General features: G+C 48.3%; 2 protein-coding genes and 1 long non-coding RNA gene across 5 annotated transcripts; 2 read left to right on the top strand and 1 right to left on the bottom strand.

Annotated features, from left to right (window-relative positions):
- Positions 1 to 10,787: 10,787 nt before the first annotated feature.
- Positions 10,788 to 16,945, bottom strand: EN1 (engrailed homeobox 1). Its single transcript, XM_077450051.1, has 2 exons — positions 16,457 to 16,945; positions 10,788 to 11,429 (listed from the first exon to the last, which is right to left on the bottom strand). Exons 1-2 carry the CDS (start codon positions 16,800 to 16,802, stop codon positions 11,113 to 11,115), a joined length of 663 nt encoding a protein of 220 aa, XP_077306177.1. The 5' UTR covers positions 16,803 to 16,945; the 3' UTR covers positions 10,788 to 11,112.
- A 33,166-nt stretch (positions 16,946 to 50,111) lies between these two features.
- Positions 50,112 to 120,938, top strand: MARCO (macrophage receptor with collagenous structure). Of its 3 annotated transcripts, none has more exons than XM_077450050.1 (12): positions 50,112 to 50,225; positions 72,882 to 72,983; positions 75,439 to 75,705; positions 104,939 to 105,010; positions 105,144 to 105,224; positions 113,917 to 113,952; positions 114,727 to 114,825; positions 117,093 to 117,137; positions 118,722 to 118,766; positions 120,076 to 120,174; positions 120,605 to 120,649; positions 120,839 to 120,938. In XM_077450050.1, exons 1-10 carry the CDS (start codon positions 50,132 to 50,134, stop codon positions 120,120 to 120,122), a joined length of 888 nt encoding a protein of 295 aa, XP_077306176.1. In that variant the 5' UTR covers positions 50,112 to 50,131; the 3' UTR covers positions 120,123 to 120,174; positions 120,605 to 120,649; positions 120,839 to 120,938. The 3 variants fall into 3 exon arrangements, with proteins under 3 accessions (XP_077306176.1, XP_077306175.1, XP_077306174.1); XM_077450049.1 differs by lacking the exon at positions 113,917 to 113,952 and adding an exon at positions 105,499 to 105,534; XM_077450048.1 differs by lacking the exons at positions 113,917 to 113,952; positions 114,727 to 114,825 and adding exons at positions 105,499 to 105,534; positions 109,911 to 110,009.
- Positions 120,939 to 122,149: 1,211 nt separating this feature from the next.
- On the top strand, positions 122,150 to 123,903 carry LOC143925571 (uncharacterized). Its single transcript, XR_013262038.1, has 3 exons — positions 122,150 to 122,199; positions 123,599 to 123,643; positions 123,823 to 123,903. It is a non-coding gene; the product is annotated as an uncharacterized LOC143925571 (long non-coding RNA).
- The last annotated feature ends 20,276 nt before the right edge of the window (positions 123,904 to 144,179 follow it).

Here is a 144,179-nt window from a genome sequence, read left to right as displayed (position 1 = left end):
TTATTCGCATGGGGGGCGGGATCTGGGGGCCCTCTTATTAAAGGGGGCTTCCAGATTCCAATAAGACCCTTGCCTGCAGACTCCCACAACCATCACCCCATCAACATGGGGACAAGGTGCTTTAGGATGGGGGGACCAGAGCCCCAAAGCACCCACCCCCCACACTGAAGTCATGTGGCCTGGTATGGTTCGGGGGGCGCTCTGACCTGCTGGGCTCAATGCTCGGATAAGGGTCTGGTATGGTCGTTTTTATTACTTTTTTTCCTGACAATTTTTTTTTTTTTGAACTTAGCGGGGAAACCCATTGACAGCTGATGACTTGTCGGTTGTTAAGGACGCCGCCCCTCTCCCCAACAACCAGCTTATACTGTGCAGCCTGCAGGGCATTGCAGGGCATTCGGCGGGGCGAAAACCCGCACATGTCACAGAGATATGATGACATCATCACCCAGTCTGTCACTGTGTAGAAAGGAGGAATGGGTTTGTACATGAATTTCCATGGCTGGAGGCGGAGGGGTGGGGGATGGGGGGACAATAATAATATACTTTGTTTTGTTTTTGATTGTTTTGTATTTTATTTGTTGCCTTTTGTAACTACGAAGGATTATTTTCAGACCCCTTAAAACACTCAACTCCAATTATTTGAGGAATTATTGAAGCTTCTGTGACCTGTTTGGTGCTCTTCAGGCCATCGCTCTCATTCTGGATTTGGTTCCTCTGAACACCGGTGAGGGGCACTCCATCTGACAAGAGCGCCCCCATCAGAGCCATCCAATCTCAGAAATCAGTTATTGATTACCCGCATTCCAACCATCTCTCCAGTTGCTATTCTGGATAATAGAGGACAGAATAGTTCAGCCCCATCGATCGATTCTACCCCATTATACAGCTCAGTGCACTCCAGCAGGGTTCCGGGGATGCCATATTTCAGGGCACACCAGGAGACTGGAGCTCCAAGCACGAGGCATGGAGGAGACACAAGGCGGCAGATTCATCCATGTGCTCCTTCAATTGGAATAAAGATTGTGTGGAAGGATTTTTACATCATTATTATTATTATTATTATTGTCATATATCAGTGCTGGGCGGAGCTGGGATAGGTGGAGCTCCTCAGATTGTGTATTCTGGTTCCTGCCTCTAACAGATTCCCACCCCAACTGTAATTGCCCACCAATTTTACCCCACCTTGTCCCCATCAGATCCCACCCCCCACTGTACTACCCGCTGAACTTCACCCATCCTGTCTTGTGTCATACCACCACTCCCACCATGCTACCCACCAAACGTCCCCAATTTTGCCCCATCACACCCACTGCCAACATACCGCCCACAAATGTTTTTCCAACCTGCCCTAATCAGGCTTCCTCTCCCTCCATGCTGCCTGATTTTCCCTCACTCTGCCCTTGTCAGGCTCCTATCTCCACCATACCACCCACTGACCTTCGCCCACCCTGCCCTCCTCAGACTCCCACCTCCACCTTACTGCCCACCAAACTTCCCCCACCCTGTCCTCATCACACTCCCTCCCCCACCATGGTGCACACTGAACTTCTCCCACACTCGCCCTCATTAGACTCTTGCCCCCACTTTACTGCCCCCCAAACTTCCCCCATCCTGCCCTTATCAGACTCCTACCCCCACAATGTTGCCCACTGAACTTCTCTTATCCTGCCCTCATCACACTCCCACCCCTACCAAACTTCCCTCACCCTGCCCTTAACAGACTCCCACCCTCACCAAACTTCCCCCATCCTGCCCTCATCAGGCCCTCTCCCCAACTTTACTGCCCCCAAACTTCCCCCACCCTGTCCTCATCAGATTCCCTCCCCCACCATGGTGCCCACTTAACTTCTCCCAACCCTGCCCTCCTTAGACTCCCACCTCCACCTTACTGCCCACCAAACTTCCCCCATCCTGTCCTTATCAGACTCCTACCCCCACAATGTTGCCCACTGAACTTCTCTTATCCTGCCCTCATCAGACTCCCGCCCCCATTTTACTGCCCCCCAAACTTCTCTCATCCTGCCCTCATCAGACTTCCACTTTACTGCCCACCAAATGCCCCCCCATCCTGCCCTTATCAGACTCCCACCCCCACTTTACTGCCCGCCAAACTTCCCCCACCCTGCCCCCCCATAAGGCTCCAACTTCCCCTCCATGCTGCCCACTGATTTTCCTCACTCTGCCACTGTCAAGCTCCTACCTCCACCTATCCTGCATCTTACAAACTCCCACCCCCACCATAACCCCCCTGAACTCTCCCCACCCTGTCCTCATCTGACTTCCACCCCCACAACACACCTCCCAATATTTTGAGATGGGAATGAGGGACACCTATTTCCAAACATATGTAGGCATAGGACACGCCCCCTCTGCCACACCCTCTGAAAGGAGAATTAACCAAAAAAATTAAGTTAACTAAATCCACAAGAGCTTTTTTACCACTTCTATTCCTTTATATTGGCTTTTGAAATTTACAAATGCAGCAATTAAGAATTTGGATGAAAGGTTTAGCGCTGAGAAACACTTGTTGATAGATAAAAAAAAATGCATTTTATATACAACTATATAGATCAGAGCAAAATGAGGAACAAATGAGGAGGAATGAGGAGGAATGAGGGACAGAGGGGCAGAGGGACATTGCTCCAGATCAGGGACAGTTGGGAGCTCTGACCACCATACTTCCCCCATCCTGCCCCTGCCACTCCCACCCCCACCATGGTGCCCACAGAACTTCCCATCCTTCCCCAGGGACGGCATAATATTATTTGCAAGAAACATCAGATTTGCAGAGAGAGTGTCGGTAAGAGAAGCAGTGGTGTAGATGGACAGAAGTTGCTGAAGTTCTCATTCTGACATATTAGCGGTTCATATACCAGGCACCCCACCAGAAGAGCGCATGCAGCAGTTCACAATAAAAAGACATTGTAATGAATTGTAAGCTCCTATGACCAGGGCCCTCCTATCCCTCTTCTATTGAATTGTATTGTTGCTGTACTGTCTCTCTCTATTATAAATCCTGTATAATAATATTAATGATGCAATATTGGTTCAATTAGGCGGCCATTTTGAATAATCGTCTACAGCGCCCGGCACTCCGGACAGCTTTCCACTTACAGTCAGAGATGCCGGATGTGTCAATGTTTCCACTGCTTGTTAATCAGCAATAATGAAATGAACGTTTCGCTCTAAAAAAAACATTTCATCACTGTCTCCCAGCGCTCCACAACACGTAGATATATGTCGGTGAATGCCGTGCGGATATTAGAGGAAAGTCAGGAATAGACCGGCCTTTACGATAATTGGATAGAGACTCATTATACAGATTGAACTCCATTCCATGAGCTTAGGAAATACAGAGAAGCTGTCTTCACTCTGAATACCCAATCACGTGTGAGAAAAATGAAATAAAGGATTGCTTGTTAGCACACGATTGGATAATTGGACTGAGCTTCACCTTATTCACCAAGCTCTGTGAAGGGTCTTTATATTCCTTTCATAAATTACCCCAATCCTACCACATACCCCAAAAATCAACATAGTTGACCCTAACCCTTCCAGACATCCCAAAAACAAAATAAATGACCTCAAGCATTACAGACACCCCAACATCACTGGTCCTAACCCTTCAAAATACCCCAAAAGTCCAACCCCACTTACCCTAGCTCTACCAGAAACTTCAAAAATCCAACATCACCAAACCTAACCCTACCAGACTATCCAAAAATGTCAACATTGCCGACCCTAACCCTACCAGACATCCTAAAAAAATCCAACATCGCTGACCCTAACCCTACCAGACATCCCAAAAATCCAAAATCACCAAACGTAACCCTACCAGACAACCCAAAAATGTCAACATCGCTGACCCTAACCCTACCAGACATCCCAAAAATCCAACATCGCCGACCCTAACCCTACCAGACATCCCAAAAATCCAACATCACCGACCCTAACCCTACCAGACACCCCAAAAATCCAACATCGCCGACCCTAACCCTACCAGACATCCCAAAAATCCAACATCACGACCTTAGCCCTACCAGACATCCCAAAAATCCAACATCACCGACCTTAGCCCTACCAGACACCCCAAAAATCCAACATCACCGACCCTAGCCCTACCAGACACCCCAAAAATCCAACATCGCCGACCCTAACCCTACCAGACATCCCAAAAATCCAACATCACACACCCTAACCCTACCAGACATCCCAAAAATCCAAAATCACCGACATTAGCCCTACCAGACATCCCAAAAATCCAACATCACCGACCTTAGCCCTACCAGACATCCCAAAAATCCAATATATCCAAACCTAACCCTACCAGACACCCCAAAAATCCAACATCGCCGACCCTAACCCTACCAGACATCCCAAAAATCCAAAATCACCAAACGTAACCCTACCAGACAACCCAAAAATTTCAACATCGCTGACCCTAACCCTACCAGACATCCCAAAAATCCAACATCGCCGACCCTAACCCTACCAGACATCCCAAAAATCCAACATCACCGACCTTAGCCCTACCAGACACCTCAAAAATCCAACATCGCCGACCCTAACCCTACCAGACATCCCAAAAATCAAACATCACCGACCTTAGCCCTACCAGACATCCCAAAAATCCAACATCACCGACCTTAGCCCTACCAGACATCCCAAAAATCCAACATCGCCGACCCTAACCCTACCAGACATCCCAAAAATCCAACATCACCGACCTTAGCCCTACCAGACATCCCAAAAATCCAACATCACCGACCCTAACCCTACCAGACATCCCAAAAATCCAACATCACCGACCCTAACCCTACCAGACAACCCAAAATCCAACATCCCTAACCCTACCAGACATCCCAACCTCTCAGATACCGATTCAATTTGATCGATCAGCATTGACCCCTCCCGGCAATACAACCTCAGATACAGCAAATTAATAACAGAAAATGAAGCGATCACATTGGCTGCAGTCAATCTGAACAGTTCCTGTTTCAGGCACATTGATCAATCTCTGGGTTATTGATTAGCCGCACAATCGGGCTGATTTACTAAAGGAGTTGAGAATCTTCAGACAATAAATGGTGAATATTTGCTTCAATCATCCAATCAGTGAACGGGGATTTCCTCTTCACATGAGTGGAGTGAATATTCGCCATCGACTGCATGAGGATTCTCAACTCCTTTAGTAAATCAGCCTCAGTGATTCTCCAGCCTGGTGATATAATGCAGCCTGTATAGACAGCGGTGCAGTATACGCTCTGACACAGAACAGCGAGCGCTGTCACTCCACCACACACAGCTACAATGTAATTACATGTTCAGATAATAATACGCTGACTGGGGGCAATTTATCAAAGTTCAGGGATTTTCCCCCCCATCATCTGCCGTCCCGTCGCCGGGACAAATTCCTTGTTTACGGCAAAAATTAGCTCGGCGAGGCAGATGAGAAGACGGCATTCATGTGCAGCGGCGTGATTGTACATCGCAGTACTGTATACGTTGCAGAGACATTATATATATAACCAGGCTGACAACGAACACAAAAAATCCGTCCAGTGCAACCAATAATAGAAAACCGCCATATAGAAAAATTGCATCATATACACAACCTATAGACACAGCATATTGTATAGAGAGTCACCCTATAGACACAGTACATCATATAGGCAACCCTATAAAACACAGCGCATCATATAGGCAACCCTATAAACACTGCATATTGTATAGAGAGTCACCCTATAGACACAGTACATCATATAGGCAACCCTATAAAACACAGCGCATCATATAGGCAACCCTATAGACACAGCGCATCATATAAACATCCCTATAAACACAGCGCATCATATAGACAACCCTATAAACACAGCGCATCATATAGGCAACCCTATAAACACTGCATATTGTATAGAGAGTCACCCTATAGACACAGTACATCATATAGGCAACCCTATAAAACACAGCGCATCATATAGGCAACCCTATAAACACAGCGCATCATATAGGCAACCTTATAGACGCAGTGCATCATATAAACATTCCTAGAAACACAGCGCATCATATAGGCAACCCTATAAACACAGCGCATCATATAGACAACCCTATAAACACAGCGCATCATATAGGCAACCCTATAAACACAGCGCATCATATAGGCAAATCTATAAACACAGCGCATCATAAAGACACAGCATATGTATAGGCAACCCTATAAACACAGCATGTCATATAAACAATCTATAGACACACCACACCCAGAACAAGGCAAAATACCCCAATAAAGCATGATCCAATCTGCTCCAAGGAGGGAAAAAAATCCTTCCTGACCCCTCACAATGCAATCAGATATTCATATATAAGTGTAACCAAAATTAATGGCGCCAACTGGACACATCACACCATCAAACATAGGCGAGAGGACCCACATTTCTCTTCAGGGTCATTTGTAGAAAATAAAGTTGCTTGATACAAATTATCTGAGGTATAGTAATTGAAACAATTGATGCAAAAAATAAAAATAAAAAATATATACCAAAAATAAAAATAAAAAATGTAAAATCGAATACAGAAAACAGATATAATAAACTGATATAAACTGGTACAAAAAAAACAAAAACAAAACTGATACAATTAGACTAATGTAAAAACCTGATAGAATCTGATACAAAATGAACACAAATAAATTGATATGAACTGGAAAATAAAAACAACGTGAACCGATGCAAAAAATGATACCAGTTGATCTAGGCCTCATTCACACGGCCCTAAACAAAGGCATTTACACCCTTTTCTTATTTACTGGACTGAATGCAGCTGCATTGTTCTCAATGGAGACGTTCACTCTGGAGCTGTAAACACGCTCCGCGCTGAAATCCGCAACACAAAATCCAAAAATCTTCATCAGAGGACATCCGTACACGCGTATAACACGGCGAACAGAGCGCGACCATTTTTACGCATTAAAAAAAAAAATGATAGATTTACTGATCAGTTATGTAGGAAATTTTGTTCTTTGCCTAATGATCAGTAACTACATTTTTCCTGGCTGTGTTATGGCCAGAAACTGATACAAAACATGATACAAATAAACTGATAGAAAATGATGCAAATAAACTGATACAAATTAACTGAACCAAAAAACTGATACAAATAAACTGATAGAAAATGATACAAAAAAACCGATACATACTGCCATAAATAGTCTGATATAAACAGATATAATAGACAATAACAAAAAAAAAAAAACTAATAGAAATTGGTAGAAAAACAGATATATTCTGATACAAATAAACTGATAGAAAATGATACAAACAAACCGATACAAACTGCCAGAAATAAATAGAAACCGATACAAAAAAATGTTACAAACAAACCAACAGAAAACACTACAAATAAACCAACAGAAAATGATACAAATAAAACAAATAGAAAATGATACAAATAAGACAAATAGAAAATGATACAAATAAGACAATAGCAAAAAACGAATAGAAATTGATAAAATAACAGATATATTCTGATACAAATAAACTGAAATAAAAATACAAAAAACAGAAGATTTTTTTTTTCTCTGTTTACAAATGTGGATGAAAAGCGTCAGTTGGAAACGTAAAGCTGAGAGTGAAAGGAATTTGCACTCAGGAAAACATTTTCCAAATTGTAGCAGCGAACACTCTCCCTCGATACAAGATATATACAAGGCGTATACATGGCGTATACATGGCTTATATACACTTCGCTTTTCCCATTTGATTCGATAACGTAATGCGCAATATTTTAGTGCTGAAAGGCGACAACAATTGGTTATCAGTTTCCCCAAAATAAAATGATTTTAAAAGCAACAAATTTCTGCAACAAGAAAATTTGGCTGATAGAGATAAGACGTCACCGCGGAAGACGCGTCAAATTCGTAGCGGCGTCACATCGGTGAGACGCGAGGATTTCCAGGTTAATAGATGGATTAAATATACAAAGAGGATGCAGAAGAATGGAGGGGACACAGATATAGAACCTTCTAGAAGCTCCACCAATATAATAACCGAATGATGAGAATAATAATAATAATAATACAGACTCAGTACATAGACACAGCCTATGTCAGCACCATTATAAATATCTCCTCTCTCTTTATGCTCTACACAGACTATAAAATCATTTGTTTTGTTTCTCTCTTTTTTTTTTTTTTCTTTTTTTTTTTACAGATCTGGACATATTCTGCTGAAAAATCTCTCCATAACAATAGTTTATAAATTATCGGTGATATCACCGGCAGGAAATCGTTCTATGTATGTCTATATCGTATATATGGTGTAAGAGGTCCTCCATTGTCCTCAGATCACTGGAGATAATAATAGTAATAAATATAAAATAATATTATTAATAATAATGAATAAATAAAAATAATAATAGTGATAATAATAATGAATTGCAGCTCTGGATATTGATGACGGAACATGAATAGAATAGACACGGCTCAATTGCAGCTCCGGCTATAAGGTGCAGAAATCTTCTCTCTCTGGGTGGGATATACATCGGACGATGTCCCCGATCTGTCTGCACCGATATTATGTTCCGCAATACATTATTATTATTATCAGCATCGCCCCCCCCCCCCCCCTATAATACATTTATCATCGGATCCCCGTAGGAAATATTTGCCGACTTCCGTCGACTTTTCCTAATAAATAATACTGAGATGAGGATTGAAGAATCTGATTTCAGGGGTAGATGAGACTCCGGACACCGACAGAATCGGGGGGGGGGGGGAGATGGGATGTATGGGGGGGTGGAGGAGGAATGGGGAGTATGGGGGAGGAGGAATGGGGTGGAATGGGGTGTAGGGGGGGTGGAATGGGGTGGAATGGGGTGTACGGGGGAGGAGGAATGGTGTGTATGGAGGGGGGAGGTGGAGGAGCAATGGTGTGTATGGGGGGGTGGAATGGGGGGGGGGGGTGGGGAGGGGGGTATTTCGGATCCCCTGTGTCAGGCATCGATGGACAATATCGTTCTGTATTATAGAGCACACAGTACTCCGCCACCATATAGGTGAGACACAATAATATCGGTGATAATAATGCGCTGACAGCGGGAGGACGAGAATCGTTATTATCGCCAGAAGGTAAATTCATAGAAATGCCGGAATGAGAGATAATAATTCCGATCTCCTCCAATACCGCCAATTGGTAATCAATAGATCGGGATACAGACAAAACAATTCTCAGAAAATCGTTACAACAAATATTTCAATAATGGGAATTTTTCTTCATCACGAAACAATAAATATAAAATCGGGATATTTACTATTCATGTGTTATTATCGCACCGACATTTATGGCTGATCTCCCCTCACTACTATATAAATATATATAACATTCTATACAATCACACACACACACATATAGATATATAACGATTTGTCGCACTTTATATGATTATTATATACATTCGGGTGTAGTGGAGGGATGGCGCACACACAGGAGGTCGGGTTGTACCATTGCATACAATATAATCCTCCCATATAGGGGGACACAATCCTCTCCGATAATTATCCCCCGATAGACTCCTCTAATAATTCTCTCATATAAAGAGATCGGGCGATCATCACACCAATAGAAATCGATGAAATGTCTCCATCAGGACAGAAATAATCATCAAGAAAACTGATAATTCGGTGACACAATGAGATATTCCGACCAGAGACATCGGACTTGTGTGTGTGGTGGAGGGTATATAATGAGGGGGGTATAAAATATGGGGGGGGGGTTATAGTGCAGGGAGCGATACTCTGTGGAACGAGGCTGTACGGTGGGGGAGGGAGGTTTAAGGTTTAGGGGGCTTTGGGGTGCATAGTGAAGGAGGAGGGGGGGGGGGTTGTGTGATGGGGGGGAGGGGAGGGGGTTCTGTTTGGTTGCAGTTATGAGGGGTTGTAGGGTGTAGAGAGGAGTGTGTGGTATGAAGTGTGGTTGGGGGGTGTAGGAGGAAGGGGTGTTGTGTGGTGGTTGGGGGGGGGGTTATATGGTGGGGAGTATGGTGTAGGAGGAAGGGTTGTTGTGTGTGGGGGGGGGGGGGTATATGGTGAAGGAGGAAGGGGTGTTGTGTGGTGGTGGGTGGGGGGTTATATGGTGGGGGGTACGGTGTAGGAGGAAGGGGTGCTGCGTGGTGGGGGGGTTATATGGTGCAGGAGGAAGGGTTGTTGTGTGTGTGTGGGGGGTTATGGTTAGGGTGGGGGGGGGGGGTTGTTGTGTGAACTGTAGTATGTTCAGGTGGGGTGACGTGTGTGTGGGGGGGGGTATATGGTGAAGGAGGAAGGGGTGTTGTGTGGTGGTGGGGGGGGGGGGGTTATATGGTGGGGGGTACGGTGAAGGAGGAAGGGTTGTTCTGTGGGGGGGGGGGGGGGGTATATGGTGAAGGAGGAAGGGGTCGTTGTGTGATGGGGGGTTATATGGTGGGGGGTACGGTGTAGGAGGAAGGGGTGCTGCGTGGTGGGGGGGTTATATGGTGTAGGAGGAAGGGTTGTTGTGTGTGGGAGGTTATGGTTAGGGTAGGGGGGGGGGGGGGGTTGTTGTGTGAACTGTAGTATGTTCAGGTGGGGTGACGTGTGTGTGTGTGTGTGTGTGGGGGGGGGGGGGGGGGGGTCGGACGATATGGGACAGATTCGGATGCAGATTCCTTGTATGATTGTGGAGTGCAGTGGGGGGGCAGAATGCCCTCCTGGGGTGTGTATAAACCTCCCTCCCCTCCCCCAGCCCAGGAATAAGATGTCCAGACGATGTGCTCAATTTCCGGTGGAATAATAATCGGTTTATTCATAGAAAATAAGTTATGCGCTCCTAGGGGGAGGGGCTCTCCAGTCCGGCTCGGAACTCCCCCAAGGAACAGACTCCTCCTCAACATAATAAAATCTTTGGCTTGAAAGGACAGTTCTGCTGCCTCCCTCCAGGGGGAGACTCGGGTGGGGAGTCCACAGTCACTGGTGGGGGTCACCCAGAAATCACAGAGGTTGGAGGAGGGGAGGGTGGTCCCGGGGTCCTTACCTGATAGAAATCTATACAGGGGGCTCTGTGACGTACATATATATATATATTTATAGGTGGGGGGGCTGAGTCAGTCGCTCTCCTCCCTCTCCTGCACCGTGGTGGTGGAGTGGTTGTACAGTCCCTGGGCCATCAGGTGGAGGGCCAGTCCATTCTTCAGACCAGTGGCCTTCTTTATCTTGGCCCGCTTATTCTGGAACCAGATCTTGATCTGGGACTCGTTGAGGTTCAGCTCTTGGGCCAAGGTCTGCCTCCTCTGCTCTGTGATGTAGCGATTGGCCTGGAACTCGCTCTTCAGGCGCGCAAGCTGCTCCGCGGTGAAGGCCGTGCGGGGCCGCTTATCCTCCTTCTCATTCTTCTTCTTCTTCAGCTTCCGGGTCCGGGGCCCTAAGAGGGGACACAGGGGGCACAGATTATATACAGGGGCCGATCTCATATATACTGTGTGTGCAAGATGGGGGTATGTATAGAGCCAGAGGAGCTTACAATCTAATGCCCCCCCCCCCCCCAGTCACACATTATTATACTGTATATAGCTCTGACATATACCGCAGTGCTGGACAGAGATCACTGAGCCAATCACATCAGTTTCTGTACAGAGGAGCTTACACTCTAATGTCCCCTCCCCCAGTCACACATTATTATTATATAGGTATACCCCACTACTAAGTACACAATGGGGGCTTATTTACTAAAGATGGGAAGTGCAAAATCCGCCCCTTCTACATAAGAACCAATCAGCTTCCAGCTTTTATTACCAAATATTAACTGAACAATCCGGGGTGAGAAGCTGATTGGTTCCTACAAAGAAATGAGCCGCATTTCCTTCTTTCCAGCTTTAGTAAATAAACCCCAAATGTGTACTAAAAAATGGTGTATATACCTGTATATAGATCCGCCATATACGCGGCGCTGTACACAGGGGAGGAAATAAACCTCATAATCCGGTAATCCGATTTATATTATCGGTACATCTGTTACAATATGAGGACAGAAATATACTCCGAGATATAATCCATTATATATTATATACAGGAGATCAGCGACCAATCACAGTGCCGGGTTATGGTGATGAAGTGTGATTGGATGTCCCCTGTCATTGAGGTGACCCGCCCCCCCCCCCATCCCCCCTCCGGTCATATCTCTGAGTGATACAAAGTATAAGAATGAAAATGAAACTAAATAGAGAAATAATAATAATAATAATAATAATAATAATAATACAAATACTACGACCACCAATACTAAATATTACTATTACCACTAATAGCAATACCACTACTACTACCACCACCAATGCCAAATACTACTACTACCACCATCAATACCAATACTACTACCACCACCATCAATACCAATACTACTACCACCATCAATACCAAATACTACTACCACCACCACCACCACCACCATCAATACCACTACTACTACCACCACCATCAATACCAATACTACTACCACCACCATCAATACCAATACTACTACCACCATCAATACCAAATACTACTACCACCACCACCACCACCACCATCAATACCAATACTACTACCACCATCATCAATACCAATACTACTACCACCATCAATATCAAATACTACTACCACCATCAATACCAATACTACCACCACCATCAATACCAATACTACCACCACCATCAATACCAATACTACCACCACCATCAATACCAATACTACCACCACCATCAATATCAATACTACTACCACCATCAATACCAATACTACTACCACCACCATCAATACCAATACTACTACCACCACCATCAATACCAATACTACTACCACCACCATCAATACCAATACTACTACCACCATCAATACCAATACTACTACCACCATCAATACTTCTACAAACATTAATAATTAGTAGTAGTATTATTATTATTATTATTATTATACAGGATGTATATGGCACCAACACTTTACGCAGCGCTTTACATTATAGAAAGGGCGACAGAACAATACAAGGGGGTTAAAAAGGGCCCTGCTCAGAAGAGCTTACAATCTAACAGACTACAACCACCACTAATACTACTACTACTCCTAACTACTTCTACTAATAAGAACAACAATGATCAGACATGAGCTCAGGATGTCAGAGAAATTATATAATAAAATAATAATAACAACAACAACTCCTATTATTACTACTACTAATAATAATACCACCAATACTACTACTATTAATACTGCTACAAATAATTATAATAATAATAATAATAATAATACTAATGATCAGACATGAGCACAGGAAGTCAGAGATAATAAATATATGATAATAATAATAATAATAATAATATTAGAGGAGATCTTCTTCTCTCCGCACAATATACAGACATATTTATTTCCTGTTTATATATTTTCCCCTCATCCACCAATCAGAAGAAGAGATGAGATCGGCGGATTTTATACTTTATTTGATAACAAAAAGATAAAAGAGAATGAACGATCTCTCGGCGCTGCGCTGCGGTATATGTCGGCGCTACATCTATATATATATAATAATAGTGATAACAATAAAAGGGACATTCAGTATTAAGGATTCTTGAAAATGTTGTATAATTTGTATATATAGATATTTATTATTATTATTATTATTCTGTGTGGGCCGAACCCCTCCATGTTCTGTACAATGTGTCCCTCTCATCGTACGATATCTACGAATTTCTCTGTCTATGAATTCTTCTTTTATCGCACAGAATTCAGTCGCATTTTCTGCCCATTTACAGACCGATCTGTCTGATGGTCGCAGCAACAAAATAGAAGAATAAAGAAACTATAAAAATACCCCCCCCCCCCCCCCCCACACCATCATAAAAATAAAATCTGAGAGAAAGAAATCCTCCTCTATATAATAATAATAATAATATAAAGTATCGATGTGTCAGATATCGCACGATATTGGTTGAGGTCATCATAGAAAGAAAAGAGAAAGTTTCCTGTGTGCAGCGCTGCGGTCTATGGAGCGATATCCGTGTAATAATATCAAATATTTCATAAAGACTTCAATTCACTAATTCAGCAGAATAATAATAAAGAGAAAAACGCCAAAATCTCCGAAACTCCTCTAATCTCTACAATAATTCTCTATATTCGGATTTTTTCTGTCAGGATAAATTGAGTTTTTGTAAGCCCCGCCTACACGGAGCCCGATAATAATAATAATAATAATAATAATAATAATAATAATATTATATTGGTGGAGGGGGGGGGGTGTTGTATTTATAGACAGAGATCGGAAATCGGGGTGTCCCGTATTACACATACAGAACAATAGGATGCAATGATGAGGAATTTAACAAACTTTCCCCATCGCACCGATAAATATCGCCCCTAATTATTAATGAATGAATAGACAGATGTGGTGGAGGGGCACAGATCGGTCTATCAGATTGTACAGATATTGGTGACACCGATAGACACAGACAATACCGACCGGACATCGTCTGTGTGTTTCTTCTCTGCAACTAATAAAATATAATTTCAAGGTCAGGAGATCCCCCAATAAAATCTACCCCCCCCCCAATATTCATCCTCTATAGAATGTGTATGAGGGGGGATCTGTACCAGGCCGATGTGATTGCTGTATTGATCTATAGATGTACATACATAATATAATAATAATAATTATATATATATAAAAGCTCTAACGAGCCGGGCCCTCTGATCCCTCCTGTATTGATTTGTATTGTAAGTGTAATGTCTGCCCTCATATTGTAAAGCGCTGCACAAACTGTTGGCGGCATATAAATCCTGAATAATAATAACTATTATAATAATATCACACATATTATATATATATATATATATATATATATATATATATATATATATATATATATATATATATATAAACAAACACACACTCCTGATTGTCACACAATAAATACATCGATTATTCAATTATCGATGATATAAAAATCTAATTCCCGATCACTGATCTCATCTGTCACCGATCTTCACTGCGACCCCGGAAATCAAATATCGATAATAATAATAATAATGATAATAATAATAATAATGATAATAATAATAATAGAAGTGATATTTCAGTATTTTTAAAGAATTCCGAAAATGTACAATTTGTGTGTAACTATATTTATTAATATTATTATCGGTCGGTGAGGATGTATATATTTATTTTCTATAAAGGGAGAAGATCGGACTGAAATATCGTTATTGATAATATATACGATTGTTATTTTCTATATATTATTGTAGAAATTATTCTATTCTATTCTGGGTGTTGGCGGTGATAATATACACACCGATCTATGATGGTCCGATCTCTGTACACAACTAATATATTCCCACAGATCGGTGTGTATTATAAATTGTATACAAATCGGTGTATAATTTTAAAATCACATACTTAGGTGTATATTATCAGTGTGTGTGTGTATATAATATATATATATACACAGAACAACCAGCTGTGTGTCTGTATAATATATATATGATACCTTCATAGGTCACATTATATATATATATATACACACACATACATTTCTCTCATCTCTCTTTCTAGATAAATATTTACTAATGTTATCCGATCTGTAATATCTTATATATCGCTCCCTGTATACAATCGCACACACACATATATATATTAGGATTTCTATGGCGCTGACAGTGTGCGCAGTGCTGTACACATGGAGAGATCGGGGAAAGTGATTCCAGGAGCTGACAATCTACAATGATATCATTTTTGTATAGAGGAGGGATCGGAGGATCGGCTATATATTATCACACCGATATTTCCTGTATAATATTCCCTCAAACACCGATATATATCGTATTATTTATCATTATACACGTCGCCGATTGTAATATGACAGCGATCTGGGTCGGGGGATTGTATGGCCGATCACAAGTCGGGGGTATTTGATCGATGATGATGTGAATCGGGCAGATATCGTTCAGTAATAATTTTACTTTCACTTTCTATAATATAACATAATATAATCTCCCCACCGATAGAAATCGGAGTCTGCAAACTGCTGCCACGATATACATCGTGTATATAATAATAATAATAATAATAATACACCCCCCCCCCCCCCCCATTTCAGAGTGATTTCACCTGGGGTGGTTGGGGGGGTGTATTATTATTATTATTATTATTATTATTATATACACGATGTATATCGTGCCAGCAGTTTGCGAATAATTTTACTCACACCGATGACAGCCGACCACATCGTACAATTATTATTATTATTTTATTCCATTCGATGTTTCTCCTGCGATATATTTGGCCCCGATATGACATCGCATAGTCCCGGGAGGTCACACCATACAATCACACATCGGACACATTGCACTCTATATGCAGCACACAGTCTCTCTCCCCCGCACACACACAGACAGATCCGCCGATGGAGGTCGGGCACTCACCGGAGGACGGTCGGTCGGAGTATCGGGTACAATAGACCCAGGCGGGCCACACCATGGGATCGGAGGATTTGTTGTGTTGGGGGGAGGCGGCGATGATGATGGTAGAATTGGGGTCCCCTCCTTTGGGGGTGTCGGTGGGGGGGTCGGGGTTGGGGGAGGGGTGGAGGGGGTTGACGTTCTCTCTCCCCGGAGTCTCCTTCCTGCAGCCGAAGTCTGGTCGGAGGATATTATCGATGAAGAAGTTGGTGGTCCGGTGTGGGGGGGCTCCGGGGTGTAGGGGGGGAGGGGAGACCCCACTGTCCGGGTCACTGGGGGCTCCGGGGCTCTGCTCAGTCTGATCCTCCATGACACCCTCTACACCCGACAATCTGCACCCTACAGAGCCCCAACCGACATGACTACTGCAGATCGGGCGATGTGTGGACGATGTGTGGACGATCCTCCCTCCTCCTCCGCACTCTGCGCTCTGAAAACTCTCCTCTCCCACACTCAGCTTTTCCTACCACCGGAAGCACGTGAGAGGAGAGCACGTGTGACCGACCAATCAGAGGCCCCAGATCTGCCCCAAATCTCCGCCACCGACCAATCACAGCCCGAGAAATGTCCCATCAAGTGCGGAGGGGGAGGGGTGTCTGTGTACCCCACAAATGTACACTGTATATATATATATAAGTATACACTCTATACAATATATACACTATATACAATATATACACTATATACAATATATACAATATATACACTATATACATATACACCTTCATATATATATAATATATACCATGTATAGGAGAACAGCTGTGTCTGTGTACCCCCCAAATATATAATATACACCCTCCATATACAGATCATATATATATATAGAGTATGTGGTGGGTATTTATTATATATCTGTATCTGGTATATATATATATATGATCTATGAAGGTATATATTATATATTTGTGGGGTATACAGACACCGCCGGTTGTCCTATATATATATATACATCGTGTACACTATACAGGACAACCGGCGGTGTCTGTATACCCCACAAATATATAATATATACCTTCATAGATCATATATATATATATACCAGATACAGATATATAATATATACGATGTGTCCGTCATATACAGAACATAAACTCTGTATACAATGTATCGGACAACCAGCTGTGTACAATATATATATATATATATACAATGTGTCCATACACCCCATCCGTCCCATCCGATCATCATCGTATAGAGAGGATACAATCGATTCACTTTACAATATACACCCCCTCCTCTCCCCCCATATACAACGAGGGTCCCATTCCATGTATACGATCTATACACTGTACAATCTATATTCTACAATATATTCTACACCCCATACATTCTATACAATCCTGTGCGATGTATACAAGGAAGATATAATCACCTCGCAGATAATATATACAATCTATATCGTCCACACATCGTACGATCCCCACCAAAAACACCAGGGAGACCCGGACTATTCCTACACATTGTACAATCATTTGTATACACCCATCATACGATATACACACTACACACATCGCACGATATGCACACTACACACATCGCACGATATGCACACTACACACATCGCACGATATGCACACTACACACATCGCACGATATGCACACTACACACATCGTACGATATACACACTACACACATCGTGCGATATGAACACAACACACATCGTACGATATGAACACTACACACATCGTACGATATGCACACTACACACATCGTACGATATACACACTACACACATCGTACGATATGCACACTACACACATCGTACGATATGAACACTACACACATCGTACGATATGCACACTACACACATCGTACGATATGAACACTACACACATCGTACGATATGCACACTGGTCTCTCAGATGGAAGAGAAATTGGGGCAATAAATTGAATCTGCCAATCAACAAATTGAAACGAATGAAGCAATCGATCTGTTCCCATCATACGATATTTCCAGGGACAAAAATTCCAATCCGACCGACTCAAATGCAATTATTATTTTTTCGTTTTTATTCCTTTTTTTTTCTATAATTTCGGATCTCAAATGTTTAATTATCCAACAATCTACAACGACAATAATTGTACGATGAATATCACATTATCTCTACAGCAGAAAAGCCATCGTATGAATTTAGAATTCTCCGATGAAGATTGGATGGTGATCGGCGATGTCGGAATGCAGAGATCGGACATGGAGGTCGGACAGGCATGCAGATCGTCTGCTAATCATTTCCTAGTCTGTAAATTGTGGAGATCGTACGATGTATAACCCATACAATTCTAATAAGATTTACAAAAGATTGGGAGTGTACCCCCATCACATCTGTCCCTCTATATTCCATACACACACCAATCTGCTGTGATTGTCGGTTGTCAGATTTATATACAAACAGCACAATGTAGGTCCGAAATAAATAATTTTATATCACCTGATCTACAGAATCACACACCTTCCGACACATCGCACAAATAATGATCGATTCCTAATTGAAATATATTGGGGGGGGTGGGAACATCACTGGGATATATTGGGGGTTGGTGACATAACTGGGATATATTGGGGGGGGGGGGGGGGTGGGGACATCACTGGGATATATTGCTGATTGGTGACAACACTTTGATATATGGGGGGGTTGGTGACATCACTGGGGTATATTGGGCGTTGGTGAAATCACTGGGATATATTGGGGGGGGGGGGGGGGTGGTGACATCACTGTAATATATTGGGGGGTTGGTGACATCACTGGGATACATTGGCGAAGGTTGGTGAAATCACTGTGATATATGGGGGGGTTGGTGACATCACTAGGGTATACGGGGGTTGGTGACATCACTGGGGTATATTGGGGGGGGGGGGTTGTTGACATGACTGTGATATGTTGGGAGGGTTGGTGACATCACTGGGATATATTGGGGGTTGGTGACATCACTGGGATATATTGGGGGGTTGGTGACATCACTGGCATATATTGGGGGGTTGGGGACATCACTGGGATATATTAGGGGGTTGGTGACATCACTGTGATATATTGGGGGGGGGTTGGTGACATCACTGGGATATATTGGGGGGTTGGTGACATCACTGGGGAATATTGGGGGGTTGGTGACATCACTGGCATATATTAGGGGGTTGGTGACATCGCTGGCATATATTGGGGGGTTGGTGACATCACTGGGATATATTAGGGGGTTGGTGACATCACTGTGATATATTGGGGGGGGGGGGTTGGTGACATCACTGTGATATATTGGGGGGTTGGTGACATCACTGTGATATATTGGGGGGGTTGGTGACATCACTGTGATATATTGGGGGGGTTGGTGACATCACTGTGATATATTGGGGGGATTGGTGACATCACTGGGATATATTGGGGGGTTGGTGACATCACTGGGATATATTGGGGGGTTGGTGACATCACTGTGATATATTGGGGGGGTTGGTGACATCACTGTGATATATTGGGGGGGGGTTGGTGACATCACTGTGATATATTGGGGGGATTGGTGACATCACTGGGATATATTGGGGGGTTGGTGACATCACTGGGATATATTGGGGGGTTGGTGACATCACTGGGATACATTGGCGAAGGTTGGTGACATCACTGTGATATATGGGGGGGTTGGTGACATCACTGGGATATATTGGGGGGTTGGTGACATCACTGGGATACATTGGCGAAGGTTGGTGACATCACTGGGATATATTGGGGGGTTGGTGACATCACTGGGATACATTGGCGAAGGTTGGTGACATCACTGTGATATATGGGGGGGTTGGTGACATCACTAGGGTATATTGGGGGGTTGGTGACATCACTGTGATATATTGGGAGGGTTGGTGACATCACTGTGATATTTTGGGGGGGTTGGTGACATCACTGTTATATATTGGGGGGGTTGGTGACATCACTGGGATATATTGGGGGGTTGGTGACATCACTGTGATATATTGGGGGGATTGGTGACATCACTGGGATATATTGGGGGGTTGGTGACATCACTGGGATATATTGGGGGGTTGGTGACATCACTGGGATACATTGGCGAAGGTTGGTGACATCACTGTGATATATGGGGGGGTTGGTGACATCACTAGGGTATACGGGGGTTGGTGACATCACTGGGGTATATTGGGGGGGGGGGGTTGTTGACATGACTGTGATATGTTGGGAGGGTTGGTGACATCACTGGGATATATTGGGGGTTGGTGACATCACTGGGATATATTGGGGGGTTGGTGACATCACTGGGGAATATTGGGGGGTTGGTGACATCACTGGCATATATTAGGGGGTTGGTGACATCACTGGCATATATTGGGGGGTTGGTGACATCACTGGGATATATTAGGGGGTTGGTGACATCACTGTGATATATTGGGGGGGGGGGGTTGGTGACATCACTGTGATATATTGGGGGGTTGGTGACATCACTGTGATATATTGGGGGGGTTGGTGACATCACTGTGATATATTGGGGGGGTTGGTGACATCACTGGGATATATTGGGGGGGTTGGTGACATCACTGTGATATATTGGGGGGATTGGTGACATCACTGGGATATATTGGGGGGTTGGTGACATCACTGGGATATATTGGGGGGTTGGTGACATCACTGGGATACATTGGCGAAGGTTGGTGACATCACTGTGATATATGGGGGGGTTGGTGACATCACTAGGTTATACGGGGGTTGGTGACATCACTGGGGTATATTGGTGGGGGGTTGGTGACATCACTGGGGTATATTGGGGGGTTGTTGACATGACTGTGATATGTTGGGAGGGTTGGTGACATCACTGGGATATATTGGGGGGTTGGTGACATCACTGGGATATATTGGGGGGTTGGTGACATCACTGGGGAATATTGGGGGGTTGGTGACATCACTGGCATATATTAGGGGGTTGGTGACATCACTGGGATATATTGGGGGGTTGGTGACATCACTGGGATATATTAGGGGTTGGTGACATCACTGTGATATATTGGGGGGGTTGGTGACATCACTGGGATATATTGGGGGGGTTGGTGACATCACTGGGATATATTGGGGGGGGGGGTTGGTGACATTGCTGGGATATATTGGGGTTGGTGACATCACTGGGATATATTGGGGGGGTTGGTGACATCACTGGGATATATTGGGGGGGGTTGGTGACATCGCTGGGATATATTGGGGGGTTGGTGACATCACTGGGATATATTGGGGGGTTGTTGACATCACTGTGAAATGTTGGGGGGGGGGGTTGGTGACATCACTGGGATATATTGGGGGGTTGTTGACATCATTGTAAAATGTTGGAGGGGGTTGATGACATCACTGGGATATATTGGGGGGTTGGTGACATCACTGGGATATATTGGGGGGTTGTTAACATCATTGTGAAATGTTGGGGGGGTTGGTGACATCACTGGGATATATTGGGGAGGTTGGTGACATCACTGTGATATATTGGGGTGGTTGGTGACATCACTGGGATATATTGCGGGGTTGGTGACATCACTGGGAGATATTGTGGGGTTGGTGACATCACTGGGATATATGGGGGGGGGTTGTGACATCACTGGGATATATTGGGGGGTTGGTGACATTATTGTGATATGTTAAGAGGGGGTTAGTGACATCACTGTGATATATTGGGGGGTTAGTGACATCACTGGGATATATTGGGGGGGGGGGGGTTGGTGACATCACAGGGATATATTGGGGGGTTGGTGACATCACTGGGATATAATGGGGGGGTCAGTGACAACACTGGGAAATATTGGGGGGTTGGTGACATCACTGTGATATATCGGGGAGTCAGTGACATCACTGTGATATATTGGGGGTTGGTGACATCACTGGGATATATTGCGGGGTTGGTGACATCACTGGGATATATGGGGGGGGGGGGTTGGTGACATCACTGGGATATATTGGGGGGTTGGTGACATCATTGTGATATGTTAAGAGGGGGTTGGTGACATCACTGTGATATATTGGGGGGTTGGTGACATCACTGGGATATATTGGGGGGGGGGGGGGGTTGGTGACATCACAGGGATATATTGGGGGATTGGTGACATCACTGGGAAATATTGGGGGGGGTTGGTGACATCATTGTGATATGTTAAGAGGGGGTTGGTGACATCACTGTGATATATCGGGGAGTCAGTGACATCACTGTGATATATTGGGGGTTGGTGACATCACTGGGATATATTGGGGGGGTCGGTGACATCACAGAGATATATTGGGGGGGTTGGTGACATCACTGGGATATAATGGGGGGTCGGTGACAACACTAGGAAATATTGGGGGGGGGGGTTGGTGACATCATTGTGATATGTTAAGAGGGGGTTGGTGACATCACTGTGATATATTGGGGGGTCGGTGACATCACTGTGATATATTGGGGGGTCGGTGACATCACTGGGATATATTGGGAGGTCAGTGACATCACTGGGAAATATTGGGGGGTTGGTGGCATCACTGGGATATTGGGGGGTCAGTGGCATCACTGGGATATATTGGGGGGGTTGGTGGCATCACCAGGATATATTGGGGGTCAGTGACATCACTGGGATATATTGGGGGTAAGTTACAGCATTGGGATATATTGGGGGGTCAGTGACAGCACTGGGATATATTCGGGGGTTGGGGACACAACTTTGATATATTGAGGGGATTGGTGACATCACTAGCATATATTGGGGGGTCAATGACATCACTGGGATATTTTGGGGTGTTGATGACATCACTGGGATATTTTGGAGTGTTGGTGGCATCACTATGATATATTGAGGGGGTTGGTGACATCATTGGAATATATTGGGGGGTCATGATATCACTGGGATATATTGGGGGGTTGGTCACATCACTGGGATATATTGGGGGGTTGCTGACATTACTGGGATATTATGGGAGGGTTGATGACATCACTGGGATATTTTGGGGGGGGGCGACATCACTGGGATATTATGGGGGGTCGGTGACATCACTGGGATATGTTGGGGGGTTGGTGACATCACTGGGACATATTGAGGGGGGTTGATGACATCAATGGGATATATTGGGGGGCTGGTGACATCACAGGGATATATTGAGGGGGGTCAGTGACATCACTGGGATATTACGGGGGGTCAATGACATCACTGGCATATATTAGGGGTCAGTGACATCACTGGTATATATTAGGGGGTCGGTGAAATCACTGGAATATATTGGGGGGTTGGTGACATCACTGGAATATATTGGGGGTCAGTGAAATCACTGGAATATAATGGGGGGTTGGTGACATCACTGGGATATATTGGGGGTTGGTGACATCACTGGGATATATTGGGGGTCAGTTACAGCACTGGGATATATTCGGGGGTTGGGGACACCACTTTGATATATTGAGGGGATTGATGACATCACTTGGATATATTGGGGGGTCGGTGACATCACTGGGATATGTTGGGGTGATGATGACATCACTGGGATATTTTGGAGTGTTAGTGGCATCACTATGACATATTGAGGGGTCGGTGACATCATTGGGATATATTGGGGGGTCATGATATCACTGGGATATATTGGGGGGTTGGTCACATCACTGGGATATATTGGGGGGTCGGTGACATCACTGGGGTATTATGGGTGAGTTGAGGACATCACTGTGATATATAGGGGGGGGGGGGTGGGTGACATCACTGGGATATTATGGGGGGTCAGTAACATCACTGGGATATTATGGGGGGTCGATGACATCACTGGGATATAATGGGGGTTGGTGACATCACTGGGATATAATGGGGGTTGGTGACATCACTATGATATATTGGGGGTTGGTGACATTACTGGGATATATTGAGGGGGTCGGTGACATCATTGGGATATATTGGGGGGTCATGATATCACTGGGATATATTGGGGGGTTGGTGACATCACTGGGACATATTGAGGGGGGTTGATGACATCACTGGTATATATTAGGGGGCTGTTGACATCACTGGGATATATTGGGGGGGGGGGGGTGGTGACCTCACTGGGAAATATTGGTGATCAGTGACAACACTGGGATATATTGGGGGGTTGGTGACATCACTGGGATATTTTGGGGGTTGGTGACATCACTGGGATATATTGGGGGATTGGAGACATCACTGGGATATATTGGGGGGTTGGTGACATCACTGGGATATATTGGGGGTTGGTGACAACACTGGAATATATTGGTGATCAGTGACAACACTGGGATATATTGCGGGGTTGGTGACATCAGTGTGATATATTGGGGGGGTTGGTGACATCACTGGGATATATTGGGGGATTGGAGACATCACTGGGATATATTGGGGGGTTGGTGACATCACTGGGATATATTGGGGGGGGTCAGTGACATCACTAGGATATAATGGGGGGTTTGCGACATCACTGGGATATATTGGGGGGTTGGTGACATCACTGGGATATATTGGGGGGGTCAGTGACATCACTGGGATATATTGGGGGTCAGTGACATCACTGGGATATATTGGGGGGGTTGGTGACATCACTGGGATATATTGGGGGGTTGGTGACATCACTGTGATATGTTGGGGGGTTGGTGACATCACTGGGATATATTGGGGGGGTCGATGACATCACTGCAATATATTGGTGTTCGGTGACAACACTGGGATATATTGGGGGGTTGGTGACATCACTGGGATATATTGGTGATCGGTGACATCACTGGGATATATTGGGGGGTTGGTGACATCAATGTGATATTGGGGGGTTGGTGACATCACTGGGATATATTGGGGTGGTTGGTGACATCACTGTGATATATTGGGGAGTCATTGACATCACAGGGATATATTGGGGAGTTGGTGACATCACTGGGTTATATTGGTGATCGGTGACAACACTGGGAAATATTGAGGGGTTGGTGACATCATTGTGATATGTTAAGAGGGGGTTGGTGACATCACTATGATATATTGGGGAGGGGTTAGTGACATCCCTGGGATATATTGGGGGTGTCAGTGACATCAGTGGGATATATTGGGGGGTCAGTGACATCACTGGGATATATTGGGAGGTTGGTGACATCACTGGGATATATTGAGGGGTTGCTGGCATCTCAGGGATATATTGGGGGTCAGTGAAATCACTGGGATATATTGGGGGGTTGGTGACATCACTGACATATATTGGGGAGTCAGTGACATCGCTGGGATATATTGGGGGGTTGATGACATCACTGGGATATATTGGGGAGTCTGTGACATCACTGGCATATATTGGGGGAGTCGGTGACATCACTGGGATATATTGGGTGGTCAGTGACATCACTGGGATATATTGGGGGTTGGTGACATAACTGGGATATATTGGGGGGTTGGTGACATCACTGGGATATATTGCGGGGTCAGTGACATCACTGGGATATATTGGGAAGTTGGTGACATCACTGGGATATATTGGGGGGTTGGTGACATCACTGGGATATATTGGGGGGTCAGTGACATCACTGGGATATATTCGGGGGTTGGGGACACCACTTTGATATATTGGGGGGTCAGTGACATCACTGGAATATAATGGGGGGTTGGTGACATCACTGGGATATATTGGGGGTCAGTTACAGCATTGGGATATATTGAGGGGCCAGTGACATCACTGGGATATATTGGGGGTCAGTTACAGCATTGGGATTTATTGGGGGGTCAGTGACATCACTGGGATATATTCAGGGGGTTGGGGACACCACTTTGATATATTGAGGGGATTGGTGACATCACTTGGATATATTGGGGGGTCGGTGACATCACTGGGATATGTTGGGGTGTTGATGACATCACTGGGATATTTTGGAGTGTTGGTGGCATCACTATGACATATTGAGGGGGTCGGTGACATCATTTGGATATATTGGGGGGTCGGTCACATCACTGGGATATATTGGGGGGTCAGTGGCACCACTGGGATATTATAGGTGTGTTGAGGACATCACTGGGATATATTGGGGGGTCAGTGACATCACTGGGATATATTGGGGGTAAGTTACAGCATTGGGATATATTGGGGGGTCAGTGACAGCACTGGGATATATTCGGGGGTTGGGGACACAACTTTGATATATTGAGGGGATTGGTGACATCACTAGCATATATTGGGGGGTCAATGACATCACTGGGATATTTTGGGGTGTTGATGACATCACTGGGATATTTTGGAGTGTTGGTGGCATCACTATGATATATTGAGGGGGTTGGTGACATCATTGGAATATATTGGGGGGTCATGATATCACTGGAATATATTGGGGGGTTGGTCACATCACTGGGATATATTGGGGGGTTGCTGACATTACTGGGATATTATGGGAGGGTTGATGACATCACTGGGATATTTTGGGGGGGGGCGACATCACTGGGATATTATGGGGGGTCGGTGACATCACTGGGATATGTTGGGGGGTTGGTGACATCACTGGGACATATTGAGGGGGGTTGATGACATCAATGGGATATATTGGGGGGCTGGTGACATCACAGGGATATATTGAGGGGGGTCAGTGACATCACTGGGATATTACGGGGGGTCAATGACATCACTGGCATATATTAGGGGTCAGTGACATCACTGGTATATATTAGGGGGTCGGTGACATCACTGGAATATATTGGGGGGTTGGTGACATCACTGGAATATATTGGGGGTCAGTGAAATCACTGGAATATAATGGGGGGTTGGTGACATCACTGGGATATATTGGGGGTTGGTGACATCACTGGGATATATTGGGGGTCAGTTACAGCACTGGGATATATTCGGGGGTTGGGGACACCACTTTGATATATTGAGGGGATTGAGGACATCACTTGGATATATTGGGGGGTCGGTGACATCACTGGGATATGTTGGGGTGATGATGACATCACTGGGATATTTTGGAGTGTTAGTGGCATCACTATGACATATTGAGGGGTCGGTGACATCATTGGGATATATTGGGGGGTCATGATATCACTGGGATATATTGGGGGGTTGGTCACATCACTGGGATATATTGGGGGGTCGGTGACATCACTGGGGTATTATGGGTGAGTTGAGGACATCACTGTGATATATAGGGGGGGGGGGTGGGTGACATCACTGGGATATTATGGGGGGTCAGTAACATCACTGGGATATTATGGGGGGTCGATGACATCACTGGGATATAATGGGGGTTGGTGACATCACTGGGATATAATGGGGGTTGGTGACATCACTATGATATATTGGGGGTTGGTGACATTACTGGGATATATTGAGGGGGTCGGTGACATCATTGGGATATATTGGGGGGTCATGATATCACTGGGATATATTGGGGGGTTGGTGACATCACTGGGACATATTGAGGGGGGTTGATGACATCACTGGTATATATTAGGGGGCTGTTGACATCACTGGGATATATTGGGGGGGGGGGGGTGGTGACCTCACTGGGAAATATTGGTGATCAGTGACAACACTGGGATATATTGGGGGGTTGGTGACATCACTGGGATATTTTGGGGGTTGGTGACATCACTGGGATATATTGGGGGATTGGAGACATCACTGGGATATATTGGGGGGTTGGTGACATCACTGGGATATATTGGGGTGGGTTACATCACTGGGATATATTGGGGGGGGTCAGTGACATCACTAGGATATAATGGGGGGTTTGCGACATCACTGGGATATATTGGGGGGTTGGTGACATCACTGGGATATATTGGGGGGGTCAGTGACATCACTGGGATATATTGGGGGTCAGTGACATCACTGGGATATATTGGGGGGGTTGGTGACATCACTGGGATATATTGGGGGGTTGGTGACATCACTGTGATATGTTGGGGGGTTGGTGACATCACTGGGATATATTGGGGGGGTCGATGACATCACTGCAATATATTGGTGTTCGGTGACAACACTGGGATATATTGGGGGGTTGGTGACATCACTGGGATATATTGGTGATCGGTGACATCACTGGGATATATTGGGGGGTTGGTGACATCAATGTGATATTGGGGGGTTGGTGACATCACTGGGATATATTGGGGTGGTTGGTGACATCACTGTGATATATTGGGGAGTCATTGACATCACAGGGATATATTGGGGAGTTGGTGACATCACTGGGTTATATTGGTGATCGGTGACAACACTGGGAAATATTGAGGGGTTGGTGACATCATTGTGATATGTTAAGAGGGGGTTGGTGACATCACTATGATATATTGGGGAGGGGTTGGTGACATCCCTGGGATATATTGGGGGTGTCAGTGACATCAGTGGGATATATTGGGGGGTCAGTGACATCACTGGGATATATTGGGAGGTTGGTGACATCACTGGGATATATTGAGGGGTTGCTGGCATCTCAGGGATATATTGGGGGTCAGTGAAATCACTGGGATATATTGGGGGGTTGGTGACATCACTGACATATATTGGGGAGTCAGTGACATCGCTGGGATATATTGGGGGGTTGATGACATCACTGGGATATATTGGGGAGTCTGTGACATCACTGGCATATATTGGGGGAGTCGGTGACATCACTGGGATATATTGGGTGGTCAGTGACATCACTGGGATATATTGGGGGTTGGTGACATAACTGGGATATATTGGGGGGTTGGTGACATCACTGGGATATATTGCGGGGTCAGTGACATCACTGGGATATATTGGGAAGTTGGTGACATCACTGGGATATATTGGGGGGTTGGTGACATCACTGGGATATATTGGGGGGTCAGTGACATCACTGGGATATATTCGGGGGTTGGGGACACCACTTTGATATATTGGGGGGTCAGTGACATCACTGGAATATAATGGGGGGTTGGTGACATCACTGGGATATATTGGGGAGTCAGTGACATCACTGGGATATATTGGGGGGGTTGGTGACATCACTGGGATATATTGGGGGTCAGTTACAGCATTGGGATATATTGAGGGGCCAGTGACATCACTGGGATATATTGGGGGTCAGTTACAGCATTGGGATTTATTGGGGGGTCAGTGACATCACTGGGATATATTCAGGGGGTTGGGGACACCACTTTGATATATTGAGGGGATTGGTGACATCACTTGGATATATTGGGGGGTCGGTGACATCACTGGGATATGTTGGGGTGTTGATGACATCACTGGGATATTTTGGAGTGTTGGTGGCATCACTATGACATATTGAGGGGGTCGGTGACATCATTTGGATATATTGGGGGGTCGGTCACATCACTGGGATATATTGGGGGGTCAGTGGCACCACTGGGATATTATAGGTGTGTTGAGGACATCACTGGGATATATTGGGGGGTTGGTGACATCACTGGGATATTATGGGGGGTCAGTGACATCACTGGGATATTATGGGGGTCGATGACATCACTGAGATATTATGGGGGGTCGATGACATCACTGGGATATATTGGGGGGTTGGTGACATCACTGGGATATGTTGGGGAGTTGGGGACATCATTATGATATATTGGGGGGTTGGTGACATTCCTGTGATATATTGAGGGGGTTGGTGACATCACTGGGATATATTGGGGGGATCATGATATCACTGGGATATATTGGGGGGTTGGTGACATCACTGGGACATATTGAGGGGGGTTGATGACATCAATGGGATATATTGGGGGGCTGGTGACATCACTGGGATATATTGAGGGGGGTTGGTGACATCACTGGGATATATTGAGGAGTCAGTGAAATCACTGGGATATATTGGTGGGTCAGTGATATAACTGGGATATATTGGGGGTTGGCGACACCACTTTGATATATTGAGGGGATTGGTGACATCACTGGGATATATTGGGGGGTCGGTGACATCACTGGGATATATTGGGGTTCAGTGACATCACTGGAATATATTGGGGTGGTTGGTGACATCACTGGGATATATTGAGGAGTCAGTGAAATCACTGGGATATATTGGTGGGTCAGTGATATCACCGGGATATATTGGGGGGTCAGTGATATAACTGGGATATATTGGGGGTTGACGACACCACTTTGATATATTGAGGGGATTGGTGACATCACTTGGATATATTGGGGGTCGGTGACGTCACTGGGATATGTTGGGGTGTTGATGACATCACTGGGATATTTTGGAGTTTTGGTGGCATCACTATGATATATTGGGGGGCCGGTAACATCATTTGGATATATTGGGGGTTATGATATCACTGGGATATATTGGGGGGTTGGTCACATCACCAGGATATATTGGGGGTGGTCGGTGACATCACTGGGATATTATGGGTGGGTTGATGACATCACTGGGATATATTGGGGTTCAGTGACATCACTGGAATATATTGGGGGGTTGGTGATATCACTGGGATAATATGGGGGGGTCAATGACATCACTGGGATATATTGAGGGGGTGGATGACATCACTGGGATATGTTGGGGGGTTGGTGACATCACTGGGATATTTTGGGGGGGTGACATCACTGGGATATAATGTGGGGGTCGATGACATCACTGGGATATATATATATATTTAGGGGGTGGGTGACATCACTATGATATATTGGGGGGGTTGGTGACATTACTGGGATATATTGAGGGTGTCGGTGACATCATTGGGATATATTGGGGGGTCATGATATCACTGGGATATATTGGGGCATTGGTGACATTACTGCGATATATTGGGGGTTGGTGACATCAATGGGATATATTGGGGGGCTGGTGACATCACAGGGATATATTGAGGGGGTTGTTGACATCACTGGGATATTATGGGGGTTCAGTGACATAACTGGGATATATTGGGGGAGTTGGTGACATCACTGTGATATATTGGGGGTGGGCAACATCCCTGGGATATATTGGGGGGTTGGTGACATCATTGGGATATATTGGGGGTTTGACATTACTGGGATATATTGGGGGTTGGTGACATCACTGGGATATTTTGGGGGGTTGTGACATCACTGGGATATATTGGGGATTGGTGAAATCACTGGGATATATTGGGGGGTTGGTGACATCACTGTGATATACTGGGGGGTCGGTGACATAATTGGGATATATTGGGGGGTCGGTGACATCACTAGTATATTATGGAGGGTCGATGACATCACTGGGATTTATTGAGGGGGGTTGGTGACATCACTGTGATATATTGGGGGGATTGGTGACACCATTGGGATATGTTGGGGGGTTGGTGACATCACTGGCATATTTTGGGGAGATGGGGACATCACTAGGGGGTTGGTGACATCATTGGGATATATTGGGGGGGTCATGATATCACTGGGATATATTGGGGGTTGGTGACATCACTGAGATATTTTGGGAGGGTGGTGACATCAGTGGGATTTATTGGGGGGTCGGTGACATCACTGGGATATATTGGTGGGTTGGTGACATCACTGGGATATTATGGGGGGGTGAGGACATCACTGGGATATATTGGGGGTCAGTGACATCACTGGGAAGTATTGGGGGTTGGTGACATTACTGGCATATATTAGGGGGTTTGAGACATTGCTGGGATATATCAGGGTGGTTGGTGACATCATTGTGATATATTGGGGCTAATGACATCACTGGGATATATTGGGGGGTTGGTGACATCACTTGGATGTATTGGGGGAGTTGGTGACATAAATGGCATATAATGGGGGGTTGGTGACATCACTGGGATATATTGGGTGGCTGGTGACATCACAGGGATATATTGAGGGGGTTGATGACATCACTGGGATATATTGGGGGTTGGTGACATCACTGGGATATATTGGGGGGTTGGTGACATCACTGGGGTATATTGGGGGGTTATTGACATCACTGGGATATTTTGGGGTGTTGATGACATCACTGGGATATATTTGGGGGTTGATGATATCACTAGGATTTATTGAGGGGGTTGATGACATCACTGTGATATATTGGGGTGTGGGTGACATCACTGGAGTATATTGGGGGTTGATGACATAACTGGTATATATTGGGGGGGCTTATGATATCACTGGGATATATTGGGGGTTGGTGACATCACTGGGAAATATTGGGGTTAGTGGCATCACTGAGATATATTGGGGGGGTTGGTGACATCACTGGGATATATTTGGGGGTTGATGACATCATTGGAATATATTGGGGGTTTGGTGACATCACTGGGATATACTGGGGGATTGGTGACATCACTGGTATATATTGGGGGGGTTGGTGACATCACATATATTGGGAGGGGGCAGTGACATCACTGGGATATATTGGGGGATTTGGTGACATCACTGGGATATATTGGGGAGGGTGACATCACTGGGATATATTGGGGGTACGTGACATCACTGAGATATATTGGGGGTTGGGGTCGGGGACTTCACTTGGATATATTGGGTGTTGGTGGCATCACTGGTATATATTGGGGGGTTGGTTACATCAATAGGATATATTGGGGGGTCAGTGACATCACCAGGATATATTTTGGAAGTGGTGACATCACTGGTACATATTGCGGGGGGTTGATGACATCACTGGGATATATTGGGGGTTGGTGGCATCAGTGGGAAATATTGGGGGGTCGGTGACATCACTGGAACATATTGGAGGGGTAGTGACATCATTGGGATATATCGGGGGTTGGTGACATCATTGGGAGTTTTTGGCGGGTTGTTGACATCACTGAGATAAATTGGAAGGACTGTGACATCACTGGGATATATTAGGGGGTTGCTGACTTCACTGGGATATATGGGGGGGTTGGTGACATCACTGGGATATATGGGGGGTGGTGACATCACTGGGATATATGGGGGGGTTGGTGACATCACTGGGATATATGGGTGGTGGTGACATCACTGGGATATATGGGGGGGTTGGTGACATCACTCGGATATATCGGGGGGGGGGGTTGGTGACATCACCTGGATATATTGAGGGGTTGGTGACATCACTGGGATATATGGGGGGGGGGGTTATTGACATCACTGGGATATACCGGGGGGGGGGGGGGGGGTTGGTGACATCACCTGGATATATTGAGGGGTTGGTGACATCACTGGGATATACCAGGGGGTTGGTGACATCACTGGGATATATCGGGGGGGTTATTGACATCACTGGGATATACCGGGGGGGGGGGTTGGTGACATCACCTGGATATATTGAGGGGTTGGTGACATCACTGGGATATATGGGGGGGGGGGGGGTTGGTGACATCACCTGGATATATTGAGGGGTTGGTGACATCACTGGGATATATGGGGGGGGGGGGTTATTGACATCACTGGGATATACCAGGGGGGGGGGTTGGTGACATCACCTTGATATATTGAGGGGTTGGTGACATCACAAAAATGTAACAAATGTAAAACCACAAAAGACAGTTTTTGACAATTCCTTTATGAAAAAAAAGAAAAAGTGTCCCGCGATGTCCATCCATCTTTAATCAGGGTGGTTGGTGACATCATTGTGATATATTGGGGAGCCTTGGACCTGGAATTTTTTTTAAAAAACGCTCAGTCTGGATGGGAAAACCCTCCCCCCCCCCCGGGGATTGCTGTTATATAGGCAAGGATGGGGCCACCTGCTGACATAACCGGATGACACCACCCCCCTCTGATGACACCAGAAGGGGCAGGGTCACTTGGGTGTCACCATACCTCCCATCAAAGTGCGGCTTTTTCGGGTCCGTCGGGCGCCGTGATTGGAGATAGATGGACGTCGCAAGACACTTATTTATTTTTTTTAAATAGAAGAATTGTCAAAAACTGTCTTTTGTGTTTTTTACAGTTTGACACTTTCGTTTGGTGAATGGGTGGGGCTACAATGTACCCGATACCCATTCACATGGGGGGGGGCAGGATCTGGGGGCCCCCTTGTTAAGGCAAGGGTTGTGGGGATGAGGCCCTTGGACCTCCAAAGCAGCCTCCCCATGTTGAGGGCAAGTGGCCTGGTATGGTTCAGGGGGGAGGGGGGGGGCGCTCGCTTGTCCCCCCCAACCCCCCACCCTGACCTGCCAGGTTGTATGCTTGGATAAGGGTCTGGTATGGTTTTTGGGAGGACCCCACGATATTTTTATTTTTTTTACATTTTTGGTGTGGGGTTCCCTTTCAGCACTTCAATACACTGTGTTGTATATACTACACTCAAACAGGAGGAGGAAAGCCCACCGAGAAGTCACTTATGGTACACCACGGCTGATTCAAAATATTTTCATGTAGAAAAAATGCACCATAGAAATCACAAAAAGTGTTTTTTATAATTTCCGTGGTGCGTTTTTTCTACAATAGAATATTTTTCATCAGCCGCGGTGACCTTCCCGGTAGGCGTTCCTCCTTCTGGTTAGGCGTGGTTTGGTCACGTGGACTGCACCTAGTTTGCGATGTTCCTCACCCCTAACCATGAAAGAATAAAGACTCAGGCCACCAGGTTGCCCCTCAGTCTGGTCCGGATTGGAAACGGTCCGGTGTGTGTTTGGGTTCCGGTTCCAGAGGAAGTCTTCCCCTTTAATCGTACCTGCAGGTGGTCCTATAATAAGGCTTTCCTGGAGATAAATATCTCCTAAACCTGCACAGATTAGGAGATATTTACTATATACACTGCCGCCCACGTCATCGGCGCATGCACACTGAAGGAACGGCCCGCTTGTGCCGTTTCTTCAGGGCCCGTGGCTGGTGGCTTCTGCGCACGTGAGCGGGAGTGACGTAATCGCGGCTCCGGCCAATCACAGTGCCGGAGCCTGCAAACCCAGAAGTAACTCCGGGTGAAAGATGTCGGCCACGGGAGCGGAATGCGGACGGCACTGCAGGCCATTGTTCTGAGGTAAGTATTTCATAATGAGCTAGTATGCGATGTATACTAGCTCATTGTGCCTTTGTCTTGCAGTTTTTTTTTTGGGAGGTTTACATCTTTCAGGTGTGATTTCCGGTAATAATTCGGATCTCTTTGTTGCTTCTGGCCAGAGAGGGATCACTTTGACATAGTTGGCCAGAGAGGGATCACTTTGACATAGTTGGCCAGAGAGGGATCACTTTGACATAGTTGGCTAGAGAAGGATCACTTTGATGCAGTTGGTCACAGAGGGATCACTTTGACGCAGTTGGCCAGAGAGGGATCACTTTGATGCAGTTGGTCACAGAGGGATCACTTTGACACAGTTGGCCAGGAATTCCCATTTTATAAGCAACCGTTTGCTATAGGAAAGGGTTAATGATTGGTAATACCCAGTGGCGGCCCGTGCATTGTGGGCGCCACCGCCCCAACACCTCCGCCGCCCTCCCTATTCATGTTCCCGGCCCCTTTCAGGGACGCCAGACACATGAAATACTATGGCGAGGATAGGCAGGGGGTGCGTATTTTGAAGCATATGATTAAGTATATGATGGGCACAAATGGCTGCAATTGGTGGGGGGGGGGGGGGGGGGTGATTCAGTATTTTTCAGTGTGTTTGCAACCCCCCCCCCCCCCCCTCAGAAATTTTGAGCATCAGCCGCCACTGGTAACACCTACTCTAGTTATTTGGACCTTACATTCATTCCACCAATTTCCACTATAAGGGCAGGGATGCCTGAAGTTGCTAATTTACTGGCTACAAGTGTATATTGATTTTTTTACATAACCCCTTTGTATTGTATTTAATATATATATATATATATATATATACAGTGCCTTGCGAAAGTATTCGCCCCCTTGAACTTTTCAACCTTTTGCCACATTTCAGGCTTCAAACATAAAGATATAAAATTTTTATTTTTTGTGAAGAATCACCAACAAGTGGGACACAATTGTGAAGTGGAACGAAATCTATTGGATTTTTGAAACTTTTTTAACTAATAAAAAAATGAAAAGTGGGGCGTGCAAAAGTATTTGGCCCCCTTGCGTTAATACTTTGTAGAGCCGCCTTTTGCTGCGATTACAGCTGCAAGTCGCTTGGGGTGTCTCTATCAGTTTTGCACATCGAGAGACTGAAATTCTTGCCCATTCTTCCTTGCAAAACAGCTGGAGCTCAGTGAGGTTGGATGGAGAGCGTTTGTGAACAGCAGTTTTCAGCTCTTTCCACAGATTCTCGATTGGATTCAGGTCTGGACTTTGACTTGGCCATTCTAACACCTGGATACGTTTATTTGTGAACCATTCCTTTGTAGATTTTGCTGTATGTTTGGGATCATTGTCTTGTTGGAAGATAAATCTCCGTTCCCAGTTTCAGGTCTTTTGCAGACTCCAACAGGTTTTCATCCAGAATGGTCCTGTATTTGGCTGCATCCATCTTCCCCTCAATTTTAACCATCTTCCCTGTCCCTGCTGAAGAAAAGCAGGCCCAAACCATGATGCTGCCACCACCATGTGTGACAGTGGGGATGGTGTGTTGAGGGTGATGAGCTGTGTTGCTTTTACGCCAAACATATCGTTTTGCATTGTGGGCAAAAAGTTGGATTTTGGTTTCATGTGACCAGAGCACCTTCTTCCACATGTTTGGTGTGTCTCCCAGGTGGCTTGTGGCAAACTTTAGACAAGACTTTTTATGGATATCTTTGAGAAATGGCTTTCTTCTTGCCACTCTTCCATAAAAGGCAGATTTGTGCAGTGTACGACTGATTGTTGTCCTATGGACAGACTCTCCCACCTCAGCTGTAGTCCTCTGCAGTTCATCCAGAGTGATCATGGGCCTCTTGGCTGCATCTCTGATCAGTCTTCTCCTTGTCTGAGCTGAAAGTTTAGAGGGACGGCCAGGTCTTGGTAGATTTGCAGTGGTCTGATACTCCTTCCATTTCAAAATGATGGCTTGCACAGTGCTCCTTGGGATGTTTAAAGCTTGGGAAATCTTTTTGTATGCAAATCCGGCTTTAAAACTTCTCCACAACAGTATTACGGACCTGCCTGGTGTGTTCCTTGGTCTTCATGATGCTCTCTGAGCTTTCAACAGAACCCTGAGACTATCACAGAGCAGGTGCATTTATACAGAGACTTGATTACACACAGGTGGATTCTATTTATCACCATCAGTCATTTAGGACAACATTGGATCATTCAGAGATCCTCGCTGAACTTCTTGAGTGAGTTTGCTGCACTGAAAGTAAAGGGGCCGAATCATTTTGCACGCACCACTTTTCAGTTTTTTATTTGCTAAAAAAGTTTAAATTATCCAATAGATTTCGTTCCACTTCACAATTGTGTCCCACTTGTTGGTGATTCTTCACAAAAAATTAAAATTTTATATCTTTATGTTTGAAGCCTGAAATGTGGCAAAAGGTTGAAAAGTTCAAGGGGGCCGAATACTTTCGCAAGGCACTGTATATATATATATATTATATTTCCAACAAAAATGTCAAACTAAATAATTGTATAATTATCAACGACAACAATAACAATAATAATTAAGAAGAAGATAAATAGGAAGAAATGTAAAAAAAAATAATAGTAATAATATAAACAGAAATTTCATATCAAAAGAAATTATAGTAACAACAATAATAAAAGAAGAAGTAAAAGAAGAAGAAATGTAATAACAATAATAATGATATAAAGAGAAATGTCAAACTTATAAAAAATATATAATAATACTATAAAGAGACATGTCATATTAAAATAATAATAATAATAATAATAAGATGAAATGTCATAACAATAATAATAACAACAATGATATAAAGAGAAAATGACAAACTAAATGATAATATTATTAACAATAATAATAATAATAATAGAAGAAAAGAAAAAGAAATGTAAACAAATATATAATAATACTATAAAGAGAAATGTCATACTAAAAATAATAATAACAATAATAAGTGGTTAGCACTTCCACCTTGCAGCACTGGGGTTGTGGTTGAAATCCTAGTCAGTGACAGAAATGTTTTCACCTTAATACATAGGATGCACGAGGGTTTACAACCACTTTAATAATAATAATAATAATAAGATTAAATTAATAACTATAATATTTTAAACAAAAATGTCATACACTCGAAGAAGAAATGTAACTAAGTAAATGAAAAAGGAAGAAAAAAATATAAACTGAAACGTCGTACTAAATAATAAGATCAGTAATAAGAGGGAATGGCTTTTGCTGTAAACATTCAGTGACATTCTCCAAAAACAATGTATCAATTCCTCCTCCTATTGTATCCATATCTCTCTGGATAGGTTTGATGTGTCTGCACCGCCCTCTGGTGGCTGGCTGTGAAAATGAAGCTAATGTTCTTGAGGAGTGGGGCGCCCTCTGCTGGCGGATTCAGGAACAGCGTCCACACACACACACATGGGTGGAGGAGGAGGTTGTATATTCTGATTTAATGGAAGTTTTGCTGCCCAGCTGCTGTGACGATGTTTTACTGACTCTGTAAATATTACAACAGGGTGATGGTTCTAAAATGCGGCGTTAATCCCTGGAAATACAGCTGAATAAAACCTGTAATTAAAGCATTATGTCTAACGAGACACGGCCTGCGAGTAATAGCGCCATGTTAATGGGAGCCGTCAGCGCTTAGCGATTATTCCTCCCAAATGTTTTACAGAGTGACCGCCATGTCCTTGTCACAGAGATTTAAGAGATGCGGTAAAACACCGACCCCCATATAAATGAGGATGAGACCCCAATATAAATTAGGAGACCCCCATATAAATGACAATGAGACCCCCATATAAATGAGAATGAAACCCCATATAAATGAGAATGAGACCCCATATAAATGAGAATGAGACCCTCTTATAAATGAGAAGGAAACCCCATATAAATGAGACCCCCATATAAATGAGACCCCCATATAAATGAGAATGAGACCCCAATATAAATGAGAATGAAACCCCATATAAATGAGAATTAGACCCCCATATGAACGAGACCCTCATATAAATTAGAATGAGACCCCCATATAAATTAGAATGAGACCCTCATATAAAGCTTCAGGGGGGGGGGGGGTTGTGCTGAAGGGGGGGGGGGCGTCATGTACGTAGGAGGAAACAATTTGTTCAGATATGGGAAGAAAAGTGATGAGACGGAGGGACCCCAAAACATCACTGAAGAAGAGGAGAGTTGTACAAAAGAGGTGAAGAGTACAGATAAAGTTTTAGGTAAAGAGGGCAATTTATAAAGTGTGTGGCGTATGGTCTGATCACTGACAGGCTGACCCCCCACCCCTACAACCTCTGCAGCAATGCTGGCAGCACTCATACGTCTATTTCCCAAAGACAACCTCTGGATATGACGCTGATCACGTGACCTCAACTTCTTTGGTGGACCATGGCGAGGCCTGTTCTGAGGGGAACCCGTCCTGTTATACCGCTGTATGGTCTTGGCCACCATGCTGCAGCTCAGTTTCAGGGTCTTGGCAATCATCTTATAGCCTAGGACATCTTTATGTAGAGCGACAATTCTTATCTTCAGATCCTCAGAGAGTTCTTTGCCATGAGGTGCCATGTTGTACTTCCAGTGACCAGTATGAGAGAGTGAGAGCGATAACACCAAATGTAACACACCTGCTCCCCATTCACACCTGAGACCTTGTAACACTAACAAGTCACATGACACCGGGGGGAGGGAAAATGGCTAATTGGGGCCCAATTTGGACATTTTCACTTAGGGGTGTCCTGACTTATGTTGCCAGCGGTTTAGACATTAATGGCTGTGTGTTGAGTTATTTGGAGGGGACATGAAATTTACACTGTTATACAAGCTGTACACTCACTACTTTACATTGTAGACAAGTGTCATTTCTTCAGTGTTGTCACATGAAAAGAGAGAAGAAATGTCACTGGGGGGTGTACTTACTTTTGTCACACACTGTATATAGATATAGATAGAGAGAGAGTATATACACACAGATAGGTTCTCAGGTCAGAGCTGCTAGAAAAGAGATTTTTGTTCTATGATGTACAATGCATCTGATGTCTCTGTAAAGCGCCATCTAGTGTACAATCTGTAGAGTACAATCTGAGCAGGTGGTGGAGTTTGGCACCACCTGGTGGTCACTGATGGTTATTACACAATGGTTGTGATGGGACCAGAATTTTGTTCTTATCAAATTAAAGCGGTTGTATAGTCTTTTTTTTTTTTTTTTCGCTTTTATTTACAGGTGAGCATATAATAAGGCTTAGCTGTAGGTAAAAAAAAAAATCTCCTAAAACTGTACGGTTTAGGAGATATTCCCCTGGCAATGAGCCACTCACAGCGCCGGAGCCGCGATACCCGGTAGAAACGCAGAGGGAACATGTCAGCTCCCTCGGCGTGTATCGGGCGAGATGTCGGGGCCTTGTTCTAATGTAAGTATTTCATAATGAGCTAGTATGTGGTGTATACTAGCTCATTATGCCTTTTCCCTTGCAGGTATGAAAAAAAAAATACATTTCAGCGGGTTTACTACCGCTTTAAGCTTTATATGATGTTTGCTATAACAAACAGAGAGACAGATTTATGTCATTACATTCCCTTCCACCCAGGATTTCATTATTTCTCCCTAGATGGGAGCTGCTATAACATTATATATTTATTTTCCCATGTTATATGATTTTCTGCGAGGTCACAATTAGTGGAGGTCATTCCTGCTCTGCCTCCTGTCTCCATCCTCCTGGACTAGGGATGAGCCGAACCCCCCCCCCCCCGGTTCGGTTCGCACCAGAACCTGCGAACGGACCGAACGTTCACGCGAACTTTAGAACCCCATTGAAGTCTATGGGACTCGAAAGTTCAAAATCAAAAGTGCTCATTTTAAAGGCTAATATGCAAGATACTGTCCTCAAAAAGGTTTGGGGACCTGGGTCCTGCACCAGGGGATATGGATCAATGCAAAAAACTGATGTTTTTTCGGGACCACTGATTTTAATGACGATTAAAGTGAAAAAAAAGTGAAATATTCCTTTAAATATGGTGCCTGGGGGGTGTCTATAGTATGCCTGTGAAGTGCCACGTGTTTCCCGTGTTTAGAACAGTCCCTGCACAAAATGACATTTATCGGAAAAAAAGTCATTTCAAACTGCTTGCGGTTTTAATGTTATATCTGGTTCCGGCAATATGGTTGAAAATCATTGAGAAAAATGGCATGGGTAGCCCTCCCTGCCCATTACCAGCCTATTTGGGTCTTGTACGGATATTAAGGGGAACCCCGTAACCATATTAAAAAAAGGAAAGGCGTGGGGCCCCCAGGCCCTATATACTCAGAACAGCAGTATACAGGCGGTGCAAACAAGACAGGGACTGTGTAGATTTGTTGTGTTAAGAAGAATCTGTTTGTAATTTTCAACTGGTACATTTTTAAAGTGTAGCTCCAGTCAAAAAATAAAAATTTTAAGCTTTTTGGAAAACATAGGGAAGGGTTATCACCCCTGTATAATTTGTTTTGCTGTCTGTGCCCCTCTTCAGAAGATTTCACCTCACTTTCTGTCTCAATGACAATTGGATTTTGAAAAGTAGTTTTTTTTTTGTAAAAGAAGGATTGGGATAAAGCATCAGTGGAGAGGAGACACGTTTTTCCCATATCAACTCTTATGCCGCGTACACACGACCAGATTTTTCGAGGGACTAAGTCTGACAGATTTCTGACGGACTTTCCGAATGAACGGACTTGGCCACACACAATCACACCAAAGTCCGACGGATTGGAACGTGATGACGTACGACTGGAATAAGGAAGTTCATAGCCAGTAGCCAATAGCTGCCCTCGCGTCGGTTTTTGTCCGTTGGACTAGCACACACACGAGCGGATTTCTCGGTAGGAACTGGGTGCGGCGGAGTTCCATTTCTAAAGTCTGTCAGACTTTTGCAAATCAAAAGTCCGCTGCAGCCCACACACGATCGAATGGTCTGCCGGAATCATTCCGTCGGACTTTTTATGTTGAAAAGTCCGCTTGTGTGTACGGGGCATTACAGGAGAGAATTTCCCTTCCTAGGGGGAGATTTCATCTCACTTCCTGTTGTCTCCTTCTGTTTGCAAGTAGGAGGCGTTTGTAAGTTGGATGTTTGAAAATAGGTATGTTTTGTTTTGTTTTGTTTCCATTTACCCTATACGTTTACTTCTAAGAATGTCCAATTGAGAAAATGGCAAAAAATAGACAGGAGCAGCCTTAGTGGAGGGATGTCTTTGACAGAAGTAATATTTTTCAAAAACAGGCAAAAATAAAAGTTGATTGATTAATTAACAAACCTGGATAACTTGTCATAAAAGGACGTGTGACTGTGTGGTAAGGATCGTCCGAGATGAAGCTACGCTAATAGCCAGCGAAACGCGTTGACGTCACATCCGGGCGCTGGACGAGCCTTGAATAGGTTGGAGACAGTGGACGCAGCTTGGTTCACGGAGTGTCTTTTTTTCTAAAAACAGGCTACAAAATATTTCTCCCTTACATGGAAGACCGGTGTTCCTGTAGGCTTTGGTCTGCTCATGTGGGTCCTGCGCGGTGAACCTCTAACTGCACAGGACTTTATGTGCCGCTGAAAGCAATCCACATTGGAAGATATAACGATCGGTGTGTGGTGCACACTCTGTGGACTTTGCAAAATACGGCTTGTTAGTGCCAATGACATGCCCGCTGAGCAAGTTTTGAAAGACTGGACTGTTTTATCTTTACAGAGAACCGGACAACAGTGCCCAGGAGGGCTGTGGTAATGGATGTGACACGGATATTTAAAATCATTTGTTGAATCATTGGGATACCGCAGCGTTCATTGATACAATTAAAAATGAATAGCCCCCGGGGGTCTGAAAAATCCAGTCTGTTTGCAATATACTTGCCTTTTGTGGCTTTTCGGAACAGATATTTGTTTTTGAAAAACTTTCTTGAAACAAAGTAGCATGATCTAAACAGAAAATTCATTTAAATGGAACTTGTTTATGCTAATATTGGTGAATGAACTTGATATTTATAATTAGCAAATGAACACTCTGCCATAAACTTAGTAACCAGGCTGATAGTAATAGCTGTAGTTCAAGAGGGATTCCACCTAAAAAAAAAAATATTAAAAGCCAGCAGCTATAAGGCCTCATGCACACGGACGTTTTTACAGCCGCTTTTTTGAGCGTTTTTTGCAGCTTAAAAAGGCCTGTCCATGTTAGTCTATGGCTTCATGCCCACCTAGGCGTTTTTGAGCTGCAAATGGCATAGGTGTTTTTAAGCTGTAAAAAAAAAACCCAGGACCAGTGCGTTCCGTGGCGCGGAGTTAGAGCTGTAAAAACGCGAATCGCGGGAAAACGCGCAAAAACGCGCACCATATTTTCTTTGTTTTCTGAGTGCTATAGCCAAGAGATGTGTTTCTTTAAAAATGCTACTTAACGCTAACGCTAAAAAACGAGCAAAAACGCCAATGCAAAACGCGGTAAAAATCGCGTTTTTAACGCCGATTTTTCCAGGCGTCGGAGCTAGCTTTGCAGCCAGTTTTTTAAAACGTCCGTGTGCATGAGCACTAAATACTACAGCTGCTGACTTTTAATAAATGGACACTCACCTGTCCCGGGTTCCAGCGATGCCGAGGCCGATCGATCGATCGCTCTGGCTCTCGGCTGCTGCAGTCACCATTCTAGGTGAGGGAATCAGGAAGTGAAGCGCGAGTCGCCAGCGCAATAGGAATTGTCCACGCTGCCTCTGGGACCCGTGTGTGTCCCAGCAGACAGCGCGGCAGGACAGGAAATGGCGTAGACTCACACGGGTCTTTGACAGGTATCTCCACCCCCCTCCCCCCTGAAAGGTGTCAATTGTGACACCGGAGGGGGGGGGGGGGTTCCGATCAGCAGAAGTTCCACTTTAGGGTGGAACCCCCGCTTTCAATATTAGTTTCTCCCCCTAGCTTGCTGTTGACTGCTTGGTAAATGTTTAAAGACATTGTGAGCATTTCTCTAGGTCTAATTAATATACAATAATCATTTACGGCAGCTAACAGCAATTGGTCCGGACCAGCGTCATTTTCTGTGTTTGTTGTGTGTGTTATTTATGTCCTGTTGGTAGTCTGTCTTTCATGATACATGTACTGTCTATTTTTATATGGGTATTCTTTATGAATTGCCCTTGGTTTTTTTGTAATTTAATTGTGGTTAATAATGAAATTTAATATAAAAATTAAATATAATTTTTGTATGAATTAACCTTACTTTGAAATATTTCTTGGTGCCCAAAGTAACCTCTTTGCAGTCCGTGTCTATCGAACTGCGCTCCCCCCTTCCTTTAGTTTGAAAGTAGGGGCCTGCCCTATATGCTCTGCAGAAATGGCGGAACAAGGTGTTGGTTTTGCCACAACATTGTAAGCCCTCAAAGTGACTCTTGGTGGGCGCTGCAGCGCCCTGCTGTGAACGATTATATCAAGAATTGTAATTACATGCCAGTGGCTGAGTGTCATCATCAGAGCCTACAAAACACTGGGCATCCTCCTGGAGCATGTACCCAACACTGTGCTCAAAGAGTTCAGGAGACTCCTCAGGAGGATGTGGTGGGTCTAGAGAAGGAGCGACTGATGCCATTGGGCCTATGGAAGAGGCTGTATTGGCAGCTGCTTTGCCAGACAAAGTACCCTGAGCCTGGGTGAGAGAGGATGAGGAGGATGAAGAGGGCTTGGTCATCCACTCTACCAAGTCTTCGGCATGTTGCGGCTCAACATGTCCAGCTGCCGAAAAAAAGGACAAGCGTGTCCCACAGCCATGTGCTGATGACAATGCACCGCGTCCACGACCAGCACTGTTGTCTCTAGACACAGAGCCTGCTTGCCCTCTTTTATTGGCTCGTGACTGCCTGCCTCTCCTTGTTGGCCTTCCAGACATACTAATGGCCTGCAGGGAGATGTAGCTGCACAAAGCTGGGATGTATCTACTGATTATACTGCAGCTAGCAGAATCAACTGCCTGTCTGTAGTATTATTAGTATGAGAACACTGCCAATTGTATTCAGGTAAAGCTTTAGGTGCACACAGTGCAAAGGGCACAGTACACTAAGTGAAAATAGTGCAGCTCCCTGCCTGTGAGTATATTATGAAGTGAATAACAGCAATGGATCTAGCTAAACTAAATACAGTGTATAAATATATATACAACACACCTGGGATGCAGATATATCCTCTACACACTGTAACTGAAGCTAACTGACTCGCCTGCCTGCATCTAACTCAAATTAAATGACACTGTCTGTCTCTGTCTCTGTCCATCTCTCTCCGCCACCGCAACACATTACTCAAGGCCGCCACGCAGGAGGCCTTATATAGTGTGGGGTGTGTGCTAAACCCCCTGAGACATAATTGTGGCCAATCATGGCTCTCCATTTTTTCTGTGCTGTGATTGGCCAAAGCATGTGAATTATGGGCTGTGACGGCCCATAACATTCGGAATTCGACGAACGAGCGAACAGACGATGTTCAAGTCGAACAAAAAGCTCATCCCTATCCTGGTCATTCCTGCTCTGCCTCCTCTCTCCGTCCTCCTGATCATTCCTACTCTGCCTCCTCTCTCCATCCTCCTGGTCATTCCTGCTCTGCCTCCTCTCTCAATCCTCCTGGTCATTCCTGCTCTGCCTCCTCTCTCCGTCCTCCTGATCATTCCTACTCTGCCTCCTCTCTCCATCCTCCTGGTCATTCCTGCTCTGCCTCCTCTCTCAATCCTCCTGGTCATTCCTGCTCTGCCTCCTCTCTCCATCCTCCTGGTCATTCCTGCTCTGCCTCCTCTCTCCATCCTCCTGGTCATTCCTGCTCTGCCTCCTCCCTCCATCCTCCTGGTCATTCCTGCTCTGCCTCCTCTCTCCGTCCTCCTGATCATTCCTACTCTGCCTCCTCTCTCCATCCTCCTGGTCATTCCTGCTCTGCCTCCTCTCTCCATCCTCCTGGTCATTCCTGCTCTGCCTCCTCTCTCCGTCCTCCTGATCATTCCTACTCTGCCTCCTCTCTCCATCCTCCTGGTCATTCCTGCTCTGCCTCCTCTCTCAATCCTCCTGGTCATTCCTGCTCTGCCTCCTCTCTCCATCCTCCTGGTCATTCCTGCTCTGCCTCCTCTCTCCATCCTGCTGGTCATTCCTGCTCTGCCTCCTCTCTCCATCCTCCTGGTCATTCCTGCTCGGCCTCCTCTCTCCGTCCTCCTGGTCATTCCTGCTCTGCCTCCTCTCTCCATCCTCCTGGTCATTCCTGCTCTGCCTCCTCTCTCCGTCCTCCTGATCATTCCTGCTCTGCCTCCTCTCTCCATCCTCCTGGTCATTCCTGCTCTGCCTCCTCCCTCCATCCTCCTGGTCATTCCTGCTTTGCCTCCTCTCTCCATCCTCCTGGTCATTCCTGCTCTGCCTCCTCTCTCCATCCTCCTGGTCATTCCTGCTCGGCCTCCTCTCTCCATCCTCCTGGTCATTCCTGCTTTGCCTCCTCTCTCCATCCTCCTGGTCATTCCTGCTCTGCCTCCTCTCTCCATCCTCCTGGTCATTCCTGCTCGGCCTCCTCTCTCCATCCTCCTGGTCATTCCTGCTTTGCCTCCTCTCTCCATCCTCCTGGTCATTCCTGCTCTGCCTCCTCTCTCCATCCTCCTGGTCATTCCTGCTCTGCCTCCTCTCTCCATCCTCCTGGTCATTCCTGCTCTGCCTCCTCTCTCCATCCTCCTGGTCATTCCTGCTCGGCCTCCTCTCTCCATCCTCCTGGTCATTCCTGCTTTGCCTCCTCTCTCCATCCTCCTGGTCATTCCTGCTCTGCCTCCTCTCTCCATCCTCCTGGTCATTCCTGCTCTGCCTCCTCTCTCCATCCTCCTGGTCATTCCTGCTCTGCCTCCTCTCTCCATCCTCCTGGTCATTCCTGCTCTGTCTCCTCTCTCCGTCCTCCTGGTCATTCCTGCTTGGCCTCCTCTCTCAATCCTCCTGGTCATTCCTGCTCTGCCTCCTCTCTCCATCCTCCTGGTCATTCCTGCTTGGCCTCCTCTCTCCGTCCTCCTTGTCATTCCTGCTCTGCCTCCTCTCTCAATCCTCCTGGTCATTCCTGCTCTGTCTCCTCTCTCCATCCTCCTGGTCATTCCTGCTCTGCCTCCTCTCTCTGTCCTCCTGGTCATTCCTGCTCTGCCTCCTCTCTCAATCCTCCTGGTCATTCCTGCTCTGTCTCCTCTCTCCATCCTCCTGGTCATTCCTGCTCTGCCTCCTCTCTCCATCCTCCTGGTCATTCCTGCTCTGCCTCCTCTCTCCATCCTCCTGGTCATTCCTGCTCTGCCTCCTCTCTCAATCCTCCTGGTCATTCCTGCTCTGCCTCCTCTCTCCGTCCTCCTGGTCATTCCTGCTTGGCCTCCTCTCTAGATCCTCCTGGTCATTCCTGCTCTGTCTCCTCTCTCCATCCTCCTGGTCATTCCTGCTCTGCCTCCTCTCTCCGTCCTCCTGGTCATTCCTGCTTGGCCTCCTCTCTCAATCCTCCTGGTCATTCCTGCTTGGCCTCCTCTCTCAATCCTCCTGGTCATTCCTGCTCTGCCTCCTCTCTCCATCCTCCTGGTCATTCCTGCTTGGCCTCCTCTCTCAATCCTCCTGGTCAATCCTGCTCTGCCTCCTCTCTCCGTCCTCCTGATCATTCCTGCTCTGCCTCCTCTCTCCATCCTCCTGGTCATTCCTGCTCTGCCTCCTCCCTCCATCCTCCTGGTCATTCCTGCTCTGCCTCCTCTCTCCATCCTCCTGGTCATTCCTGCTCGGCCTCCTCTCTCCATCCTCCTGGTCATTCCTGCTTTGCCTCCTCTCTCCATCCTCCTGGTCATTCCTGCTCTGCCTCCTCTCTCCATCCTCCTGGTCATTCTTGCTCGGCCTCCTCTCTCCATCCTCCTGGTCATTCCTGCTCTGCCTCCTCTCTCCATCCTCCTGGTCATTCCTGCTTGGTCTCCTCTCTCCTTCCTCCTGGTCATTCCTGCTTTGCCTTCTCTCTCCATCCTCCTGGTCATTCCTGCTCTGCCTCCTCTCTCCATCCTCCTGGTCATTCCTGCTCTGTCTCCTCTCTCCGTCCTCCTGGTCATTCCTGCTTGGCCTCCTCTCTCAATCCTCCTGGTCATTCCTGCTCTGCCTCCTCTCTCCATCCTCCTGGTCATTCCTGCTTGGCCTCCTCTCTCAATCCTCCTGGTCATTCCTGCTCTGCCTCCTCTCTCCGTCCTCCTGATCATTCCTGCTCTGCCTCCTCTCTCCATCCTCCTGGTCATTCCTGCTCTGCCTCCTCCCTCCATCCTCCTGGTCATTCCTGCTCTGCCTCCTCTCTCCATCCTCCTGGTCATTCCTGCTCGGCCTCCTCTCTCCATCCTCCTGGTCATTCCTGCTTTGCCTCCTCTCTCCATCCTCCTGGTCATTCCTGCTCTGCCTCCTCTCTCCATCCTCCTGGTCATTCTTGCTCGGCCTCCTCTCTCCATCCTCCTGGTCATTCCTGCTCTGCCTCCTCTCTCCATCCTCCTGGTCATTCCTGCTTGGTCTCCTCTCTCCTTCCTCCTGGTCATTCCTGCTTTGCCTTCTCTCTCCATCCTCCTGGTCATTCCTGCTCTGCCTCCTCTCTCCATCCTCCTGGTCATTCCTGCTCTGTCTCCTCTCTCCGTCCTCCTGGTCATTCCTGCTCTGTCTCCTCTCTCCGTCCTCCTGGTCATTCCTGCTTGGCCTCCTCTCTCAATCCTCCTGGTCATTCCTGCTCTGCCTCCTCTCTCCGTCCTCCTGGTCATTCCTGCTTGGCCTCCTCTCTCCATCCTCCTGGTCATTCCTGCTCTGCCTCCTCCCTCCATCCTCCTGGTCATTCCTGCTCTGCCTCCTCTCTCCATCCTCCTGGTCATTCCTGCTCTGTCTCCTCTCTCCATCCTCCTGGTCATTCCTGCTCTGCCTCCTCTCTCCATCCTCCTGGTCATTCTTGCTCGGCCTCCTCTCTCCATCCTCCTGGTCATTCCTGCTCTGCCTCCTCCCTCCATCCTCCTGGTCATTCCTGCTCTGCCTCCTCTCTCCATCCTCCTGGTCATTCCTGCTCTGTCTCCTCTCTCCATCCTCCTGGTCATTCCTGCTCTGCCTCCTCTCTCCATCCTGCTGGTCATTCCTGCTCTGCCTCCTCTCTCCATCCTCCTGGTCATTCCTGCTTGGCCTCCTCTCTCCATCCTACTGATCCTTCCTGCTCTGTCTCCTCTCTCCATCCTCCTGGTCATTCCTGCTCGGTGTTCTGTGTGGCTCACAATTTTTCATGGTCACCTTCAGCTCCTCCCACCTCTCTATGTCACTTGCTATTCCTCTCACTTCCTGTTGTGTCTATGGGACAGGAAGTGAAGGGAAATCTCCCCAAATGGAACACAGACAGCAAGGGGTACCTAACAAGTTTATAACCCTCCATTACTCCACCCCAAATAAAAGAATTGCCTAAAGTTTTACTTCAAAGAAGAAAGAAATGTGGGCAGTCAGCCTGCTGTGATGGGATTGGCTGAGGGCAATGACAGTGGGTCTGGTCACATGACAGTTGGTTGGAATTCGGATCCCTCATGTGATGCAGTGTGTGTTAGAGCACAATGGGCCCCATCCTCCTCGGGGGCCCCTATACCCCACACCCATTGCACCCATAGAGAACCGCCACCACCAGAGGTCAGAAAGCATTTTTCCTCTCTAGCTCGTCCATGGAGGAAGTCCTTCTGCTCTGAACGTCATTGTGAAACTGCAGAGCAGAGTATAAATCAAGGGACCGTTCCGGGTCCTCCACATCCTCCGTTGGGTTCCGTGTCATGGAATCTTCAATCTGTCCTCCTGAAGATACGAAATATCCATCCATAGATGACCCCAATGTGACCCCGCCCATGGCTCCTTTCCATATATACGGTAAATCTGATACCTTACAGCACATGTCTCTATTGTGGGATTGTGTCAGCCAATCAGAAAGTTATTTGTCATTTTTATCTTTTTTTTACATTTTCTCCCTCAGACTTTAGAAATTTAAATGATTTCCCTTTTCACCTTATATTATAATTGGTTTCCTTTACAGCTGATGAAGAACCAAGAACTTGTTTTATCTACAATCTCCAAACTGTGGCCCACGGAGCCAATGGGGCCCTTTGCTTGCCATTATCTGGCCCTTGGGGCACTATTCCTCCCACTGACACCAATGATGGGGCACTATTCCTCCCACTGACACCAATGATGGGACACTATTCCTCCCACTGACACCAATGATGGGGCACTATTCCTCCCACTGACACCAATGATGGGGCACTATTCCTCCCACTGACACCAATGATGGGGCACTATTCCTCCCACTGACACCAATGATGGGGCACTATTCCTCCCACTGACACCAATGATGGGGCACTATTCCTCCCACTGACACCAACGACGGGGCACTATTCCTCCCACTGACACCAATGATGGCGCACTATTCCTCCCACTGACACCAATGATGGGGCACTATTCCTCCCACTGACACCAATGATGGAGCACTATTCCTCCCACTGACCCCAATGATGGGGCACTATTCCTCCCACTGATACCAATGATGGGGCACTATTCCTCCCACTGACACCAATGATGGGGCACTATTCCTCCCACTGACACCAATGATGGGGCACTATTCCTCCCACTGACACTAATGATGGGACACTATTCCTCCCACTGACACCAATGATGGGACACTATTCCTCCCACTGACACCAATGATGGGGCACTATTCCTCCCACTGACACCAATGATGGGGCACTATTCCTCCCACTGACACCAATGATGGGGCACTATTCCTCCCACTGACACCAATGATGGGGCACTATTCCTCCCACTGACACCAATGATGGGGCACTATTCCTCCCACTGACACCAATGATGGGGCACTATTCCTCCCACTGACACCAATGATGGGGCACTATTCCTCCCACTGACACCAATGATGGGGCACTATTCCTCCCACTGACACCAATGATGGGGCACTATTCCTCCCACTGACACCAACGACGGGGCACTATTCCTCCCACTGACACCAATGATGGCGCACTATTCCTCCCACTGACACCAATGATGGGGCACTATTCCTCCCACTGACACCAATGATGGAGCACTATTCCTCCCACTGACCCCAATGATGGGGCACTATTCCTCCCACTGATACCAATGATGGGGCACTATTCCTCCCACTGACACCAATGATGGGGCACTATTCCTCCCACTGACACCAATGATGGGGCACTATTCCTCCCACTGACACTAATGATGGGACACTATTCCTCCCACTGACACCAATGATGGGACACTATTCCTCCCACTGACACCAATGATGGGGCACTATTCCTCCCACTGACACCAATGATGGGGCACTATTCCTCCCACTGACACCAATGATGGGGCACTATTCCTCCCACTGACACCAATGATGGGGCACTATTCCTCCCACTGACACCAATGATGGGGCACTATTCCTCCCACTGACACCAATGATGGGGCACTATTCCTCCCACTGACACCAATGATGGGGCACTATTCCTCCCACTGACACCAATGATGGGGCACTATTCCTCCCACTGACACCAATGATGGGGCACTATTCCTCCCACTGACACCAATGACGGGGCACTATTCCTCCCACTGATACCAATGATGGGGCACTATTCCTCCCACTGACACCAATGATGGGGCACTATTCCTCCCACTGACACCAATGATGGGGCACTATTCCTCCCACTGACACCAACGACGGGGCACTATTCCTCCCACTGATACCAATGATGGAGCACTATTCCTCCCACTGACCCCAATGATGGGGCACTATTCCTCCCACTGATACCAATGATAGGGCACTATTCCTCCCACTGACACCAATGATGGGGCACTATTCCTCCCACTGACACTAATGATGGGACACTATTCCTCCCACTGACACCAATGATGGGACACTATTCCTCCCACTGACACCAATGATGGGGCACTATTCCTCCCACTGACACCAATGATGGGGCACTATTCCTCCCACTGACACCAATGATGGGGCACTATTCCTCCCACTGACACCAATGATGGGGCACTATTCCTCCCACTGACACCAATGATGGGGCACTATTCCTCCCACTGACACCAATGATGGGGCACTATTCCTCCCACTGACACCAATGACGGGGCACTATTCCTCCCACTGATACCAATGATGGGGCACTATTCCTCCCACTGACACCAATGATGGGACACTATTCCTCCCACTGACACCAATGATGGGGCACTATTCCTCCCACTGACACCAATGATGGGGCACTATTCCTCCCACTGACACCAATGACGGGGCACTATTCCTCCCACTGATACCAATGATGGGGCACTATTCCTCCCACTGACACCAATGATGGGGCACTATTCCTCTCACTGACACCAATGACGGGGCACTATTCCTCCCACTGACACCAATGATGGGGCACTATTCCTCCCACTGACACCAATGATGGGGCACTATTCCTATACACTATACACTACCACTCATCCCATCCCAACAGCACTGCCATTGATCCCATCCCCCCAGCACTGCCATTGATCCCATCCCCCCAGCACTGCCATTGATCCCATCCCCCCAGCCCTGCCATTGATCCCATCCCCCCAGCACTGCCATTGATCCCACCCCCCCCCAGCACTACCACTCATCCCCTCCCCCCAGCACTGCCTTATCAATTCAAAAAGGGGGTCCAGCCATGCAGGAGAGCCGGTGTTCTGGCATATTCAGTCCGGCTATCATATAGTGTCCGCTCCGTACTGCGCATGCGCAGCGCTTGCGCAGTAAGGAGCAGAAGAAGCTTCGGAAAATCTCAGAAGATGAACGGCGCCTGCGCGGTGAGTGGAGGTGGTGGCCCCACCATCCAAGTGGACATAGGGCTGGGAAAATTAGAGGGCCCCTCGATTCGCTCGCCACGCTTCGGGCTCGGCCTCACTGCGCTCGGCTCTTTTATATTCCAACTCTGTGTCCACTTGGATGGTGGGGATAGAACCTGGACTCGCGGCGCAGGCGCCGTTCATCTTCGTTTATTTTCGGAATCTGTGTGTGCTGTGTAGTGCGCATGCTCAGTACACAGCGGACACTATCCGATGGGGGACTTTATATGATAGGACACCGGCCATACCGCCTTATTGTGACTCTTGTGCAGTGCTGCCGACTTCTACTTTTCTTTGCTTCCTCCAGCTGCACTGCAGAAGGATCAGTTGTAGTATTTCTAGTATTTCTGCCCCCTTCCCCCTGCTATCTGGGACCCCTCTGTGCCCATTTCGCCCTCAGTTGTGCTGGTTTCTCTTCTCTCCTCCTGGCAGGTGCTGGGGGGGGGGGTATTTCAGTAAAGTGAGTGGGCGGGGCGGGGGTAGGTGGGGGCTCACCTTTCTGAATGATGAACACAGTGAGCAATCAGTACCAATCATTCATTGTGGAGGGGCAGATATTGCCTCCATGTCGCTATTCAATGGGTCTTGTGCAGTGGGGGTATCATTTCTGTCACAGCTGCAAAGCATCGCGGGTGTTGCAGTTTAGCAAAAATATGCTTTGATATTTTCAGAGGAGGGGGCCCTATATGGGGCCCTGTGATTTCTATCAGCAGCCCTGCCCCCAGCATTGCCACTGATTACTTTCCCCCCCTCCACGACCATTGCCACTAATCACATCCCCCAGCAACCAATGAGTGAGCGGTAATGATGTGCTGTAACCTCTTACAACCAATCGCAATCGCGATCTGATCTGCTGTAGTAAACTGATTTTGAGTCAAAGTTACATAGAAGGTGAGGATGAAAAAAGACACAAGTCCATCAAGTCCAACCCGTGTGTGTGATTATATGTCAGTATTACATTGTATATCATGTATGTTGTGGTTGTTCAGGTGATTATCTAATAGATTCTTGACTATCGATGCCCCCACTGAGACCACCGCCTGTGGAAGGGAATTCCACATCCTTGCCGCTCTTACAGTAAAGAACCCTCTACATAGTTTAAGGTTAAACCTCTTTTCTTCTCATTTAACGAGTGGCCACGAGTCTTGTTATACTCCCTTTTGCTGAAATGTTTTCTCTCTATTGTGGGGTCACCAGTCCGGTATTTATATATTGTGGGGTCACCAGTCCGGTATTTATATATTGTGGGGTCACCAGTCCGGTATTTATATATTGTGGGGTCACCAGTCCGGTATTTATATATTGTGGGGTCACCAGTCCGGTATTTATATATTGTGGGGTCACCAGTCCAGTATTTATATATTGTGGGGTCACCAGTCTGGTATTTATATATTGTGGGGTCACCAGTCCGGTATTTATATATTGTGGGGTCACCAGTCCGGTATTTATATATTGTGGGGTCACCAGTCCGGTATTTATATATTGTGGGGTCACCAGTCCGGTGTTTATATATTGTGGGGTCACCAGTCCGGTATTTATATATTGTGGGATCACCAGTCCAGTATTTATATATTGTGGGGTCACCAGTCTGGTATTTATATATTGTGGGGTCACCAGTCCAGTATTTATATATTGTGGGGTCACCAGTCTGGTATTTATATATTGTGGGGTCACCAGTCCGGTATTTATATATTGTGGGGTCACCAGTCCAGTATTTATATATTGTGGGGTCACCAGTCTGGTATTTATATATTGTGGTGTCACCAGTCTGGTATTTATATATTGTGGGGTCACCAATCCGGTATTTATATATTGTGGGGTCACCAGTCTGGTATTTATATATTGTGGGGTCACCAGTCCGGTATTTATATATTGGGGGGTCACCAGTCCGGTATTTATATATTGTGGGGTCACCAGTCTGGTATTTATATATTGTGGGGTCACCAGTCCGGTATTTATATATTGGGGGGTCACCAGTCCGGTATTTATATATTGTGGGGTCACCAGTCCGGTATTTATATAATGAAATCATATCCCCTCTCAGGCGTCTCTTCTCCAGAGAGAATAAGTTCAGAGCTCACAACCTTTCCTCATATCTAATATCCTCCAGACCCTTTATTAGCTTTGTTGCCCTTCTTTGTAGTCGCTCCATTTCCAGTACATCCTTCCTGAGGACTGGTGCCCAGAACTGGACAGCATACTCCAGGTGCGGCCGGACCAGAGTCTTGTAGAGGGGAGAATTATCCTTTTATCTCTGGAGTTGATCCTTTTTAATGCCGATATTCTGTTTGCTTTGTTAGCAGCAGCTTGGCATTACTGAGCCCATCATCTACTAGGACCCCCAGGTCCTTCTCCATCCTAGATCCCCCCAGAGGTTCCCCTCCCCCCAGGTCCTTCTCCATCCTAGATCCCCCCAGAGGTCCCCCTCCCCCAGTCTATAGATTGCATTCAGACTTTTACCATCCAAATGCATTATTTTAAATTTTTCTACATTGAACCTCATTTGTCATGTAGTTGCCCCTCCCCCCATTCATTTGTTCAGATCTTCTTGGAAGGTTTCCACATCCTGCTGAGAAGTTATTGCCCTGCTTAGCTTATTATTGTCCGCAAATATAGAGATTGGACTGTTTCCCCCATCCCCATCCTCCAGGTCATCTATGTACAAATTAAACAGGATTGGTCCCAGCACAGAACCCTGGGGGACCCCACTACCCTCCCCCGACCATTCCGAGTACTCCCCATTTATCACCACCCTCTGAACTCGCCCTTGTAGCCAGTTTTCAATCCATTTACTTACCCTATGGTCCATGCCAACGAGCCTTCCTTTATCTAGATACACCACGTCTACGGGCCTTCCTTTATCTAGATACACCACATCTACGGACCTTCCTTTATCTAGATACACCACGTCTACGGGCCTTCCTTTATCTAGATACACCACGTCTACGGGCCTTCCTTTATCCAGATACACCACATCTACAGGTCTTCTTTTATCTAGATACACCACATCTACGGACCTTCCTTTATCTAGATACACCACGTCTACGGGCCTTCCTTTATCCAGATACACCACGTCTACGGGCCTTCCTTTATCCAGATACACCACGTCTACGGGCCTTCCTTTATCCAGATACACCACGTCTACGGGCCTTCCTTTATCTAGATACGCCACGTCTACAGGCCTTCCTTTATCTAGATACACCACGTCTACGGGCCTTCCTTTATCTAGATACACCACGTCTACGGGCCTTCCTTTATCTAGATACACCACGTCTACGGGCCTTCCTTTATCCAGATACACCACATCTACGGACCTTCCTTTATCTAGATACGCCACGTCTACGGGCCTTCCTTTATCTAGATACACCACGTCTACGGGCCTTCCTTTATCTAGATACACCACGTCTACGGGCCTTCCTTTATCTAGATACACCACGTCTACGGGCCTTCCTTTATCTAGATACACCACATCTACGGGCCTTCCTTTATCTAGATACACCACGTCTACGGGCCTTCCTTTATCTAGATACACCACGTCTACGGACCTTCCTTTATCTAGATACACCACGTCTACTGGCCTTCCTTTATCTAGATACACCACGTCTACGGGTCTTCCTTTATCTAGATACACCACGTCTACTGGCCTTCCTTTATCTAGATACACCACATCTACGGGCCTTCCTTTATCTAGATACACCACGTCTACGGGCCTTCCTTTATCTAGATACACCACGTCTACGGACCTTCCTTTATCTAGATACACCACGTCTACTGGCCTTCCTTTATCTAGATACACCACGTCTACGGGCCTTCCTTTATCTAGATACACCACGTCTACGGACCTTCCTTTATCTAGATACACCACGTCTACTGGCCTTCCTTTATCTAGATACACCACATCTACGGGCCTTCCTTTATCTAGATACACCACGTCTACGGACCTTCCTTTATCTAGATACACCACGTCTACGGGCCTTCCTTTATCTAGATACACCACGTCTACGGGCCTTCCTTTATCTAGATACACCACGTCTACTGGCCTTCCTTTATCTAGATACACCACGTCTACGGACCTTCCTTTATCTAGATACACCACGTCTACTGGCCTTCCTTTATCTAGATACACCACGTCTACGGGTCTTCCTTTATCTAGATACACCAAGTCTACGGACCTTCCTTTATCTAGATACACCACGTCTACGGGTCTTCCTTTATCCAGATACACCACGTCTACGGGCCTTCCTTTATCTAGATACACCACATCTACGGGCCTTCATTTATCTAGATACACCACGTCTACGGGTCTTCCTTTATCCAGATACACCACGTCTACGAGCCTTCCTTTATCTAGATACACCACATCTACGGGCCTTCATTTATCTAGATACACCACGTCTACGGGCCTTCCTTTATCTAGATACACCACGTCTACGGGCCTTCCTTTATCTAGATACACCACGTCTACGGGCCTTCCTTTATCTAGATACACCACGTCTACGGGCCTTCCTTTATCTAGATACACCACGTCTACGGGCCTTCCTTTATCTAGATACACCACGTCTACGGGCCTTCCTTTATCTAGATACACCACGTCTACGGGCCTTCCTTTATCTAGATACACCACGTCTACGGCCTTCCTTTATCTAGATACACCACGTCTACGGGCCTTCCTTTATCTAGATACACCACGTCTACGGGTCTTCCTTTATCTAGATACACCACGTCTACGGCCTTCCTTTATCTAGATACACCACGTCTACGGGCCTTCCTTTATCTAGATACACCACGTCTACGGGTCTTCCTTTATCTAGATACACCACGTCTACGGGCCTTCCTTTATCTAGATACACCACGTCTACGGGCCTTCCTTTATCTAGATACACCACGTCTACGGGCCTTCCTTTATCTAGATACACCACGTCTACGGGCCTTCCTTTATCTAGATACACCACGTCTACGGGCCTTCCTTTATCTAGATACACCACGTCTACGGGCCTTCCTTTATCTAGATACACCACGTCTACGGCCTTCCTTTATCTAGATACACCACGTCTACGGGCCTTCCTTTATCTAGATACACCACGTCTACGGGTCTTCCTTTATCTAGATACACCACGTCTACGGCCTTCCTTTATCTAGATACACCACGTCTACGGGCCTTCCTTTATCTAGATACACCACGTCTACGGGTCTTCCTTTATCTAGATACACCACGTCTACGGGCCTTCCTTTATCTAGATACACCACGTCTACGGGCCTTCCTTTATCTAGATACACCACGTCTACGGGCCTTCCTTTATCTAGATACACCACGTCTACGGGCCTTCCTTTATCTAGATACACCACGTCTACGGGTCTTCCTTTATCTAGATACACCACGTCTACGGGCCTTCCTTTATCTAGATACACCACGTCTACGGACCTTCCTTTATCTAGATACACCACGTCTACTGGCCTTCCTTTATCTAGATACACCACATCTACGGGCCTTCCTTTATCTAGATACACCACGTCTACGGACCTTCCTTTATCTAGATACACCACGTCTACGGGCCTTCCTTTATCTAGATACACCACGTCTACGGGCCTTCCTTTATCTAGATACACCACGTCTACTGGCCTTCCTTTATCTAGATACACCACGTCTACGGACCTTCCTTTATCTAGATACACCACGTCTACTGGCCTTCCTTTATCTAGATACACCACGTCTACGGGTCTTCCTTTATCTAGATACACCAAGTCTACGGACCTTCCTTTATCTAGATACACCACGTCTACGGGTCTTCCTTTATCCAGATACACCACGTCTACGGGCCTTCCTTTATCTAGATACACCACATCTACGGGCCTTCATTTATCTAGATACACCACGTCTACGGGTCTTCCTTTATCCAGATACACCACGTCTACGAGCCTTCCTTTATCTAGATACACCACATCTACGGGCCTTCATTTATCTAGATACACCACGTCTACGGGCCTTCCTTTATCTAGATACACCACGTCTACGGGCCTTCCTTTATCTAGATACACCACGTCTACGGGCCTTCCTTTATCTAGATACACCACGTCTACGGGCCTTCCTTTATCTAGATACACCACGTCTACGGGCCTTCCTTTATCTAGATACACCACGTCTACGGGCCTTCCTTTATCTAGATACACCACGTCTACGGGCCTTCCTTTATCTAGATACACCACGTCTACGGCCTTCCTTTATCTAGATACACCACGTCTACGGGCCTTCCTTTATCTAGATACACCACGTCTACGGGTCTTCCTTTATCTAGATACACCACGTCTACGGCCTTCCTTTATCTAGATACACCACGTCTACGGGCCTTCCTTTATCTAGATACACCACGTCTACGGGTCTTCCTTTATCTAGATACACCACGTCTACGGGCCTTCCTTTATCTAGATACACCACGTCTACGGGCCTTCCTTTATCTAGATACACCACGTCTACGGGCCTTCCTTTATCTAGATACACCACGTCTACGGGCCTTCCTTTATCTAGATACACCACGTCTACGGGCCTTCCTTTATCTAGATACACCACGTCTACGGGCCTTCCTTTATCTAGATACACCACGTCTACGGCCTTCCTTTATCTAGATACACCACGTCTACGGGCCTTCCTTTATCTAGATACACCACGTCTACGGGTCTTCCTTTATCTAGATACACCACGTCTACGGCCTTCCTTTATCTAGATACACCACGTCTACGGGCCTTCCTTTATCTAGATACACCACGTCTACGGGTCTTCCTTTATCTAGATACACCACGTCTACGGGCCTTCCTTTATCTAGATACACCACGTCTACGGGCCTTCCTTTATCTAGATACACCACGTCTACGGGCCTTCCTTTATCTAGATACACCACGTCTACGGGCCTTCCTTTATCTAGATACACCACGTCTACGGGCCTTCCTTTATCTAGATACACCACGTCTACGGCCTTCCTTTATCTAGATACACCACGTCTACGGGCCTTCCTTTATCTAGATACACCACGTCTACGGGTCTTCCTTTATCTAGATACACCACGTCTACGGCCTTCCTTTATCTAGATACACCACGTCTACGGGCCTTCCTTTATCTAGATACACCATGTCTACGGGTCTTCCTTTATCTAGATACACCACGTCTACGGCCTTCCTTTATCTAGATACACCACGTCTACGGGCCTTCCTTTATCTAGATACACCACGTCTACGGGCCTTCCTTTATATAGATACACCACGTCTACGGGCCTTCCTTTATCTAGATACACCACGTCTACGGGCCTTCCTTTATCTAGATACACCACGTCTACGGGCCTTCCTTTATCTTGATGGCAACTCACCTCCTCATAGAAGGTTAGTAGATTGGTTTGGCAAGAACGATTCTTCATGAATCCAGGCTGATTACTGCTAATGATACCGTTCTCATTACTAAAATCTTGTATATAGTCCCTTATCATCCCCTCCAAGACTTTACATACTATTGATGTTAGGCTGACTGGTCTGTAATTCCCAGGGATGTATTTTGGGCCTTTTTTAAATATTGGTGCTACATTGGCTTTTCTCCAATCAGCTGGTACCATTCCAGTCAGTAGACTGTCAGTAAAAATTAGGAACAATAGTCTGCCAATTACTTGACTGAGTTCCCTAAGTACCCTCGGGTGCAAGCCTTCTGGTCCCGGTGATTTATTAATGTTAAGTTTCCCAAGTCTAATTCTAATTCTGTCCTCAGATAACAATGGAGGTGCTTCCTGTGATGTGTCATGGGGATAAACACTGCAGTTTTGGTTACTGAAGCCCCCCGATTCCCTCGTGAAGACTGAGGAGAAGAATAAATTCAATATCTTCGCCATCCCCCCCATCCTTTGTAACCAGATGTCCTTCCTCATTCTTTATGGGCCAATATGGTCTGTCCTCCTTTTTCACTGTTTACATATTTAAAGAATTTCTTGGGATTTTTTTGCTCTCCTCTGCTATGTGTATTTCATGTTCTATTTTAGTCTAGCTGCTATTTATTGTCTCAGAGCAGGCGGAGAGCAAAACTGCATTGGGGGGGAGGGGCAATGTTTTCCCAGAGATCAATCGATATTAAAGACAACCCTGCCTGGCCACACCCATTTTATTCATTGGATCTCAGGTTTTTTTAAGTCATGCAGGCTCAGCATCATATGGGGGCGTTACCTATGTAAACAAGGCCCGCCTAGGAACGCCCACTCCTCCAGACTGACACCTGCCCATCAAGGCATTCTGATATTTGCATAACTCCTCCCACTGTTTGCATCAGGACTGAGGGTTCTGGAGAGGAGTACTGGGATGTTTTCAGAAAGCGATGTACAGCCCCCTGCTGGCCCCTCCCACCAGCCATGATCTGCCCTCTGCCAGCCCCGCCCACCAGCCATGACCTGCCCCCTGTCGGCCCCTCCCACCAGCCATGATCTGCCCCCTGCCGGCCCTTCCCACCAGCCACGATCTGCCCTCTGCCAGCCCCGCCCACCAGCCATGACCTGCCCCCTGTCAGCCCCTCCCACCAGCCATGATCTGCCCCCTGCCGGCCCTTCCCACCAGCCATGATCTGCCCTCTGCCAGCCCCGCCCACCAGCCATGATCTGCCCCCTGCCGGCCCCTCCCATCACCCATGATCTCCCACCTGCCGGCCCCGCCCACCAGCCATGATCTTCCCCCTGCTGGCCCCTCCCACCAGCCATGATCTCCCCCCTGCTGGCCCCTCCCACCAGCCATGATCTGCCCCCTGCCGGCCCTTCCCACCAGCCATGATCTGCCCCCTGCCGGCCCTTCCCACCAGCCATGATCTGCCCCCTGCCGGCCCTTCCCACCAGCCATGATCTGCCCCCTGCCAGCCCCGCCCACCAGCCATGATCTGCCCCCTGCCGGCCCCTCCCATCACCCATGATCTCCCACCTGCTGGCCCCTCCCACCAGCCATGATCTTCCCCCTGCTGGCCCCTCCCACCAGCCATGATCTCCCCCCTGCTGGCCCCTCCCACCAGCCATGATCTGCCCCCTGCCGGCCCTTCCCACCAGCCATGATCTGCCCCCTGCCGGCCCTTCCCACCAGCCATGATCTGCCCCCTGCCGGCCCTTTCCACCAGCCATGATCTGCCCCATGCTGGGCCCGCCCACCAGCCATGATCTGCCCCCTGTTGGCCCCTCCCACCAGCCATGATCTGCCCCATGCTGGCCCCGCCCACCAGCCATGATCTGCCCCCTGTTGGCCCCTCCCACCAGCCATGATCTGCCCCATGCCGGCCCCTCCCACCAGCCATGATCTGCCTGCATTGCATAGAGAAGCTCAGAGACCCGGTGATGACATCATATATGTATTATGTAATGAAATGCAGAGGTTTTATGTAATGATTTCATTGGCCTGTTGATGAGGAGGGAGGAACCTGGGAAGGCAAACCCCGCCCCCATCTTCTGTTTGGGTGTACAGTACAAGGGAGAAATGATTCTGGCTGTCAGTTGCTGATTTGACACGTAAAGTTGTCGTTTACAAAATAAGTAAAGGGAAGTGAAAGACACAACATGAGGGGAAAATATCTTCTGCTTTCTGTGAAAAAAAAATCAGGGAAAAGAGAATATTAGACGTGGATTAAAAAAAATCCCAAAAACCTCCATTAAATCACAACTCCGCCCACAATAACCTCTCCGGGGAGCAAAACGGAGGATCCATCGCCTCAGAAGTGACCCCCGTCATGTCTCCGCCCTCCTCTCCTTCTGAGCAATCACAAAACAAAGCCTGGGGCTGTGGACGAAACGGCAGTGGAGGGCGGAATATGCGGGTTGGAAAATTTTCCCTAAATCCACATAGGATTGGATGATGTATGTTTACACCCTGAGATGGAGAGCACGGGATGATGGGGGCACAGGATGATGGAGAGCACAGGATGATGGGGGCACAGGATGATGGGGGCACAGGATGATGGGGGTACAGGATGATGGGGGCACAGGATGATGGGGGCACAGGATGATGGGGGTACAGGATGATGGGGGTACAGGATGATGGATGGCACAGGATGATGGGGGGCACAGGATGATGGGGGCACAGGATGATGGAGAGCACAGGATGATGGGGGCACAGGATGATGGGGGCACAGGATGATGGGGGTACAGGATGATGGGGGCACAGGATGATGGGGGTACAGGATGATGGGGGTACAGTATGATGTGGGCACAGGATGATGGGGGGCACAGGATGATGGGGGTACAGGATGATGGGGGCACAGTATGATGTGGGCACAGGATGATGGGGGGCACAGGATGATGGAGGGCACAGGATGATGGGGGGCACAGGATGATGGGGGGCACAGGATGATGGGGGGCACAGGATGATGGGGGCACAGGATGATGGGGGTACAGGATGATGGGGGTACAGTATGATGTGGGCACAGGATGATGGGGGGCACAGGATGATGGGGGTACAGGATGATGGGGGCACAGTATGATGTGGGCACAGGATGATGGGGGGCACAGGATGATGGAGGGCACAGGATGATGGGGGGCACAGGATGATGGGGGGCACAGGATGATGGGGGGCACAGGATGATGGGGGCACAGGATGATGGGGGTACAGGATGATGGGGGTACAGTATGATGTGGGCACAGGATGATGGGGGGCACAGGATGATGGGGGTACAGGATGATGGGGGCACAGGATGATGGGGGTACAGGATGATGTGGGCACAGGATGATGGGGGGCACAGGATGATGGGGGCACAGGATGATGGGGGTACAGGATGATGGGGGTACAGGATGATGGGGGCACAGGATGATGGGGGTACAGTATGATGTGGGCACAGGATGATGGGGGGCACAGGATGATGGGGGCAAGGGATGATGGGGGTACAGGATGATGGGGGTACAGGATGATGGGGGGCACAGGATGATGGGGGTACAGGATGATGTGGGCACAGGATGATGGGGGGCACAGGATGATGGGGGCACAGGATGATGGGGGTACAGGATGATGGGGGCACAGGATGATGGGGGTACAGTATGATGTGGGCACAGGATGATGGGGGCACAGTATGATGTGGGCACAGGATGATGGGGGGCACAGGATGATGGGGGTACAGGATGATGGGGGTACAGGATGATGGGGGCACAGGATGATGGGGGTACAGTATGATGTGGGCACAGGATGATGGGGGGCAGAGGATGATGGGGGTACAGGATGATGGGGGTACAGGATGATGGGGGGCACAGGATGATGGGGGGCACAGGATGATGGGGGTACAGGATGATGGGGCACAGGATGATGGGGGCACAGGATGATGGGGGTACAGTATGATGTGGGCACAGGATGATGGGGGGCACAGGATGATGGGGGTACAGGATGATGGGGGTACAGGATGATGGGGGGCACAGGATGATGGGGGTACAGGATGATGGGGGTACAGGATGATGGAGAGCACAAGATGATGGGGGTACAGGATGGTGGAGGGCACAGGATGATGGGGTACAGGATGGTGGAGGGCACAGGATGATGGGGGTACAGGATGATGGGGGTACAGGATGATGGAGAGCACATGATGATGGGGGTACAGGATGGTGGAGGGCACAGGATGATGGGGGTACAGGATGATGGGGGTACAGGATGATGGGGGCACAGGATGATGGGGGTACAGTATGATGTGGGCACAGGATGATGGGGGGCACAGGATGATGGGGATACAGGATGATGGGGGTACAGGATGATGGAGAGCACAGGATGATGGGGGTACAGGATGGTGGAGGGCACAGGATGATGGGGGTACAGGATGATGGAGAGCACAGGATGATGGGGGTACAGGATGGTGGAGGGTACAGGATGATGGGGTACAGGATGATGGGGGCACAGGATGATGGGGGCACAGGATGATGGGGGGCTCAGGATGATGGGGGTACAGGATGATGGGGGTACAGGATGATGGGGGCACAGGATGATGGGGGTACAGTATGATGTGGGCACAGGATGATGGGGGGCACAGGATGATGGGGGCACAGGATGATGGAGAGCACAGGATGATGGGGGTACAGGATGGTGGAGGGCACAGGATGATGGGGGTACAGGATGGTGGAGGGCACAGGATGATGGGGGTACAGGATGATGGGGGTACAGGATGATGGAGAGCACAGGATGATGGGGGTGCAGGATGGTGGAGGGCACAGGATGATGGGGGTACAGGATGATGGGGGTACAGGATGATGGAGAGCACAGGATGATGGGGGTACAGGATGGTGGAGGGCACAGGATGATGGGGGTACAGAATGATTGGGGTACAGGATGATGGGGGTACAGGATGATGGGGCACAGGATGATGGGGGTACAGTATGATGTGGGCACAGGATGATGGGGGGCACAGGATGATGGGGGTACAGGATGATGGGGGTACAGGATGATGGAGAGCACAGGATGATGGGGGTACAGGATGATGGAGAGCACAGGATGATGGGGGTACAGGATGATGGGGGCACAGGATGATGGGGGTACAGGATGATGTGGGCACAGGATGATGGGGGGCACAGGATGATGGGGGCACAGGATGATGGGGGTACAGGATGATGGGGGTACAGGATGATGGGGGCACAGGATGATGGGGGTACAGTATGATGTGGGCACAGGATGATGGGGGGCACAGGATGATGGGGGCACAGGATGATGGGGGTACAGGATGATGGGGGTACAGGATGATGGGGGGCACAGGATGATGTGGGCACAGGATGATGGGGGGCACAGGATGATGGGGGCACAGGATGATGGGGGTACAGGATGATGGGGGCACAGGATGATGGGGGTACAGTATGATGTGGGCACAGGATGATGGGGGCACAGGATGATGGGGCACAGGATGATGGGGGTACAGGATGATGGGGGTACAGGATGATGGGGGTACAGTATGATGTGGGCACAGGATGATGGGGGGCACAGGATGATGGGGGTACAGGATGATGGGGGCACAGGATGATGGGGGGCACAGGATGATGGGGGTACAGGATGATGTGGGCACAGGATGATGGGGGGCACAGGATGATGGGGGCGCAGGATGATGGGGGTACAGGATGATGGGGGCACAGGATGATGGGGGTACAGTATGATGTGGGCACAGGATGATGGGGGGCACAGGATGATGGGGGTACAGGATGATGGGGGCACAGGATGATGGGGGTACAGTATGATGTGGGCACAGGATGATGGGGGCACAGGATGATGGGGGTACAGGATGATGGGGGTACAGGATGATGGGGGCACAGGATGATGGGGGCACAGGATGATGGGGGTACAGTATGATGTGGGCACAGGATGATGGGGGGCACAGGATGATGGGGGTACAGGATGATGGGGCACAGGATGATGGGGGCACAGGATGATGGGGGTACAGTATGATGTGGGCACAGGATGATGGGGGGCACAGGATGATGGGGGTACAGGATGATGGGGGTACAGGATGATGGAGAGCACAGGATGATGGGGGTACAGGATGGTGGAGGGCACAGGATTATGGGGTACAGGATGGTAGAGGGCACAGGATGATGGGGGTACAGGATAATGGGGGTACAGGATGATGGAGAGCACATGATGATGGGGGTACAGGATGGTGGAGGGCACAGGATGATGGGGGTACAGGATGATGGGGGTACAGGATGATGGGGGCACAGGATGATGGGGGTACAGTATGATGTGGGCACAGGATGATGGGGGGCACAGGATGATGGGGATACAGGATGATGGGGGTACAGGATGATGGAGAGCACAGGATGATGGGGGTACAGGATGGTGGAGGGCACAGGATGATGGGGGTACAGGATGATGGGGGTACAGGATGATGGAGAGCACAGGATGATGGGGGTACAGGATGGTGGAGGGTACAGGATGATGGGGTACAGGATGATGGGGACACAGGATGATGGGGGCACAGGATGATGGGGGGCTCAGGATGATAGGGGTACAGGATGATGGGGGTACAGGATGATGGGGGCACAGGATGATGGGGGTACAGTATGATGTGGGCACAGGATGATGGGGGGCACAGGATGATGGGGGCACAGGATGATGGAGAGCACAGGATGATGGGGGTACAGGATGGTGGAGGGCACAGGATGATGGGGGTACAGGATGGTGGAGGGCACAGGATGATGGGGGTACAGGATGATGGGGGTACAGGATGATGGAGAGCACAGGATGATGGGGTTGCAGGATGGTGGAGGGCACAGGATGATGGGGGTACAGGATGATGGGGGTACAGGATGATGGAGAGCACAGGATGATGGGGGTACAGGATGGTGGAGGGCACAGGATGATGGGGGTACAGAATGATTGGGGTACAGGATGATGGGGGTACAGGATGATGGGGCACAGGATGATGGGGGTACAGTATGATGTGGGCACAGGATGATGGGGGGCACAGGATGATGGGGGTACAGGATGATGGGGGTACAGGATGATGGAGAGCACAGGATGATGGGGGTACAGGATGATGGAGAGCACAGGATGATGGGGGTACAGGATGGTGGAGGGCACAGGATGATGGGGGTACAGGATGATGGGGGCACAGGATGATGGGGGTACAGGATGATGGGGGGCACAGGATGATGGGGGCACAGGATGATGGGGGGCACAGGATGATGGGGGGCACAGGATGATGGGGGTACAGGATGATGGGGGCACAGGATGATGGGGGTACAGGATGATGGGGGCACAGGATGATGGGGGGCACAGGATGATGGGGGTACAGGATGATGGGGGTACAGGATGATGGGGGGCACAGGATGATGGGGGGCACAGGATGATGGGGGTACAGGATGATGGGGGTACAGGATGATGGAGAGCACAGGATGATGGGGGTACAGGATGGTGGAGGGCACAGGATGATGGGGGTACAGGATGGTGGAGGGCACAGGATGATGGGGGTACAGGATGGTGGAGGGCACAGGATGATGGGGTACAGGATGATGGGGGTACAGGATGATGGAGAGCACAGGATGATGGGGGTACAGGATGGTGGAGGGCACAGGATGATGGGGGTACAAGATGATGGGGGTACAGGATGATGGGGGTACAGGATGATGGGGCACAGGATGATGGGGGTACAGTATGATGTGGGCACAGGATGATGGGGGGCACAGGATGATGGGGGTACAGGATGATGGAGAGCACAGGATGATGGAGAGCACAGGATGATGGGGGTACAGGATGGTGGAGGGCACAGGATGATGGGGGTACAGGATGATGGGGGCACAGGATGATGGGGGTACAGTATGTTGTGGGCACAGGATGATGGGGGGCACAGGATGATGGGGGTACAGGATGATGGGGGTACAGGATGATGGAGAGCACAGGATGATGGGGGTACAGGATGGTGGAGGGCACAGGATGATGGGGTACAGGATGGTGGAGGGCACAGGATGATGGGGGTACAGGATGATGGGGGTACAGGATGATGGAGAGCACAGGATGATGGGGGTACAGGATGGTGGAGGGCACAGGATGATAGGGGTACAGGATGATGGGGGTACAGGATGATGGGGGCACAGGATGATGGGGGTACAGTATGATGTGGGCACAGGATGATGGGGGGCACAGGATGATGGGGGTACAGGATGATGGGGGTACAGGATGATGGAGAGCACAGGATGATGGGGGTACAGGATGATGGGGGTACAGGATGATGGAGAGCACAGGATGATGGGGGTACAGGATGGTGGAAGGCACAGGATGATGGGGGTACAGGATGATGGGGGCACAGGATGATGGGGGTACAGTATGATGTGGGCACAGGATGATGGGGGCACAGGATGATGGGGGTACAGGATGATGGGGGTACAGGATGATGGAGAGCACAGGATGATGGGGGTACAGGATGGTGGAGGGCACAGGATGATGGGGTACAGGATGGTGGAGGGCACAGGATGATGGGGGTACAGGATGATGGGGGTACAGGATGATGGAGAGCACAGGATGATGGGGGTACAGGATGGTGGAGGGCACAGGATGATGGGGGTACAGGATGGTGGAGGGCACAGGATGATGGGGGTACAGGATGGTGGAGGGCACAGGATGATGGGGGCACAGGATGATGGGGGTACAGGATGATGGGGGCACAGGATGATGGGGTACAGGATGGTGGAGGGCACAGGATGATGGGGGTACAGGATGATGGGGTACAGGATGATGGAGAGCACAGGATGATGGGGGTACAGGATGGTGGAGGGCACAGGATGATGGGGGTACAGGATGGTGGAGGGCACAGGATGATGGGGGTACAGGATGGTGGAGGGCACAGGATGATGGGGGCACAGGATGATGGGGGTACAGGATGATGGGGGTACAGGATGATGGGGGTACAGGATGATGGAGAGCACAGGATGATGGGGGCACAGGATGATAGGGGTACAGGATGATAGGGGTACAGGATGATGGGGGTACAGGATGATGGGGGCACAGGATGATGGGGGTACAGGATGATGGAGAGCACAGGATGATGGGGGCACAGGATGATGGGGGTACAGGATGATGGAGAGCACAGGATGATGGGGGTACAGGATGGTGGAGGGCACAGGATGATGGGGGTACAGGATGGTGGAGGGCACAGGATGATGGGGGCACAGGATGATAGGGGTACAGGATGATGGGGGTACAGGATGATGGGGGTACAGGATGATGGAGAGCACAGGATGATGGGGGCACAGGATGATAGGGGTACAGGATGATAGGGGTACAGGATGATGGGGGCACAGGATGATGGGGGTACAGGATGATGGGGGCACAGGATGATGGGGGTACAGGATGATGGAGAGCACAGGATGATGGGGGCACAGGATGATGGGGGTACAGGATGATGGAGAGCACAGGATGATGGGGGTACAGGATGGTGGAGGGCACAGGATGATGGGGGTACAGGATGGTGGAGGGCACAGGATGATGGGGGCACAGGATGATAGGGGTACAGGATGATGGGGGTACAGGATGATGGGGGTACAGGATGATGGAGAGCACAGGATGATGGGGGCACAGGATGATAGGGGTACAGGATGATAGGGGTACAGGATGATGGGGGCACAGGATGATGGGGGTACAGGATGATGGGGGCACAGGATGATGGGGGTACAGGATGATGGAGAGCACAGGATGATGGGGGCACAGGATGATGGGGGCACAGGATGATGGGGGTACAGGATGATGGAGAGCACAGGATGATGTGGGTACAGGGGGTACAGGATGGGCAGGGGTGATGGTGTTGATGTGAGCAGAATTAATGTTTCCATCAATCGATGTACAGAGATGTGGATCTCCTCCAATGTTGATTTTTCTTTGTCTCTGGGAAGAGAAATCCTTCCTCGGAGCTCCGATCATTATTATCGATCTTCTGTGATTTCTGATACAATGGAAATCTTCTACAGAAGTCACTCGGAGATCTAGGAAGCAGAAATTCCACCCAACAGGAAGTGAAAATGCCTCCAATTGTTTCTGGAAAGCTGCAATTCCTCTTTTCTTCACGAGACAAGAATAAAACACACCCAACCCGTCATCATATGACTCTTATATGACCCTTACATGCCCATGATATGACCCTTACATGCCCATGATATGACCCTTATATTAGAATAGGTATCTCCCATGGGACTTTGTTGCAGCAGGAGAAATCACACAAATTGAAATGTATTTTATAAAAGTAAAAACTCTTTATTGTACAATGAATTGGAATACCCGATGTACACAATTCATGACCTGATTTACTATCATCTCCTGCTAATCTCACATGGAGCAAGGATAATCAACATTTAATTTTGTATAAGAAAAACTGCACATCTACCAAACCCCCCCCCCCACGTGTTTCTATGCACAGTCTTCTTCAGGGGGAAAAGAGGTGGTCTTCTTCAGGGGGTAAAGGGGTGTTCTTCTTCAGGGGGTAAAGAGTTGGTCTTCTTCAGGGGGTAAAGAGGTGGTCTTCTTCAGGGGGTAAAGGGGTGCTCTTCTTCAGGGGGTAAAGGGGTGTTCTTCTTCAGGGGGTAAAGAGGTGGTCTTCTTCAGGGGGTAAAGAGGTGGTCTTCTTCAGGGGGTAAAGGGTTGGAAGCAATCCCACCTACAGAAAAGAAAGGAAAAGCAGAAATGAGGTTGACTTCACTAAATGACAAATAATAACATTATCTATACATTGTTTATATGAACATTTTAGACTTACAGAAATGGAGATGACCAGCAGAAGTAGCTCATAGCACATGTTATTGGGGTCCCAGCCGGAGGGGGGCTCCAGGACACACAGGGTGATTATCAGAGGGGCGTCCCACCATAGTGGGCTCTGTCTGAGGGGCGCTATGTCCCTGGTTTATCACGTATTACTTGAAATTTGAAACATACCCGAGTAATTAGAAAATAGACTAAAGTAGAACTAATTAGAATATCGTTAGTGTAAGACAATTATGCTGGACGGCTGTGTTTAAATATATAGAAATCATCGCTGGTACAAAGTAGATGACCATAGAGGAAGGAAGAGGCTAGATGGTCCAAGAAAGAAACTGGGGGAAGAACCCCATGGAATCCCTATAATCAGACAAAGTAATCCCTATGTGTCCATGTGTCATAACATTAGTGTGCTTAGGCATTGAGAGAGACAGCGGGCTCTTCCTACAAGAAGCACGGACCACCTGTCTGGGACCCTCGCAGCTGATTTGTGGATGGCAGGGCACTCTATATACACTATACGTATATAAGCGGGGTGGACAGCTTGTATGATTGCCCCCAGATCATGCCACGTGAGTTGATCCCCCTTGGCGTCTTTCCCGGAGAGCCGACATCCTCCGCGAGGTGTGTGCAGCATGGCTAGTCATCATATGACATGATTCTTATATGACTAATATATAAACATCATATGACCCTTAAATGACCATCATATGACCCTTACATGACCATCTTATCATCCTTACATGACCATCATATGACCATCATATGACCATCATATGACCCTTATATGATCATTATATAACCATCATATAACCCTTACATGACCATCATATGACCCTTATATGACCAACATATGTCCCTTACATGACAATTATATGACTCATATATGACCATCATAAGACCCTTACATGGCCATCATATGACTCTTATATGACCCTTACATGACCATAATATGACCCTCACATGACCATCTTATCATCCTTACATGATAATCATATGACCCTTATATGGCTATCATATTACCCTTGCATGATCGACATATAATTCTCATATGGCCATCATATGACTCTTATATGACCAACATGTGACCCTTACATGGCCATCATATGATTCTTTTATGACCAATATATAAACATCATATGACCCTTACATTACCAACATATAAACCTTATATGATCATCATATAACCCTTACATGACCATCATATAACCCTTACATGGCCATCATATGACCCTTACATAGCCATCATATGATTCTTTTATGACCAATATATAAACATCATATGACCCTTACATGACCATCACATGACCCTTTATATGACCTTTATATAAAAAAAAAATTGTATTATCTTTATATGACCCTTAGAGTAAGCTGTGTCTGGACGTTGTGGTGTGTCAGTGACAGGTAAACTTCAAGAATCACATTCCTCTCTCACATGTTTCTTTCTTTCTGTAGATGTAAATTTTAGAGAAAAACCCAAAGCGAACTGGCGGCACATTTGTATATGTGTGTACCTCTTTCTCCTGACGTTGGGATTGGTGTATTTGGCTTATAGAGGTAATGATCTCAAAGAGGACCAGTCATGTGGGTAGGGTGGGTAGGGGGTGGAATCAAGGGACAATGCCCATGGGTGGGTAGGGGGTGGAATCAAGGGACAGTGCCTGGAGGTGGGTAGGGGGTGGAACCAAGGGACGGTGCTTGGAGGTGGGTGGGGGGTGGAACCAAGGGACGGTGCTTGGAGGTGGGTGGGGGGTGGAACCAAGGGACGGTGCCTGGAGGTGGGTAGGGGGTGGAATCAAGGGACGGTGCCCGGAGGTGGGTAGGGGGTGGAATCAAGGGACGGTGCCCGGAGGTGGGTAGGTGGTGGAATCAAGGGACAGTGCCTGGAGGTGGGTAGGGGGTGGAATCAAGGGACAGTGCCTGGAGGTGGGTAGGGGGTGGAATCAAGGGACAGTGCCTGGAGATGGATAGGAGGTGGAATCAAGGGACAGTGCCCGGAGGTGGGTAGGGGGTGGAATCAAGGGACAGTGCCCGGAGTTTAGTAGGGGGTGGAATCAAGGGACAGTGCCTGGAGATGGATAGGAGGTGGAATCAAGGGACAGTGCCTGGAGGTGGGTAGGGGGTGGAATCAAGGGACGGTGCCCGGAGGTGGGTAGGTGGTGGAATCAAGGGACAGTGCCCGGAGTTTGGTAGGGGGTGGAATCAAAGGACAGTGCCTGGAGGTGGGTAGGAGGTGGAACCAAAGGATAGTGCTCGGAGGTGGGTAGGGAGTGGAACTAAAGGATGATGCTAAGAGGTCAGTAGGGGGTAGAACCAAGGAACAATGTTTGGTGGTGTGTCGTGGGTGGAACCAAGGGATGGTGCTCAATGGTGGGTAGTGAGTGGAATCCAGAGACAATGCTCGGAGGTGGGTAGGGCGTTGAAGCAAGGGATGGTGCTCAGAGGTGGGTAGGGGTTAGAACCAAGGAACGATTCTCAGAGGTGGGTAGGGGATGGAACCAGGGGACAGTGCTCAGAGGTGGGTAGGAGGTGGAACCAAGGGATCGTGCTTAGAGGTGGGTAGTGGATGGAATCAAGGAGCAATGCTCAGAGTTGGGTAGTGGGTGGAACCAAGGGATGGTGCTCAATGGTGGGTAGTGGATGTAATCAAGGGACAATGCTCGGGGTGGGTAGGGGGTTGGAACAAAGGGACGGTGCCTGGAGGTGGGTAGGGGTTGGAACCAAGGGACAGTGGTCGGAGGTGAGTAGGGGGCAGAACCAAGGGACAGTGCCTGGAGGTGGGTAGGGGGTGGAATCAAGGGACAATGCCCATGGGTTGGTAGGGGGTGGAACCAAGGGATGGTGCTCGGAGGTGGATAGGGGTGGAATCAAGGGACAGTGCCTGGAGGTGGGTAAGGGGTGGAATCAAAGGGCAGTGCTCGGAGGTGGGTAGAGGGTGGAATCAAGGGACAGTGCCTGGAGGTGGGTAAGGGGTGGAATCAAAGGGCAGTGCTCGGAGGTGGGTAGAGGGTGGAATCAAGGGACAGTGCCTGGAGGTGGGTAGGGGGTGGAACCAAGGGACAGTGCCTGGAGGTGGGTAGAGGGTGGAATCTAGGGACAGTGCCTGGAGGTGGGTAGGGGGTGGAACCAAGGGACAGTGCTCGGAGGTGGGTAGAGGGTGGAATCAAGGGACAGTGCCTGGAGGTGGGTAGGGGGTGGAACCAAGGGACAGTGCCTGGAGGTGGGTAGAGGGTGGAATCTAGGGACAGTGCCTGGAGGTGGGTAGGGGGTGGAACCAAGGGACAGTGCTCGGAGGTGGGTAGGGGGTGGAATCAAGGGACAGTGCCTGGAGGTGGGTAGAGGGTGGAATCTAGGGACAGTGCCTGGAGGTGGGTAGGGGGTGGAACCAAGGGACAGTGCTCGGAGGTGGGTAGGGTGTGGAATCTAGGGACAGTGCCTGGAGGTGGGTAAGGGGTGGAATCAAAGGACAGTGCTCGGAGGTGGGTAGGGGGTGGAACTAAGGGATGGTGCTAAGAGGTCAGTAGGGGGTAGAACCAAGGAACAATGTTTGGAGGTGTGTCGTGGGTGGAACCAAGGGATGGTGCTCAATGGTGGGTAGTGAGTGGAATCAAGAGACAATGCTCGGAGGTGGGTAGGGCGTTGACCCAAGGGATGGTGCTCAGAGGTGGGTAGTGGGTGTAACGGAGGGATGGTGCTCAGAGGTGGGCAGGGGGTGGAACCAAGGAACGATGCTCGGAGGTGGGAAGGGGCGGAGAGCAGGGAAGAGTATACCTTGTATACCTGCACCTAGTCTCTGAAAAAAGAGCCCTGTTCCACAGACCAAAAGGGTGCAAATAAGAAATGTTCATTTTTTGGGTTTGCATAGACTTTGATTAATAGAATGTTCACTGCAGTTGCCCAATCATTGATAACCACTCACTAGGCTAGATAAACATTTCTAACAGTATGAGGTTTCCTGTATTTTTGATGAAATGGGTTTAGGATTCTTTTTCCAATCTCCTCTCTGGATCAGATGTGAGTCTTCGCAGCGAGTTGTCGGCCTGTAACTTGCAGTGTTTGCAGGCGCCGGTCGGTAGTGAAGAGATGACTGGAGGAAGAGATGAGACCCTCTGGGAACCTGGGATGGAGGAAGCCATAATTACAAAGAACGAGCCATCCCTTTCATGGGGGCCACGAAGAGTCAGACCATCGATGAGCGACCTGGAGGAGGAAATCCGACTTATCCAAGTCCAGAACATGGAGCTCAACCTGAGAATCAACAACATCACCCTGAGCTCAGGTATAGTGCTTTGTCCCATCCCCCTACACTACCGCTGCCGGGCCCTCATGGAAAAAATTGGACTATTATAACAGCTTACCTGTAAAATCCTTTTCTTGGAGTACATCACGGGACACAGAGCCATAGTGATTACTGTAAAGGGTCATATAGGCACCTTTAGGTGATGGACACCGGCACACCCTAGACAGGAAGTTTAGCTCCCTTTATAACTCCTCCCCTTACTGGGAGTACCTCAGTTTTGTAGCAAAGCAATATACGTGTAATCAGAAAGAAGGGAAGGAGCTCTGTGTCCCGTGATGTACTCGAAGAAAAGGATTTTACAGGTAAGCTGTTATAAAAAATCCTCTTTTCTTTATCATACATGATGGGACACAGAGCACCACAGAAAGTACTGTATGGGATGTCCCAGAGCAATGCTATCTGAGGGGAGGGGACACCAACAAAAGTAGGGTGCAATCAGACCTGAGGACCTATACTGCTGCCTGCAGTACCCTCCGCCCAAAGGCGAAATCCTCATGCCTTCTTAAGCCTCATACACACGATCGGACTTTGTACAAACTTTCCCTAGGATTTTTGTACAAAGGGCGTTGGCCGTGAACTTGTATTGCATACACACAGCAGGACTTTTTCAGCCAACTTTCACCAAATCACGTGGTTTTTCTGCTCTTTACCGCCACCTTTGGTCAACTTCTGTTTGGTTGTCTGATCTTTTGCATTGGTTCTGAGCATGCCTGTTTGTACTTTGTACAAAAGCCCGATGGTTTTCTGTACACACGATCGGACTTTGCTCCATCGGACTTTTGTTGCCAGAAAGTCTGTCCGTTCGCACAGCCAACAAAAGTCAGATGAAAACCAAAAAAGTTTGTCCGATGGAGCGTACACACGATCGGATGTTGCTCCAAAACAGCTAATTTGTATGTTCGTTGTCAAAAAGTCTGATTGTGTGTATGGGCCTTTACATCCACCTGATAGAATCTGGGGAATGTGTGGACTGAAGACCAAGTTGCAGCCTTGCAGATTTGAGCCATGGAGGCCTGGTGATGCGCCGCCCACGAACACTAACGGCCCTGGTGGAGTGCGCTTTGATTTGATAAGGTGGAACTTTCCCCCTCAAACCATAAGCTTGAATAATTATTGCCGAATCCACTTAGCAATAGTAGATTTCAATGCTGCCTGTCCTTTTTTAGGACCTTCGGGCAACGCAAACAAAAAATCGTTTTTTGCGATCCTGAGCCGTCGCCTCCAAATAGATTTTGACTGCTCTCACCACATCCAAAGAATGTAGACAAAAGATATGTATAGACGAAGGCTAGTGGTCATATTTATCTACATACTCAAAAAGTGCCACATCCCAATTAAAGATTATTCAAAAGAAAAGGGAATTTGAGAAAAGGGGACTGGAGGGCAACCAACCCCCGGGACTTTTTTGACGGCACCAGATATACTCAAACCATATATAAAATCATTGACATTTTTATTTTGTGTACAAAAGACATTTTTCAAACAGAATAGACAATTACATCCATTTAACATACAAAGTGCAAAGTACAGATATAGAGAAATTGGTATGTGAGCCTATAAGACTCCATCTGTTACCACATTCATATATGATTTAGACTGCATTGTTTCTTTCCTACATGTTTCGCTCTTCAGAGCTTCCTCAGGACAATTGCAGCATACAGCACTCAACAAAAAAAACCCATATATCTGGCAAGTTACTTTTGTTATCTGTCGTTGTTTTCATATATTGTATATATCGATTAATGCTTAAGTGAGGACAAATAGTCTTCTCCTCCTTTTTCATCAAGCAAGCGGACCGCGATAAGAGCCCCTTTAGGGATCCCCCATTCCTACCCCCAAAGGATCTGGTAATACCACAGCAGTAAATAAAATAGAACCAGTTCAAACATGCCCGATGTCCACGAATACCATATATTGTCAGATAGAAATTTCAAAGTTTCATCCGTCCGTTTGGCGATTCCACGTGACAGCTACGTGGAATTGCCAAACGGACGGATGAAACTTTGAAATCTCCCTGACTGTACCACGGTGCTCTATCTAACAGCACAGAGAAACTTCTCGTGTTCAGAAACATACTCTATCCAATTTCTATCTGACAATATATGGTATTCGTGGACATCGGGCATGTTTGAACTGGTTCTATTTTATTTACTGCTGTGGTATTACCAGATCCTTTGGGGGTAGGAATGGGGGATCCCTAAAGGGGCTCTTATCGCGGTCCGCTTGCTTGATGAAAAAGGAGGAGAAGACTATTTGTCCTCACTTAAGCATTAATCGATATATACAATATATGAAAACAACGACAGATAACAAAAGTAACTTGCCAGATATATGGGTTTTTTTTGTTGAGTGCTGTATGCTGCAATTGTCCTGAGGAAGCTCTGAAGAGCGAAACATGTAGGAAAGAAACAATGCAGTCTAAATCATATATGAATGTGGTAACAGATGGAGTCTTATAGGCTCACATACCAATTTCTCTATATCTGTACTTTGCACTTTGTATGTTAAATGGATGTAATTGTCTATTCTGTTTGAAAAATGTCTTTTGCACACAAAATAAAAATTTCAATGATTTTATATATGGTTTGAGTATATCTAGTGCCGTCAAAAAAGTCCCGGGGGTTGGTTGCCCTCCAGTCCCCTTTTCTCAAATTCCCTTTTCTTTTGAATAATCCAAAGAATGTAGTGACTTCTTTTCCACAGAACAGGGTTCTGGCAAAAAAGGAAGGCAGAACAATATCCTGGTTTAGATGAAAACCTGAAACCACCTTTGGCAGAAAGCTAGGATGAGGACGCAATACCACACTATCCTTGTGAATAATTAAATATGGCTCTTTACAAGAAAGAGCAGCCAATTACGATACCCTTCTTGCCGAAGAAATGGCTACCAGAAAAATTAGCTTCCTTGTCATAAGGACCAAAGGAATATGTCGTATCGGCTCAAAAGGCTGTTTCTGTAATGCAGACAAAACTAAATTCAAGTCCCGAGGGTTCAGATACTGAGGTGACTTAAAGGTAGCCGCGTTACCCCCTGTATGAAGCTTCGGATCAAAGAATGCGAAGGAAGTGGACGTTGAAACAATACTGATAAGTAGACGTGTGCGGCTCGTTTCGTACGAATCGAAAATTTGTACGAATTTCTGAAAATTTGTACATTCAGAAGCATCCGAAATAGCGAATTTCTATGCCTCCGAATTGTATACAAAATTTTGTTGACGAATTTTCGGATCCAAATTCCATTACAACGGAAATGTGACTGGCGTTGACCAATCAGAGGTTTTCTTCTGGGGTTGGAAAAATTACCTTTTTTAATATGGGGGTGGGAGAGACCGTTACTGGGAGTCGATGGGAGATTCAGAATTGGACAAAATAAAAATGTTTGTTAATATCGTTTCATTATTGTCATAATAATTACGATTATTTGTTATGATGAAGTTAAAAACCCAGGAAGTCATCACAGCACAGGGATGGGGGGAGAGGCCCTCATAATGATCACAGCACAGGGATGGGGGGAGAGGCCCTCATAATGATCACAGCACAGGGATGGGGGGAGAGGCCCTCATAATGATCACAGCACAGGGATGGGGGAGGGGCCCCTCATAATGATCATAGCACAGGGATGGGGGGAGGGGCCCTCATAATGATCACAGCACAGGGATGGGGGAGGGGCCCCTCATAATGATCACAGCACAGGGATGGGGGAGCCCCTCATAATGATCACAGCACAGGGATGGTGGGAGCCCCTCATAATGATCACAGCACAGGGATGGTGGGAGCCCCTCATAATGATCACAGCACAGGGATGGTGGGAGCCCCTCATAATGATCACAGCACAGGGATGGGGGAGCCCCTCATAATGATCACAGCACAGGGATGGGGGGAGAGGCCCTCATAATGATCACAGCACAGGGATGGGGGGAGAGGCCCTCATAATGATCACAGCACAGGGATGGGGGAGGGGCCCCTCATAATGATCATAGCACAGGGATGGGGGGAGGGGCCCTCATAATGATCACAGCACAGGGATGGGGGAGGGGCCCCTCATAATGATCACAGCACAGGGATGGGGGAGCCCCTCATAATGATCACAGCACAGGGATGGTGGGAGCCCCTCATAATGATCACAGCACAGGGATGGTGGGAGCCCCTCATAATGATCACAGCACAGGGATGGTGGGAGCCCCTCATAATGATCACAGCACAGGGATGGGGGAGCCCCTCATAATGATCACAGCACAGGGATGGGGGGAGAGGCCCTCATAATGATCACAGCACAGGGATGGGGGAGGGGCCCCTCATAATGATCATAGCACAGGGATGGGGGGAGGGGCCCTCATAATGATCACAGCACAGGGATGGGGGAGGGGCCCCTCATAATGATCACAGCACAGGGATGGGGGAGCCCCTCATAATGATCACAGCACAGGGATGGTGGGAGCCCCTCATAATGATCACAGCACAGGGATGGTGGGAGCCCCTCATAATGATCACAGCACAGGGATGGTGGGAGCCCCTCATAATGATCACAGCACAGGGATGGGGGAGCCCCTCATAATGATCACAGCACAGGGATGGGGGGAGAGGCCCTCATAATGATCACAGCACAGGGATGGGGGGAGAGGCCCTCATAATGATCACAGCACAGGGATGGGGGAGGGGCCCCTCATAATGATCATAGCACAGGGATGGGGGGAGGGGCCCTCATAATGATCACAGCACAGGGATGGGGGAGGGGCCCCTCATAATGATCACAGCACAGGGATGGGGGAGCCCCTCATAATGATCACAGCACAGGGATGGTGGGAGCCCCTCATAATGATCACAGCACAGGGATGGTGGGAGCCCCTCATAATGATCACAGCACAGGGATGGTGGGAGCCCCTCATAATGATCACAGCACAGGGATGGGGGAGCCCCTCATAATGATCACAGCACAGGGATGGGGGGAGAGGCCCTCATAATGATCACAGCACAGGGATGGGGGGAGAGGCCCTCATAATGATCACAGCACAGGGATGGGGGGAAAGGCCCTCATAATGATCACAGCACAGGGATGGGGGGGAGAGGCCCTCATAATGATCACAGCACAGGGATGGGGGGAGAGGCCCTCATAATGATCACAGCACAGGGATGGGGGGAGAGGCCCTCATAATGATCACAGCACAGGGATGGGGGAGGGGCCCCTCATAATGATCATAGCACAGGGATGGGGGGAGGGGCCCTCATAATGATCACAGCACAGGGATGGGGGAGGGGCCCCTCATAATGATCACAGCACAGGGATGGGGGAGCCCCTCATAATGATCACAGCACAGGGATGGTGGGAGCCCCTCATAATGATCACAGCACAGGGATGGTGGGAGCCCCTCATAATGATCACAGCACAGGGATGGTGGGAGCCCCTCATAATGATCACAGCACAGGGATGGGGGAGCCCCTCATAATGATCACAGCACAGGGATGGGGGGCCCTCATAATGATCACAGCACAGGGATGGGGGGCCCTCATAATGATCACAGCAAAGGGATGGTGGGAGCCCCTCATAATGATCACAGCACAGGGATGGTGGGAGCCCCTCATAATGATCACAGCACAGGGATGGTGGGAGCCCCTCATAATGATCACAGCAAAGGGATGGGGGAGCCCCTCATAATGATCACAGCACAGGGATGGTGGGAGCCCCTCATAATGATCACAGTACAGGGATGGGGGGCCCTCATAATGATCACAGCACAAGGATGGGGGGCCCTCATAATGATCACAGCACAGGGATGGTGGCAGCCCCTCATTATGATCACAGCACATGGATGGTGGGAGCCCCTCATAATGATCACAGCACAGGGATGGTGGGAGCCCCTCATAATGATCACAGCACAGGGATGGTGGGAGCCCCTCATAATGATCACAGCACAGGGATGGTGGGAGCCCCTCATAATGATCACAGCACAGGGATGGGGGAGCCCCTCATAATGATCACAGCACAGGGATGGGGGGGCCCTCATAATGATCACAGCACAAGGATGGGGGGCCCTCATAATGATCACAGCACAGGGATGGTGGCAGCCGCTCATTATGATCACAGCACAGGGATGGTGGGAGCCCCTCATAATGATCACAGCACAGGGATGGTGGGAGCCCCTCATAATGATCACAGCACAGGGATGGTGGGAGCCCCTCATAATGATCACAGCACAGGGATGGTGGGAGCCCCTCATAATGATCACAGCACAGGGATGGGGGAGCCCCTCATAATGATCACAGCACAGGGATGGTGGGAGCCCCTCATAATGATCACAGCACAGGGATGGGGGAGCCCCTCATAATGATCACAGCACAGGGATGGTGGGAGCCCCTCATAATGATCACAGAACAGGGATGGTGGGAGCCCCTCATAATGATCACAGCACAGGGATGGGGGAGCCCCTCATAATGATCACAGCACAGGGATGGTGGGAGCCCCTCATAATGATCACAGCACAGGGATGGGGGAGCCCCTCATAATGATCACAGCACAGGGATGGGGGGAGGCCCTCATAATGATCACAGCACAGGGATGGTGGGAGCCCCTCATAATGATCACAGCACAGGGATGGGGGGGCCCTCATAATGATCACAGCACAGGGATGGGGGGGGGCTTTTTAAATTCATCATAATGAACGTTCGTAATTGTTACGAAAAGTTAACGGACCTAACAAAAATTCGTATTTCGTCTGAATCCAAATTGAATTTCGGACACGAATTATGAAATACAGATTAATGGCGAATACGAAACGGAATGAAACAAAACAAATTCATCTACGGCGCACGTGTCTACTGATAAGGCCGAGATCTGGCCTTTGGTATTTCTCAAGGCCAGCTTCATCTCTAACCCCATTTGTAGAAAGGCAAGGATTCTACCTATGACATACTTTCTGGGATGCCACCCCCCGGACTCACACCAGGAGACGTACGCCTTCCAGACTCTGTAATAAATGACCCCGGAGGCGGCTTCCCTGCATTATTGAAGGTAGATATCACTGAGTCGGAAGCCCACGATTCTTCAGAATGTGGGTTTCAATAGCCAAACCGTTGAATTTGTAAGGTGGGATGGAACACGGGTCCCTGAGATAGCAGGTCTGGACCTGGTGGTAGGGTCCATGGGGCCCCTACCGCCATCTTTATTATTTCTACATACCAGGTCATGCTGGGGCCACAAGAACCACAAATTCTTTTCCTGCCTGATCCTGAGAAGAAGTCGTGGGTAGCAGCAGAATAGGAGGGAATGCATAAATCAGTGAGAACTGATCCCACTGGGTCACCAACGCATCTGTTCCGCATGCAAGTGGATCACTTGCTCTTGACACAAAGTTGTTGTTGAACCTGGAAGCAAACAGATCTACGTCCATGATCCCCCATCTTTGGCATATAGCCAGGAAGATGTCGGGGTGAAGGGACCATTCCCCCGGGAACAACAGCTGGCGACTTAAGTAATCCGCCCGCCAGTTCTCTACCCCTGGAATCAAAACTGCCGATATGCGTGGCACTTGCTTTTCTGCCTATGTTAGGATCTAGTTTACCTCTTCCTGGGCTGCATGACTTCTGGTGCCCCCTTGGTGATTGGTATAAGCCACTGCTGTGGCACTGTCGGATTGGATCCTGACAGGACAACCCCGCAACCTGAATGCCCAGGCCTTTAGGGCCAGGTATGCTGCCCGAATCTCTAGAATGTTGGTGGGTAAGTTCCTTTTGGTTAAGGACCATTTCCCTTGGACAGTCTTCTCTTCCAGGACTGCTCCCCAACCCGAAAGGCTGGCATCTGTTGTTACCACCCTCCAGGTAACTGGTATGAAGGATTTCCCCTGCCGCAGATTCTCGAGTATCCTCCACCAACTGAGGCTCTGGCACACTTTAGATGCCAAATGTGTCGGAAAGTCTATCGCCTGGACTTTCTTGTCCCAGACAGACAGGATACTGTTTTGCAGCAGTCTTGAATGAAACTGAGCGTAGGGAACCGCTTCGAATGACGCCACTAGACATGTGCAAAAGGAAAAAATTTGTTTAGTTTAGTTTCGTTTTAATTCGTTAATTCATTAATTTCGTTTAGTTAATATTCGTTAACTTCCTTAAATTCGTTTTCGGATTTCATTTAGTTTTCTACTGAATTGGAAAAATCGGCCACATTCGAAAATATTTCTACCGGATTCGAAATGATTTCAACATGATTCAACATTATTTCAACAACATTCGAAAATATTTTGTGACCCGACTTTAGGGCCATGTATCTCGGGGTCACTTGGAGCTAGAGACTCCAAATTTGGATATGTTGTAGTGCTAGTACGATTGTGTTTGCATACCAAATTTGGGGTTTCTAGCTATAAGTGACCCCGAGATATGTGGCCCCAAAATCGGGTCGCAAAATGTCATTCTCTGCTCTAATAACTAATAACATTTTGCGACCCGAATTTTGGGCCACATATCTCAGGGTCACTTATAGCTAGAAACCCCAAATTTGGTATGCAAACACAATAATACTAGCACTACAACATATCCAAATTTGAAGTGTCTAGCACCAAGTCACCCCGAGATACATGGCCCTAAATTCGGGTCACAAAATATTTTCGAATGTGGTTGAAATAATTTCGAATCATGTCGAATTCATTCGAATTCATTCGTTATATTTCTTTTGTATTCGTTGTAATTTGTTATTTTTTTATTCGGACATTCGGATGCATCCGAATGTCCGAAAGATGCAAAATTCGTCCGAATTTCGATTTGTTACGAAAGGAATTGCACAAGCCTAGAAGCCACCATCTTTCCCAACAACCTCATGCAAAGGTGAATAGAAAGACCCTTCTTCGCCCTGACCCCCCTTGTGACGGAACGTCCCCCACTCTGATTGAGTGCTTCCATCAGTATACCGCTTCCTACGTCCTGGAACACAAGTCTTATGGATCTGGCTGGCTATAGGAACCCCCAAGAGCTAGACAACACCAGTCTTGGAGTACACCAGGAATATATGAACTTTATTTGAGATCTCATACAAAATATATACAGCGGGCTGACTAAAACCTAACCTAATTAGCATGAGCTAATTATCTAATCAACACTGGACTCATTCATTCTATTGCAGGTTAATTAGCACAAACAACAAAACAACAATTGGTGAAATATTCTTTAGAATCTGTGTCAAGCCAAACTAGACTCATTTACATTATACAAGACAACAGACGGGTGGCTGGAGGGGAATATATTAGCATCTAAGAGTTTGTGTCCCAACAGTGTGATTCAGTCTATTGCTAATATGGCAAATACATATCCAGAGTCTGTGTGTCTTGGGGGGGGACATGGATCTGAATCCAAGCAACACCACCTCAGGGGTCCCCAGGCATACAGCTCACAAAGAGCACCCCCCCCCCCCAAATGCGAGGGCCCATAATCACAACGCAAGAAGCTCACATTCTGTCCCCTCCAAGAGCCTCTGTCCTGGCTAGGTCTGTCACACCCTTGAAGCAGCTCCTTTATGGAGCTGATCTTTGTCTGGGGTAAAAACACCCTCTTCTGGGTTGTATCTATAACCAGACCCAAGTACTCTAGTCTTCTTACTGGCTTTAAAGAAGATTTGTCTAGGTTGAGGACCAAACTTAGGTATTCCAGGTAGTTGACTGTGGTGACCAAGCTTTGATCTACTGGTCTATCAAGAGCAGGTAGTCTAGGTATGCTATACTCCTTATACCCTGGGCCCTTAATCCAGCCAGAGGAGGGGCCAGGGCCTTTGTAAACACCCGAGGTGCAGTATCTAAAGTGAAAAGTAGAGCTACAAACTGAAAATGAAGTTTTTCCACTTCGAAACGCAGATATTTCTGATGAGCGGGGGAAATAAGTACATGTAGTTATGCATCCTTGATGTTGATTGATGCCAGAAATTCTCCTCCTTATAGGATGCAGACTACTGATCGGATTTTTTCCATGCGAAAAGATTGAATTTTCAGGAACTGGTTTAGATCTTTGAGATCTAGGAATGGGACTGACATCTCCGTTTGGTTTTGGCACCGTGAAAAGGTTTGAATAAAACCCCAACCCCAAAACTTTGAGCAAGTGGTCTTTCAAGGAATGACATTCCCCCATTGCCGCCACTGCAGGTTGAGCTACTGAACCTGCCAATGAAAAAATGTTTTTAAAGAGGAATTCCAACTTTTTATCGGTTGGATCCCTAAGCATTTGAGTGTTGTCAACAGGACAAGTCAAACTTTTAGTTACAGAGGATATAGCAGCGCCGATTGCTGGTATACGCCACATCTTTGTCAATTTTTCCTCCATAGGATAAAGTGTTGAAAACTTTTTGGGAAAAAAAATTATCTGGGTGATCCCACTCAGAATATATAAGCTTTTCCAGCAATGAATGGACAAGAAAAGCATGCACAGCTTGAGGAGGCTTCAGTGACCCCAAACAAGAAGTGGTCTTAGTTGCAGGTAACTTAAATGTGAAAAGGACCATTTCAGTAGCCTGTGAAGAAGAAGCGGGTCCTTCCCCACTCGATTCCTCGGAAGAGGTGTCATCAGTCTCTTCCCGGTCCCCTGAGGGGGTGTCACGTACCTGGTAGGAGAGCCCAGAATGCAGGGAGCGGCTCCTCGTAAGCCTCCGGCTCGAGAGCCCCTGGAAGTGGAGACAGGGATTCAAGAGTTCGGAGGGCACAAGTGCCAAGCCGGAGTATGAAGGGTCGGACCCGCAGCAGCAGAAATCCACAGAGGCCCAGGAGGGTAGATACCCGATGGCAGCCGGGGATGCGGTCACACCGAAGGCACGGGTGGATGACTGGAACAGCTGGCAGAGGTCCGAGAGGACAGCAGGCACTGGTGGTCAGGCTGGAACAGCGGGTAGCAGTCAGCGGGTACAGCAGGCACTGGCAATCAGGCAGGAACAGCGGGTGGCAGCAGACGAGGTCGGGAACAAGCCGAGTCGGTATCAGGTGGGCAGCAGAAGTACACAGGAGAAGGCAGAGACGTAGTCAGACAGGCAGGAGGTCGGTGGCAGGCAGCAATCAAACGAAGTCAGGAACAGGCCGGGTACAGTAATCAGGAACAAGCAGAAACAGATAGCAGGAATCACCGGAACACTGTAGACAGGACAGCAAGAAGGAACAGAAGCTGGTTCCTTAAGTAGCCCTTCGGGCGCCAAGAACGGTCGCACGGCGAGTCTGCGTGCCCCCGCGGGTAACCGTGCTCCCGTTCGTGACACGCGCACCCGCGTGCGCCCGTTCGCATTGTCGCGCACCCGCGTGCGCTCGTTCGTGCCGACGCGCACCCGCGTGCGCCTGTTAGAATCTACGTGCACTCGCGTGCGTTCGTTCGCGCCAACGCGCGCCTGAAGGTACCGACTAGTTCTCCGCAAAAGAATCCTGCGGGCAGGTTTCCTATGTACGACCGGGACAACAGATCGACCATGACAGGGGGATTCATCTTTCCTCTCGCAGTGTTCCTTTGTTTGAGGGTCCTGGGTGGTAGAAGGGGACCTTATGCGTTTTCTTCCACTTTGTAAAGATGTGATTAAGGCCGTTAATCTTTCCTCCAATCCACTCATGGCGGAGGAAAAAACCTCCTGAGTAATATATATTGGGGCTGAAATGTCGGAAGCAGTGCAGCCCCTGATGCCCCCGATGGCTCACTCTGACCAGCTTCCCTAGGTCTTTCAGTTGGAGATAGCGTTGCAGAGGTAGGGTCCTTAGAGCCTGAGGGAGATCCCTTTGAGCCCCTGTTTTTTGGGGTACTTGTACCTACCCTTCTGCCCATAGTGCCAAGCACAAATGCAGAGGTATTACCAGAAAATGAACCCACTGCTGAGAAAATAGTCCAGCAACTGCCGCGGCTATCAAGGCTCAATCTGATGCTAAGTAAACGTGCCCTGGGAATGCCCGTGTCACCAAACATGCACACGCCATCCATCTGCTCTGTGTCCCTCCTTCAGCTGTATACACCTGCAAAAAGTGCAGCTTTATAGCTTTACACAGCCCTGCCTTGTTAATACTGAAGTGTGCCGATGCTGCGCTAAGGCCCTGTCCCCTCTTCCTTCGGCCTCCCGCTGTGCACCCCCCTCATCTTTTTTCAAAAAATAGTTTTCTTCCATGTGAGTGGGGGCTCCGATCTGACCGGATCGCATGTGGAGGGAGGGATGGGGTGGAGGAGGGAAGGAGGGCTGCTGGATGGAGAGCCGCCGTAATGGTGGCTGGAGCAGCGTGGCGTGGCATACTGCCATCTGACCTCTGCCCTCTTTGCCTGTTGGAAAGAAGCTGTCCAGGTGGGGGGGTCACTCCAAAGAGAAAAAAAAACCTTCTCACACCCTACCTGGAGCTTGGGCTCAGAGGAAGCGTGCAGCTTGTGACACAGAGCGAGACTGACAAGCATGGAATCTGGTACGTGCTCTTGACAGCCCCCCGGTGGTGACTTTAGGCATAGCAACATTTACTTAAAGAGGAAGTAAACCCTGATGAGTTTACTTCCTCTTTCATTCTCTGCAAAGGTAAAGCATAATGGACTACTATGCATCGCATCGTATCGCATCGCATAGTAGTCCATTATGTGTCATAACCTGACACCTGACACAGGAGCCAGCGAAGTTACCGCTGTCCCCTGTAGTTCCGAGCGTCCATCTTCTCGGTGGATCTCGCCGCTCTGCCGCTGTCTTTCGGCGAAGCCACGATGACGTCACTCCCGCGCATGCGCACAGGAGCCGCCACTCGTGGCATATCGCCGTTGACCCCGGCGCACTCAGTGCCTGTCTTTCGGCAAATATCTCCTAAACCGTGTAGGTTTAGGAGATATTTCTTGGACCTACAGGTAAGTCTTAATCTAGGTTAATGTAGGTCAAAGTGTGTTGTAAGGGTTTACAACCACTTTAAAGGAGAAAACCCATAAGAATTAGAAAAATTCTTTAGGAATCTCCAGACAGATCCAATGTTCACCACTCACGATCGGTTCCGTTAAAAAAACCTTCAAGAACCGGGGCCCCTTTTTTTTATCGGGGGGATCCACACTCCTGGGCCTGTAAAGCACCCCGCCAGGAAATGTGGCTGAAAAGAACAAATACTGGATCCCGGGGTCCAGCTCTCTAAAAAAAAAGTGTTACAGGCAGGACCCCATTTCTTCCGCCACGAGGCCCGGGTACCATTTAATTCAGCCTGGAAAAGACACTTTGAATGGATCTGATTGCCTGGCTTGGCCCAGCAAAGATTCCTCCATCAGAGCTCAGCACAGCACGTCTTTACTCCTGACCAACACCTAAGACACTGGCGAAAAAACTCCCAGTAAGGGAGTCCACCAGGGCCGTTAGTGTTCGTGGGCAGTGCATCACCAGGCCTCCATGGTTCAAATCTGCAAGGCCGCAACTTCGGTCTTCAGTCCATACACTCACCAGATTCTATCAGTTGGATGTAAGAAGACATGAGGATATCGCCTGCGGCCGCAGTGTGCTGCAGGCAGCAGTAAAGGTCCTCGGGTCTGATTGCACCCTACTTTTGTTGGTGTCCCCTCCCCTCAGATAGCATTGCTCTGGGACATCCCATACAGTAATTACTGTGGTGATCTGTGTCCCATCATGTATGATAAAGAAAAGAGAATTTTTATAACAGCTTACCTGTAAAATCCTTTTCTTGGAGTACATCACGGGACACAGAGGTCCCTCCCTTCTTTCCGATTACACGTATATTGCTTTGCTACAAAAGTGAGGTACTCCCAGTAAGGGGAGGGGTTATATAGGGAGCTAAACTTCCTGTCTAGGGTGTGCCGGTGTCCATCACCTAAAGTTGCCTATATGACCCTTTACAGTAATTACTGTGGCTCTGTGTCCCGTGATGTACGATAAAGGAATAGAGAGAAATATATGCATGCCATGCATTGAAGACAATGGGAGAGGTCATATTAAAGTAGTTATTAAGGTTGCAATGGGATTTAAAAGACTCCTAAATGAAAGTTTTTGGCTTATATTTTGGTGCATTTTGTCATTTGACTTTTTACATTTAACAATAAAATGCAGAAGAAAAGAAAGAAAAAAAAAAGCACAAAAACATTTTTGCCCAAAAAAAAAAAATTGTCGTTTTCATACCTTTCTTTTTTTTTTTCGCTTTGCATAAAACACCAAATAACCAAAAAATTCACCAAAAACAAAAGTGAAAAAACACAAAGGAATGGAAAAAAATGTGTTTTGTGAGGATCGTGAGCGATCAGAGGGCTTTGCTTGGTGTGTTCCTAACTAGATCCTCTCCTCTTCCTCTCCTCGTCCTCTCCTCGTCCTCTCCTCGTCCTCTCCTCGTCCTCTCCTCTTCCTCTCCTCGTCCTCTCCTCGTCCTCTCCTCGTCCTCTCCTCGTCCTCTCCTCGTCCTCTCCTCATCCTCTCCTCGTCCTCTCCTCGCAAAGTCAAATCAGAGATCGGTTTTGATGTCATTTCAGCTGATATGGAATATCATCATTCCACTGATATGTCACATTCAGAGTTCATAACAAGAAAATGGTCGTTTTTCTGATAGTGGTCCTATAAGGCTCATCATGGGGCGTCTCCAGTTATCCTTCCTATGGAAGAACCCATTGGAAGATACAGTCAGGTCTATAAATATTGGGACAGTGACACAATTTTAATCTTTTTGGCTCCATACACCACCACAATGGTTTTGAAATGAAACAAACAAGATGTACTTTAACTGCAGACTTTCAGCTTTACTTTGAAGGTATTTACATCCAAAAAGGGTGAATGGTGTAGGAATTACGACAGTTTGTATATGTGCCTCCTACTTTTTAAGGGACCAAAAGTAATGGGACAATTGGCTGCTCAGCTGTTCCATGGCCAGGTGTGTGTTATTCCCTCATTATCCCATTTACAAGGAGCAGATACAAGGTCCAGCATTCATTTCAAGTGTGCTATTTGCATTTGGAATCTGTTGCTGTCAACTCTCAATATGAGATCCAAAGAACTGTCACTATCAGTGAAGAAAGCCATCATTAGGCTGAAAAAAACAAAACAAACCCATCAGAGAGATAGCAAAAACATTAGGCGTGGCCAAATCAACTGTTTGGAACATCCTTAAAAAGAAAGAACTCAACGATGAGCTCCGCAACACCAAAAGACCTGGAAGACCACGGAAAACAACTGTGGTGGGCTGACCAGAGAATTCTTTCCCTGGTGAAGAAAACGCCCTTCACAACCATTGGCCAGATCAAGACCACTCTCCAGGAGGTAGGTGTATGTGTGTCAAAGTCCACAATCAAGAGAAGACTTCACCAGAGTGAATACAGAGGGGTCACCACAAGATGTAAACCATTGGTGAGCCTCAAACACAGGAAGGCCAGATTAGAGTTTGGCAAACAACATCTAAAAAAGCCTTCACAGTTCTGGAACAACATCCTATGGATGAGACCGAGATCAACTTGTACCAGAGTGATGGGAAGAGAAGAGTATAGAGAAGGAAAGGAACTCCTCATGATCCAAAGCACACCACCTCATCAGTGAAGCATGGTGGTGGTAGTGTCATGGTGTGGGCGTGTATGGCTGCCAATGGAACTGGTTCTCTTGTATTTATTGATGATGTGACTGTTGACAAAAGCAGCAGGATGAATTCTGAAGTGTTTGGGGGAATATTATCGGCTCATATTCAGGAAAATGCTTCAGAACTCATTGGACGGAGCTTCACAGTGCAGATGGACAATGACCCGAAGCATACTGCGAAAGCAATCAAAGAGTTTTTTAAGAGAAAGAAGTGGAATGTTATGCAATGGCCAAGTCAATCACCTGACCTGAATCCGATTGAGCGTTCATTTCATTTGCTGAAGACAAAACTGAAGGGAAAATTCCCCAAGAAGAAGCAGGAACTGAAGACGGTTGCAGTAGAGGCCTGGCAGAGCATCACCAGGGATGAAGCCCAGTGTTTGGTGATGTCTATGCGTTCCAGACTTCAGGCTGTAATTGACTGCAAAGGATTTGCAACCAAGTATTAAAAAGTGAAAGTTTGATGGATGATTATTAATCTGTCCCATTACTTTTGGTCCCTTAAAAAGTGGAAGGCACATATACAGACTGTTGTAATTCCTACACCGTTCACCTGATTTGGATGTAAATTCCCTCAAATTAAAGCTGAAAGTCTGCAGTTAAAGTACATCTTGTTTGTTTCATTTCAAAACCATTGTGGTGTATAGAGCCAAAAAGTTTAGAATTGTGTCGATGTCCCAATATTTATGGACCTGACTGTATATTGGGTGTTCTCAAATGAAACAATTGAGGAACAGAAGGAGAGATCCCGGCCATTCCGCCCACCACGATCCTCTGAGAAGATCCCACCATCTACGTTTTCCAGATCCTTCCCCACAATAGACGGACCTTCTTGGTGGGTTTCTTCATTGCACTGGAAGTTGTTCCCGTGATCTCAGCTACAGTTTTGCTCATCACATGTGTAGAGGAAGGAGGTGAATGGTTCATTTCCTAATAATGTCTCTAAACCCAAGAAATGTTACAAATACAAAACCCCCAATATTCCTCCTTCGCTCCATGTTGGCAGATCTCCAGACACCACATAGGTCTTCCTCTACCCTGGGTGGGTTTGATATCTTCTTTCATATACACAGCCCAGCACTCCATCGCCCAATATTTGTTCATACAATGTCATTGTACGGGGCTGCTGCGTTTCACCAACTGTCAGAACCCCGATGTGAACCTGGGACCCCTGTGGTATCTGGCTGCAGCTCTTCTTGTTGTGGCACCGGAGGTGCTGGACAGCTCCCTGTCTCATCACTTGGACAGCCTTGCCTTGTATCTTGATTCTGATAAACCACAAATACTTTGTTCCTCCCATGAACGTCCTGAATTCAGCCATGTCTCTGCACTTCCTGTTTGCCAGATTATTGTGCTATTTCTTGCTCCTTGCATACCTGCAGCTGGTCTTATCTTTGATACTGCCAACCTTTGGCTTGTTCCTTGACTACATATTTGCTGGATCCCAACCTGCAACCTTTGTTACTGACCTTTGGCTTGTTCCTTGACTACGTATTTGCTGGATCCCAACCTGCAACCTTTGTTACTGACCTTTGGCTTGTTCCTTGACTACGCTTCTACTGGATCCCAATCTGCAACCTTTGTTACTGACCTTCGGCTTGTTCCTTGACTACACTTCTGCTGGATCCCAACCTGCAACCTTTGTTACTGACCTTTGGCTTGTTCCTTGACTACATATTTGCTGGATCCCAACCTGCAACCTTTGTTACTGACCTTTGGCTTGTTCCTTGACTACGTATTTGCTGGATCCCAACCTGCAACCTTTGTTACTGACCTTTGGCTTGTTCCTTGACTACGCTTCTACTGGATCCCAACCTGCAACCTTTGTTACTGACCTTCGGCTTGTTCCTTGACTACACTTCTGCTGGACCCCAACCTGCAACCTTTGTTACTGACCTTTGGCTTGTTCCTTGACTACACTTCTGCTGGATCCCAACCTGCAACCTTTGTTACTGACCTTTGGCTTGTTCCTTGACTAGGTATTTGCTGGATCCCATCCTGCAACCTTTGTTACTGACCTTTGGCTTGTTCCCTGACTACGCTTCTACTGGATCCCAACCTGCAACCTTTGTTACTGACCTTTGGCTTGTTCCTTGACTACGTATTTGCTGGATCCCAACCTGAAACCTTTGTTATTGACTTTTGGCTTGTTCCTTGACTACGCTTCTACTGGATCCCAACCTGCAACCTTTGTTACTGACCTTTGGCTTGTTCCTTGACTACGTATTTGCTGGATCCCAACCTGCAACCTTTGTTACTGAACTTTGGCTTGTTCCTTGACTACGCTTCTACTGGATCCCAACCTGCAACCTTTGTTACTGACCTTTGGCTTGTTCCTTGACTACGTATTTGCTGGATCCCAAGCTGCAACCTTTGTTACTGACCTTTGGCTTGTCCTTGACTACGCTTCTGCTGGATCCCAACCTGCAACCTTTGTTACTGACCTTTGGCTTGTTCCTTGACTACGTATTTGCTGGATCCCAACCTGCAATCTTTGTTACTGACCTTTGGCTTGTTCCTTGACTACGCATTTGCTGGATCCCAACCTCCAACCTTTGTTATTGGCCTTTGGCTTGTTCCTTGACTACGCATTTGCTGGATCCCAACCTGCAACCTTTGTTACTGACCTTTGGCTTGTGCCTTGACTATGCTTCTCCTGGATCCCTACCTGCAATATCTGCTACTAGGCCATGGCTTGCTCACCTCCTGCTTGACGATCCTGAGGACCGCTATCTGTTAATAACAAGTAGCAAACCCATCTCCCCCATCCAGAGCTCTGGTGAATACCGGTGAATCCCAACCTGCAACCTTTGTTACTGACCTTTGGCTTGTTCCTTGACTACGCTTCTGCTGGATCCCAACCTGCAACCTTTGTTACTGATCTTTGGCTTGTTCCTTGACTACGCTTCTGCTGAATCCCAACCTGCAACCTTTGTTACTGACCTTTGGCTTGTTCCTTGATTACGCTTCTGCTGGATCCCAACCTGCAACCTTTGTTACTGACCTTTGGCTTGTTCCTTGACTACTGTAGACATGTCACTGGAGAAGTGGTTGAGGGGGTGTACATCTCACCTAGGTTGCTACACAGTGTGAGATGGTAAATCCAGGATGGATCAGTTTCTCAGCAGCGATATGCTGCTGAGTTGTTATTTAATTTTGCCGGGCCTGGGTTTATATGGAATGGCAGGTAGGTTTGGTAGAGGGACCTGTCATTCCACACCTCCCCCGATCCAGTTCTGGGTTTTGGATCAGGTGAGCTTTGATCCTAATTAGCCTGGGAAGGTAAAGGCTCTGCAGGTCCTGCAGGTGATTGCTCTCAGCCAGGGAATGAACAGTCTGTGTGTTGAAGGAAGCTGCAAGCACAGCCACTGCTGGAGCTAAAACTCACCCTGCGATATCCAGGCGAAAGACGCTGTGTTTATAAGTGTCAGATAGGTGAGAAGAACCTGTTAGTAAGCGCCCAGCCGGGCTAGGTCTTTTATTTTTGTTGTACTTAAAAAAGCACGGTGTTGCTGTATACTTTTGTTTGCTGGACTGTTTGTACCACGAATAAACGCCAAGATCTGCTTTATAAATTCCAAGTCTGCTGTGAACTGTGTCCAAACACACCCTACCCCGGGAAGATCCCTTACAATTGGTGGAGGTAGCGGGCAACACGGTTGCTAGGGGCAACGGTGTGGACAGACTTGGCTACAGCTGCTTATGTCCTGGGTGAAAGCTGCAACTACACTCCAAGAACAGTCCAGCAACATGGAGGAGATGCTGAAGCAGTTTATGCAAGTGAGTTTGCAACAACAGCAGATGATGGCTGCACAACAGCAGATGCATAAGGAAGAGTTGCAAGCTTTGCGCCAAAGCCAACAACAACTTATCGAGCACCTGATAGCAAATCGAGAGGCGCCTGTGGTTGCTAATCCACCCACAGTGATGGGAGCCGCTCCAGAGATTTTTTTTGGGAGAAGGACTGTGCAGAAAGCGCTGCAAAAGATGATTGCTGAGGACGATGTTGAGGCCTATCTAACAGTATTTGAGCGCGTGGCTGAGCGAGAGAAGTTACCAGCCGCTGAGTGGGCAGAGGTAATTGCGCCCTATTTAACAGGTGAACCTCAAAAGGCCTACTATGACCTCAGTGAGCAAGAGGTTAAGGACTATACTCGGCTAAAAGCGGAGGTACTTGCCCGACTAGGAGTTACTACTGCAGTCCGTGCCCGGAGAGTACGCAACTGGAGCTACAGTCCGGACAGATCAGCGAGGTCCCAGATGTATGACCTAATCCATTTGGCAAGAAAGTGGTTGGAGCCAGACACTTCTACTCCTGCACAAATCCTAGAGAAGGTTGTGATGGATCGCTACCTCCGAGCACTTCCTACTGACCTGCAACGCTGGGTGGGACAAGGTGATCCTAAGAATGCAAACGAACTTGTCAACCTTGTGGAGAGGTTCCAGGCGACTGAGGACTACCTCCGTGATGTTCCTGCAGCATCTTCACCTCCCCGGAGCGCCAGATCGGTACCGTCAGCTGGTAAGAGACTTCCATCTATTGGGGGAGTGTGGAGGGCTGCTGATGGGGGGAAAAGGGCTCAAGTGGTGTCTCAAGGACAAAAGACTGGTGATGGTCCCGGGTGTCTAAGGGGCTCTAAAAAGGACTCCTTGCCAAGGGGACCAGGCCCTATCCAGTGTTGGAGATGCCATGAGGCGGGACACGTGTCTGCCCATTGCCCTCTTACCTCTGAACCCATGGAATGTGACGCTAGCCGGCGTCAGTCGCTATTTGCGGAACCATCTTGTGCTGCAGTTCCTGGACTAGAGACTGAACCGCAAATCTGCGACATCACAATCAATGACTTTCCTGTTAAAGCGTTAATGGACTCAGGAAGCCTTGTAACCTTGGTGCATGCTAGCCTGGTGACTGGGGACTTAGAGTCTAAAAAGCATATGAGCGTTGTGTGTATACATGGTGATACAAAAGTGTACCCTATAGTGCTGGCTAAAGTCGGGACTGAACAAGGCACCGTACAATATGAAGTGGGTGTGGTTAAAAACCTCATGCATAATGTAATATTGGGGCGCGATTTTCCATTATTCTGGGCTCTCTGGGAAAAAAGAAAAATCCCCAAAAGGAGTGAGGATACCTCTAAGGGGGTTGCCTTGTCCACTGTGAATGATAAAAATGTGCAGGATGAAAATGATTGTTTTCCTTTGCAGGTCCTGGCTGGGGAGGAGGAGGCTCCTCCCACTGAGCAAAATATACTAGACTTAGAGGTGTCTAGCGATAATTTTGGGACTGCACAATTACAGGACCCCACTCTCAAAAATGCGAGAGAGCAGGTTGCTGTTATGAATGGGGTACCTCAGGAACCAGATGCTGAAAAAAGATTTCCACATTTTTCGGTGACTAATGATCTTTTCTATAGAGTCAATAAGGTTAAGGATGAGATTGTGGAACAGCTTCTGGTACCTAAGCCGTACCGGCGTCAGGTGCTTGACATGGCACATAACCATGTTCTTGGGGGACACTTGGGGACTGACAAAACGCGAGAGAGGGTTCTCCAGAGGTTTTTTTGGCCGGCGATATATGATGACATTAAAAAATACTGTGAGTCGTGCCCCACATGTCAGGTTAGTGCCCCAGTGTCACATTTTCGCAGTCCTTTGGTTTCGCTCCCTATTATAGAGGTGCCTTTTGAGCGTATTGCCATGGATTTAGTGGGTCCCATTGTAAAGTCAGCTAGAGGACACCAGTATATTTTGGTAGTCATGGATTATGCGACCCGCTATCCTGAGGCTGTACCCTTAAGAAACACTGCATCTAAAACAATTGCACGTGAGTTGTTTTATATGTTCTCTAGGACTGGGATCCCCAAAGAAATCCTAACTGACCAAGGTACGCCATTTATGTCGAAAGTAATGAAGGAATTATGCAAACTATTTAAAATCTCACACATCCGTACCTCTGTATACCACCCCCAGACGGACGGATTGGTGGAGAGATTTAATAAAACTTTGAAACATATGTTGAAGAAAGTGGTGGCAAAAGATGGTCGTGACTGGGATCATTTATTACCCTACCTCATGTTTGCTATTAGGGAGGTGCCCCAAGCGTCCACAGGGTTCTCACCATTCGAGTTGGTCTATGGTCATCACCCTAGGGGTCTACTAGACATTGCAAAAGAGACATGGGAGAATGAGTCCACCCCATACAAGAGTGTTATTGAGCATGTAGCACAAATGCAGGACCGTATAGCCACTGTAATGCCCCTGGTAAGGGAACACCTCCAGAGAGCTCAAGAGGCCCAAAGTAGAATTTACAACCGGTCCGCAAGAATCAGGACATTCAACCCAGGCGATAGGGTCCTTATACTAGTCCCCACTGTTGAGAGTAAATTCTTGGCGAAGTGGCAAGGTCCTTATGAAATTGTTGAAAAGATCAGTGAGGTGAACTACAAGGTGCACCAACCAGGTAGAAGGAAGCCTTTCCAAGTTTATCACATAAACTTGATCAAGCCCTGGAAAGACAGGGAATCCTTGGGGGCGACAAATACTGTTAATAATTTGTCACCACCAATCCCTCCAGTCAAGGTAGGTGATACTCTATCAGTGTCACAGAAACAGGAGGCTCAGGAATCTTTACAGAAAAACAAAAACAAGTTCTCTGACCTCCCAGGGCGTACACACCTCATCCATCATCACATTGAAACTGAGCCTAGAAGCAGAGTAAACCTAAAGCCCTATAGGATACCCGAGGCACGTAGGGAAGCCGTATCTGCCGAGTTAAAACGTATGCTTGCTCTGGGGGTAATTGAGGTGTCACAGAGTGAATGGTCCAGCCCAATTGTGCTAATCCCAAAGCCCAATGGAACTTGGCGGTTCTGTAACGATTTCAGAAAGTTGAATGAGATCTCCAAGTTCGATGCGTATCCTATGCCCAGGGTAGATGAGTTGATTGAGAAGTTGGGTAACGCCAGGTACATAACCACCCTCGATCTCACAAAGGGCTACTGGCAGATTCCACTTTCTGGTGAGGCTAAAGAGAAAACTGCATTCTCCACCCCTGATGGGCTATTCCAGTATGTAGTGATGCCATTCGGGTTACATGGAGCGCCTGCAACTTTCCAGAGGTTGATGGACTTGATTCTGCGACCACATCGTGATTACTCAGCCGCCTACCTCGATGATGTGGTCATTTTTAGCCCTGATTGGGAAAGTCACCTCTGTAAGGTACAGGCCGTGTTGGATGCCATAAGTGATGCGGGGTTGACCATAAATGCCGAGAAGTGTGCTCTAGCCCTAGAAGAGGCCAAATATCTAGGCTACATTATTGGGAGAGGGTTGATTAAGCCACAGCTAAATAAAATTGAGGCAATACAGAATTGGCCTAGACCCCTGACAAGGAAACAGGTTAGAGCTTTCCTGGGTATTACGGGGTATTACCGTAGATTTGTGCCGAACTTTGCCTCAGTTGCTGCTCCACTAACTGACTTGACAAAGGGCGGAAAGACAGCAATGGTCACGTGGACCCCAGAGGCCGAGAAGGCTTTCCAAAACCTTAAGTCTGCCTTGTGCCAACCACCTGTCTTAGTTACCCCCAATTTCAGGCGAGAATTTCTGGTCCAGACAGATGCCTCTAACACAGGCTTAGGTGCAGTACTCTCACAAGTAGTGAATGGTGAGGGGCATCCGGTGATGTACTTGAGTAGAAAACTAACCCCGGCCGAGAAAAATTATGCCATTGTGGAGCGAGAATGTTTGGCAGTAAAGTGGGCCCTAGAATCTTTAAAGTATTACTTGCTAGGCAGGAAATTCAAGTTGGTGACAGACCATGCCCCCCTAACATGGATGAAGTTAAACAAGGAGAGAAATGCAAGAGTGACTAGATGGTTTCTCTCCCTACAAAACTTTAATTTCACTGTGGAACACAGGCCAGGGAAATTACAGGCAAATGCTGACGCATTGTCGAGGGTAAGTTGTCTGTGGGGACAAAAGGCTCAGCCCTCCGGTCTGAAAAAGAGGGGGGGGATATGTAGACATGTCACTGGAGAAGTGATCGAGGGGGTGTACATCTCACCTAGGTTGCTACACAGTGTGAGATGGTAAATCCAGGATGGATCAGTTTCTCAGCAGCGATATGCTGCTGAGTTGTTATTTAATTTTGCCGGGCCTGGGTTTATATGGAATGGCAGGTAGGTTTGGTAGAGGGACCTGTCATTCCACATCCCCCGATCCAGTTCTGGGTTTGGGATCAGGTGAGCTTTGATCCTAATTAGCCTGGGAAGGTAAAGGCTCTGCGGGCCTGCAGGTGATTGCTTCTCAGCCAGGGAATGAACAATCTGTGTGTTGAAGGAAGCTGCAAGCGCAGCCACTGCTGGAGCTAAAACTCACCCTGCGATATCCAGGCGAAAGACGCTGTGTTCATAAGTGTCAGATAGGTGAGCAGAACCTGTTAGTAAGCGCCCAGCCGGGCTAGGTCTTTTATTTTTGTTGTACTTAAAAAAGCACGGTGTTGCTGTATATTTTGTTTGCTGGACTGTTTGTACCACGAATAAACGCCAAGATCTGCTTTATAAATTCCAAGTCTGCTGTGAACTGTGTCCAAACACACCCTACCCCGGGAAGATCCCTTACACTACGTATTTGCTGGATCCCAACCTGCAACCTTTGTTACTGACCTTTGGCTTGTTCCTTGACTACGCTTCTACTGGATCCCAACCTGCAACCTTTGTTACTGACCTTTGGCTTGTTCCTTGACTACGTATTTGCTGAATCCCAACCTGCAACCTTTGTTACTGGCCTTTGGCTTGTTCCTTGACTACGCATTTGCTGAATCCCAACCTGCAACCTTTGTTATTGGCCTTTGGCTTGTTCCTTGACTATGCATTTGCCGGATCCCAACTGCAACCTTTGTTACTGACCTTTGGCTTGTGCCTTGACTATGCTTCTCCTGGATCCCAACCTGCAATATCTGCTACTAGGCCATGGCTTGCTCACCTCCTGCTTGACGATCCTGAGAACCGCTATCTGTTAATAACAAGTAGCAAACCCATCTCCACCATCCAGAGCTCTGGTGAATACCGGTGAATCCCAACCTGCAACCTTTGTTACTGACCTTTGGCTTGTTCCTTGACTACGCTTCTGCTGGATCCCAACCTGCAACCTTTGTTACTGATCTTTGGCTTGTTTCTTGACTACGCTTCTGCTGAATCCCAACCTGCAACCTTTGTTACTGACCTTTGGCTTGTTCCTTGATTATGCTTCTGCTGGATCCCAACCTGCAACCTTTGTTACTGGCCTTTGGCTTATTCCTTGACTACGCATTTGCTGGATCCCAACCTGTAACCTTTGCTACTGACCTTTGGCTTGTGCCTTGACTATGCTTCTGCTGGATCCCTACCTGCTATATCTGCTACTAGGCCATGGCTTGCTCACCTCCTGGTTGACGATCCTGAGGACCGCTATCTGTTAATAACAAGCAGCAAAACCCATCTCCACCATCCAGAGCTCTGGTGAATACCGGTTAGTGCTAAGACCCAGCACCTCAGGTGAGCCCGTGTCATCCGCCAGGGTGATCTGCTTGTGCACTTATCCTGCTGGTTGGTGGGAGTCTCTCTACTGCTATAGGCACTGGTCTCTGAGCCTCATCTCTGACTGTAATGCCAAATGTTGATGAAAGAATAATGGAACTCTTACCATAGAATATGTTCCATACAGGTTGTTATGAATTCCTTCTGCTGTTTGAAGGCTTCTCATATCGCTCTTCTCGCTGAAGCTCCTCACCCCACACTGAGCTGACATTTCTGCCGAGGTGGAGGATTTGCCTTGGGAAATGTTGGAGAGATCCCCCGCTCCCCACCAGCGCTCCCCAGAGGCCAGACATTCTGTGTCTTACAATAAAATAGGAGAAGAACTTACAGAAGGGAGTACTTTTCCGTTTCTTGGCTCGCTCTACAACTGAGAAGATGGCTTCTTGTCCCCATGCCTACAGCAACGTGGATAAGCTGGGCTCTGATGCTAAACAAATCCGTGCCCTGTAACCTGGAATTGTACATAACTGCTGGTAATGGGGGCCACACAAAACCAGAAGAAGAAGCTGATAACATCTTGGAACATGAGGTTCCCAGGCAACTATTGTCCATCAACAAAAATCTTGAGACATTTCTGTTCTTTTTCACAAATTTCAGGGGAAGTCAAATGTTCAGCTCAGCGGGAACAGTCCCAATACACTGAAGATGTTTCACAATCACGAGAAATGAAGAATTATCACCTCATTGCAAAATTTTGTCCCACAAATTGAAATATCAGCAGAACGAGTTATTTGGCTTTGCGGTCGCAGTCCGGACAGCTCGGCGGTGGAAACTAAAAGTTGTTTGAGGGAATTTACTGACGCAGTTGGGGAAGAATTTCTTACGTTTTTTTCTTGGCTGAGGGACTGTAAAGGACAAAGCAGATCAGGACTGCTGTTAGAAAGGATGCAGCCCAATGCAGCCAACCTAACAGACCCCCTCCCCAAAAAAAAACCTCACAGGTTTCAATGCTTCAGTTATGAATGAACACAGTGATTGATTGGTACTGATCACTTATTGTGTTCATTCGGGAAAGGAAGGGGCTGGTAAATGTGACATATTTACTGCACACTTGACCCACTCTCCATCTTGAAGGATTCTATTGTGTGCTGGCACCTGCTGGTTGGAAGTAGAGGAGGGTGGCCTATGCACTGCAGGGGGCACACAGGGGAACCTGGACAGCAGGGGGACACATACGGTGCACAGGGAGGATGAGGGGTGTGGTAGGATGGGTTCAATTACTGTAACCGATCCCCTGTATGGCCCTATCTGCAGCCGCTGAAAGCTGGCAGGAGGAAGAGGAGAAGAAGCCGGCTTTCAGCTGCTGCAGAGAGAGCAATACAGGGAATTGTTTACAGTAATTGCCCCCCTGCCATGCCGATCACACTCCCTGCCTATATTTGATTCACCCAGCTGCCTGGGCCCCATACAAGAGGACTGGTGGTACCTACTTTATCCACAGCCCAGAAGCAGAGAGTGACGATGGTGGACAGACCCCCCCCCCAAAAAAAAAGACATCTATTACCTAAGACGTACATATCTTCAGGTATCTTCAGGTAGATACACCACCAGGGGCGGACTGACCATTTGGCCACTCGGGCACTGCCCGAGGGCCCCTGGGCCACTAGGGGGCCCCATTAAGGTTGGCAGCCTCAGTAAAACCAGGGACAGTATGTAAAAATCTGTGTTTTCTTTTACATCTGTCCCTGAAATGTCCCTTACTAACATCCTTTTGGTCTAAAAATCCCGAGATTATAGCTGCCCCGCCTCTCCAGCACCTTCTCACCCAATAGAAACCTGTCTGTGTATACTGTGTGTACATGTCTGTGTATACTGTGTGTACATGTCTGTGTATACTGTGTGTACATGTATGTGTATACTGTGTGATTGTATACTGTGTGTACATGTATGTGTATACTGTGTGTACATGTCTGTGTATACTGTGTGTACATGTCTGTGTATACTGTGTGTACATGTATGTGTATACTGTGTGATTGTATACTGTGTGTACATGTATGTGTATACTGTGTGATTGTATACTGTGTGTACATGTATGTGTATACTGTGTGATTGTATACTGTGTGGCCCCATAATCTCCTATTGCCCGGGGGCCCCATGAGTTGTCATTCTGCCCCTGTACACCACACAATGATGACGTAGCAGCTGGTGGGAGGAACCACAGCGCCCAGCAGAAGAATTCTTCATTCCAGATTTTTATGCATGTTGTATATGTGACAGGTCAGCCTTAACAATTGCAGTTCTAAGGATCTATCAGCCCAGCCAATCAGTAAGGAACATTTCCTTGTGGGGTGAGCTGGGGACATCATGCATTTTGGGACAACCTTCCTAGAAGGGTGTCTATGCTCTGGACTTTGGCACAAAGGGGTTGTGATTTGTTGGTTTCTTCCCTTCAACGTGATCACCGCAAGAAGGTGGCCTATTAAAGGAGAGGAAGTTCCCGAGGAGGAAACACAGGAACCTTCTTTCTTATGCCTTAGGAAGGTGCCACCAAGATGGCCTCTTGCCACCAAGTCTTGGCCCTAAGGAGCAGAAGATCAGTCAGTAGCCAACATGACCCGTATGGGTATTGAGAATTGGTTTGTACTGAACGGGATATTTTTTGGGGTTATTCCACTAACACCATGAGAAGAACCAGACCGGATCTGGAAGTGATTGGACTGGAACACCCCCAATGTGGCTGGTTCTGCCATTTTAGAATCATCTGCTTTGACCTCGATGGTATCACCCAGGCATGTACTGGCCATAGGGACTATAGGGAGTTTCCCAGTGGGCCGATGGCTCAGTGGGCCGGTTTCAGTGACAGCCAGTGGCATCGCTGGGAGGGACTTTTGGGGCTATAGCCCCGAATCTGGGGCCCATAGCACTGAGTCAGTGCAGAAGTCCCTAACCACAAGGCCCCGGCCCACTACCTGCCCTCTTTCTGGTGACCCTGATATTAGGAGGGGCTCTCTGTGGACCCGGATGTAAGGGGTTGGCTCTCTAGGGACCCTGATGTAAGGCAGATGATCTCTGGGGACTCTGATGTAAGAGGGGCTCTCTGGGGACCCTGATGTAAGGGGAAGGCTATATGGGGACCCTGATGTAAGGGGAAGGCTGTATGGGGACCCTGATGTAAGGGGAAGGCTGTATGGGGACCCTGATGTAAGGGGAAGGCTGTATGGGGACCCTGATGTAAGGGGAAGGCTGTATGGGGACCCTGATGTAAGGGGAAGGCTGTATGGGGACCCTGATGTAAGGGGAAGGCTGTATGGGGACCCTGATGTAAGGGGGGCTCTCTAGGGGCCTTTTTGCGCAATTGCGTACAGTTTATGTACTGTTTTTTGCGTGTTTCCAAAATTAAAGTGGGCCGGTCTGGATGAAGTCCAGGGCCAAATTTTTGTCCCAGTCCAGCCCTGGTATCACCTCCCTTCCAGATGTAGAGATTATCTACATACATTGGTGGGAAATGAATTGTCCTCGGAGTTCGGACATCGCTCATCTCCACCCCAATATTACAGCTCAGGACCAAGGCGGACCCTGAAGGCCTCAACAAAGTAAACATTGTGAATGGCCAGATGTCAGAATGAAGATCTTTGTATTTGATCCGTGACGACACCTCTGATCAGAGAAGAGGACTTTAGTCCTCAACACGGAAATCAATGTCTGGAGAAGAGATCTTCAGGCAGTGAAGTCAGTACCGGCACAGACATATTACCGACCCCAAAGGGACAATCATGGGCAGTTAATGGGCTGACAATGTTATTCAGGGAAAAGGACGCCACATACTGTCCGTATCTTCCGATCACTGGACAATTCCCTTCTTTAGTTTACCAAAACTCGACATAAACTGTACAAATAGAAGTAATAGAAGTAATAGAAGTAATAGAAGTAATAGAAGTAATAGAAGTAATAGAAGTAATAGAAGTAATAGAAGTAGATAATTCTGCCAGATTTCCATTAGTGATCACTCAGCAATGAAAGAATGAGTGTAAAAGGGGATCTCCGCTGTTACCTGATATTCTATGGTGCTCTGGCCTGGCTTCACTTATGGCAGGTCCCCTTTAATTTGTGTGTGTTGGGATATTACATGACAATTTTATACACTCGGGATGAGATTGTTTTCTTCTGTTGTATATTTCATTATCAGGGATGCCGGGAATCAGAGTGGAGAGAGGAGCCCCGGGGCCCCCAGGAATGAGAGGAGAGAAGGGAGATACAGGTGAGCCTGGAAATCCAAATCCACAAAATGTATAAAGGTGGGGAGAGGCGCAGAGCACGGTGGCTGGATGGTCTGCGGACGCTCCACCCAGAACTGGATATACATTCCCATTATGACCTGTATGTGATTGCAGGACTTCCTGGCCAGAGAGGAGATGGTGGCCCCCCCGGACCGCAGGGACCCCCCGGACCAGCTGGACTTAATGGGCAAGATGGTGAGAAAGAAACTAACTGTGTAAAGAGGAGGAGCTTATGTCATGTGGACATCTCTACAGAGAGGAGGAGGGGGGATTACCATATATACAGAGATTATGGGGGGAGGGGCTGCCAATAGATGATATGATAGAACATACAATGAGGGGATAATAATTATTCTTATTTTGAATCATATAAACCGGAATATATTAGATTACTAATTATTATAACATCATACAAATGATAAATAGTCATTTCTGCTCACTAGCCAAGTTATGTTCTTGTCTCCCGAAGGTGTGAAAGGTGAACCAGGAGTGTCGGGACAAAAAGGTAAAATAATCACAAATTATACAATCATCTTCCTGCAAAATGTCCAATGAATGCCAATATTTATTATGGCTACCAGGAGCCATCATGGCCACTGAGAGCCACAATGGCCACCAAGTATCATTATGGTTGCCAGGATTAATCAAGACTGCCTGACCTCATCATGGCCACCAGGGGTCATAATGTCCTAACATCATGGCCACCGGGAGTCATAATGTACTAACATCATGGCCACCAGGAGTCATCATGTCCTAACATCATGGCCACCAGGGGTCATAATGTCCTAACATCATGGCCACTGGGAGTCATAATATCCTAACATCATGGCCACCAGGAGTCATCATGTCCTAACATCATGGCCACCGGGAGTCATAATGTACTAACATCATGGCCACCAGGAGTCATCATGTCCTAACATCATGGCCACCAGGGGTCATAATGTCCTAACATCATGGCCACTGGGAGTCATAATATCCTAACATCATGGCCACCAGGAGTCATCATGTCCTAACATCATGGCCACTGGGAGTCATAATATCCTAACATCATGGCCACCAGGAGTCATCATGTCCTAACATCATGGCCACCAGGAGTCATCATGTCCTAACATCATGGCCACCAGGAGTCATCATGTCCTAACATCATGGCCACCAGGGGTCATAATGTCCTAACATCATGGCCACTGGGAGTCATAATATCCTAACATCATGGCCACCAGGAGTCATCATGTCCTAACATCATGGCCACCAGGAGTCATAATGTCCTAACATCATGGCCACCAGGGGTCATAATGTCCTAACATCATGGCCACCAGGGGTCATAATGTCCTAACATCATGGCCACCGGGAGTCATAATGTCCTAACATCATGGCCACCAGGAGTCATAATGTCCTAACATCATGGCCACCAGGAGTCATAATGTCCTAACATCATGGCCACCAGGGGTCATAATGTCCTAACATCATGGCCACCAGGGGTCATAATGTCCTAACATCATGGCCACCGGGAGTCATAATGTCCTAACATCATGGCCACCAGGAGTCATAATGTCCTAACATCATGGCCACCGGGAGTCATCATGTCCTAACATCATGGCCACTGGGAGTCATAATGTCCTAACATCATGGCCACCGGGAGTCATAATGTCCTAACATCATGGCCACCGGGAGTCATCATGTCCTAACATCATGGCCACCAGGAGTCATAATGTCCTAACATCATGGCCACCGGGAGTCATAATGTCCTAACATCATGGCCACCGGGAGTCATCATGTCCTAACATCATGGCCACCGGGAGTCATCATGTCCTAACATCATGGCCACCAGGAGTCATAATGTCCTAACATCATGGCCACCAGGAGTCATAATGTCCTAACATCATGGCCACCAGGAGTCATAATGTCCTAACATCATGGCCACCAGGAGTCATCATGTCCTAACATCATGGCCACCAGGAGTCATCATGTCCTAACATCATGGCCACCAGGAGTCATCATGTCCTAACATCATGGCCACCAGGAGTCATCATGTCCTAACATCATGGCCACCAGGAGTCATCATGTCCTAACATCATGGCCACCAGGAGTCATAATGTCCTAACATCATGGCCACCAGGAGTCATAATGTCCTAACATCATGGCCACCAGGAGTCATAACGTCCTAACATCATGGCCACCAGGAGTCATAATGTCCTAACATCATGGCCACCAGGAGTCATAATGTCCTAACATCATGGCCACCAGGAGTCATAATGTCCTAACATCATGGCCACCAGGAGTCATAATGTCCTAACATCATGGCCACAGGGAGTCATCATGTCCTAACATCATGGCCACCAGGAGTCATAATGTCCTAACATCATGGCCACAGGGAGTCATCATGTCCTAACATCATGGCCACCAGGAGTCATCATGTCCTAACATCATGGCCACCAGGAGTCATCATGTCCTAACATCATGGCCACCAGGAGTCATCATGTCCTAACATCATGGCCACCAGGAGTCATAATGTCCTAACATCATGGCCACCGGGAGTCATAATGTCCTAACATCATGGCCACCAGGAGTCATAATGTCCTAACATCATGGCCACTGGGAGTCATAATGTCCTAACATCATGGCCACTGGGAGTCATAATGTCCTAACATCATGGCCACCAGGGGTCATAATGTCCTAACATCATGGCCACTGGGAGTCATAATATCCTAACATCATGGCCACCAGGAGTCATCATGTCCTAACATCATGGCCACCAGGAGTCATAATGTCCTAACATCATGGCCACCAGGGGTCATAATGTCCTAACATCATGGCCACCAGGGGTCATAATGTCCTAACATCATGGCCACCGGGAGTCATAATGTCCTAACATCATGGCCACCAGGAGTCATAATGTCCTAACATCATGGCCACCAGGAGTCATAATGTCCTAACATCATGGCCACCAGGGGTCATAATGTCCTAACATCATGGCCACCAGGGGTCATAATGTCCTAACATCATGGCCACCGGGAGTCATAATGTCCTAACATCATGGCCACCAGGAGTCATAATGTCCTAACATCATGGCCACCGGGAGTCATCATGTCCTAACATCATGGCCACTGGGAGTCATAATGTCCTAACATCATGGCCACCGGGAGTCATAATGTCCTAACATCATGGCCACCGGGAGTCATCATGTCCTAACATCATGGCCACTGGGAGTCATAATGTCCTAACATCATGGCCACCAGGAGTCATCATGTCCTAACATCATGGCCACCAGGAGTCATAATGTCCTAACATCATGGCCACCAGGGGTCATAATGTCCTAACATCATGGCCACCAGGGGTCATAATGTCCTAACATCATGGCCACCGGGAGTCATAATGTCCTAACATCATGGCCACCAGGAGTCATAATGTCCTAACATCATGGCCACCGGGAGTCATAATGTCCTAACATCATGGCCACCGGGAGTCATCATGTCCTAACATCATGGCCACCGGGAGTCATCATGTCCTAACATCATGGCCACTGGGAGTCATAATGTCCTAACATCATGGCCACCAGGAGTCATAATGTCCTAACATCATGGCCACCAGGAGTCATAATGTCCTAACATCATGGCCACCAGGAGTCATAATGTCCTAACATCATGGCCACCAGGAGTCATCATGTCCTAACATCATGGCCACCAGGAGTCATCATGTCCTAACATCATGGCCACCAGGAGTCATCATGTCCTAACATCATGGCCACCAGGAGTCATCATGTCCTAACATCATGGCCACCAGGAGTCATAATGTCCTAACATCATGGCCACCAGGAGTCATCATGTCCTAACATCATGGCCACCAGGAGTCATAACGTCCTAACATCATGGCCACCAGGAGTCATAATGTCCTAACATCATGGCCACCAGGAGTCATAATGTCCTAACATCATGGCCACCAGGAGTCATAATGTCCTAACATCATGGCCACCAGGAGTCATAATGTCCTAACATCATGGCCACCAGGAGTCATAATGTCCTAACATCATGGCCACCAGGAGTCATAATGTCCTAACATCATGGCCACAGGGAGTCATCATGTCCTAACATCATGGCCACCAGGAGTCATCATGTCCTAACATCATGGCCACCAGGAGTCATCATGTCCTAACATCATGGCCACCAGGAGTCATAATGTCCTAACATCATGGCCACCAGGAGTCATAATGTCCTAACATCATGGCCACAGGGAGTCATCATGTCCTAACATCATGGCCACCAGGAGTCATCATGTCCTAACATCATGGCCACAGGGAGTCATCATGGCTGCTTAGAATCATTGTGCCGGGAGCCATCATGGGTGTGGGGGGCTCATCATAGCCATTTGAGACCACCATGGCCACTGGGAGTCATCAAAACCAACTAAAGTCATCATGGTTGCTGGGTGTCATCATCACCGCCTAGACCAGGGATCTTCAAGCTACGGCCCTCCAGCTGTTGCTAAAACTCTGACATTCACAGACATGACGAGGCATGATGGGAATTGTAGTTCCCGAACAAGTGGAGGGTCATAGTTTGAAGACCCCTGGCCTAGACTCATCATGGCCACAGAGAGTCATTATGGCTGCCTAAGGTTACAATGACCATGGGAAGCCATTCCGGCCGTCTGAAGTCATCTTGACCACTGAGTATCATAAGAGGACACGGGTCCTTGTGAAAGAGGAGATGTCCCGGGGGAAATCTGGATTTTGTTTGCCTTTCTCCATATGAAATGGTTCTTCATTCTTTGTTATATCATTTATTACTTTTATAATAGGAGAACATCTTGTAGATTGTGAGAGTTTTGTATCGGGTTCATATCATCTGTATTGGATTCTAATGACCTTACCATTGTGTATTCCAGGTGACCTGGGGGCTCCGGGGGTTCCTGGCCCCTCCGGTGTACAGGGCCCAGCGGGACAGAAAGGAGATAAAGGTGACAACGGGATTAATGGATTACCAGGTATGAAATAGATGAATACAGAGAAGCCCCCCCCCCAAACAGAGACCCTTCATGTCAGGTCCGGAGGAAGACCAATCAAGGCCTTGTTGGCAGGTTATCAGATCTTGGCACCTCTACCCACCAAGCCAGGGTTCTCAATATCAGTCCTCAAGTACCTCCAACAGGCCGTGTTTGCGGGTTTTCCTCTATCCTGCACAGGTGCTTTAAATCAGAGTGAATGTCTCGGTATTTTGGACATTTATTTTATAGAGAAATTCCTAAAACATGGCCTGTTGGGGGTAGTTGAGTACTGAGGTTGAGAACCACGGCTTCAATCCACCCAGATGCCCAACATGCACCCTGTTCACATATTTCAGTATCACAAAATAGCATTATGGATTTCACATTTACCAAAGACACTCCAAAGCTATATGTTTTCTTACACTATATTACCAAAAGTATTGGGACACCTGCCTTTACATTAGCTTTAATGACCCCCCCAGTCTTAGTTCGGAGGGTTCAATATTGAGTTGGCCCTTTGCAGCTATAACAGCTTCACCTCTTCTGGGAAGGCCGTCCACAAGGTTTAGGAGGGTGTCTATGGGAATGTCTGATCATTCTTCCAGAAGATCATTTGTACCAGAAGGCCTGGTTCACAGTCTCTGCTCTAATTCATCCCACAGCTGTTCTATCGGGTTCAGGTTAGGACTCTGTGCAGGCCAGTCAAGTTCCTCCACCCCAATCTCACTCATCCATGTCTTTATGAAGGGAACTCTTAAGGCGTCAGCATACCAAGTCATTTTGGACAATTTCATGCTCCCAACTTTGTAGGAACAGTTTGAAGACGGCTCCTTCCTGTTCCAATACGAATGGCAACCAGTGCACAAAGCAAGGTCCATAAAGACATGGATGAGTGAGTTTGGGGTGGAGGAACTTGACTGGCCTGCACAGAGTCCTGACCTCAGCCCCCATAGAACACCTTTGGGATGAATTAGAGTGGAGATTGCAAAGGGCCAACTCAATATTGAACCCTCTGGACTAAGACTGGGGGGTCATTAAAGGTCATGTGTGTGTAAATGCTTTTGGCAATATAGTGTTTGTACATTGAACAAAACACGGCTATGTACTATTAAACATAAAGGCAGATGATTTGTCAGGGTAATAAATACCAAATATATGTATCCTTTAAGAGCCCTTTCACACTGCCAGTGCCTGAAAAACGCTTGTAAAGCGCCGCTTAAACTAGCGGTGCTCTACCAGCGTTTTTCAAGCGCTAGTGGGGCGCTTTTAGGCTCGATTCACACTAGCGCGTTTTTTGATGCATTTTGCATTTTGCAGAAATGCAAGGAAATTTTTTAACATGGGTTCCTATGGAACATGTTCACATCAATGCATTTTTGTGCCTCTGAGTTTTTGGAAAGGGTCGGGGACTTTTTTTCCCGCAAAATGCAGCGTTTTGCATGTAATAGAAGTCAATGGACCTGCACCAAAAACGCAAGTACTGGTTTTTACCGCGATTTTGCTGCGATTTTTTTTTTACTGTGTATATCTGGTTGCTAAGCAACCACAGTGTAAAAAAGAACAAAACGCGGAAAAATCGCGGGAAAACCGCGTGTCCAAAAACGCGACAAGCACCGCAAAAAGCACTGCAAAAACGCTCAAAAGCAACATGCATAGATGTGAATCGAGCCTTAACCCCTACTAGTGGCCAAATAAAGGGTTTAAAGCGCCCACAAAGCGCCCACAAAGCGCTGCTGCCAAAAGCGCTTTTCAGGCGCTTTGCAGGCACTTTGCAGGCGCTTCCCATTGATTTCAATGGGAAGGGGCACTTTTAATAGTGGTGCATTCACCGCTCCAGTAGCGCTGCAAAGAAGCTGCTTTTTTTTGACGCCCTGCCAGCGCAGCGCCTCAGTGTGAAAGCACTCGGGGCTTTCACATTGGGATTGCAGATGAGGCTTCTTTCAAGCGCTTTACATGCGCTTTTTTTGAATGCTAAAACAACGGAAAAATGCCTGAAAAACGCCCCAGTGTGAAAGGGGTCTTAAATGGACTATGCTCACAAAATAAGTGGCAAACTATGATACCCGTGTATCAATGTTATTTGGAGGAAAGGATGCCACATATTGTCTGTATCTTCTGATCAATAACAAACAAGTACCAGCAGTGCTCCCCTGATTATTATCCGGTGATAAATGTAACAATTACTAAAGCAAAACAAAGTAACACATATTGTGCAAAACATAAATCCAATAATATAAACCAATAAAATCCGAAGTGATCGGCTCTCTTCAAGTCATGTGTGTCAAATTCAGTATTATAATGTAAACCCCATTAATTCACTTAAAACAAAAATAATCAAAAGTGCTTTATAAGAAGATCAGTGATTGGACAGAGCAAATCGTAAGTCCAGTGTCCAATCAGTGCATTGCTCCTTTAATTAACGATTAATGAGCTCCACCACACATGACTTGAAGAGAGCCGATCACTTCGGATTTTATTGGTTTATATTATATTATTATGTTTTGCACAAAATGTGTTACTTTGTTTTGATTTAGTAATTGTTACATTTATCACTGCATAATAATCAGATCCGGAGCAGGGGCAGCCTGACAACTCATGGGGCCCCTGGGCAATAGGAGATTATGGGGCCCCGGGCAATAGGAGATTATGGGGCCCCCAGGCAATAGGATATTATGGGGCCCCCAGGCAATAGAATATGGGGCCACACAGTACACAGTATACACACACACACACACATACAGTATACACACACAGACACACAATATACACACACAGTATACACAGAATACACATACACACACTGAAGGGGTACTGGAGAGGCGGGGCAGCTATAATCTTGGGATTTTTTTAAAAACACAGATTTTTACATACTGTCCCTGGTTTTATTGAGGCTGGCAACCCTGGTGGGGCCCCTTAGTGGCATGGGGCCCTCGGGCAGTGCCCGAGTGCCCGAATGGTTAGTCCGCCCCTGATTTAGAGTTGCTGTTACTTGTTTGTTATTGAAGTTGGGAGTCTGGCTGCTCCCTATTGGCCGCTGCTGCACTGATTATGTATATTTTCTGTGGTGCAGTTCATTGATTTGTTAACTTATCTTCTGATCAGCAGATGATTTTGTGATAAATAGTATAGAAGTAATAGAAGTAATAGAAGTAATAGAAGTAATAGAAGTAGATAATTCTGCCAGATTTCCATTAGTGATCACTCAGCAATGAAAGAATGAATGTAAAAGGGGATCTCCGCTGTTACCTGATATTCTATAGTGCTCTGGCCTGGCTTCACTTATGGCAGGTCCTCTTTAATTTGTGTGTGTTGGGATATTACATGACAATTTTATACACTCGGGATGAGATTGTTTCCTTCTATTGTATATTTCATTATCAGGGATTCCGGGAATCAGAGTGGAGAGAGGAGCCCCGGGGCCCCCAGGAATGAGAGGAGAGAAGGGAGATACAGGTGAGCCTGGAAATCCAAATCCACAAAATGTATAAAGGTGGGGAGAGGCGCAGAGCACGGTGGCTGGATGGTCTGCGGGCGCTCCACCCAGAACTGGATATACATTCCCATTATGACCTGTATGTGATTGCAGGACTTCCTGGCCAGAGAGGAGATGGTGGCCCCCCCGGACCTCAGGGACCCCCCGGACCAGCTGGACTTAATGGGCAAATGGTGAGAAAGAAACTACCTGTGTAAAGAGGAGGAGCTTATGTCATGTGGACATCTCTACAGAGAGGAGGAGGGGGGATTACCATATATACAGAGATTATGGGGGGAGGGGCTGCCAATAGATGATATGATAGAACATACAATGAGGGGATAACGATATCACCTTACTAATTATTATAATGTCATACAAATGATAAATAGTCAATTCTGCACACTAGCCAAGTTATATTTTTGTCTTATAAAGGGGTGAAAGGTGAACCAGGAGTGTCGGGACAAAAAGGTAAAATAATCTCAAATTACACAATCATCTCTTTGTAAAATGTTCAATGAATGCCAATATTTATTATGGCTGCCAGGAGTCATCATGGCCACTGGGAGCCACCATGGCCTCCTTAAGTCATTATGGCTGCCTGGAGTCATCATGGCCATTTGAGACCATCATAGCTGCCAGGCATAATCAAGACCACCAAAATGAATTGCGTTGCTGGGAGTCATCATGGCCACCAGGAGTCATAACCTCCAAACATCATTATGGCCACAGGGAGTCATCATGGCAGCTTGAAGACATCATTGCTGCTTGGAAACATTGTGGCCCCTGAAATCACCATGGTCATCAGGAGTCATCATGGGTGTGGGGACTCATCAAGGTCATTTGAGACAACCATGGCTATTGGGAGTCATTAAGACCAATTAAAGTCATCATGGTTGCCAGGAAACCTCAATGGCCGCTGGGTGACATCATTACCACCTGAACTCATCATCATGGCCACAGAGAGTCATTATGGTTGCCTAAAGTTTCAATATCCATTGGAAGCCATCATGGCCGCCTGAAGTTATCTTGACTATATCATAAGAGGACACTGGTCCTTGTGAAAGAGGAGATGTCCCGGGGGAAATTTGGATTTTGTTTGGCTTTCTCCATATGAAATGGTTCTTCATTCATTGTTATATAATTTGTTACCTTTGCAATAAGAGATCTTCGGGTTCATATCATCTGTATTGGATTCTAATGACATTAAATTGTTAATATACAGATTCCCATTGTGTATTCCAGGTGACCTGGGGGCTCCGGGGGCTCCTGGCCCCTCCGGTGTACAGGGCCCAGCAGGACAGAAAGGAGATAAAGGTGACAACGGGATTAATGGATTACCAGGTATGAAATAAATGAATACAGAGAAGCCCCCCCCCCAAACAGAGACCCTTCATGTCAGGTCCGGAGGAAGACCAATCAAGGCTTTAGGCAGATTGGCAGCTTTGGGCACCTCTACCCTCCAAGCCACCCAGATGTCCAACCTGCACCCTGTTCACATTTTCCAGTACTATCAGAATTAGCCTTATGGGCTTTCACATTTATCAAAGACACTCTAAAGCTATATATTTTCTGAGACCACAAGATCTATAGAAAAACATATTATAGTACCAATTACACTATATTACCAAAAGTATTGGGACGTAAACTTTAATGGCACCCCAGTCTTGGTCCGTAGGGTTCAATGTTGAGTAGGCCCAATCTTTGCAGCTAAAACATCTTCAACTGTTAAGAAGTTAATAACTAAACACGTAAGCAAACAAGCCGCGGTGCCTCTAATCACCACTTCCATGTTCAGTGTAAAGAAACCTTGATTTCCCCCCACTCTTCATCCTGACTTCTGATTGGCCGCAGTGCCTCACGGAAAAGCCATCTGAGTGCCACAACATCCACTTCTACAGAAAACTGAGCTAGTAGACCAGTACCAAGCTGTCTGCTAGGGGACCTTGTGGGTAATGCGGCACTGCTTGGTGTGCAGACATAGTGGTGCACCGCCATGTACACCCAACACCCTCCATCACCACAGGGGCGGATCCAGAGTCTAGTCTCGGGAGGGGCACTGCCAGAAAATACGTTTGTTTTTTTTGCGGGCAATTTATGAGGGAAATGGCTAGTGTTGGCGCTTCAATCATCACGGCACCATAGTTGTTATGGTGTCAAGATGATTGAAGAGCATTATTTATATTATTACACTGCAATTTAAAATGAAATGGTTCAATTCACCTTAATGCAGAATCAGTGGGAGCCCTGAGCGTGTCACTTGCCATGTCATCTGCCACACGTTGCAGTTTGTCCACCTGCCACATCACGTGCCACATGTTGCAAATTGTCACTTGCCACGCGTTGCGGATTGTCCACTTGCCATGTCACCTGCCACACGTTGCGGATTGTCCACCTGCCACATGTTGCGGATTGTCACTTGCCACATCACCTGCCAAACGTTGCGGATTGTCCACCTGCCACGTCACCTGCCACATATTGCGAATTGTCACTTGCCACGTCACCTGCCACGCATTGCGGATTGTCCAATTGCCACGTCACCTGCCACACATTGCGGATTGTCCCTTGCCACACGTTGCAGATTGTCCACCTGCCACGTCATCTGCCACATGTTGTGAATTGTCACTTGCCACGTCACCTGCCACACTTTGCAGATTGTCACTTGCCACAAGTTGGGGGCGGAGAAGGAAGAATACTGGCGCTCTGCCACTTACAGTGGACGCTGGACATTTTAACAGTCTGTCTAAATTCTAAACTGCAGCAACAACTGTTACCCTATTTGAGGCTCCAGCTCCTGTCACATCGGCTCTGAGACTGGAGTCCGACGTGACTCACTGACGTCACTCGTTGCTAGACGCCAGGCGGCCCAGGCGTTAGCAACGAGTGCAGGGAAGAGGCTCCACCTACCTGTTCCTCCTCCTCCTGGTATTAGTCGAGTCTCTCTATCTGCGCCGCTGATCGGCTGATGTGAGAGAGACTCGGCAGCGACAAAGAATGGGAGACATGTCATGTCAGTCAGGGCAGACAGTGCTTCTATTTTTTTGGGGGGGCAATTGCCCCGTTGCCCCCCTGGATCCACCCCTGCATCACCAGTGCCATGATGGCGGCCATGGGCTGGGTAGATGGACTCATCTCAATGTGTAGAGGGGAGTGGAATGTATATACAAAAAAAGTTCACTGCCCCCACAGCAAGGAGCACCGGAAGGGCCAACGCATGGCAAACAAAATCAAAGAATTTCCAAGCTCAACTTACCAACCAGCCTGCGACCAACCGATCGAACCTGTCTGACAGGATGTGTTAGAAACACGTATTTACAAATACACGGGTAAGCTGCAGGCCGCGGCAAGGCCCCCCGTATCCTGCAGACCCGGACTGGGTGCCGGGTGTTCAGTGTGTTCCTTAAGGAGTGTTGGGCTCCCTCCAGTCATCGGAATACATGTGCTCCATGGTGGGGACTCTTCCAGGTCAGCGTTCGGGGGGGGGGGGGGAGCAGGATACGGGGGGCCTTGCCGTGGTCTGCAGCTGACGCATGTATTTGTGAAAAGACCCCTGTTTTTAGCGGAATGTGAATACTCTGTGCTCATTGTCACCTGTTCTTCTTCCTGTATAGGGCCTGCCGGAGTGCCGGGAAACAAGGGAGACAGAGGGGACCCAGGTACCCCAGCCAATCACAGCGCTGTGTACTGACAGTGTATACTACTCTACACTGAGATAACAAACGGGGCCATTCTCTGCTATCGATTACCAGTTACTGCACATATATATGGGAGAGGAGTGACCACTGAGGAGGAGAGCAGGCGGGGGATGGGAGTATGCTCACTGAGGGTGTAAAGGAGAGCTGGGAGAGAAGTGACCGATGAGGAGGAGAGCAGGCGGGGGTGGGAGTATACTCACTGGGATGGGAATGCTGGGGTGGGATATAGAGGAGGGACCAATGGATGTGCTGGGGTGGGATATAGAGGAGGGACCAATGAATGTGCTGGGGTGGGATATAGAGGAGGGACCAATGGATGTGCTGGGGTGGGATATAGAGGAGAGACCAATGGATGTGCTGGGGTGGGATATAGAGGAGGGACCAATGGATGTGCTAGGGTGGGATATAGAGGAGGGACCAATGGATGTGCTTGGGTGGGATATAGAGGAGAGACCAATGGATGTGCTGGGGTGGGATATAGAGGAGGGACCAATGGATGTGCTAGGGTGGGATAAAGAGGAGGGACCAATGGATGTGCTGGGGCGGGATATAGAGGAGGGACCAATGGATGTGCTGGGGTGGGATATAGAGGAGGGACCAATGGATGTGCTAGGGTGGGATAAAGAGGAGGGACCAATGGATGTGCTGGGGTGGGATATAGAGGAGGGACCAATGGATGTGCTGGGGTGGGATATAGAGGAGGGACCAATGGATGTGCTGGGGTGGGATATAGAGGGGGGACCAATGGATGTGCTGGGGTAGAATATAGAGGAGGGACCAATGGATGTGCTGGGGTGGGATATAGAGGAGGGACCAATGGATGTGCTGGGTGGGATATAGAGGAGGGACCAATGGATGTGCTGGGGTAGGATATAGAGGAGGGACCAATGGATGTGCTGGGGTGGGATATAGAGGAGGGACCAATGGATGTGCTGGGGTGGGATATAGAGGAGGGACCAATGGATGTGCTGGGGTAGGATATAGAGGAGGGACCAATGGATGTGCTGGGGTAGGATATAGAGGAGGGACCAATGGATGTGCTGGGGTAGGATATAGAGGAGGGACCAATGGATGTGCTGGGGTGGGATATAGAGGAGGGACCAATGGATGTGCTGGGGTAAGATATAGAGGAGGGACCAATGGATGTGCTGGGGTAAGATATAGAGGAGGGACCAATGGGTGTGCTAGGGTGGGATAAAGAGGAGGGACCAATGGATGTGCTGGGGTGGGATATAGAGGAGGGACCAATGGATGTGCTGGGGTGGGATAAAGAGGAGGGACCAATGGATGTGCTGGGGTGGGATAAAGAGGAGGGACCAATGGATGTGCTGGGGTAAGATATAGAGGAGGGACCAATGGGTGTTCGGGGGATGAGAGGAGGAGGAGTGGATGCAGAATCCCCCATGTGAAAGGAGCCCTCAGTTTTAATATGATGTTGGATGGGATGGATAGAGTAGAATATACACACGTTGTATACCTCTCACCAAAATATACTATGTTATCTCTACACCATCCCCCATCCCCTAACAGAGAACTCTCTTCTAGGAATGAAAGGAGAAGCTGGTGAGAAAGGCTACAAAGGAATAATAGGTGAGACATTCCACCTGGTATGAGGGCCATATGAGACCGTCCTCCCTGTATGAGGGTCAGGTGAGACCGTCCTCCCTGTATGAGGGTCAGGTGAGACCGTCCTCCCTGTATGAGGGCCAGGTGAGACCGTCCTCCCTGTATGAGGGCCAGGTGAGACCGTCCTCCCTGTATGAGGGCCAGGTGAGACCGTCCTCCCTGTATGAGGGCCAGGTGAGACCGTCCTCCCTGTATGAGGGCCAGGTGAGACCGTCCTCCCTGTATGAGGGCCAGGTGAGACAGTCCTCCCTGTATGAGGGCCAGGTGAGACCGTCCTCCCTGTATGAGGGCCAGGTGAGACCGTCCTCCCTGTATGAGGGCCAGGTGAGACAGTCCACCCTGTATGAGGGCCAGGTGAGACCGTCCTCCCTGTATGAGGGCCAGGTGAGACCGTCCTCCCTGTATGAGGGCCAGGTGAGACCGTCCTCCCTGTATGAGGGTCAGGTGAGACAGTCCTCCCTGTATGAGGGTCAGGTGAGACCGTCCTCCCTGTATGAGGGTCAGGTGAGACAGTCCTCCCTGTATGAGGGTCAGGTGAGACCGTCCTCCCTGTATGAGGGTCAGGTGAGACAGTCCTCCCTGTATGAGGGTCAGGTGAGACAGTCCACCCTGTATGAGGGCCAGGTGAGACCGTCCTCCCTGTATGAGGGCCAGGTGAGACCGTCCTCCCTGTATGAGGGCCAGGTGAGACCGTCCTCCCTGTATGAGGGTCAGGTGAGACCGTCCTCCCTGTATGAGGGCCAGGTGAGACCGTCCTCCCTGTATGAGGGCCAGGTGAGACCGTCCTCCCTGTATGAGGGCCAGGTGAGACCGTCCTCCCTGTATGAGGGCCAGGTGAGACCGTCCTCCCTGTATGAGGGCCAGGTGAGACCGTCCTCCCTGTATGAGGGCCAGGTGAGACCGTCCTCCCTGTATGAGGGCCAGGTGAGACCGTCCTCCCTGTATGAGGGCCAGGTGAGACCGTCCTCCCTGTATGAGGGCCAGGTGAGACAGTCCACCCTGTATGAGGGTCAGGTGAGACCGTCCTCCCTGTATGAGGGCCACACCTTGCATGTTTGTGCATTTTTTTTGCAGAGCAGGAGACAAATGACTTTGTATTCCATTGTTGCTCGTCGATGTAAATCGGCCCGTGGAAGTCAAAGTCTTTATATTGGTATAGTGTTGGCCATGCTCTACTGATGGGGTTAATGAGCCCCTTGAAGTGGAAGTTGGGCTTGAAACCTGACAAGACATGAAAATCTGAAATGTAATTGGTTCTTTATTCTGATTGCAGGATTCCCTGGGCAAAAGGGAGAAAGTGGATTCAGTGGAAGTGAATGACCACCGGGGCCCCAGGGACCTCCAGGGCCAGCAGGAGCCAACGGGAAGGATGGTGAGACATGATGAGAGGAGGCATGAAGATCACCCGTCCAACACAATCCAATATTTTACACTTCAGTTATGTTCATCCAGAAGAAGCCAAAACAAAACTCCAGGCAATCAGCTGGAATCCGATCCTCTCCCCTTCCCGACAAGGACTGGGGGCTTCACCACTGGGCTGGGGGTGTGGGGGGGGGGCAATGTCTCTTACATTGTTTGGAGACATAGAAGGGGTGGTGGTGTCCATACACATTCCATGGTTGGAGGCCTATTGGCATTGGGCACCGGTTGTGATGTCTGTGGCCCCCTACAGAGGGGAATAGGATTTTTCAGATTGGGGTGAGGATTAGGATGGGGGGGACCAGTATCAGATGATTCGACTCTTCTTGTACCTGATTATATGAGTGTTGCGTCTTATATCATGACACCCACTTCTCTCACAGGGGTGAAAGGTGAACCGGGAGAGCCGGGACAAGATGGACGAAAAGGTGAAATCGTTTTTTTTATATCTTCCATTGTCTTGTGTGATAGATGGTGAGTGCTGGAAATGGCCCTATGTCCCACTGGGGGCCCCCTCGGGTTCCTTGTTGGGGATCCCGGGGTCCCATTCCATTCATATTTCATACAACCTAAAGCAATCAGCAATATGTAAACCAAAGTCATGTTGTCATCCATAGGTGACATGGGGGCTGCTGGCGCTCGTGGCCCCCCTGGTGTACAGGGCCTGCTGGGCGAGAAAGGAAGCAAAGGGGACATCGGGACAAGAGGCATTCCAGGTGAGGGGATCCGAACGAGGGGCCCAATCAGATTGGTGGGGGGGGGGGTGTATTGGGTTTGGGTCCGGTCTTTAGTTACCATACCTGTTGTGGTGTACCTGTGAAGGAACAGTCATGTGACCTCTGACCTCAGCAATGGTGCTTCCCGCTTCTATCTCACATGACCGGCTCCTTCTATATTACTGCATGGAGAGATTCATGTACAGCACTGAGATCAGGGGCGTAACTATAGGGGGTGAAGCAGTTGCAACCGCAACCGGGCCCTGTGATGCAGGGGGCCCATGCAGCCCCCTCTACATATGGCTGGCAGCAGCATAGGCAGCTAGGGGTACCAGTGCACCATGCACACGGGTGGCTGGAGGTGGAGGGTGACTAGCAGAGCTCCATTCTCGACTATCGCACTGGCTGCTCTTTAGTTGTGCATTCCCCGTGTGCCCTGTGTCCTCGGCCGGCTCCTCAGAGTACCCCTCTCCTGCTCCATGCATTGCCGCTCAGTCCGATGTCTGTTCTCCCCAGCCAGAGTCCCACCCCCCCCCTCCTCCTCCCCCGTCATACACAGATGATGAAAGGTCTTTCTGGGACATGTGCTGATCACCCGTCCAGCACACTGGATGGAGCCCAGGCATGGGTGAGTGAGAGGACCCCATCCCCCACACACCATTACATACCCCCTCCATCTCCCCCTGGGGACAGGGACCCCTTCTCACCTGGGGACAGGGACCCCCACCTCCCCTGGGGACAGGGACCCCTTCTCACCTGGGGGCAGTAACTTCATCTGCCCTGGAGAAAAGGACCTCATCTCTTCTGGGGACGGGGACCCCATCCTGCCTAGGCACAGTCCCCCAATGGGGCACCTAAAAATTAAAAAAAAATAATAATAAAAAAAACTACTGATGCCAGTGGTGGAACTACAGGGCTCACAAAGGTCATACCTGTGACCACGCCCTGGAGTTCCACCGCCGGACACAGAGGGAAGGGCCCTGGCTGGGGTTCAGGGGGGCCCTTCATGGTTTCTTGCATCGGGGCCCTGAAGGTTCTAGTTACGCCACTGACTGAGACCGATCGTATGATTGTAGTAGGCAGCTCCTTCCACTCAACTCGCACTTTCAGGATGGGCACTGCCATGTAACCCTCATAATGAGACCCCAATACTTAATACCCAATACCCAATGCTGTGTGATGTGAGATGACCCCCTACTGTGTTTCCTCCTGTACAGGCTCTACCGGACCCCCAGGAGAGAAGGGACAGAAAGGTGACCCAGGTACGTCACATTTTATCCAGTGTCAGGTCTGGGGCTCGTATTATTCATGGCACACAGTTCTATGCCACGGGGGTCTACTAGTACCCCCTCCCACCGATTACCACCCTGATTTCCACCACTACCACAGCTCACCTCCACATTTTTGTTCTACAAGAACCATTGAGTTTAGTATTCCCCTCTCATCATTCTTATTGGGGGTAACCCTCCCCCCCCCAATCTCTATATGGAACACCCCAGCTCTACCATCTTTATAGATGGTGCCCCATACCAATCTCACATGCCACCAAACGTATTATAAAGGGCGCTACCTCCATCCTTTGTGTATGGGGTCTCCCACCATTTCTATGTGGGGTACGCCTCACCCAACATTCATATATGGGTCACCCCTGCCTCTCCAGTACTATATGAGACGCCCCTCCCCCCATGAATTTTCAATATGGAGTTCTCCCACCATTTCTTTATCAGATGCCCCTCCTCAATCAGTTCTCTATGGGGCACCCCTTCCTCACCACTACTATATGGGATGCCCCTCCCCAAACATTACTATATGCATCGGGTCCCTTCACATTTTTTATATGGGGTGTCCCCATCATTTCTTTATCAGAAGCCCCTCCTCCATAAGTCCTCTATGGCGCACCCCTCCCCCACCATTCCTATATAGGGTGCCCCATACCAATCTCATATGCCATAAAGCATTACTATAAAGGGTGCTCCCTCCACCCTTTCTGTATGGGGGTTCCCACCATTTCTATGTGGGGTACGCCTCACCCAACATCCATATATGGGTCACCCCTGCCTCTCCAGTACTATATGAGATGCCCCTCCCCCCATGCATTTTCTATATGGAGTTCCCCCACCATTTCTTTATGAGATGCCCCTCCTCGATCAGTTCTCTATGGGGCACCCCTTCCTCACCATTCCAATATGAGACACATGTGCCCCACCAGTACTATACGGGATTATCCTCCACATGCATTACTTTTGGGGTGCTCTCTCCACCATTTCTATAAGGAGTGCCCCCCTACCATTCCTATATGGGATGCCCCTCCCCCATCCTTCCTAAACGGGACACTTCTGCCCACCATTTCTATAAGGGGTGCCCCCCTACCATTCCTATATGCGATGCCCTTCCCCCATACTTCCTAAACAGGACACTTCTGCCCGCCATTTCTATAAGGGGTGCCCCCCTACCATTCCTATATGCGATGCCCCTCCCCCATCCTTCCTAAACGGGCCACTTCTGCCCACCATGACTGTATGGGGTGCCCCCCTACCATTCCTATATGTGATGCCCTTCCCCCATATTTCCTAAACGGGACACTTCTGCCCACCATTGCTGTATGGGATGCCCCCCTACCATTCCTATTTGGGGGTACTTATTATCTCGTATCTCTTACAGGAGTGAAGGGGAGTATGGGACAGAAAGGTGAAGAAGGACGGGCAGGTAAGATGAAGGCCTCGTTCATGAATGTGGGTAGAACAGAGAGTTCTCATTTCAGATGGACTTCAGACACTGAGAGAAGATGAGATCAGAGCGCTTCCATCGGGGGAGGAGAATCTCCCTCCACTATATTCACTCATATGGAGGAGAAATTGTCTGAAAATGGTTTATTTGTTCTGCAGGAGCTCACGGTTATCCTGGGAGTAGAGGGCAGATGGGACCCCCAGGACCTCCAGGGCCAAAGGGGGAGCCTGGCCAGGAAGGTAAGACCGACCTAGAACCCGAGCGACCAGACCTAGAACCCGAACGGCCAGGCCTAGAACCCGAACGGCCAGGCCTAGAACCCGAGCGGCCATATCTAGAACCCGAGCGGCCAAACCTAGAACCCGAGTGACCAGACCTAGAATGTGCGAGACGAGACTGAGGAGGAGAGATGCACCCAGAACCACGAGAGTAAGATCTGGATAAAACCTCCGATATACAGGAGATGATCTAGAACCAGAGATATAAGGTATAGAACCTGGAATACACACTCACCGGACACTTTATTAGGTGCCCCTTGCTAGTAGCGGGTTGGACCCCCTTTGGCCTTCATTCTTGGTGGAAGAGATACAACAAGGTGTTGGGAAAGTTCCTCAGAGATTTTGCTCCATAGTGACCTGATAACATCACACAGTTGCTGCAGATTTGTCGGCTGCACATCCATAATGCCTAATCTCCCATTCCACCACATCCCAAAGGTGCTCTATTGGATGAGATGTGGGGAGTGTGGAGCCCATTGGAGGACGGGGACCTCATTGTCCAGTGGTGAGATGATTGGAGCTTTGTGACATGGTGCATTATCCTGCTGGAAGGAGCCATCAGAAGATGGGTCACCCCATCCCCCACACCATTACACCCCCACCACCAGCCTGAACCGGTGATACCCCATCCCCCACACCATTACACCCCCACCACCAGCCTGAACCGGTGATACCCCATCCCCCACACCATTACACCCCCACCACCAGCCTGAACCGGTGATATCCCATCCCCCACACCATTACACCCCCACCACCAGCCTGAACCGGTGATACCCCATCCCCCACACCATTACACCCCCACCACCAGCCTGAACCGGTGATACCCCATCCCCCACACCATTACACCCCCACCACCAGCCTGAACCGGTGATATCCCATCCCCCACACCATTACACCCCCACCACCAGCCTGAACCGGTGATATCCCATCCCCCACACCATTACACCCCCATCACCAGCCTGAACCGGTGATACCCCATCCCCCACACCATTACACCCCCACCACCAGCCTGAACCGGTGATATCCCATCCCCCACACCATTACACCCCCACCACCAGCCTGAACCGGTGATACCCCATCCCCCACACCATTACACCCCCACCACCAGCCTGAACCGGTGATACCCCATCCCCCACACCATTACACCCCCACCACCAGCCTGAACCGGTGATACCCCATCGCCCACACCATTACACCCCCACCACCAGCCTGAACCGGGGATACCCCATCCCCCACACCATTACACCCCCACCACCAGCCTGAACCGGTGATACCCCATCCCCCACACCATTACACCCCCACCACCAGTCTGAACCGGTGATATCCTGTGACCTTGACCTATATGATCTAGATCCTGACCTATGTTATTTAGACCCTGACCTACATGATCTAGACCTTGTTCTATATGATCTAGACCTTGACCTATAAGATCTAGACCTTGAATTACATGACCTAGACCCTGACCTATGTGATTTAGACGTTGACCTACATGAGCTAAATCCTGACCTATATGATCTAGATATTGACCTGTAAGATCTAGACGTTGACCTACATGATTTAGAACCTGACCTATATGATCTAGACCTTGACCTATATGATCTAGACCCTGAACTATAAGATCTAGACCTTGACCTATATGCAGGGCCAGGACAAGGGGTGGGCAGGAGGGGGCGGCTGCCCCTGGCGCAATGGTTTATTGCAGGGGTAGGGGGCACCCTGACCCTAACCCTAAGGGAAAGGGTGGCACAGTTTGGCGTCTTTGCCCTGGGCGCTGGATGACCTTGTCCCGGCACTGCCTATATGATCTAGACCTTGACCTATAAAATATAGACCTTGACCTATAAGATCTAGACCTTGACCTATACGATCTAGACCTTGACCTATATGATCTTGACCCTGACCTATATGATCTAGACCTTGACCTACATGATCTAGACCTTGACCTACATGATCTAGACCTTGACCTACATGATCTAGACCCTGACCGATAAGATCTAGACCCTGACCTACATGATCTAGAACCACTGAGGCAGAATCCCAGCCAATGGACACAGTGAATGGACAGCAGGACCTGTAATCAGATGTGTCAGACATCAGTGAACGTTCAATGTAATATTCTGAAAACAATTCCTAATGATGTGATTTTCTTTTATCTTCACACAGTGCGTCCATATGAAGGTAAGTACACGTCATCTGATATATGTCCGTGTGTGTGGGGGGGGGGGGTGCAGAGTGATAGGTCTCCTATCTGTTGATATACCATCCACTGACCTCCCCTGACCGGAATGTCCCCTCCCTGTCCTAGACACATCCACAAGTTATACGGAGTGTAACGCACTCAGGAAGAGTCCGCCCGCCGTAGATGTTCCCTCTGTCTGGCACCACATGATCCAAGATCCCTCGGAGCACCCAGTCATTAGCCGTAACTCAATGTAGGATGAAAACACCAGTACAGAGAGGTAACACTCAGGGGCAATGACCCTCCCTTGGATTCAGGGCAGGGTAAACTGTCCAATCAGCAATAAGGTATTCAGCATTTGAATAATAGACCGCCTTATCAGCAGGGGGGGCTGTTGGAGGAATTCCCCCCTCCCCTCTCTGCCCCCGGTTTACATGCCAGGAACACCAATATAAAACATCCATCCCATAATATCCTTCTAAGGCTGACAGACACAACAGAACAATGGGACACAGCCACACCCCAAACGATCCCAGCAAAGAGTCCCACAGCATGAGACAACACACAATATATACCTATATACAACATACAGCGAGTCTGACTAGCGCAGATCATAGTGGGGTTCTTGGTCACCCTGCGCCCCTAATAGACACAGGGTAACTTACACATAGGAGGGGCCGGGGGAGCTGGACACAGAGTTTCCAGAGCTCTCCAAGGTAAGCTGAGTTCCACAAGCCCCCCACCCAAAGTGACTCCCATCACATAGAGCTCCCCGGGGGGCCCTGGCCATATATACCCCCAGCGTGTACCCTGGAGGAGACAGCGCTTTTTTTGGTCTGTTGATTATCATTGAAATCGTTCTGTTATAATCGTTCAATAAGTTGTAAATCATCTGCCAATCCTTCCAGAAATTCAGGGAGCTCCCAGCTTGCCGCACTCCCTGTCTGTGCTGCACTCTTATCAGTTACATTGTTTCTAGTTCTCTCTGCTCTACAGATCACTTTACCCCTCTGTGATGGAGATGAGGGGGGGGGGGGGGGTGTCCTGTAGTCATGTCCAAGTGTGACAACGCCTCCTTAGATACATACAATATGGCGTGAGCGTTGTCACTCCGGGGCAGGACGTGTTATTGGCAGGATCACCAGGTCAAAATGTAGAAGATTTAGGAGTTACAAAAAAATGAAAATGAATGCAGCCACCGCAATGGAGGAATGTTAAGCTGTAATATGAGTCAAAGTTTTTGCACTTTGGTTTATATCCTTCCCAGCAGAGAAGCGTGCAGAGGGTCCAACACCTGCTCTGCACCCAGATCTGTATCCTTTTTGTAGCGCCGCCCTGCTGAGAATAATAAAAACTGTCATTCTAATTTCTAGATCTGGTGAGGATCGCTGGTGGTGGGAGCAGTGGCCGAGTGGAAGTCAAATACAATGAACAGTGGAAGGCGATCTGCAGCATCGGCTGGGACATTAATGATGGGACGGTGATCTGTCGGATGCTGGGCTACACCCGGGCCCGGAGAGTGAGCACTTCCCGTAATAGTATGTTATGTTTACTCCTCCTCCTGATCTGTTCAGCCCTCCTCCTGATTGTACATCGCTCCCTCTAATTGTACATCCCTCCCCCTGATCTGTTCATCCCTCCTCCTGATCTGTTCATCCCTCCTCCTGATCTGTTCATCCCTCCTCCTGATCTGTTCATCCCTCCTCCTGATTGTACATCGCTCCCTCTAATTGTAAATCCCTCCTTCCTATCCGTTCACCCCTCCTCCTGATTGTACATCCCTCCCCCTGATCTGTTCATCCCTCCTCCTGATTGTACATCCCTCCCACTGATCTGTTCACCCCTCCTCCCTATTGTAAATCCCTCCCTCCTATCCGTTCACCCCTCCTCCTGATTGTACACCCCTCCCCCTGATCTGTTCACCCCTCCTCCCGATTGTACATCCCTCTCTCCTATCCGTTCACCCCTCCTCCTGATTGCAAATTCCTCCCCCTGATCTGTTCACCCCTCTTCCTGATTGTATATCCCTTCCCCTGATCTGTTCACCCCTCCTTCTGATTGTACACCCCTCCCCCTGATCTGTTCACCCCTCCCCCTGATCTGTTCACCCCTCCTCCTGTTCTGTTCACCCCTTCTCCTGATTTTACATCCCTCCCCCTGATCTGTTCATCCCTCCTCCTGATTGTACATCGCTCCCTCTAATTGTAAATCCCTCCTTCCTATCCGTTCACCCCTCCTTCTGATTGTACATCCCTCCCCTGATCTGTTCATCCCTCCTCCTGATTGTACATCCCTCCCACTGATCTGTTCACCCCTCCTCCCTATTGTAAATCCCTCCCTCCCATCCGTTCACCCCTCCTCCTGATTACAAATTCCTCCCCCTGATCTGTTCACCCCTCCTCCTGATTGTACACCCCTCCCCCTGATCTGTTCAGCCCTCCTCCTGTTCTTTTCACCCCTCCTCGTGATTGTACATCCCTCCCCCTGATCTGATCACCCCTCTTCCTGATTGTACTTCCCTCCCCCTGATCTGTTTAGCCCTCCTCCTGATTGTACATCTCTCCTCCTGTTCTGTTCACCCCTCCTCCTGATTGTACATCTCTCCCCCTGATCTGATCACCCCTCCTCCTGATTGTACATCCCTCCCCCTGATCTGTTCAGCCCTCCTCCTGATTGTTCAGCCCTCCCCCTGATCTGTTCACCCCTCCCCCTGATCTGTTTAGCCCTCCTCCTGATTGTACATCTCTCCTCCTGTTCTGTTCATCCCTCCTCCTGATTGTACATCCCTCCCCCTGATCTGTTCAGCCCTCCTCCTGATTGTTCAGCCCTCCCCCTGATCTGTTCACCCCTCCCCCTGATCTGTTTACCCCTCCCTCTGATTGTTCACCCCTCCCTCTGATTGTACATCCCTCCCCCTGATCTGTTCAGCCCTCCTCCCGATTGTAAAGCCCTCCCCGTGATCTGTTCAGCCCTCCTCCTGATTGTACATCCCTCTCACTGATCTGTTCAGCCCTCCCTCTGATCTGTTCAGCCCTCCCACTGATCTGTTCAGCCCTCCTCCTGATTGTACATCCCTCCCACTGATCTGTTCAGCCCTCCTCCTGATTGTACATCCCTCCCCCTGATCTGATCACCCCTCCTCCTGATTGTACATCCCTCCCCCTGATCTGTTCGGCCCTCCCCTGATCTGTTCAGCCCTCCTCCCGATTGTACAGCCCTCCCCCCTGATCTGTTCAGCCGTCCCCCTGACGTGTTCGGCCCTCCCCCTGATCTGTTCAGCCCTCCCACTGATCTGTTCAGCCCTCCTCCTGATTGTACATCCCTCCCACTGATCTGTTCAGCCCTCCTCCTGATTGTACATCCCTCCCCTGATCTGTTCAGCCCTCCTCCCGATTGTACAGCCATCCCCCTGATCTGTTCAGCCGTCCCCCTGACGTGTTCGGCCCTCCCAGTGATCTGTTCAGCCCTCTTCCCAATTGTACATCCCTCCCCATGATCTGTTCGGCCCTCCTCCTAATTGTACATCCCTCCCCCTGATCTGTACAGCCCTCCTCCTGGTTGTGCATTCCTCCCTATAGGAGACTCACCACTGTCCATTCATCAATTGTCTGCACAGGTAGCAAACTTATGTCTCATTTAACAATTGGAAGGGTGCTCTCTGCTCTGGTTGGTTGCCGTGGACAATGCAGACACTTGTAGGGTCCCACGTGACTCTGGATTTAGTGTCTCCTGACTGACTTGTTGCTTGTCTCTCCGCAGCATTTTTTACGCTTGTTTCGGCTTGGCTGACGAATGTGCAATGTACAGGACAGGAGGCACATCTAATGCTCTGCAGAAACCTCGTCTGGAAGAATTATAACTGTCAAAGTCAAGCTGAAGTGGAATGTGCGTCTGGAATACAGTGACATCTGGAATTTCAAGACAACCGCATTGTGTGCGATGGCCAGTCATTATGGGAAACATTCCATATTAATCCAGAATGATTATAATGATAATTCTAGAGTACGTAGAGCCCCACTATAGGGTACAATAAGAGTAGTCAGTCACACTGCCTCCTATCAAGCCAATTAAATCTCTGCTGGGGCAATATGGGGCACATGGGGCAATATATCTGACCGCACTTTAAGGCAGAATTCACCTTTACCAAAAATCTGCCCCTACAGGAAAGGAGGGGGGGGGGGGTGGGGATCTGTAGATAAAAACAACCTGCAGCTTTGACCAAAGTTGGATGATGCCCTTGCTATAGGTGAAGGCCATTTACATTCTTCCCAAAGCCTGACCGAAAAACTCCCAGAGATGACATCATCACATCCTGCCTTGTTGATACTATGTTGCTAAAGCCCTCCCAGCTGTTACAGTTCATGCCCACCATCACAGGGGGGCGCTCTTAATCTGATTTAAAACCTTGCCTATGCGTTTTCTCTCCCCTGATGCAGTAGCTCTGAGCTCAGCATTTGGGAGCGCCCTCCTGTGGTTGTGGAGTGAATAGTAACAGCTGGGAGTGTCTTAGCAATGTCCTAGCAACAAGGCAGGACGGGATGAGAGCACTTCTGCCTTTTCCCAGCTGCACTGCCTGTTTTGTCTACTGTCTGCCAATGAAGTTTTTTGGTAACGGTGAACTAACCCTTTAACAATGGGAAATACGGGTCAGCACGATCTTCTTGGAGAATCATTCTCTGCAGACGATCGAGAAATGTTACCTACAGAAATCAAACCTGGGAGATATAGATGAAGAATAAAATGATTGTAACCTAAAACTGTCTGCGATGTGTTTCCTTTGATGAAGAATATTCATTAAATCTTCCCAGGGATCAGCCTGAGTACCCCCTTTATATGTAGTGAGTACCTGTCTGTAGGTAGGTAGAGGTCCCCCTAAGGGTTGGCCCTCATGTCACATGGGTGTCCATTTATTAGGTGGGTGGAGCTCAGGCTTGAGGCCTTTTTGCCAGGAGACCGATTGAGAGAGAAGGGGTGCTTCCAGGGGTGTTCGTGCTTTGCTCTTCGGGGGAGGGGCTGTTGGAAGCTCCTCCCAATTATCTCCACCATTCCTTCCACCTAACCCAAGAGGGAATTTAGGATAGATTGTCAATGGGAGAGGCTGAGACAGCATGCTGCAGAAACACAGAGGTTGGTGCTTCCCCTTGTCCTCACCTCTGGGGGGGCAGTAGTCAGCAATGTGTATGAAAGAGGACACTTACCTGATGCTATTCATCCCTTATGCACTCCTGATATTAGTTGTTATACTTTATTCATTACATTAGTAAAGTTTGTCCACATCCAGAGCCACTGTATGATAATCTAATGGAGTGAAGAGTCCTATACAGCCAATACCTGGGGAGTAGAGCCAGAAGTTTACTTTCCTGGTGAAAAACTGGCCCTGAAAGCTTACCTGTGGACCAGATGTGTGATCACTCTTGGCCCTGGAAGCTTACCTGTGGACCAGGTGTGTGATCACTTTGGCCCCGGAAGCTTACCCATGGACCAGGTGTGTGATCACTCTTGGCCCCAGAAGCTGGACCAGGTGTGTGATGACTCTTGGTGGCCACAGAAGCTTACCTGTGGACCAGATGTGTGATCACTCACTCTTGGTTGGCTATGGAAGCTTACCTGTGGACCAGGTGTGTGATCACTTTTGGCCCCAGAAGCTTACCTGTGGACCAGGTGTGTGATCACTCTTGGTGGCCCCAGAAGCTTACCTGTGGACCAGGTGTGCGATTACTCTTGTCCCCCGGAAGCTTACCTGTGGACAGGTGGGTGACCACTCTTGGTGGCCCTGGAAGCTTACCTGTGGACCAGTTGTGTGATCACTCTTGGCCCAGGAAGCTTACCTGTAGACCAGGTGTGTGATCACTCTTGGTTGGCTCCGGAAGTTTAGCTGTGGACCAGGTGTGTGATCACTTTTGGCCCCGGAAGCTTACCTGTGGACCAGGTGTGTGATCACTCTTGGCCCCCGGAAGCTTACCTGTGGACAGGTGGGTGATCACTCTTGGTGGCCCCGGAAGCTTACCTGTGGACGAAGTGTGTGATCACTCTTGGTCCAGAAGCTTACCTGTGGACCAGGTGTGTGATCACTCAGTCCCAGAAGCTTACCTGTGGACCAGGTGTGTGATCACTTTTGGCCTCTGGAAGATTACCTGCAGACAGGTGGGTGATCATTCTTGGTGGCCCCGGAAGCTTACCTGTGGACCAGGTGTGTGATCACTTTTGGCCTCTGGAAGATTACCTGCAGACAGGTGTGTGATCACTCTTGGTGGCCCCGGAAGCTTACTTGTGGACAGGTGTGTGATCACTCTTGGCCCCAGAAGCTTACTTGTGGACAGGTGTGTGATCACTCTTGGTGGCCCCGGAATCTTACCTGTGGACCAGGTGTGTGATCACTCTTGATGGAAAGCGGGTTACCTACGTGAAGACCAGAAGGATGGGAAGATTAAGTTTCAGTCCACCATCCATGATAGTGTTGGTTTGGGTAGAACAACCTGTGATGCCCTGTAACCTAGATTCCTGGGCTCAGATACAGCTGCATGCGAAGGCCACAGGAAACTGAGGTGAGGCCTGCTCTACTGTCCACAAGAGCTGACTGGCTGACAAGAACAACCAAAATCATTCAATGGTGTCCTTGGTTGGCTGCAAATTGGGGTAATTCACAAGGTTGGCTGAGCTAGCAGAGCTGGGACAAGACCAGTGGGGGCTGGTGAAGTTTTAGGATGGGGGGCACAAGACCCTGTCCCTCCACGTTTGGCCCCTCCCACTTCTCATAAGCCACACCCCTTATAGAATCCACATCATATACCAGGCTGCACATTATACACAGAACCCTGCACATCATATACCAGGCTGTACATTATACACCGGGCTCTGCATTCTGCAACCTGTAAATCGCACATAACTGCATTCTGTAAATTGCACATATCTGCATTCTGCAACCTGTAAATTGCACATATCTGCATTCTGCAACCTGTAAATTGCACATAACTGCATTCTGTTGTGCTGCCCGAGGGCCCTGTGCCACTAGGGGGCCCCATCAGGGTTGCCAGCCTCAGTAAAACCACTGAAAGTATGTAAAAATCTGTGTTTTTTTTTTAGATCTGTCTCTCCAGTACCTTCTCAGTCAATAGAAACATGTCTGTTTATACTGTGTGATTGTATACTGTGTGTGTGTTTGTGTATACTGTGTGGCCCCAAAATGTCTGATTGCCTGGGGGCCCCATAATCTCCTATTGCCCGGGGGCCCCATGAGTTGTCAGTCCGCCCCTGGGTGTACGGCTCCTCCCCTTCAGTCTTGCACAGGTTTAGCGGCTCCTCCCCCTTCAGTCTTGCGCAGGTGTAGCGGCTCCTCCCCTTCAGTCTTGCACAGATGTACTGGCTCCTCCCCTTCTGTCTTGCACAGGCCCTCTGGAAATCGCCAGATTCTTCTGGAAGTTAGCGGGTTCTTCCCCTCAAGCAAGATTGATCCCCCCCCCACACCTGTGCAAGACTGAAGGGGAGGAGCCGGTACACCTGTGCAAGACTGAAGGGGAGGAGCCGCTACACCTGTGCAAGACTGAAGGGGAGGAGCCGGTACACCTGTGCAAGACTGAAGGGGAGGAGCCGGTACACCTGTGCAAGACTGAAGGGGAGGAGCCGGTACACCTGTGCGAGACTGAAGGGGAGGAGTCACTACACCTGTGCAAGACTGAAGGGGAGGAGCCGCTACACCTGTGCAAGACTGAAGGGGAGGAGCCGCTACACCTGTGCAAGACTGAAGGGGAGGAGCCGGTACACCTGTGCTATTCTTATGTCATTTTCCTTGTTACTTTGTATTTACCGTTCTCTCCTGCAGTGTATCTCTGTGTATTGGGTGTTATGTGAAGTTATCATTTTATTGTATCTTTTTCTGAGCATTAAATCAATCATTTAAAAGAGAGAAAACAAAGGAAAGTTCTATCTGTCTGGAAATAGGATTTAACCGCTTCCTGTTCAGTGATGTCACCGGCCTTTCCGTAGTCGTACCGAGACAATTTACCATCGCAGGCATCACCTCGTTGTTTAGAGCCGGCGGTCGGCTCTCTTGTAACAGCAATCCGAGTGTCTCACCAGCCGCTGGATTGCTATTAAAAACAGCCAAAAGGGACATTCCCCTCCCCCTGCTGCCTTCTGCGGCTTTCCCGTCACACTGGGAGAACCGAGCGACCAGCCGGCATGTCCGCTGGCCGGCCGAGCGGATAAACAAAGCTGGGCTCGGCTTTGATTGGCTGTCTGCTTAAAATAGTAAACAGAAAGTGATGACATCACTTCCGCTTTTCTCAGAAATCATTGGCGCCATTTTTTTTTTAAATCAAAAGTATTCAGAAACGCAGTTTTTTGGTGTTATAAAGGATTTTAAGTGCAGAGGAGGGATCGGGGGTCTTAAAGATCCCTCCATAATGAGGACCTGTCTCAAGGATGTTGACATTCGCTGTAACAGAAATAAAAGTGATAAAAAAATAAATGAAAAAAAATAAAGCAACAGTGTAAAAATAAAAGAAATTAATAAAAAAAAAGAAAAAATGAAAGTGCCCCCCCCACCCCCCCTGTGCTTGCTTTGGTCCCACCCGCGCGAAAACAACGGTCGTCCCACACAGGTGAGATATCGCCGAGAACGTCAGATCACGGGCAGTAACTCCACCCCCAGAAAGTCTTTTAAAGCGGCACGTAAAAGTTGTTTATCGCTGTTGCACGGCGTGTGCTATTTGAAAGTGTGACATGTTTGGTATCTATTTATTCGATCTAACATTTAATCTTTTATATTTCACAAAAAAAAGGGTTGTGTATTGTGTTTTTTTTTTGCATTAAAATTCAAAAAAGTATTTATTTCCTAAAAAAAATTGCATTAGAAAAATCGCTGCACACATACTGTGTGTCAAAAAAAATTGCAAAACCCACCAATTTATTCTCTAGGGCCTCTGCTTTAAAAAAAAAAACAACTATATATATATATATAATGTTTGGGGATTCTAATTAATTTTTTAGCAAAAAAAAAACAAAACAGATTGTTACATGTGAAGAACGAGTGCCAGAAAAGTATTTAGGTCCAAAGAACTGACAGGGGGGGGGGGCATTGGGGGAGGGGTGTGAGGTGTTGGTATCGGAGGGTCTCAGATGTCGGTATCGGAGGGTGTGAGATGTCCGGTGTCTCCATTGTGGATGTTCTTGGTGGTTCCTCGTTATTCCGGGAATAATATCTGATTCCAGCAGAGGTCTCCATCGCACCGCACAGCCGACATCTCTATAGAAATTCCGCAGCACATCGCACCCTCCGCAGAGCATCGAATTCGGAGAAAGTCGCAGGATTCCGATCGTCGTCTACAATGTATAAAATACGAAGGAGAAGAGAGGAGACATAGAGGACACAATGAAGGAGGAGAAATATGAGATAAATGGGATTCTATGGGGTGATAAATCCTCTCCGGTGCTCAAAACTGACGCAGGAGGAATGGGAGTCTCCCAATAATAAAATATAAAATATAATATAAAATATAAAATAAATAAAATAATGATCAGAGCAAAGAGGAAAACCACCAAATAACATTTTCGGGGTGGATTTACTAAAGGGGAAGTAAAATCTTCAGCTCAGCGGGAACAGTCCCAATACACTGAAGATGTTTCACAATCACTAGAAATGAAGAATTATCACCTCATTGCAAAATGTTGTCCCACAAATTGAAATATCAGCAGAACGAGTTATTTGGCTTTGCGGTCGCAGTCCGGACAGCTCGGCGGTGGAAACTAAAAGTTGTTTGAGGGAATTTACTGGCGCAGTTGGGGAAGAATTTCTTCAGTTTTATTTCTGGGCTGAGGGACCGTAAAGGACAAAGCAGATCAGGACTGCTGTTAGAAACCAAGCAGCCCAATGCAGCTAAACTAACAGACCCCCCCCCCCCCCCCTCCAAAAAACCCCACAGGTTTCAATGCTCCAGTTATGAATGAAGATAGTGATTGATCGGTACTGATCACTTATTGTGTTTATTCAGGAAGGGAAGGGGCTGGTAAATGTGACATATTTACTGCACACTTGACCCACTCTCCATCTTGAAGGATTCTATTGTGTGCTGGCAGCTGCTGGTTGGAAGGAGAGGAGGGTGGTAGACATGGGCGCCGTCAATAAATTAGTTTTGTTCTGTTCCGTTACAGTTCGTATTAAAATTAATTCGTACTTCGTATTTCGTGTCCGAAATTCCGTTTCGTACGAAATATGAATTGTCGTTAGGTTCGTTAATTTGTATGAACGTTCATTACGATGAATTTAAAGGCAAAAATATACCTCAATATGACAGTCGATGCTGATAGAAGTTTGGTTTTTGTCCGAAATACGAAGTTTCATTAGATGAGAAAGAGAGAAGCGGATTGTCTGCCATGCACAGCTGGTCCAGTTTTCGCCTGCTCCTCCTGGGGCTGCTTATTATGAGGGGCTCCCACCATCCCTGTGCTGTGCTGACTTCCTCCTGGGGCTGCTTATTATGAGGGGCTCCCACCATCCCTGTGCTATGCTGACTTCCTCCTGGGGCTGTTATTATGAGGGGTTCCCACCATCCCTGTGCTGTGCTGACTTCCTCCTGGGGCTGTTATTATGAGGGGTTCCCACCATCCCTGTGCTGTGCTGACTTCCTCCTGGGGCTGTTATTATGAGGGGTTCCCACCATCCCTGTGCTGTGCTGACTTCCTCCTGGGGCTGTTATTATGAGGGGCTCCCACCATCCCTGTGCTGTGCTGACTTCCTCCTGGGGCTGTTATTATGAGGGGATCACACCATCCCTGTGCTGTGCTGACTTCCTCCTGGGGCTGTTATTATGAGGGGCTCCCACCATCCCTGTGCTGTGCTGACTTCCTCCTGGGGCTGTTATTATGAGGGGCTCCCACCATCCCTGTGCTGTGCTGACTTCCTCCTGGGGCTGTTATTATGAGGGGCTCCCACCATCCCTGTGCTATGCTGACTTCCTCCTGGGGCTGTCAGCATAGCACAGGGATGGTGGGAGCCCCTCATAATAAGCATAATGACTGAGTCTTCGATGCGACGTCAACTGATCCGAAATCCAAAATTCGGAAACAAAGGTTCGTATTGCGTACAAAATTCGGACGCACAGCAATTCGTATTTCAGATCCTCCCGAACGTACGAATTTTGGGAAATTCGTACGTATTTGAGATTCGTACAAAACAAATCGAGCATGTCTAGAGGGTGGCCTATGCACTGCAGGGGTAGAGATTTTTATCATTTTTCCCCATAAATAGAGATTTCTTTTGGTGGTATTCGATCATCTCTGAGGGTTTTTATTTTTTGCTAGACAAATAAAAAAAGACCAAAAATGTTGAAAAAAATAACAAGTTTTCTTTGTTTCTGTTAAAGTTTTTGGAAATAAGTAAGTTTTCTCCTTCACTGACGGGCACTGATGGGCGCATACAGATAAGCTGCACTGATGGGCGCTTTTAGGTTGCACTGATGAGTACTGATGGGTGGCACTGGTGGGCACTGATAGGTGGCACTAATAAGCTGCACTGATGGGTACTTAGAGGTTGCACTGATGGGTGGCACGTATGGGCACCGATGAAGTGGCACTGATGAGGCAGCATAGATAAGCTGCACTGATGGCCGCTTATAGGTTGCACTGTTGAGCACTGATAAGTGGCACTGGTGGGCACTGATAGGTGGCACTAATAAGCCGCACTGATGGGTACTTATAGATTGCACTGATGGGTACGGATGGGTGGCACTAATAGGCACTGATAGGCGGCACTGGTGGGCACTGATAGGTTGCACTGGTGGGCACTGATAGGTGGCACTAATAAGCTGCACTGATGGGCGCTGATGAGTGGCACTGATAAATGGCACTGATAGGCAGCACTGATGAGGAGGCACTGATAGGCATTACTGATGGGCACTGATTGGCATCCCTGCTGGGTTGTAGTGGGCATCCTCGATGGGTCTGCACTGATCATTAATGTGCTGATTATCACAGTACAGACCCCCCGTCAGGAGAGCCGCTGATTGGCCCTCCTCTACGCTTTGTCAGCACAAATTAAAGAAAAGCCGATAAGCGGCACTTCCTGGTTACAATGTGATGAGCTGTGATTGGACAAAGCTGATCACATGGTACTGTATAAGCTCTTTACCGGTGTCTTGCTGAAAAGGTCCCCCGACGGATAACGTCCCCCCTGTACTGCGCAGGAGCAGCGCTTACCCAGTAAGAACGACTACGGAGCCGCCGGAAGTCTCCGAAGATGAACAGCTGATCGCCTGCGCACTACATTCTGCCCTGAGTCCAGGTTCACGCCCCACCATCCAAGTGGCCATAGAGTCAGATTATAAATATGCCGAGTGCAGCGAGGCCGTGTCCGAAGCGTGGCGAGCGAAGTGAACCAACGAGGGGGCCCTGTTACAGGCGCCGTGTACATCAGACTCACAGCGGTTCAGCTTCGGCTATTTTCGGCGGCTTCGTTGTGGTTCGCACTGCGCAAGCGCTGCGCCTGCGCAGTACAGGGGGGTCATTATCCGCCGAGGGGACCTTTCTCGGCAGAACGCCGGGATTGGTGACGCCATGTGTCAGAGAGACACACCACACTACCGATCGCTGGGCTGCGCGCCCCCGCGGCTTATCCTGCTGGACGTCATATGACCTCCAGTCAGGATAATACAACCACTTTGTGGCCGTCGTTTTGCATATGGCGGGGGGCGGGGGTGGGGAAGTGGTTGAAGTGACATCTTGTCTCGGCACATTAGAGAATAACGGAGGCTGCCATTGCTGAAATCCCGGCCATAATGCCGATGCTTTGATAACGCTGTTCATTCTGCAGTGAAATCGCACAGCAGCGTTGTCACCCTTCAGGCAAAAGACAAGCAGAATAAATGAATACAACACCTTTTAAAGCTGAAGTTTAGTATAATTTTTTCAGAGTTAATTGTGGCCTCTGCTACTGAGAAAAGTTGCACCACTTCTGTCACCTCCTCCATTCACAGAACTACAAGAACTATTGCTACATTCCCACAATGCATTTGTGAATGGGAGGTGGAAACCTGTCATTCAACTGCTCCTCCTCCATTCACAGAACGTGATGCATTGTGGGAGGGTACTAATAGGATTTCTGAGAATAGAGCTGGATCCACATCGTCTATTCAGAGGGGACAGAATGTGGCCTGGCCATCTCGTGCCCAGTTGGGAAGGTCTCCAGAGGACACGCGACCCTACGCTTTCCTTCCACATCAGGAACCTTTCCCTCATTGTAGTACTGTCTCTAACAGGTGGGGTCCCTTTCCTTATCCTACCAATTCACAAATGTGTGCCAATCCTGGGAACCAGAGCCCTAAATGGGTTCTGCCTGACCCAAGATGGCTGCCTCAGTCACATGGGGAGGCAGCACCCAACTAGATTGCTTCCCCAGTGATCCGGGGACCGTATAGGAACTGTGTTCCTCTGAGTTCCTCTGCAGTTACAGGGTCCCTGCATATAAACGCCACCTGCAGTGGAGAAAGTAGACTTCACTTTCCTCCACACCGGAGGTACAGAACAGCCCAGTGTCAGCCAGTATTGGGCACAGAGGGGGCAGAAGAGCTCAATGTCAGTCAGTGTTGGGCACAGAGGGGGCAGAACAGCCCAGTGTCAGCCGGTATTGGGCACAGAGGGGGCAGAACAGCCCAGTGTCAGCCGGTATTGGGCACCGGAGGGGCAGAAGAGCTCTATATCAGTGAGTGTTGGGCACCAGAGGGGCAGAAGAGCCCAGTGTCAGCCAGGATTGGGCAAAGAGGGGGCAAAAAAGCTCAATGTAAGCCAATATTGAGCCCCAGAGGGGCAGAAGAGCTCAATGTCAGCTATTATTAGGCACCAGAGGGGCAGAAGAGCCCAGTGCCAGCCACTATTACATATATTTTCTAGTTTGTCAGCAGCATTAACAATAAGTGTTGTTGTTTTTCTGAATCTATAAAGTAGGAGAAGGGGAAGGGGGTGAGTGGCGCAACTTTACTCAGTAGCAGCAGCTGCAGTTAAAGTGGTATTAAAGGCTTTTTTTTCTTAAATAACAAACATGTCACACTCACCTTCTCTATGATGGTTTTACACAGAGCAGCCCCAATCCTCCTCTTCTCAGGTCCCCTGCCGGGCGCTCCTAAGCTGCTGCTCTGCATGTCCATTCACACACAGAGCTGCAACTCAGTCCCGCCCCCTCTCTCCCCATTTGCTCACTGGCTGAGAATGACATTGGCTCCCACTGCTATCTCAGCCAATGAGGAAGGAGAGTCCCTGGAGAGCCGAGGCTCTAGTGAACATTGCTGGATCACAAAGGGGCTCAGGTAAGTTCTGGGGGGCTGTTATGGGGGCTGTTGTGTGGGCTGTGGGGGCTGTTGTGTGGGCTGTGGGGGGCTGTTGTGGGGGCTGTGAGGGCTGTGGGGGCTGTGAGGGCTGTTGTGGGGTCTGTGAGGGCTGTTGTGGGGTCTGCTGTGGGGGACTGTGAGGGCTGTGGGGGCTGTGAGGGCTGTTTTGGGGGCTGTTGTGGGGGCTGTTGTGGGGGGCTGTGAGGACTCAGAGGGCTGTGGGGGCTGTTGTGGGGGACTATGAGGGCTATGGGGGCTGTGAGGGCTGCTGTGGGGGCTGTGAGGGCTGTGGGGGCTGTGGGGGCTGTGGGGGGCTGTGGGGGGCTGTGGGGGCTGTGAGGGCTGTGGGGGCTGTGAGGGCTGTTGTGGGGGCTGTGAGGGCTGTGGGGGGCTGTGGGGGGCTGTGGGGGCTGTGAGGGCTGTTGTGGGGGCTGTGAGGGCTGTGGGGGGCTGTGGGGCTGTGAGGGCTGTTGTGGGGGCTGTGAGGGCTGTGGGGGAGGTTGTGGGGGCTGCTGTGAGGGCTGTGGGGGCTGTGGGGGGCGCTGCACACTGAAGGTTTTTTACCTTCATACATAGAACCTTCTGCCTTTAGAACCACTTTAACTCTCACAGGTCACAGCACCGGATGGCGGCACTGAGGTCAGTATCAGGAGGGTGTGAGAAGGCACCGAAGGGAAGCGCCAGCCTGCAGATAATGGGAAACACGGCATTATATATAACTCATCTATATGGTGCTGAACCTCAGAAATGTGTACAAAACTTTAGATTTACGCAGCTAAAAAAAAAATATTTGGAAAAAAAAAGTATTAAACCAAATGAATAAAATGTGTCCATTTAAGCTCTCAGCAGTTTGTTGTGACTCTTATAACTGCCACTTTCCTGCACAGCTTGGTCTATTAAAGGAAGGGGAAAAATAACATTTCTACTGGCGGGATCAACAAGTACTAAAACTACTTTACAGATTCAGAACAACAACACTTATTGTTAATGCTGCTGACAAACTAGAAAATATATGTAATAGTGGCTGGAACTGGGCTCTTCTGCCCCTCTGGTGCCTAATAATAGCTGACATTGAGCTCTTCTGCCCCTCTGGGGCTCAATACTGGCTTACATTGAGCTTTTCTGCCCCCTCTGTGCCCAATCCTGGCTGATACTGGGCTTTTCTGCCCCTCCGGTGTCCAATCCTGGCTGGCACTGGGCTCTTCTGCCCCTCCGGTGCCCAATACTGTCTGAGTCTGGGCTCTTCTGCCCCTCCGGTGCCCAATACTGTCTGAGTCTAGGCTCTTCTGCCCCTCTGGTGCCCAACACTGACTGACATTGAGCTCTTCTGCCCCCTCTGTGCCCAATACTGACTGTCACTGGGCTGTTCTGCCCCCTCTGTGCCCAATACTGGCTGACACTGGGCTGTTTTGCCCCCTCTGTGTCCAATACTGACTGACACTGGGCTGTTCTGCCCCCTCTGTGTCCAATACTGACTGACACTGGGCTGTTCTGCCCCCTCTGTGTCCAATACTGACTGACACTGGGCTGTTCTGCCCCCTCTGTGTCCAATACTGACTGACACTGGGTTGTTCTGCCCCCTCTGTGTCCAATACTGACTGACACTGGGCTGTTCTGTCCCTCCGGTGTGGAGGAAAGTGAAGTCTACTTTCTCCACTGCAGGTGGCATTTATCTGCAGGGACCCTGTAACTGCAGAGGAAGTCAGAGGATCACAGTTCCTATATGGTCCCCCGGATCACTGGGGAAGCAATCTAGTTGGGTGCTGCCTCCCCATGTGACTGAGGCAGCCATCTTGGGTCAGGCAGAGCCCATTTAGGGCTCCGGTTCCCAGGTTTGGCACACATTTGTGAATTGGATAAGGACAGGGACCCCACCTGTTAGAGACAGTACTACAATGAGGGGAAGGTTCCTGATGTGGAAGGAAAGCGTAGGGTCGCGTGTCCTCTGGAGACCTTCCCAACTGGGCACAAGATGGCCAGGCCACATTCTGTCCCCTCTGAACAGACGATGTCGATCCAGCTGAATACTGCTCCTTTCACGTTGCTGAAAACTGAGTGTACTCGGCTGAGTAGCTTTCCCATCGGATCTGTTGTGAACTGCTACTGAATTACATCAATACAAATTCTCTATTGCACCTGACTGTTGGAAATATTGCCGGCCTACCGTGCTGCACCCCACCTACAGGTGACCAATACTGGCTGACATTGGGCTCTTCTGCCCATCCAGTGCCCAATATCGGCTGACATTGGGCTCTTCTGCCCATCCAGTGCCCAACATCAGCTGATATTGGGCTCTTCTGCCCCTCCAGTGCCCAACATTGGCTGACATTGGGCTCTTCTGCCCCTCCAGTGCCCAACATCGGCTGACATTGGGCTCTTCTGCCCATCCAGTGCCCAACATCAGCTGACATTGGGCTCTTCTGCCCATCCAGTGCCCAACATCAGCTGATATTGGGCTCTTCTGCCCCTCCAGTGCCCAACATTGGCTGACATTGGGCTCTTCTGCCCCTCCAGTGCCCAACATCGGCTGACATTGGGCTCTTCTGCCCATCCAGTGCCCAACATCAGCTGACATTGGGCTGTTCTGCCCATCCAGTGCCCAACATCAGCTGATATTGGGCTCTTCTGCCCCTCCAGTGCCCAACATTGGCTGACATTGCGCTCTTTTGCCCATCCAGTGCCCAACATTGGCTGACATTGGGCTCTTCTGCCCATCCAGTGCCCAACATTGGCTGACATTGGGCTCTTCTGCACCTCCAGTGCCCAACATTGGCTGACACTGGGCTCTTCTGTCCCTCCAGTGCCCAACATTGGCTGACACTGGGCTCTTCTGTCCCTCCAGTGCCCAACAACGGCTGACATTGTGCTCTTCTGCTCCTCCTGTGCCCAACATTGGCTGACATTGGGCTCTTCTGCCCATCCTGTGCCCTAGGGACCTATCTCAATTTTTTTCCTTGTATCCTGAGGATGCTCAATGATCGCCATCACAATATTAATATATCTTAGTTTGTATATCTGAATTGTAATTGTGTCTCCGTACAATACACACTATGCCCACCAGTCTGAGTTATCATCAACTTTTATTGCCAGTTATGAGTCACAACCAACACCCAGACAAGGTCTTCTGGTACCCAAGGCAAAGATACCAGAGAACCCCCCCCCCCCCCCACACACACACAGCTCCCCTCCCCCGAGTACTCCCACATCCACACAGAAATGACAGTAGCTGTCCACTGGCCCCGGGGCCGCCACGTTTTAATACTGCAAGACATTGCGGCGTGATTAAACCGATGTTATATAATGAGCTTCATACAACAGAGAAAAGGATTTCATCACCATTATGGTAACCAAAATCTGTTCTTCCACCTGAGAACTAAAAATGCAAAAGACCAATGAAGAGTGACGAGCGCATTGCGAGATTTCTCCATCATATATCCGAATAAATGAGATTTCTGGAACAAATGAAGAGATTCACAAATACGAGGAAGACGATACAAAGACAAGTACGGGGGGGGAGGGGGGTAATAGAACCGACAAGGGATAACAAGGGGTTAAATAACAACAAATTCTAATTAAAAAAAAGAAACATTTTATTTTTTTCCCAGCTGTGGAGCTGAGATGGAAGGATGAGCTGAGCATAAAGATAAACATGAAAATGTTACAATGTTGTTACATTGTATCTGTGAATGAAGCCGGCAATCAGTCTGTATAACCTGATCAATACAACTCGGAATATAATAATA

Source organism: Lithobates pipiens, unplaced genomic scaffold (genome assembly GCF_037356315.1).
Source record: "Lithobates pipiens isolate NorthernLeopardFrog02 unplaced genomic scaffold, aLitPip1_a1.2 Scaffold_22, whole genome shotgun sequence".
In the NCBI taxonomy this organism is placed as follows: domain Eukaryota; kingdom Metazoa; phylum Chordata; class Amphibia; order Anura; family Ranidae; genus Lithobates; species Lithobates pipiens.
This window is presented reverse-complemented; position numbering and strand designations above follow the sequence as displayed.

Excerpts from the sequence above, each read along its gene's own strand:
- EN1 (XM_077450051.1), bottom strand. The coding sequence starts at position 16,802 with ATGGAGGATCAGACTGAGCAGAGCCCCGGAGCCCCCAGTGACCCGGAC. Across the intron at positions 11,430-16,456 it reads CTCCGACCGACCGTCCTCCG|GGCCCCGGACCCGGAAGCTG; the intron begins GTGAGTGCCCGA and ends GTCCCCTCTTAG.
- MARCO (XM_077450050.1), top strand. The coding sequence starts at position 50,132 with ATGGAATCTTCAATCTGTCCTCCTGAAGATACGAAATATCCATCCATA. Across the intron at positions 50,226-72,881 it reads GGCTCCTTTCCATATATACG|ATGTAAATTTTAGAGAAAAA; the intron begins GTAAATCTGATA and ends TTCTTTCTGTAG. Across the intron at positions 113,953-114,726 it reads AGGAGTGTCGGGACAAAAAG|GTGACCTGGGGGCTCCGGGG; the intron begins GTAAAATAATCT and ends TGTGTATTCCAG.